Genomic DNA, 144179 nt, shown 5'->3' on the forward strand with positions numbered 1-144179 from the left:
AGGGATAGAAGTAGAAGAGGATCCACCAGAGTGAACACTAAAGGGCGGAGGGAGAGGTAGGAAGAGAACCAGGAAAGGACAGAGCCCTGGAATCCAAGTGAGGACAGGGTATCGAGAAGTATGCTGTGATCGACAGTGTCAAAAGCAGCGGAAAGATCAAGAAGAATGAGGATGGAATATTGACCTCTGGATTTAGCCAGTAATAGGTCACTGGAGACTTTAGTAAGCGCAGTTTCGGTTGAGTGGAGAGGGCGAAAACCAGATTGTAGTGGGTCAAGAATAGCATGTGAGGAGAGACATTTAGGATGTCAATGAAGCAGAGCTGCCAAGTTACCTAGTTCCAGGAAGTAGAAATCTAGGCCAGTCCTGCATTTGACAACTCTTTCCATTATGGGGTACCTGCAGCACAGATTTTAATGGGTCAAATCAGGGCCTACAAACACTACACTGCTTGGGATTAAAGTTCAGAACCAGGACTGTGTAACATGGTGCTCAGGTTCTCAGATGTTAAACAAAGCATGTGTTTATATGCCATTTTTAATGGGGTCTGAAACCAATGATCACTAGCTCTAATTACTTAGCATGAAAGATTGCAAATTGCCAGGGTGTATTTTTTTTTCTTTATAAAAGTATCCAAATTCTATTTTGCAATCTGCTAACATAAGACCACTCAAGCAGATATTAAATTGTGTGCATTAAAACTTGTGGAGGCAGTATAAGATAACTACACACAGTAAAAATAACATGCTGCTGAGTCAGCCCCAGAACACTAGTATTGCAAGGGGATTCTGGGGAAGTTATAAAACAAATAATCTGGAACACAAGACATTCTGTTATTTATTTTTATTAGCAGCAATTTATCCAACAAATCAAGATTTCTTAACAAAGACATAGTCCCAAAACAATAGTTCATCAATCAACCCATCTATAACAAAAGAAGAAAAAAAAACATGGGAAATTAGATCACTACCATATTTGGGGACCAAGTTATATACCTCAAAGGTTAGGCAATACACGCCAAAGTGCAGCATTTGTGTCCATTTATTCCTCTATATGGTGTAACTGGGCACGCCTGAATGTTGGTGCACAAGTGCTGACTTAACACTAGTACTCTAGAACAGAATCTAGGCGCACAGATTCCATTATAGAATTTGTGCTTAGTGACCAACGTTTGGCACAATTTATAGAATGTATAGATTGTAAACCCTCAGGAGACATGGAAATACCTAGTGTACCTGAATATAACCCACCCTGAGCTACTAGTGAAAAGGTGCGAGCTAAATCTTTAAATGAGTAAATAAAATAAATGGAGGTACCTAACAGTATTCTCCAGGTTTTCTATTTTTCTATGAACCTTCATTTCATCCAATGCTAGAGACGCTTGCACAGATTTAATTTGTATCATCTTCTTATCGATGCCCTCTGCCTTCTGGGAAATGTGGAAGACTCAGTCCCTCAAGTTTTATAAAACAAGTAGGCAGAAAAATGAGAAAACGTAGAACAGATCTGGTTCAGGGATACCATCACCATCTAGATAGAATCCAGCGTGATTTCAGTTGTCTTGACCAACAATTGAACACTTGGAGCAGCAGGAACAGAACCTGGGTATTCAGAAATCACGTTACCTCCAATATTTTCTTCAGTGACTGTAAGGCAGCCTGTGAGATTTCACCTTCACTCTATCCAGCACCCCCCATCATATGGGAACCTCTAAGGCCAGCATCTCCTCTAAAGCAAGCAGTCTGTCTGTCTCCACTTGTTGAATCGCTGACCCTCCAGGAACATGTGCCGAGTGGTAGAAAGGCAGGTCTAAATTGTGCGCTGGCCACAGCACTCACAGGTGGAGGAGCCTAGATCCTTCATTTTAATGTTTGGTATGATCACAAAAGAAAATAATGCCCAAGGTACATACGCTTCCAAACACAATGGGGCTTCTTACAAGGTGTCTGACAAAACCTCATTCTTGGCCCCGACCAAAGGCCCTTCAAGGCCTCAAAAGAAACAAGCAGTACAGTCAAATGAGGAATTACTTTATTTATTCATTCATTGATGACATTTTTCCTGATTGCTCTTCATATCATATTCACAAAAAACATTTGCAAAATTTTCCTGCAGATAGTTTGATATTAAAATACAAATTTTATCACATAAAATACTGTTTGCAATGCGCACCATTTGACTGGTTAAAATTACAGAGGCACACTTAGAGAGTCCCTGATAATAATGTAGGGGCTAAAGACTATCTCCTCCCCTTTAAAAATAATTATCTTTTTCATTAAAAGATTCTTTTGAAAATGACTATACAACCAATTATGAAACATTATTCTAAATGAATTAGATTTTACCTGTCATTCAAACCAATGGCAACAGCAAAGCGTAAGCATACCTAGGTATCCTAGTGGAGATATACATTATGTACTTTGAATATAGATACCATAGGTGAATCCTTGTATGTTCATTATCCCGATAAACTACATGTCTACTGTACCAACCACCACCTCCAAAACAAATAACTACCTAAATGGGTAGTTATTGAATAAGAATGTCTGTCCATGTATAACACAAGTCTGAATGTAGTGAAAGTTTCAGACTAGAATGCTTCATCCACCTAAGTAACATCTACATGGAGATGCATGATCTTTCTACAGTGGTTTGCTCTAATGCTGATACAGCTGAAAGCACTACAGTAAGTACAACATTCCTATATCAAGTATCCTGAAGTTTGAATTACTAGTTACAACAGATGGGGGCCTTTCAAAATTCTTTTTGTTTTGGCTCATGGGGGAAATGTCTTCCATTATGTTGAGTTTTGCAGTTAGGATGAAAGAGGGTCTTAACTGGTACAACATGACACACAGTGTAGTGAAGCACTTTCCAACTTGTTCCCCAAAGTCCATCCAACAGGTTGAGATTACAGGATACGGACAATGAATATCCATTAACTATACTTGTATACACTGGATCTCTAAAGTATGACCCCTATACCTTGGGGCAATATGCATATCCTCTGATTAGCTAATTTCCCACTTTAAGTTTTAGCCAATCCCACCATTATGCATATTCAGCAGCCTGTTTAAAAACAAATACATGTGACATGATGAGTGCTTGTTGTGTACTGGTTGCACATGTAAGGTAATTCAAGACAAAAACATGTCATCATTTGTCTCCCATTATTCTCCAAGTAACTGTATACCATGGCACCATACTGCTAGGTTACAAAATGTGTGCACTTAATAAGTCTGTTTGCTCACCATTCTACAGAAATTCTTTCCTTATTGAACCTACAACCAAGTTAATATTTACCTACATTATCAATCTGTGTTGAGGACAAACATCGTATCACTAGGACAAGCTATTTCAGAGGCTGATGATAAAGGTGTTTCCTTTCACTCTGCCAACAGTATAAACATTTCAATTAATGACACACTCACTTGATCCAGATCATAAATGTAATATTTAAAACCAGATAAATCAGGTCTGCAACATACTGCTAATATTCTTCTCTTTACAGCATACTGCATCTTAAAACCTTCTGGCAAATAAGCCGCTTCAGCAATTAATTATGACAAAGAACTAAGCCTAATGTTTCTATCCTCCCTTATCAGCTGTATTTTCTTTTATCTTAATATTTTGGCCAAACACTGTTGATCAAGTACTGTTCTGTAGTGAATATTAGGGATGTACACAGGGAAAAAAATACTTCCATTTGTTTTGGTTTCATTAGGCCTTTTTGCCCAATTTTTGGGTCATGTTTTCCAGTTCTTTTACACATTTGTGTTAATAAAGAGAAAGGGAAATGGGACTTGATACCGCCTTTCTGAGGTTTTTGCAACTACATTCAAAGCGGTTTACATATAATCAGGTATTTATTTTGTACCAGGGGCAATGGAGGGTTAAGTGACTTGCCCAGAGTCACAAGGCGCAGCAGTGGGAATTGAACTCAGTTCCCCAGGATCAAAGTCTACTGCACTAACCACTAGGCCACTACTCCCATTCAGCGTTTTGACTGGCATGCCAATTTGCCCTCTGGACAGGTTATTTAATCAGGGATCATGGCAAACTCTCTTTGCCAAAGGAAAAAAAATAGTTTATAAAAGTTTGTTTTAATGAATAAGGCCAACGTTAATACAACATGTTGTTTTATCCAAATACTTTGGAAGTAAATTACAGTGAGAACTCGTACAAGACTATGCTCCAAATTGTGTGTTCATGAAATGTTAAGCTAAACAATGCATATACATCATCACGGGAATCTATATTTAAAATCTGGAAATATCAAAAAATATTCAGATTTCTAAATATGTCCTTTATTTTGGTTGACTTGGCAACGGAATTCTACTTTTCTCTATCCTTTTGGTCTAAATAGAATCAAACATTTTTTGTTTGGGGGGGGGGGGGGGGGGGGGGGGGAAGGGTCAATGACTCCAAATTGAGGTTTCCTGAAACACTGACAGTATTCAAGGCACAAAAAAAAAAAGTAAGAAAGAAAGAAAAAAAAATATGATAGGAAATAGTTTGGTCTTTGTCAATGAATTAGCAATGTAAAAATGAAAGCCGCTCTGGCTTTTTTGCCCTTCCGATGTATTCACTTGCTTGCAGTTTTGCTGTTTGCTTCTCACTCTGACTGCTTACTTGCGAGGCTGGTGGATGTGTTGGTTCATGTGCTGTGGGGAAGGCAGCTTTTCCACAGAGGGATGTGGTTTTTGGTGAGCCACCTGAGCTGCAGCTGGAGGGAAGTCCTTATCGCCCTGTCCAGAAGAAGAAAAAAAAAAAGTATGATGAAAAGGCTGGCAAGAAAAACAGTGAGGTGAACGAAGAACTCCTAACACACAACGTTCTTTGCTAACACTTTGGGGGGGGGGGGGGGGGGGGGGGGGGTTGGTAGTTCAGCTGGAGAGAAAAATGCTACAGATGAACACCACACTGTTGTTTCAAACCAGTTGTGTGTTGTCTTTCTGATTAATGCAGCAGTTCTCAAACTGTGGGTCATATCCTCAAATAGTGTCACAAAATCCTCATTTGGGGTAATGACCACATCTATAAAACAAAAACAGGAAAAAGTCCAGCAGTGTCATTAGCTTGTACAGGCCGATGGGACGCCAGGGATTGAGAGCTGAGGGCTGCAGTAACATTATTAGCTGATGCTGCAAGTCGGCCTGGATAAAAGACACAAGAGGAAAGGTAGAGCGGGGGCTAGACTATTTTTGAAGTTGCTAAAATGGGATCATGGCCAGAACATGTTTGAGAAGCACTGCCTTAAAATACTAACGCCAAAGCAAAGGCTGGAGTATAGTTCTTCAGAAACAAAAGACAATATTTTTCAATGCTTTGCCAAGATACCTTTAACCAGATGTGAACAATTTGACCTCTAAACATGCCAGACTATGTAATCTCATGTCAATACACAGCACCACATATCAGCTTTGACATATACTCAAAAGAACTTTAGGCCGATGAGGTAAGACAGGGATTACAAAACCCATCTTATTGCTGACAAAGTTAATTAGTGGATTTCTCTCACATCTTTTTCAGTGGTAGCTTAAGGCGAGTTACATTCAGGTACAGCAGGTACTTTCTTTCTCCTGGAGAACTTAATCTGTACTTGGAGCAATAGAGATTTCTCCGAGGACAAGCAGGCTGCTTGTTCTCACTGATGGGTGACGTCCACGGCAGCCTCTCCAATCGGAAACTTCACTAGCAAAGGCCTTTGCTAGTCCTCGCGCGCCCATGCGCACCGCGCATGCACGGCCGTCTTCCCGCCCGAACCGGCTCGTGTTCGTCAGTCTTCTTTTGTCCGCGCTCGGTACGGTCGTGTTTGCGCCCTTTAAGTTGACCCTCGCGCGTCTTTTTGACTTTGAATTTTTGCTAATTAAAAAAAAAAAAAAGGGCCTATCGGTCTTTTTCCCCTTCCCGTATTTCCAGTTTTTGCCCCGTTAAGTTCTCTTTCGTTTTCGAGGTAGGCCCTTTTGAGGCCTCGGGTCGAGTTTTTTCTCTCCCTCTTTTTGGTGCCTTACCACAATTATGAGTTTTGATTTCACCGGCGTGATTTTTCCGCCCATGTCATCGAAGTCTCCCAGCGGCTTCAAGAAGTGCACCCAGTGCACCCGGGTAATCTCGCTCACTGATAGGCACGCGTCGTGTCTTCAGTGTCTGGGGGCTGGGCACCGCCCGCAGGCCTGCAGTCTTTGCGCCCTTTTACAAAAAAGGACTCAGGTAGCGAGATTGGCCCAGTGGAACGTGTTGTTCTCGGGCTCTTCGTCGGCAACAGCACCGGGGGTATCGAGTGCATCGACGTCGACAGCGTCAAGACCTCCGACCTCGGCGACGGTATCGATTGCATCGAAGCATCGACCCTCTGCATCGTCGGTACCGAGACATCGGAAGGCTGCGTCGGCGTCTGTGGTACCGGGACCTCCACTAGTGCTGATGTCGTCGGACGGTGGTGCTTCGACTGGAGTGCAGGTGAGGGCTGTCCATTCCCCTGCTGGTGGCGGTGAGCCTTCGGGTGGGTCTCCCCCTAGCCTGAGGGCTCCTGCGGTACAGCCCCCCCTAGACCGACCTTCTTCGGCCTCGGCCCCGAGGAAGCGACGGTTGGAATCTACGTCCTCTTCATCGGTACCGGGAAGTTCCGGTGACATGCTTCGTTTGAAAAAGTCAAAGAAGCATCGACACCAGTCTCCTTCCCGCATCGGTACCGAGAGCTCTGGGTCGCCGAGGGAGTCGGCACCCAGTAGGCATCGGCACCGGGAGGACCGCTCACCCTCTGTTCAGGAGGTGTCGATGCGCTCCACCTTGGACAGCCCGGAACAGCCTCTGACTTCGAAGCCTGCATCGGCTTCCATGTCTTTCTCCACAGCCGCTCTGCACGAGAGTCTCCGGGCCGTTCTCCCAGAGATCCTGGGAGAGCTGTTGCGCCCTTCCCCTCCGGTACCGGGGGTGCTTGCGCCACCGGTACCGTCGAGTGAGGCGCCAGCTGGCCCCTTGCCCGGGGTGAGGTCTCCGACATCGGTGCCGCTTGCGTTACCGACTGCGGTCGCCTCCCAGAAAGGCTCCCCGACGACGTCGGCGGAGGGAGCTTCGCCGGTGCGGGCGAGGGAGTCTACCTCTCGACGCTCCCACTGTGGCTGTGTTTCCACGGAGTCGAGTCGGGCACGGCTTCAGACACAGGTTCATGAACTTGTGTCTGATACCGATGGTGAGGCCTCGTGGGAGGAGGAGGAGGACATCAGATATTTCTCTGACGAGGAGTCTGATGGCCTTCCTTCTGATCCCACTCCCTCCCCTGAAAGGCAGCTTTCTCCTCCTGAGAGTCTGTCTTTTGCGGCCTTTGTCCAGGAGATGTCTATGGCCAACCCCTTCCCGGTGGTTGTGGAGGACGAGCCCAGGGCTGAAATGTTTGAGCTCCTGGACTATCCTTCTCCACCTAAGGAAGCGTCCACAGTACCCATGCATCATGTCCTAAAAAAGACATTGCTGGTGAACTGGACCAAGCCTCTAAGTAATCCCCACATTCCCAAGAAGATCGAGTCCCAGTACCGGATTCATGGGGACCCAGAGCTGATGCGCACTCAGTTGCCTCACGACTCTGGAGTTGTGGATCTGGCCCTAAAGAAGGCTAAGAGTTCTAGGGAGCATGCTTCGGCGCCCCCGGGCAAAGACTCTAGAACCTTAGACTCCTTTGGGAGGAAAGCCAACCATTCTTCTATGCTCGTGGCCAAAATTCAGTCTTACCAGCTCTACACGAGCATACACATGCGGATCAATGTGCGGCAGTTGGCGGGCTTGGTGGACAAGCTCCCTCCTGAGCAAGCCAAGCCATTTCAGGAGGTGGTCAAGCAGCTGAAGGCGTGCAGAAAATTCCTGGCCAGAGGGGTATATGATACCATTGATGTTGCGTCCAGGGCCGCTGCTCAAGGTGTGGTGATGCGCAGACTCTCATGGCTGCGTGCCTCCGACCTGGAAAATAGGATCCAGCAGCGGATTGCGGACTCGCCTTGCCGTGCGGACAATATTTTTGGAGAGAAGGTCAAACAGGTGGTAGAGCAGCTCCACCAGCGGGATACCGCTTTCGACAAGTTCTCACGCCGGCAGCCTTCAGCTTCTACCTCCACAGGTAGACGTTTTTATGGGGGAAGGAAGACTGTTCTCTACTCTTCTGGCAAGCGTAGGTACAATCCTCCTTCTCGACAGCCTGCGGCCCAGGCTAAGCCCCAGCGCGCGCGCTCTCGTCAGCAGCGTGCGCCTCAGCAAGGCCCCTCGGCTCCCCAGCAAAAGCAAGGGGCGAGCTTTTGACTGGCTCCAGCAGAGCATAGCCGACATCAACGTGTCAGTGCCGGGCGACCTGCCGGTCGGGGGGAGGTTGAAAGTTTTTCACCAAAGGTGGCCTCTCATAACCTCCGATCAGTGGGTTCTCCAAATAGTCCGGCAAGGATACACCCTCAATTTGGCCTCCAAACCTCCAAATTGCCCACCGGGAGCTCTGTCTTACAGCTTCCAGCACAAGCAGGTACTTGCAGAGTAACTCTCCGCCCTTCTCAGCGCCAATGCGGTGGAGCCCGTGCCATCCGGGCAAGAAGGGCTGGGATTCTATTCCAGGTACTTCCTTGTGGAAAAGAAAACAGGGGGGATGAGTCCCATCCTAGTCCTAAGGGCCCTGAACAAAGATCTGGTCAAGGAAAAGTTCAGGATGCTCTTTCCCTGGGCACCCTTCTCCCCATGATTCAGGAAAACGATTGGCTATGCTCTCTGGACTTGAAGGACGCCTACACGCACATCCCGATACTGCCAGCATCTGCGATTTCAGCTGGGCACACGTCACTTCCAGTACTGTGTGCTACCCTTTGGACTCGCCTCTACGCCCAGAGTGTTCATGAAGTGCTTGGCTGTAGTAGCAGCGGCGCTTCGCAGGCTGGGAGTACACGTGTTCCCCTATCTCGACGATTGGCTGGTGAAGAACACATCCGAGGCAGGAGCTCTACAGTCCATGCAGATGACTATTCGCCTCCTGGAGCTACTGGGGTTTGTGATAAATTATCCAAAGTCCCATCTTCTCCCAGTACAGAGACTCGAATTCATAGGAGCTCTGCTGGATTCTCGGACGGCTCGTGCCTATCTCCCAGAGACGAGAGCCAACAACTTCTTGTCCCTCGTCTCGCGGGTGCGAGCATCCCAGCAGATCACAGCTCGGCAGATGTTGAGATTGCTGAGCCACATGGCCTCCACAGTTCATGTGACTCCCATGGCCCGCCTTTACATGCGATCTGCTCAATGGACCCTAGCTTCCCAGTGGTTTCAGGCTGCTGGGGATCTAGAAGACGTGATCCACCTGTCCACGAGTTTTCTCAAATCCCTGTATTGGTGGACGATTTGGTCCAATTTGACTCTGGGACGTCCTTTCCAAATTTCTCAGCCACAAAAGGTGCTGACTACGGATGCGTCTCTCCTGGGGTGGGGAGCTCATGTCGATGGGCTTCACACCCAAGGAAGCTGGTCCCTCCAGGAACGCGATCTACAGATCAATCTCCTGGAGTTACGAGTGGTCTGGAACGCTCTGAAGGCTTTCTGAGATCGACTATCCCACCAAATTATCCAAATTCAGACAGACAATCAGGTTGCCATGTATTACATCAACAAGCAGGGGGGCACCGGATCTCGCCCCCTGTGTCAGGAAGCCGTCAGTATGTGGCTCTGGGCTCGCCGTCACGGCATGGTGCTCCAAGCCACATATCTGGCAGGCGTAAACAACAGTCTGGCCGACAGGTTGAGCAGGATTATGCAACCTCACGAGTGGTCGCTCAACTCCAGAGTAGTGTGCCAGATCTTCCAGGTGTGGGGCACCCCCCTGGTAGATCTCTTTGCGTCTCGAGCCAACCACAAAGTCCCTCAGTTCTGTTCCAGGCCCACGGCAGGCTGGCATCGGATGCCTTCCTCCTGGACTGGGGGGAAGGTCTGCTGTATGCTTATCCTCCCATACCTCTGGTGGGGAAGACTTTGTTGAAACTCAAGCAAGACCGAGGCACCATGATTCTGATTGCTCCTTTTTGGCTGCGTCAGATCTGGTTTCCTCTTCTTCTGGAGTTGTCCTCCGAAGAACCATGGAGATTGGAGTGTTTTTCGACCCTCATCACACAGGACGAAGGGGCGCTTCTGCATCCCAACCTCCAGTCTCTGGCTCTCTCGGCCTGGATGTTGAGAGCGTAGACTTTGCCTCTTTGGGTCTGTCAGAGGGTGTCTCCCGCATCTTGCTTGCTTCCAGGAAAGATTCCACTAAGAGGAGTTACTTCTTTCTATGGAGGAGGTTTGCCGTCTGGTGTGACAGCAAGGCCCTAGATCCTCGCTCTTGTCCTACACAGACCCTGCTTGAATACCTTCTGCACTTGTCTGAGTCTAGTCCCAAGACCAATTCTGTAAGGGTTCACCTTAGTGCAATCAGTGCATACCATTACCGTGTGGAAGGTAAGCTGATCTCGGGACAGCCTTTAGTTGTTCGCTTCATGAGAGGTTTGCTTTTGTCAAAGCCCCCTGTCAAACCTCCTACAGTGTCATGGGATCTCAATGTCGTTCTCACCCAGCTGATGAAACCTCCTTTTGAGCCACTGAACTCCTGCCATCTGAAGTACTTGACCTGGAAGGTCATTTTCTTGGTGGCAGTTACTTCAGCTCGTAGAGTCAGTGAGCTTCAGGCCCTGGTAGCCCAGGCCCCATACACCAAATTTCATCATAATAGAGTAGTCCTCCGCACTCACCCTAAGTTCTTGCCAAAGGTTGTGTCGGAGTTCCATCTGAACCAGTCAATTGTCTTGCCAACATTCTTTCCCCGTCCTCATTCCTGCCCTGCTGAACGTCAGCTGCACACATTGGACTGCAAAAGAGCATTGGCCTTCTATCTGGAGCGGACACAGCCCAACAGACAGTCCGCCCAATTGTTTGTTTCTTTTGATCCCAACAGGAGGGGAGTGGCTGTGGGGAAACGCACCATATCCAATTGGCTAGCAGATTGCATTTCCTTCACTTACGCCCAGGCTGGGCTGGCTCTTGAGGGTCATGTCACGGCTCATAATGTTAGAGCCATGGCAGCGTCGGTAGCCCACTTGAAGTCAGCCACTATTGAAGAGATTTGCAAAGCTGCAACGTGGTCATCTGTCCACACATTCACATCTCATTACTGCCTGCAGCAGGATACCCGACGCGACAGTCGGTTCGGGCAGTCAGTGCTTCAGAATCTGTTCGGGGTTTAGGATCCAACTCCACCCCCCCCCTAGGCCCATGTTTTTTCTGTTCCAGGCTACACTCTCAGTTAGTTGGATAAGTTGTTAGGTCAATCTCAGTTATGTCCTCGCCGTTGCGAGGCCCAATTGACCATGTTTGTTGTTTTGAGTGAGCCTGGGGGCTAGGGATACCCCATCAGTGAGAACAAGCAGCCTGCTTGTCCTCGGAGAAAGCGAATGCTACATACCTGTAGAAGGTATTCTCCGAGGACAGCAGGCTGATTGTTCTCACAAACCCGCCCGCCTCCCCTTTGGAGTTGTGTCTTCCCTTGTCTTTATTTTGCTACATACGGGACTGATGAACACGAGCCGGTTCGGGCGGGAAGACGGCCGCGCATGGGCGCGCGAGGACTAGCAAAGGCCTTTGCTAGTGAAGTTTCCGATTGGAGGGGCTGCCGTGGACGTCACCCATCAGTGAGAACAATCAGCCTGCTGTCCTCGGAGAATACCTTCTACAGGTATGTAGCATTCGCTTTAAGTGACTTGCCCAAGATCATAAGGAGTCACAATGGTGCTTCTCAGCCTGCTGCTTTAACTATTACGCAACAGTATATAGAAAAGCTAAGAGAAGCTGGCAGAGAAGTCAAGAAAGCAAAGATGCAAATGGAAGAGAAAATAGCCAATACGGTAAAATGGGGGGGAGGGGGAAGGGGGAGACCAAGACATTTTTTATATATGTTAGTCATAGGAGGAAGTGCAAAAGTGGCTTTGTGAGACTCCAAGGTGAAGGGGAGGAATATGTAGAAACTCAAAAAGGGGGAATTGCTTAACAAATATTTCTGTTTTGTGTTCACAGCTGAAGGGCTGCAGAAAACAAACACAAATAGGAATGGAGGGATGGTAGTCCCTGAACAATTTTCAGAGGACTGTGCTCATGAGGAGCTGGCTAAACTAAAGGTGGACAAAGCAATGGGGCCGGATGGCTTACATCCGAAGGTACTGAAGGAACTTAGGGAAGTTCTAGCGGCTCCGCTGGATGACCTTTTCAATATTTCTCTAGAGTCAGAAGTGGTCCCGGAGGACTAGAGTACAGCAGATATGGTCCTTCTCCATAAAAGCGGAAGTAAGGAAGAGGTTGGGAACTACAGACCGATAAGTCTGACTTCTGTGGTAAGCAAATTAATAGAAACACTTTTAAAACAGAGAATAGTAGTTTTTGGAATTCAATGGATTACAGGACCCGAGGCAACATGGTTTCACTAGAGGCAGGTCTTGTCAGACAATCTGATTAATTTCTTTGACTGGGTGACCAGAGAGCTGGATCGAGGGAGAGTTCTAGATGTTGGTGTATTTAGATTTCAGCAAAGCTTTTGACATGGTTCCGCACAGACAACTAATAAATAAACTGAGGGGGGTCTTTTATGAAGCAGCAGGTAGCCCAATGCAAGCTTACCGCTCGCTAATCTGGAACTACTGCCGGGCTACCGCAGCAGCCCGGCAGTAGTTCCCACCCCCAGCGCACGACTCTTCCGGCACTACACAAATATATTTATTTTTGTAGCACCAGTATTTACCCAGAGGTTATCAGACAGTGCTGCACACTGCCCGGTTACTGCCAAGTTAGCATAGGAGCCCTTCCTGCCACCTCAATTGACAGTGGTAAGTGCTCCCCCCTAAAATGGCCATGGGGCAAGTGGTTCACTTGCTGCATGGTCATTTCTTTAAAAAAAAAAAAAAAAGCATCCCTTTCCCCACTGCAGTAAAAGTGGACCTCAGCATGCATCAAAAACACAAGCTCATGCCAGCGCAGGACTGTTTTACCACAGCTGGGTAAAAGGACCCCTGAGTGCCCTCGGTATGAGCCCTAAAGTGATTGACTGGGTTAGGAACTGGTTGAGCGGAAGGGGACAAAGGGTAGTGGTAAATGGAGTTCATTATCAGGATGTGCTGCAAGGTTTGGTTCTTGGGCCGATTCTTCTAACATTTTTGTAAGTGACATTGCTGAAGGGCTGTCTGTTAGGCTTGCCTCTTTGCGGATGATACCAAAATCTGCAATAGGGTATACACCACTGATGGTGTGGATAACATGAGGAAGAACTTGGCAACATATTTTAGCTGAGTCCTTTTTTTTTTTGGATTAAGCTTTCAGTAAAACCGTATACTGGTTTTACCTTCTAGTGGAACAGTAGCCTAATGGTAGAGCATTGGGCTAAAAACCAGGGAGGTCCTGTTCAAATCCTGCTGCTTATCCGTGTGGCCTTCGGCAAGTCACTTAAAACTTCCATTTCCTCAGGTACAAACTTAGATTGTGAGCCAACTGGGGACAGGTCAATACCTACTATACCTGATTGTAACTCACTTTGAGCTACTACTGAAAAACGTGTGAGCTAAATCTATATTAAAAAATATAGAAATGGATATTAGCAATGTACACAAGCAAATGCATAAATTACAAGCCTGGGACTTGTAACTTAGCTTGAGGTGAGGTTTGGAAAAGGCAAATAATTAAATCTAAAAAATTAAAAATCCAGCTTTACAACCAACATTATTACAGAATGTTCTTGAAACAAATGTACTTTACAGTAGCTTTCAGAAAACACCACTGAAATCATCTAATCACTCTGCACATATGTAACACTTGTTTGTTATGGCTGTATTTGAACTTGAAAACTACAGGACAACCCCAATTTATACTGTCTACAGTTCCATACTCTCGCCAATCAGTGTCATGATGGAGGTGTGCCAAGCACACTGGAATGGGGCCTGCTGGAAGCTTAACAGATCACAGAAACACTGTGAATACAAGGTTCCTGTGGCATCCCCCTTCCCCCTCCAGGGCTGTTGTGGAGATAGAAGTCCACATCACTTTATACTCCCACTCTCAGGATACATTCCTGCAGACCCTGCTCAGCAGAGAAGTCTCCTATTGCACACCTCTGTCAGACTGTAGTTCAACAGCAACACTCACAGTCTGCTGACAGTATTCTTGAAGGTTGAAGAAAATGCACAACAGAAAACTGAAAACTAATTCTCACCCGAGCTAAGACGCCAGAGATGAATACAGTTGGTTTAGGCGGGCTGTAAAAAGGAAAAGAACAACACTGTAAGAAAGCTGTGCAACAGTCCACTACAGAAATTTAGTGCTTGCCTCGTTTATGAAGTCTGCTTTAAAACCTCTTATACACTGTATCTCTGAAGTTCCTCTCTTACAAAGTATTCTTCTTAGCAGCAATCACTTCAGCTAGGCGAGTGTGTGAACTTCAGGCACTGGTAACATATAAACCCTACACACAATTCCATCATCACAAAGTTGTTCTTCAGACACATACCTACCTTCTGTCCAAAGCCCCATTCAAGTCCTTCATACTCTGGATAGTAAATGAGCTCTTGCCTGCAACTTTAAAAGAACTAAAGTGTTTAGAAAATCAACTTGGCTTTCCATCTTGTTTGATCCTAACAGATCTGGTATGCCAGCTGCAAAAACAAACTGGTTTGCTTCTTGTGTACAGTTCTGCTATGCACAAGTCAATGTTCCTCTCAGTTCTAAAGACAAGCCTCATCAAATTAGGGCAGTAACAAGGGTCCTCTTAAAGTCTGCCTTGCTGATTACAATCTGCAAAGCAGTTATGTGCTATACATTCACCACACATTGTTTGGACCAAGCTTCAGCACAGGGCACTGCATTTGGTCAAGCGGTGCTGGCCACTCAGTCCTTCTGAGCTACCAACTTTTGCAACTGATTGTGCTGTCTGCTAGAAAGACAACGGCGTGGTAGGCTCTAAACATGTGCCGAAATGAGGCTACTGCCAAGCTAGCGCACCCCCTACTGGTAATTTCAGATTTGGCATGCGCCCATACCGCTAGGGCAAATTATTTTTTAATTTCCTACTGCACACGGCGTCTACAGCTTTAATCAGCAGTTGACACGCACCGACCGGTCACCGCGCGTGAGCCCTTACCGCTAGATCGATGGGTGGCGTTAAGCACTCAGGCCATAAATAGGCACACACTGATTTCAATTTTACCGCAGGCCCTTTTCCCGGCCCACTGAAAAAGAGCCCTTTTCCCAGATGCGGTAAAAACTGGCCCAGCGCTTGCAAAAAACACACGCCCACACTACCGCAGGCCACTTCTTGCCGCAGCTTAGTAAAAGGACCCCTAAGACAATTTAAGGCTGAGCAGCTGTAAACTTGGGAGTCAGTCACCTAAATGCCTGACTCGGTCCTGCATGTTGATGGAAATAGTCATGTTGCTCACCCCTTTCTGTAGTTAGCAGGACTGATATGACACACAATCCTTCCCACCTCCCGAGAGTTGTGCATGTTGAGCGTTGGAACCAGCTGAGGAGAACACTGCCTTATCAATTCTGTTGTCTATGGAAAACACCTATTACAGGTGAGCAACACTGCTTTTACTGTATGCCTTCAAAAGCCAAAGACTGATATCCAGAGGGCAATACTCAAAAGAGGTTTTTCTGGGTAACTAAGCAGATGCCTGGGTAAATTCTCTGGATTGAAAATACACACTTTCTGTGAAATACTATACATAGTTTCAGCTATAGGGCCAGGAATAGTACAAGAAGGGATGCCATTTTGATGTCCCAATGCCCATTTTAGCATGCACTCTTTTCAACAGCTGTAAAGGTACAAAGCTCCTGAGCCCCCTAAGCCTGGGCAGCTTTAAAACTGCACAAAGGTATTTTACTCTTGTTAACTAGTTGTTTGAAAATTGCCCTTCCTCAGCACAATATGGATTATGCATTGTGAAGCAACTTGTCTTTTAGCCACATTGCAAGATGGTGTCAGGGGGGTCAGAGGGAGCAAATGTACACTGTTTTTTCAATTCCACATACCTCCTTTTTCAGCAAAATTCCATCCACACAAAAAGGAGATGCAAACGTGTGTGTAATGGCAAGGGTCAAAGGGAAAATACACACAGTTTTCATCACAATGTGGACAGTTCTCAAAACTCTCCCCACCTCCAATAAACAGATAAAGTAGTGCATCTTTTATGTTCAACAAAATTCTAGAAAGTGATTTCAATGCAAGATTGCTTACAATATTATAAATCTTGAGGTGCTTCCATGGTATAAGACGCAAGGCTACTCAAAGTGGTGTTTTAAAGTTCCGTTTTCCTATGAATGCTCCGAGTTTAGGGGATTAATAAAAATCTAGCCCTATTTGTGGAGATTCACTAGGATTCTTGTAATGAAAGGTCGAACTACAGCCTCAGGGCCTGTTAATCAGTATAATGTATGTACAAAGACTAGGGAACACTCTGGGAAGGTACATGGAAACACATTTAAAACAAGAGGGAATATTTTTTCACTCAACGAATAGTTAAGCTCTGGAATTCTTTGCCGGAGGATGTAGTAACAGCGGTTAGCATATCTGGGTTTAAAAAAAGGTTTGGACAAGTTCCTGGAGGAAAAGTCCATAGTCTTCTATTGAGACAGACATGGGGAAGCTACTACTTGCCCTGGGATTGGTAGTATGGAATGTTGCTATTATTTGGGATTTTGTCAGATACTTGTGACCTAGCTTGGCCACTGTTGGAAACAGGATACTGGGTTAGATGGACCATTGGACTGACCCAGTATGGCTACTCTTATGTTCTTATATACTTCAACTGATATTTATTATACACTACCAAGAGGAAATAAAAATATTTTTAAAAACCATCCCAAACATTACATTTATTTATATTATTGTCATAATATTTAAAAATGTATTTTCATTAGAAATGTGGGAGTAAAAGGCACTATGAACCTGACTTTAAAAGATACAGACAGGCCAACTTCAGCTTTCATGCTAGGGCCTATTGCATGAATAGGCCTTAGACCTGTGTGCAGTAGGACATTGCTAAATATGGCCAAGGCTGTAAGAGAGCGAGAATAACTTCAAGAACAATTTTGTTTACAAAAACTGTGACTTCACGGTCGGAACAATTCTGCTCTCGGCACCTGTGGCCCAGTGTTTTGGTATCACAACACTGGAACTCTTCAAACCTGTTGTTCTAGACTGAGGGGCTTGCTTTACCGAAGAAAAGGGTATAAGAAGCCTCTGAAAAACATGAAGTTATCAGGGTGTTATCTGAAGCAGTTATCCTGAAAGCTGCTGTCAGTGAAACAGATGCAACCATGTCTGACCATTCCTGCCGAGGCTCCTGTTGTTCTCCTGAAAGATAGCACTATATAGCTCCCTGACTGCCTCTACCTCCAGTGCCCATGAGAGTGGGAGAGCCCTTCATCATCAGTCTGGTTGTAACTATCTTTTCCATAATGCTAGGGAGTTAGGAGTCCTAATCAGTTCAGGACTACGGTACAAAGTGTGCGTTATCTTTACCTTGCCTTTGACAGGTACATAAATTCTCATTGCTTCACCATCACTTCGGGTAACTTAGCATTAAGTGTATTATCTCTGATTTATATTTTTATAATATCTGAGCCTTGTATCAGTCTTTATTGCTATGTTTAGGCTATTAGAATTCAGGTCTGTGTTTAGTACAACGTCTCATTATACCAATCTAAACACCAGAGTGCCACTTTTCATATTTTCCCATCTTTGTACTGAGAGTATTCATCCCCTAATTGCCTGTCCTCTACCTAAGGTTAGGTAATTGTAGAAATAGCCCTACACCACATGCCTCCTTTTTCAACAAAATTCCATCTACACAAAAAGGAGATGCAAGAGACTGTGTGGGTCATTCATTCTTTTCAGTATTTATATACTGCTTAGACCTAAGCGGTTTACAGTTTCTAGATCTGTCCCTAGTGGGCTCACAATCTAAGTAGTACATTGTACTACTAATGTACCTGGGTCAATGGAAGGTTAAGTGACTTGCCCAGGGTCACAAACAGCTGCAGAGGGAATTGAACCTGGTTCCCCAGGATCTCAACCCACTTCCAACCATCAGGCAGTAACAGGAATAGAGACCAGTTCCCCAGGTCCTCAACCTGCTACACTAACCATTAGGCCAGTCCTCCCTGAAGGGTCAAATGGAAAATACAGAGTTTTCATCCCAATGCGGACAGTTCTGAAAACTCCCCCCATCTCCAATAAACAGATAAAGTAGTACATCTTTTATGTTCAACAAAATTACAGAAAGTGATTTCAATGCAAGATTACTTATATATACTTATAAATCTTGAGGTGCTTCCCTAGTATAGGACATAAGGCCATTCAAAATGATGTTTTAAAGTTCTGTTTTCCTGTGAATACTCTGAATTTAGGGGATTAATAAAAATCTAGCCCTACTCATGGAGGTTCTCTAGGATTCTAGTCATGAAAGGCCAAACCACGGCATTGGGGCCTGGGAATCAACTGATATTTATTATATACATAAACCCAAGAGGAAATAAAAATATTTTAAAAACCATTCCAAACACTGAATTTAATATTGATTACTACTACTACTACTATTTAGCATTTCTATAGCGCTACAAGGCATACGCAGCGCTGCACAAACATAGAAGAAAGACAGTCCCTGCTCAAAGATTAAAATATCACTGTCAAAATATTTTTTAAAATGTCTCTTCATTAGTAATCTAAAGTAAATAAAACTTTATTTGGTCTCTCTGGGATCTCTCCAGTCTGTTCACCATACTGTGCATATCACCCAAATAGGAACACAACAACTCACCATCAATTCTGTCTACCACAGTCGTGGGGCATCACTGTGGGTCCTGGTCACTAAGTTTTTTTAAACCTTTTGGGCACCTTTTTACAAAGCAGCACTTAACCCAATGCGGGTTTACCATTTGCTAAAAAGGAACTACCGCCAGGCTACCACAGCAGCCTGGCGGTAGTTCCACCCCCAGCACATCGTCATATCCAGCGCTACAAAATATATTTGCTTTTGTAGTGCCAGCGTGAATCTGGAGGTAATCGGGTAGTGCCACGCGCTGCCCAGTTACCGCCGAGTTAACATGGGAGCTTTTACTGTGGCGGTAAGGGCACCCCCCCCCCCAAACAAAAATGGCCATGCAAGTGCTTTACTTGACACACAGCCATTTCCTGCAGAAAATAAAGACCTACCTTTACCCAGCTGTGGTAAAAGGGGGCCTCGGCGCGTGTCATAAACACACACCAACGCCAGCACAGGCCCCCTTTTGCTGCAGCTTAGTAAAAGGGGCCCTTCTTATTTAACAGTAAATTCTGCTTCCTCCATCGGTACTCTAGCAATATACTTCTTTGCCTATTCATTCTAGAGCACAAATAGAATGGGAAAGCAGCCTCCAGGACCTGCTCTGCAAACACCGTCATCTCTACAGTTACCCAACTATAAACAAACTAACTGAAAGAACCATGGGAGACTTTAAGCCTTGGATAGACTCTACTACGAAGAATGTTTGTTAAAAAATTATAGAATTTGTACATAAAACCAAATTTGTTAAAATTATATTTTTCTTTCCATAAATCCTCTTTCATTCGGTCTCTCAGAAACGTGAACTTCTAAAGCAGCAGTCAAGGAAGGACCTTGTCGATTCCTTTCTGTGTTTGCTGTTATGGTTTATTTAATCACAATTTTGCTAGGTTTAAAATAAAAATGGGCAAGGGAAACATCGGATTTTATTCTTTGAAAGAAGGTATTTTTAAAAAAGGAGGTCTTGGGGATTTACTGTTTTCATGAAAATTAAGATATTGGGATCTGATTGTGGTCATGGCACACATTTTGCAATATTAAATCAAGGAAAACAAGGTCAACCCTTATTTTTCTGCAACACATTGATATGTAATCTCAAGCCAGTGTTCACTGCTCTAAGAAGAGTGCACCGACCTAATATGTACATGCTTCATGACAGTGCGATTCTCCTGCCAGTAGATGGCATTGAAGGAACAGGAAACAGGGCTTAACAGAGATGTAAGGAGACCAGACCAGACAAATGCATTGTGCTCTTCATCTCAACCCCCAGCCCTCTCTATCCTCCAACCTGGCTGATAAGAGGAAAGCTGCAGCCTTCCAGGTTTTGCATCTGCTGCTAGCGCAAGCTTGCATTTCAGTAAATTTTACATTGCAAGAGCCTTTGTGCCCTGAATGGCTGCCCCTCTCAATGGCTTGAATTATGGATCTTCTTCTCAAGGTCTTTAACAGAAAAGGAACAATCAAGGTGGAAACATGTCTTCTCTGTGGTCCTGGCTAGGAAGGTATAAGCAGGTGGGCCAATTTAAGGAAGGGAGTGGGGGCTGGGGGTATAAGAGGCTCTCAAGAGGCCTGTTGAGGAAAGGGAAAACAAGAAGTTGTGCAGGAAAAGATAGCAGGGAGGAAGATACAGAATGAGAAGGCTAGGAAATGGGAAAGAAAAAAATAAGTTTGTGTAGTGAAGGAAAATAGAAATAAAAAGTATTTAAAATGAAGAGGGCAGGTAGAAAGCAGAAGGCATGGAGGGAAAGAGAAAGAAAATCTTCTTACAGGAGGAATGCAGGAAGATGTGCAGCAGAGCCGTGGGGCAAGAAAAAAATCTAGAATCGATAGCAGAAGAAGAAATTGGAGAAGATATAGGAAGGAGATAAAACAGTAACACGAGGATAAAAGGACAGACACTGTCACAGAAAGAAAAGTCAAAGAAAAGACATCTACAAGGATGGAAACTGCAATTCTGAAGGGTCACAAACAGTAAGGTTTCTGAGATACCACTAATCAATACACATAACATGTATTTGCACACATCTGAGGAAGTGCATTCAAATAAATCTCATTAATATAGTAACTATTACACTCTGCTTGATGTATCAAAAACTCTTTATTCAAAAACTCAAATGTATATTAAAAAAAACCTTCCCACAATCTTAACCACACACTCCTCTCATTCATACCAATTTAATAAAATCATGTATTAGTATCCCTCTAGCCCTAGAGTTTCACAATCCAGCCGTTGTAATAATCAGTCACATGTACTTTATGAAGCCCTATAGTGTAGTTCATAAAACTTCAATGGATACTCCTCCACATATCTTCTATAATGTAATTATCAATATATACATAAATAGTATTAAGGCTTATCCTTCGATGACACACACCACTATAGGTATTATTTCAAAATGTCCATGCAGCTTATTTGTAAACTCCACCTGGCGAGAGCGCAGTTACATCCTACAACTGCTTCTCTCCTCTTTTATTCAGGCAAACTATGTTGCCTCAATAATATCTTATGTTAGTATGTTTTCAACATTTTTTCATGATTTTGGTTTCAGCTGAAACTGTGTGGTGAATTTCTGCTGCAGATTCAGTTTTGGCCAAAACTGAAAAACCTGGTTTCGGTTGCTCTCTGGTTGACTCAATCCACACAGCATAAGCAGTTCAAACCACAAAATTCTGAACAGCACCAGTAAAGAGCAGGGGGAAGTATGTTATTCTGCACACCTCCTTTCACTTGGTGATGGTGGTAAGAGGGAATACAGGTACAAATCTTGGTGCCTGAATTTTGGAGATGTGTCCTAAATCTGGATCAGATTTGTCCAGTCCTTCTGTACAATTGACTCCACAGTTTGTGGAGGAGTGGCCTAGTGGTTAGAACACCTGTCTTGCAATCCAGAGGTGGCGGGTTCAAATCCCGCTGCTGCTCCTTGTGATCTTGGGCAAGTCACTTAACCTTCCATTGCCTCAGGTACAAACTTAGATTGTGAGCCCTCCTGGGACAGAGAAATATCCAGAGTACCTGAATGTAACTCACCTTGAGCTACTACTGAAAAAGGTGTGAGCAAAATCTAAATAAATAAATAAATAAATATAGTAGCTGCTGTTGTCTCATATGTTAGGGTATTTCATCCTTGCTGGAATGTTCTAAAACTCTAGATGGTTCATTCCCATTTGAAATATCAAGGCCTCCCTCCTCCACTACCCCCAAAACAAATCCAATCAGGAAAATCAAAAGCAGATTATTGAAGAACTTCAGAATTTTAGAACGTTTGAGGGGAATAAAACTCCAACAACAGACAGAACAATTGTATGATGCAGACCCTCACCCCCAAATAAAAAGCAAATTTGAAATACAACTGAAACATCTACATCTATTTTGAAATGCATTTTAGTTAGAGAGCACATTACAAGTCTGGCATTCTGCTGAAAATCTGACAGCTGTTGTGAAGATGAACTGTGCCTCTCTCAAAGAACCCCCCCCCCCACACACACACACACACACAACAATTTATAAACAAAAAAAGGCTAAATTTTGCTGCCTTACCAAATGAAGACTATACTATCTCACAAAGGGTCATTTGCATTTCTGATAAAAAGGAACTGTGTTGCAAATCTAAATGCCATCTGCGAAGCATAAAAGTTTTGCCTTTTTTTCTTGGTAGATGACAGTAAGATCTGTAACAGGGAGAACACAAAATCAAAATCATTCAAACTGCCTTAAAAAGTTATTGAAAAGACTTCACCTGGAGTACCTGTGTTCCTCCAGAAGGACAGAGACAGTGTGCAGGCAGACCATAGAAATGCTATCAAAATGGTAGGCGGTAAGACTGCAAGTCATTTTCTTATCAGGCAACTAAAACATAAAATGCTCTACCATCTCAGAACAAACTACTGTCCATCTACATGTCTCTCCCCCCCCAAAAAAAAAACAACAACTTAGGGGTCCTTTTACAAAGAAGCGCAGAAAAATGGCTTGCGGTAGTGTAGGTGTGGGTTTTGGGCGCGTGCCAATCCATATTTTAGCGCGTCTGTAAAAAGGAAAAATTAAGACATACCTGATCATTTTCTTTCCTTTAGTCGCAGCAGATGAATCCAGGAACTGGTGGGTTGTATCTGTCTACCAACAGGTGGAGATAGAGAACACTAAAAAACAGGCAGTGTCCCTCTGTGTACTGGTCCTTCTCCCTTTAGTATAGCACAAATCCCAAAGCAAATGAGAGCGACGAAGCCCATGTTGCTGCACTGCAAATCTCATGAAGAGAGAGTGCTCCAGTTTCAGCCCAAGAGGAAGAAATCGCTCTTGTAGAATGTGCCTTAAAGGCTACAGGCGGAGGCCGGCCGGCAAGCAGATAAGCTGAAAAGATAGCTTCTTTGAGCCAGTGGGCAATAGTGGCTTTAGACGCTGGAGACCCTCTGCGAGAACCTGATAGTAAAACAAACAAATAATCAGAGGTACTGAAAGAATTAGTAACTCGCAGATACTGCAACAGAGTCCTGCGCACATCCAACAGGTGCAACTGCCCAAAGGATTCTGGAAACCTCTCCTTAACAAAAGAGGGTAGAAAAATAGGCTGGTTTAGGTGAAACACTGAAACCACCTTAGGCATGAAGGAAGGCACGGTACGAACCGTGACTCCGGACTCTGAAAATTGCAGAAATGGGTCTCAACAGGACAGTGCCTGGAGTTCTGACACCCGTCTCGCCGAAGTAATGGCCACCAGAAAAACGGCCTTTAGTGTCAAATCTTTCTCTGAAGCTCGCCATAGCGGCTCAAAAGGAGAACCCTGCACAGCCTTCAAAAGTAGCCCCAAGTTCCAAGCTGGACAAGGTGTCCGCACGGGAGGGCGGAGCCGAAGCACCCCTCTAAGAAACCGTGCCACATCTGGATGAGCAGCTAAAGACACGCCTGCAACCTTACCATGAAGGAAGGCCAATGCTGCCACTTGCACCCGCAGGGAATTATAGGCCAAGCCTATTTGTACACCATCCTGCAAAAAGTCCAGAATCGGCGAGACAGGAGCCCGCATGGGTGTGATCGCTTTTGAAACACACCAAGCCTCAAACTGGCGCCAGATCCTGGCATAAGCCACAGAAGTGGACCGCTAGCGGGCCTGCAGGACAGTGGAAATAACATTATTGGAATAGCCTTTGCCTCTCAAATGCGCCCTCTCAATAGCCATGCCGTAAGACCAAAACGGCAGGCGTCCTCCATGGCCACCGGTCCCTGCGACAACAGGTTCGGTACCAGAGGTAAAGGAAGGGGAGCCTCCACTAGCATCTGTCGGAGGTCCGCATACCAAGGCCTCCTGGGCCAATCCGGGGCGATGAGAACCACTTCTCCTGGGTGAAGCCGAATCCGAATCCGCAGGAGCACGCGCCCTATCAAGGGCCACGGAAGGAACACATACCAGAGGCCAGGGTTGAGCCAAGGCATCCAACCCGGTTGAGCGAGGATCTCTCCGTCTGCTGAAAAGCACGGACTTTGGCAGTTGAGCTTGTCGCTATAAGATCCATTACAGGTTTGCCCCATTTGGCACATATCTGCAGAAATACTTAGTCTGCCAGTTCCCATTCCGCTGGATCGATTTGATGCCTGCTTAGATAATCGGCTTGCACGTTGCTCTGACCTGCAATGTGAGCTGCCGACAAAAACTGTAGATGCAGCTCGGCCCAGTGGCAAATCTGTTCAGCCTGCGCGGCCAGCGCTCTGCACTGAGTGTCGCCTTGTCGGTTTATGTAGGCCACTGTTGTTGTGTTGTCCGACATCACTCTGACAGCCAATCCTTCCAGGGTCACTTGAAAGGTCAGAAGCGCCTGAAACACCACTTTCAACTCTAGGCGATTGATGGACCACTCCAACTCGTTGGGTGTCCAAAGACCCTGGGCATGCTTCCCCTTGCAATGTGCGCCCCAGCCCTTCAGGCTGGCATCTGTCACCACTAGGCCCCAATTGGGGAGCGCCAGCGGCATTCCTCGCTGCAGCATGCTGTCTGAGAGCCACCACTCCGTGTTGAGTCGGGCTGCAGGGAGCCAAGAGAGTCTGCATTGATAATCCTGCGATACTGGAGACCATCGTTGAAGCAGGGAATACTGCAGAGGTCTCAGGTGCGCTCTCGCCCAGGGCACCAAATCCAAGGTGGCCGTCATCAATCCCAACAGCTGGACAATGTCCCAAGCTTGCGGGCGGGGCATCCTCAGGAGCAGACAGACCTGATTCTGAAGCTTGCACCGCCTTTGCTCGGGTAGGAATACATATCCCGAGTCTGTGTCGAACCGTGCCCCCAAATATTCTAGAGATTGGGAGGGGGTCAGGTGACTTTTGGCTACATTGACGACCCAGCCCAGAGATTGCAGTACTGAGACCACTCTGGCTGTAGCTTTATGGCTCTCTGTTGCGGAGTCCGCTCTGATGAGCCAGTCGTCTAGGTACGGGTGAACCCGGATACATTCTCGCCTGAGAAAAGCAGCTACTACCACCATTACCTTGGAAAAGGTTAGGGGAGCTGTGGCGAGGCCAAAAGGCAAGGCCCGAAACTGGAAATGTTTTCCCATCACCGCAAACCGCAAAAAGTTCTGGTGCGGGGACCAAATTGGAATGTGCAAGTAAGCTTCTTTCAGGTCCAGAGATGTGAGAAACTCTCCTGGCTGTACCGCCGCACTGACGGAGCGCAGGGTTGCCATGTGAAAATGCCGCACTCTTAGGGACTTGTTTAATTCTTTTAAGTCCAGAATAGGGCGAAAAGACCCACCTTTTCGCGGCACCACAAAGTAAATGGAGTAGTGGCAGCAGCCGAAATCGGCGGGAGGCACCGGGGGAAACCGCCCCAATGTGAATCAAGCCTTGTAAGGTCTCCTCTACCGCCGCCCGTTTGGCGGCAGAACCGCCTGACCCTTGGAGGGAGGCCGCGGCCTATCCTCGGGTAAGCGCTGGGATTTAGCATCTCCCAGGCCTTTCACAATTTTCTCCAACTCCTCACCCAACAGGAGAAGGCCTTGAAAGGGCAACTTCACCAACCTTTGCTTAGAGGCCATGTCCGCCGCCCAATGCCATAGCCACAGAAGACGGTGAGCCACCACTGCTACAGCCATCTGTTTAGCCGAAGCTCTGACAATATCATAAAGGGCATCAGCCAAAAAGGACAAGGCCGACTCCATTCGCGGAGCCACATCCGAGAAGGGCTCCGCTCCATCACCGGGCTGTTCCACTGCCTGTTGCAACCATGCCAGGCAGGCTCTAGCAGCATAACAATGCATGCAGATGCCCGAATAGTAAGACCAGCAATTTCAAAGGACCGTTTAAGTGCTGATTCCAGTCTACGGTCTTGCATGTCCTTCAGGGCAACACCTCCTTCAATCGGGAGGGTAGTTCTCTTTGTCACAGCTGTGACTAGGGCATCCACCTTAGGCATTGCAAAGCGAGCCAAATGCTCCTCAGTCAGAGGGAATAATTGCCCCATAGCCCTGGAAACTTTCAAAGGTCCTTCGGGGTCAGCCCATTGAGCTGAAATAAGCTCTTGGATGGAGTCATCCAAAGGAAAGGCTCGAGCAGGCTTTTTGGTACTTGCCATCCTCGGATTTCCAGAGGAGGCCACGCCACTCCCAGGATCTTCAATAGAGAGGACCTGTAAGACAATCTGAAATAAGCGCTGGAAGCTCCTCATGGTGGAAAATCCTCACCGCGGACGGATCATCTGGATTCAGTGGCCCTTCTGCACCTAACTCTGTTTCCTCTGGCCACGAGGGCCTGCCAGACCCCTCAGAGTCACCACATCCCGACCACAGGGGGGAAAGGGGGGGGCGCCACTCTCTGAAGGGGAATTTACCCTTCTGCGCTTCTCCTGCGGCCAGCTATCAGGGAAAAACGCCTCAGAGGACAATCCCAGGCCTGCATCCACCGGAGGGGCAGTAAGGGGGGCCATAGAAAACCCCTGTGGCTGAGCTCTTTTAAGCATATATGCATTATGAAGCAATAATACAAAGTCAGGGGAGAAAAACTCGCCCTGGGCACCCGGTTCCAGTCCGGGGCTAGTAGCTCTTTGGCCAGCCTCAATTCGAGGGCCCCCTCCGGTCTCCAGACCCTCTGCCTCAGCGGGAGTCGCGCCATGTGGTGCTTTCAAAATGGCGCCCACTGCCAGCTCCACCGAGTGGGAAGAATCATCGCTCGCCATGCTCGGGCCGGCTCTTACGCCTGAACAGCACGTTTTACAGAGCCCCGCTGCTGATCTGCGCTTGCCACACTTGGAACAGCACTTAACACTCTCTGCAGCCATCGCCGAAAAACGGCGGAAAATTCAAAATGGCGGCTTCGCGCCAAAAACGTCCCGATCGCGGGCCCTCCCCGGAGGAGTCAGAAACACTCTTACCTCACTGGACTGAGTATACAAGCTCTGGTCACACTGTAGAAACTAAAGAAAACCTCTTGCTTTTTTTTTTTTTTTTTAACGCTGTGGGGAAAGTAGAGAAAACAGCAAAAGAGGCAATCAAATCAACTCCGGAGGTACAGAACAGTGGGAAAGGCAGGGAAAGGCGAACCAATGTGCCTGCATCCACCAAGTATAGAGTGGGAAAGAGCAGGGAAAAGTGAAACTAATGTGCTCACATCCACTGGGGGGATGGGTAAGTCAGGGAAAGGGCTAACCTATGTGCCATTAAAGTGAAGCTGCTATAGCCTCTAACACCCCGGCTAACAACTGGCAAGCCAGGAGCCACCCCCAGGCAGATTTTTTTAAGGAGCTTGATCAAGCTGCAACCACCCTGCTTGGGGAGATAGAGAATATTGAAGAGGCAGTGGAGCTAGCTGACCAAGTGGCACTGTGACATTTGAGTGCTCTCTATCTCCTCCTGCTGGTTGATGGACACAACCCATATGTAATGGCTTCATCTGCTTGATGACAAGGAACCTCAGATTATACATCAGATCTCGTTATGAGGTAATTTGGCCTTTGAACCTGGAATGGAAAACATCAATTTTGCTTTATGGGAACATCAAGGTATATTTCTTTTCTAGCACCTGCTAAGTGGTGAGGGTAAACTACTTCCTTTTGAGGAGTACCAGGCTCGGGTGGGTCCTACCTGGGGTAACAGGTTTGCTTATTGTCAGATAAAGCACTATGTAGCTTCATTAGATAATAGACTCTTGGGTCAACATATGGGAGACCATATTTGGGAATTTTTTCAGGGGCTCTTCCCTGAGGGAGTTTCAATTTCAGGCCGCCATAGGGCCCTTAACAAATGGGAACCCCAAAGGGACTACACTGAACTTAAACAAAGGCAGGAACAAGATTTAAGAACCCCATTGACTGGTTGGGAATATGTACTTTGCGGAGTATTTCAGCCCCTACATCTGATGCCCACTTAAGGTAATGCTATTATCAAGTCTTACATAGGGCCTATTTGACTACATCACAATTGATCCACATGGGTGGGATACAAGATTCCCTTTGTCCTAAGTGTGGCCATCATCTAAATTCCTTTTACCATTCCTTCTAGTCATGTCCCATAGTCCAGTTCTTTTGGGACTGCATTCGGAGTTTTATGGTATTCCTGTTGGGAGAGGGGTTATCAGGTACAGTGGAACACTTCCTATTAGATACTTCAGGAGCTGCTTGAGACTCCCTGAGCCAGTACGTCAGGCTCAGTCTCTGGCTGTCTTCAAGTCTAGGCTTAAAGCCCACCTCTTTGCTACTGCTTTCGACTCCTAACCATGACTCTCTTACTCAACACCCTCACTTATCACCCCTACCACTGCAATTTCCCCACCCCTAGCTGTCTGTTCATCTGTCCAATTTAGATTGTAAGCTCTGTTGAGCAGGGACTGTCTTTTCATGTTAATTTGTACAGCGCTGCGTAAGTCTAGTAGCGCTATAGAAATGTTTAATAGTAGTAGTAGTAGTAGTAAGAAAGGGTAATGTTCTGTTGTCTCGTAAGATGAGTTTGCTACAACGCAAATGCATTTTGCAATACTGGACCTCGGCCAAGTCTCCGGCTTACAGGCACTGGAGAAATCAATTGCATATGTTTGTGACATGGGAGGCTAGAGAGACAAAGGGGTCCTTTAAACGCAAACATTTATTTTTGGTTTGGGATCCATACCTAAGCATCCTCCATCCACGGGGTCAGAGTCTGCTCCTTAACAATTTATAGGTTAGTGGCCTTTCTAGTTTCACCTATACTGCAGCCCTATCCTTACTGAAGCATTGGGGGGGGGGGGGGGGGCGGTTTGGTATTGATAATTTTGTCCCAGATGAATGCCTTGGGGGGGGGGGGGTCATAAGAACCCAGACCCTCGGTGGCTTTTTCTGGGATTCTTTTGAGCTTTCCCTATTGTGAGGGGCGGGGGGGGGGGGGGGTACACAAGAAATAGAAGAGAGTTGAAGTTCTATTACATTGGCTAATTTGAGTAATATGATTGTGTTCTTGTTAGTGCTGACGCTTTTCGCTCTGTTCACTTTAATCATTGTACACTAATAATGATAGGGGAGGGGGGAGGGGGTTGGCTTGTATATAACTAAATCAAATGACTCACTGTTTCTTATTCAAGCTGTAATTTCTTTATTCATTCAATAAAAAACATAAAAGTACCCCAATAATCATAGGGAAGGAAAGGGATTTATGGATTTAGTTCACAACTTTTTCAGTTGTATTTCAAGATGAGTTACGTTTAGGAACAGTGGGTTATTCCTGTCCCTGGAGGGCATACAACCCAAATTTGTACCTGAGGCAATGGAGGGTTAAGTAACTTGCTAAAGATCCCAAGGTGCTACAGTGGGATTTAAACTGGGCTTCCTTGGTTAGAGCAGCAGGCTGAGAATCATTCGGGTACTCATAATGTTCTCTCGCCATTGTTCTATCGCCGATCACTTCCCCATTGTTACATTCTACTGTTCCATTCCCAAACTATGTTTGACTTTGACTTGTTTTCCCAAAACATGTTTGACTTCGACTGTCTTCCCATAACTCTTCTCAATATAACCCATAACCATATTGTAACCAATGTAATTCCATGATTCACAATGTATTGTAAGCCACACTGAACCCGCAAATAGGTGGGGAAATGTGGGATACAAATGCAATAAATAAATAAATAAATAAGCACTGCCAAGCTGGGAAAAGACCAAAGGTCCATCAAGCCCAGCACTCTGTCTCCGACAGCAGCCAATCCAGGCCCCAAGAACCTGGCAAAAACCCAGAATTTAATAACGATCAATGGACTTTTCCTTCAGGAATCTGTCCAGACCCCCTTTAAACTCAGCAAGGCCAGCTGCCGTCACTACCTTGTCCGGCAATGAGTTCCAGAGTCTAACCACACTCCTGCACCTCACCTGCAAATACCATATATGGAAAACTTATATTTGTCTTGGAGAAAGGATAACTGCACAAGAGCTTTCAGGGAGACTATATAATGAAAGAATTTAAGCAAACATGTTGCCTTTAAATAAAATAGGCTTATACGATTTATGCTTTTCCAGCCTAGGCACCCTATTTCTCTATTTCTTATCCTAATATAGTACTTTCTTCTCCAGCCTGTGCTAACAGATCACTGCCGATTCCCGCCCATTGGGGCCATAGAGTTGGGTTTGATCCTACAATGTCATCATCTTCTTCATCATTAAGGGTGTGTCATAATGCTACTTCCTGTTCTACTCATTGTTTGACTCTGTGCAGTGCTTCTTCAGTCAGAACAATATTATTAATGCTCCATCATGTAGTGCCTTGGTTCAATTAGGCTTGATCAATGTTTGGTTGCTAAGGACTAAAACTGTGAAAATCTCTTCTCTTTTCTTGATATTTTTGCCTCATAGAATCTTTTCTTTTTCAATGTCTTCCTGTGGGTTTTAAAGCATTTCATTCTGCTAGAGCATCATGAAAGGGTGGAGGTGTAGCTGTCTGCCTGCCTTCTTTTTATTCTGCCTCTTTCTTTTTCGGGCTTTTCCTACTCTGAATTACTTTTGATTAAAATCACGGCTCCATATGCTTTGACTTTGACGGTCTGTTATCTTCCTCTCGTTTGGGATAAGTTTATCCAAACTTTGGCCAATGTCTCTACACAGTTTTCAAACCTGTTTATAGTAGAAGACTTTAATATGTGCAAGTGGATGTATATCTCTCTACTAAATCTTCTAATTTTCCTATTCAAATCTGTCAATGAGGCTGTCTCTTCCTATAATACTATTCTCTCCTCTGCTCTGGATACTCTTGCTCCTCCCATTCCCCATTCTGTTCAGCATACCAAACCCCAGCCTTGGCTGACCTCTAGAATCCGCTACCTATGTGCCTATGCCCGATCAGCAGAACACCTTTGGCTAAAATCCCGTGACCATGACTTCATATATTTCAAATTCTTGTGATCTCCTTCCAGTCTGCTCTTTCACTTGCCAAACAAGACTACTACATTCATTTGAGAAACTCTCTTGGCTCAAACCCTTGACGTCTCTTTGCCACACTGAACCCTCTCCTCAAAGTTCTTTCACCTCCATCCCCCTCCCCTTCACTCTCTCCCCACTCTACAACTGAGTACTTCCATGACAAGGTTCACAAGATTAACTGAGTTCTCACCCAAGTCACCTCCTCCTCTCCTTCCCCCAGTCCATCCCATCAACCTTCCTTCAACCCCTGCCACCTTTTCTTCCTTTTCTGAAGTCACCTGGGAGGAAGCTGCACATTTTCTTTCCTCCTCCAAACTGACTACCTGTTCATCTGATCTTTTTCCCACCCATCTACTCAGCACTATCTCTCCTGCTGTCATCCCTTCTGTCATAGCCTCAATCTTTCACTTTCCACTGCAACTGTTCTTGACGCCTTCAAACATACCGTAGTTACGTCACTCCTTAAAAAACCTTCATTGGATACTACCTGCCCTTCCAACTATCTCCCTCATCTCTTTCTTATCCAAGCTACTGTGCTTGAACGTGCTATTCACCGCCATTCTCTTGCCTTTCTTTCATCTCAAGCTACCCTTGATCCACTTCAATCTGGATTTCACCCTCTACATTCAACTGAAACAGCCCTTGCTAAAGTCTCCAATGACCTGTTCCTGGCTAGATCCAAAGGTCTTTATTCTATCCTCATCTTTCTCTCACCACCTACTTCTTGATACACTCTCCTCACTTGGATTTCAGGGCTCTGTTATTTCTTGATTTTCTTCTCATCTCTCCCATCGCACTTTTAGTGCATACTCTGGTGGATCCTCCTCCACGTCTATCCCACTATCAGTTGGGGTACCTTAGGGTTCTGTCTTGGGACCTCTTTATTTTTCCATCTATACTTCTTCCCTTGGTGCTCTGATCTCCTCCCATGGTTTTCAGTATCACATTTATGCAGATGACTCCCAGATTTATCTCTCCACACTAGGATTTTCAGCAGGAATCCAGGCCCAACTCTCAGCCTGCCTGTCTGACATTGCTGCCTAGATGTCTCACCACCATCTGAAACTAAACATGATCAAGATCAAGCCTCCTATCTTTCTCCTAAACACACCTCTCCTCTTCCCCCATTTTCTATCTCTGTGGATAACACACTCGTCCTCCCTGTCGCATCAACTTGTAACACTGGGGTCATCTTTGACTCCTCTCTCTCTTCTGTGCACATATCTAACAGACTGCTAAAACCTATCATTTCTTTCTCTATAATATCACCAAATTTCATCCCTTCCTTTCTGAGTACAATACCAAAACCCTTACCCACACTCTTATCACCTCACGCTTAGACTACTGCAATTTGCTTCTACAGGTCTCCAACTAAGCCATCTCTCCCCCCTTCAATCCATTCAAAATCCTGCTGCACAACTTATATTCCACCGGTATCGCTACGCTCATATTAGGCATCTCCTGAACTCACTTCATTGGCTCCCTATTCATTTCTGATTACAGTTCATACTCCTCTTTATTGATTTACAAGTGCATTCACTCTGCAGCTCTACAGTCCTCCCCGGGAACTCCACTCATCAAGTAAATCTCTCTCTTACCTGTACCCTTCTCCTTCACTGCCAACTCCAGACTCTCTTCCTTTTATCCTGCTGCACCGTACACTGGAACAGACTTCCTGAATCAGTACGTCAAGCTGCATCTCTGGCCATATTCAAATTTAGGATAAAAGCACCTCTTTGAGGTTGCCTTTTACTCCTAACTCATATTCACCTGTTCAGTACCCATGTCTATAAGTAATTCCCTTATCTCTTATTCGTCCTGATTAGATTGTAAGCCCTGTAGAGCAGAGAATCTCTCTTACATATATAGTGTACAGCGCTGCGTACATCTAGTAGCGCTATAGAAATGATAATAGTAATATTTATGAGATAGGTTTGCATGTCCACTGCCTCCACTGTATGCCACTCCCTCTCTTCTTTATTCATTAAGGATATCGTAAAAATCTTACTGGTTTGCATTTCTCAAGAACTGAAGTTTAAGACCCCTAAGCCAGCAGCTTACATAATAAACATTTTCTGCACAGTAGAGGGTAAATTAATAGCAGTGTAACTAGGCAAGGGAAGTACATAGGTTGTGTCCATTATATATATAATATATAAGGCGTTTGACAAGGTACCTCATGAAAGGCTACAGAGGAAATTGGAGGGTCATGGGATAGGAGGAAATGTCCTATTGTGGATTAAAAACTGGTTGAAGGATAGGAAACAGAGAGTGGGGTTAAATGGGCAGTATTCACAATGGAGAAGGGTAGTTAGTGGGGTTCCTCAGGGGTCCGTGCTAGGACCGCTGCTTTTTAATATATTTATAAATGATTTAGAGATGGGAGTAACTAGCGAGGTAATTAAATTTGCTGATGACACAAAGTTATTCAAAGTCGTTAAATCGCGACAGGATTGTGAAAAATTACAAGAGGACCTTACGAGACTGGGCGGCTAAATGGCAGATGATGTTTAATGTGAGCAAGTGCAAGGTGATGCATGTGGGAAAAAAGAACCCGAATTATAGCTACGTCATGCAAGGTTCCACGTTAGGAATTACGGACCAAGAAAGGGATCTGGGTGTCGCCGTCGATAACACACTGAAACCTTCTGTTCAGTGTGCTGCTGCGGCTAAGAAAGCGAATAGAATGTTGGGTATTATCAGGAAAGGTATGGAAAACAGGTGTGAGGATGTTATAATGCCGTTGTATCGCTCCATGGTGCGACCGCACCTTGAGTATTGTGTTCAATTCTGGTCGCCGCATCTCAAGAAAGATATAGTAGAATTGGAAAAGGTGCAGCGAAGGGCAACTAAAATGATAGCGGGGATGGGACGACTTCCCTATGAAGAAAGACTAAGGAGGCTAGGTCTATACAGCTTGGAGAAGAGACGGCTGAGGGGAGACATGATAGAGGTATATAAAATAATGAGTGGAGTGGAGCAGGTGGATGTGAAGCGTCTGTTCACGCTTTCCAAAAATACTAGGACTAGGGGGCATGCGATGAAACTACAGTGTAGTAAATTTAAAACAAATCGGAGAAAATGTTTCTTCACCCAACGTGTAATTAAACTCTGGAATTCGTTGCCGGAGAAAGTGGTGAAGGCGGTTAGCTTAGCAGAGTTTAAAAAGGGGTTGGACGGTTTCCTAAAGGACAAGTCCATAAACCGCTACTAAACGGACTTGGAAAACTCCAAAATTCCAGGAATAACATGTATAGAATGTTTGTACGTTTGGGAAGCTTGCCAGGTGCCCTTGGCCTGGATTGGCCGCTGTCGTGGACAGGATGCTGGGCTCGATGGACCCTTGGTCTTTTCCCAGTATGGCATTACTTATGTACTTATATATATATATATATATATATATATATAAAATAATTCTCACCTCCAACGTTCGGTCTCTGCCTGAGACCGTGGCTCCGTGGTCTGATTCCGGCAGTAGATCAGTGACGTCATCTGCATCACACAGCCTCTTCTATCGCTTCTGTTTCTGCTGTTCGTGTGGTCCCGCCCTTGAGGGCAGGACCACACGAACAGCTGAAACAGGAGAAAAAAGAGGCTGTGTGAAGCGGCGTCCCTACAGTGCAGGAGGTAAAAACGTGCAGGAGGTGGGGAGGGGGGTCCTGAAACGACAGGGTAGGGAAGGGGGGCATGAATGACATGGGGGGGGGGAAGGGGGTCCTTCTTTCGCTTCTGTTTCGGCTGTTTGTGTGGTACTGCCCTTGAGGGCGGGACCACAGGAACAGCTGAAACAGAAGCGAAAGAAGAGGCTGTGTGAAGTGTGCGGGAGGTAAAAACGTGTAGGAGGTGGTGAGGGGGGTCCTGAAACGACAGGGGAGGGAAGGAGGGGGTCATGACCGACACAGGGGGAGGGAGGGGGTCATTAAACTACAGAGGGGGGTCCTGAAATGACACGGGGGGAGGGGATTCCTGGAAATCAACTGGAAGGGTAGGGGCAGGTCCTGGAACTGGAAGGGGAGGGGGTCCTGGAACTCGGAGAGGGGGGAGAGGCGGAGTGGGAAGGGGAGAGGGGTGATGGGAAGAAGTGGCGGGGTCCTGGAACTCACATGTGAAGAAGTGGGAGGGGTTTCAGGAACTCAGACAGGGGTGGAAGGGGGGGAGGGGAAGGGGGTTCCGCAAACTCTCGCTGTCTCACATATGCACGCGCACACACTGTCATTCTGACACACACACACACTCTCTCTCAGACACAATCTCACCCAATCTCACTCTCTCTCTGACACAATCTCACCCAATCTCACTCTCTCTCTGACACAATCTCACCCAATCTCACTCTCTCTCTGACACACACACACTCGCACAGTCACTCTCTCTCTCACACAGTCACTCTCACATACACACTCTCTCAAACATACACACTATGAGGAAAACCTTGCTAGCGCCCGTTTCCTTAAAAACTGAAACGGGCCTTTTTTACTAGTATATATATAAATTTTAGAAAATACCATCTGAGGCAGGCACAAATGACCCACCTAAGTCTGCACATGTGCATCTCTCAGCTACGCTGCTAGAATATCTAGATGTATACTATGTGAAACTATGCACCATGTATCAGTAGCGAACTAATGTATACATACTTCTAGACAAATTTTATACATGCCTCTTTAAGAATGAAAAAATGTTCTACTTGCTCAATTCACTTTTAAAATTATCCACAAAATGGTTTTGTGCATCTGGTCATTTGTGAACTGCTGGCCACTTTGTCAGAAACTTGAAAAACCAAACGGCCATTCCAATTAAGGTTAGCTTTATTTTTTTTTTAAACATCTATTTTGGTTATCTGGGTCATTTAAAAAAGTTATTTCATGCTAAATTTCTCCTTTCCCCCCCCCCCCCCCAAAAAAAAGCACCTTGAAGGCCTTCTGTAAGCTACTCTCAGCACCACAAGAATGAGGATGCTGCTGTGTGGTAATGCAACCACAGGGGCAAAGCTCCATGAGCTCTCACCATCTGCTCATCTAAAAGAATATCACTTAGTTGCTACTGTGAATTAGCTTCCTGGGCAACTGTTTTTACTGGTCAATATGACTCAATTCAACTTTAGGTGCTGGGGAAGACAATAGCAATGATTTGCCTTTACCTACGAGTCTAATGAACTTTGAAATTGCAGCACTTCAGAAACTAGCTCACAACTGACCCTTGGAGCCAGTGCCGTTATCTGTACATAATACAGTTTCCCAGTGGAAAAGAACATTATTATTAACCACTTATAGATGAGTAAACTGAGGCACAGTTACATAAAGTCAGTGACAAGAACAAGATTAGAGACAGGGTTCCAATTATTAAGTCACCTGTTAGCTCTTTTGACTCACTAGGACGCTCTTTTGCATTCACTGTGGCAGATCAGAATTAGCACTGTGATGCACAGAAATTTCTCTAAGAAAATCTTATTTCTCCTCACCAGATCTATATAAAGATGTTTTTCTAAATTGCTTCAATTAAGGCTTATGTAGATTCTGAGCAGCATAAGCAGACCTTACTATCTATGAAATCCAGCTTAAGTACAAATATAAGTCTCTGCTCTACTACACACCATAAGTGCAGTACCGTTAAGGTTTATTTTGACTCAGGAACCCAGTTTCAGAGACCTCATATCTCCACATGATGGCACTGTTGGGCCTCTAAAAACATACTATGTTAAATGGACAAACTGGGCCAATTACACGACAATTCCAAATGGAAAAAAATAATTTAGAAATATTCTAATAGCAAAAAGTCCATTATATAATATAAGAAATACACATGTCAAAAGGTTAACTTTAATAACAAAGGACAGAACAAAGCCATTTCTAAAATGTTTATGGAAGCTACAAATTGTACCAATTGATATAGGGGGAAAACACATTTACACATGGGGCACTGGATTATCTTACTACTGTCAAGACAGGAGTGCACAACAATCTCAGTTTTCAAGATATCCACAGCAAATATGCATCAGGCATATTTGAGCCAAGAATCAGGCCAATTTGCATAGCTTTAAGCTTGTGTCCCTCTAGATCAGGGGTGGGCAACCTCGGTCCTCGAGGGCCGCAACCCAATTGGGTTTTCAGGATTTCCTCAAAGAACATGAGATATATCTGCATAAAATGAAGGCAATGCATGCAAACAGATCTATGCATATTCATTGGGGAAATCCTGAAACCTTGACTGGGTTACAGTCCTCGAGAACAAAGGTGGCCCACCCTTGCTCTAGGCGATGACAAAGAGGTCCTTTTACTAAGCTGTGTTAGGTACTAACATGTACTTAATGCATCTTAAAATAGCGTACTTATGTGCCCTGTGGTAACTGCCAAATTAGCATGCACTAAGCCAGGTGCAAAATATTTTTTGTAATTTTTTTTTTTGGGGGGGGGGGGGAGAGGGTGTGTCATGGGAGTGGACAGTAGGTGCTCCTGGACTAATCAATGCGTCCGCGTCCACATTACCGCATGCTAACTTTAATGCGTTACCACGTGAGCTCTTACCACCCACAAAATGGGTGGCAGTAAGGTTTCAAACAATAAAATTTACTTTAATGGCTATATGCTAATGGCCACAAAAAACTAGAAAACTGTCCATTTGTCTGCTGCAGTAAAAATAGCCTTAGTGCACAGGAAAAACCCGCACAAGGGCTTGTTAAGGTCAATTTTCAATGCAGCTTAGTAAAAGGACCTCAAACACAGAAATAATATTGAACTGGTCTTTTAAATTCCAGAATTCTATTTTTCTAACATTTCCGCCTGATAAATTCTCTCTCTTATAGGAACCAGGCATGTTAATGTAGCAGCCCACTCTTTTCCTCAAGTGCCAATATGAGTTGCAAATTGTACTCACTATTCCCAGATTTAAATGGTTAAAAAGGCCAAAAGATCATGGAGAAAACTCCAAGACAGATTACAGAATGGAGAATTTCAGGATCTCATGAGCATCCCACATTCTTGGGAGTCTGTAATCTAGCCAGTGCTTTCAATATTTAAATACTGCTGTCAGCATTTCCTTTTTAAATGCCAGCTGTAGCAGATGAATTATGTATGTTCAGTGCCATTATCTGGATAGCAGATGGTTTATGTGCCATACACCACCACTGTAGACAGTGTGACACATAGGGGCCCTTTTACTAATGGGTTGGTGCGCAAAAGGCTTGTTGTGCGCCAATTCGGAGCTACCACAGGAGCCCAGCAGTAGCTCCCATCCCCAGCACACGTCATTTCAGTGGTAATCAGGCAGTGCCGTGCAAGCACCAGAGCCCTTATCGCCACTTCAGTGGGTGGCAGTAAGTGCTCCCCCCCCTTAAAATGGTTGCGCGGCAAGTGGTTCACTTGCTGCTTGGCCATCTCTTTTCCAGAAAAAAAGATAGCCTTTTACCCGTTGTGGTAAAACGGGGTCTCAGCGCACATCAAGAACATGCGCTGATCCTAGCGCAGACCCCCTTTTACCACAGCTTTGTAAAAGGACATCACAGTTCACTATCCATATGGCTAACAACTCTTAAGACATCTTTTTGCTGTTCTAAAGTTATCCAGATAGAGGACAGACTATTGCCTATTAGTTTTCCAGAAAACCCTTGCTCCACTGGCATAATCTGGATAGTACTGGGGACGTCTGATGATTTTCCAGCAGCACGATTCTGGCTCGGGAACTTATTGAGCCACATGAAAATCTGACGTTATTGTGATTATTTTCTGCTGGTACAAGCCGTGAGTAATTTGTCCTCTCTATAACATAGGGGGTTATCAGTGTATTTGCATTGCAAAAAATATTTGTGTAGCTTTTCAGGTGGATTTTAATGATTTGGGGGGGACACCGGTGCCGGAAAGAATATTTGAAGCGGGGGAGTCGGAGAAACTAAACAAATTCTCTGTAACCTTGGAGGATGTAATGGGTCAGTTCAGCAAGCTGAAGAGTAGTAAATCACCGGGACCTGATGGTATTCATCCCAGAGTATTAATAAAACTAAAAAATGAACTTGCGGAGCTACTGTTAGAAATATGCAATCTGTCCCTAAAATCGAGTGTAATACCGGAAGACTGGAGGGTAGCCAATGTTACTCCGATTTTTAAGAAAGGTTCCAGAGGAGATCCGGGAAATTATAGACCGGTGAGTCTGACGTCGGTGCCGGGCAAGATGGTGGAGGCTATTATTAAGAATAAAATTGCAGAGCATATACAAAAACATGGACTGATGAGACAAAGTCAGCACGGATTTAGTGAAGGGAAGTCTTGCCTCACCAATCTAATGCATTTTTTTGAGGGGGTAAGCAAACATGTGGACAATGGGGAGCCGGTTGATATTGTATATCTGGATTTTCAGAAGGCGTTTGACAAAGTGCCGCACGAAAGACTCCTGAAGAAATTGCAGAGTCATGGAATCGGAGGTAGGGTATTATTATGGATTAAGAACTGGTTGAAAGATAGGAAGCAGAGAGTAGGATTGCGTGGCCAGTATTCTCAGTGGAGGAGGGTAGTTAGTGGGGTCCCGCAGGGGCCTGTGCTGGGTCCGTTGCTTTTTAATGTATTTATAAATGACCTAGAGATGGGAATAACTAGTGAGGTAATTAAATTCGCCGATGACACAAAATTATTCAGGGTCGTCAAGTCGCAGGAGGAATGTGAACGATTACAGGAGGACCTTGCGAGACTGGGAGAATGGGCGTGCAAGTGGCAGATGAAGTTCAATGTTGACAAGTGCAAAGTGATGCATGTGGGTAAGAGGAACCCGAATTATAGCTACGTCTTGCAAGGTTCCGCGTTAGGAGTTACGGATCAAGAAAGGGATCTGGGTGTCGTCGTCGATGATACGCTGAAACCTTCTGCTCAGTGTGCTGCTGCGGCTAGGAAAGCGAATAGAATGTTGGGTGTTATTAAGAAGGGTATGGAGTCCAGGTGTGCGGATGTTATAATGCCGTTGTATCGCTCCATGGTGCGACCGCACCTGGAGTATTGTGTTCAGTACTGGTCTCCGTATCTCAAAAAAAGATATAGTAGAATTGGAAAAGGTACAGCGAAGGGCGACGAAAATGATAGTGGGGATGGGACGACTTTCCTATGAAGAGAGGCTGAGAAGGCTAGGGCTTTTCAGCTTGGAGAAGAGACGGCTGAGGGGAGATATGATAGAAGTGTATAAAATAATGAGTGGAATGGATCGGGTGGATGTGAAGCGACTGTTCACGCTATCCAAAAATACTAGGACTAGAGGGCATGAGTTGAAGCTACAGTGTGGTAAATTTAAAACGAATCGGAGAAAATTTTTCTTCACCCAACGTGTAATTAGACTCTGGAATTCATTGCCGGAGAACGTGGTACGGGCGGTTAGCTTGACGGAGTTTAAAAAGGGGTTAGATAGATTCCTAAAGGACAAGTCCATAGACCGCTATTAAATGGACTGGAAAAATTCCTCATTTTTAGGTATAACTTGTCTGGAATGTTTTTACGTTTGGGGAGCGTGCCAGGTGCCCTTGACCTGGATTGGCCACTGTCGGTGACAGGATGCTGGGCTAGATGGACCTTTGGTCTTTCCCAGTATGGCACTACTTATGTACTTATGTACTTATGTACCCAAAACATAGTGAAATGGGTTTTATGTGTGCCAAATAAAAGGACACTTTACGCCTACCCTTACTACAAATTCTACAAAATAATTTGATCTATATAAACTCCTTTTTGGACAGAGTGGAAAAGATAACTACTGTTTAAGAAAACTCAAGGAAAATTAGATAGCAAAAAGCCCTTTTTCTCTTTAGTAAGTGTGTTTGACTAGGGGGTAACCAGCCTTCAATAACTCCAAAAGCCTCTCTCTATTCAGCTGCCACACCAAGTGCCAGTATACCCTTTTCTGGACAATACTAATTTTGGAGATGCTGGGGCGCAGTTAGATGATAAAGGACAGCTCTTACACCTCTGTCTCAGTTTGTAAAGCATTAAGGACAAAGGAAAACAAAGTGGTCTGAAATCTCAAACAGCATTTTTTTTCACGAATTCCTTTTCTCTGCTTCAGTCAGACCAGAGTGCCCTCTCTTCACATAAAAAAACTGGAGACTGGAAAAAAAAAAAAAAACATGAAACGCCTCGGAGTCTGTATTTTCAGGGCCGCACACCACAACCATATGATCCCAGATGCTCAGTGCTCAATTGCTGCATGAACTCTCTAACTCCAGAGATGGAACACCTTGAGCTGTCCCTGGCTTGCTCTTTAAGCCAGCTCAGACTCTCCCCATTCCCTCTCACTCCTCTCCAGGAAAGCAGAGCACACAGCCCCTTGCAATTTGTGTCCAGAGCTTTTTTTTTTTGGGGGGGGGGGGGGGGGGGGGGGGGGGGGGGAGATGTACAGTGAGAGAGGGCACCATGGCCTCTTAATCCTGGATGTTCTGTCCTCACTTGTTGCTTCAGAAATGAGCATATCAACATGTCACCTAGCAGTAATTATAGCTAGCAGCTAATGTCTTTGAAGTGGGCCCCGAAGGATTTTTTTAAAAAGTTTATTAGGATTTATTTACCGCCTTTTTGAAGGAATTCACTCAAGGTGGTGTACAGTAAGATTATAATATGAAACCTAAAATTACACATCAGTGATGTTTCATCAGGAATTTCAAGTCTATTTCACATTTCAAATTAATTTTTGTACACTGGTAAATGAAACAACCAAGTGGTTTACAATAGCCAAATATTCATAAGACAGATTTGCATGCACTGCCTCCACTGCATGCAAATCTCTCTCATGAATATTCATTGTGGATATCCTGAAACCTTGACTGGCTGGGGTGCCTCCCGGACCAGGTTTGGGAATTACTGCCTTAGGAAATTGGAAGACTGGGCATCCAAATGGCAGATGAAATTTAATGTGGACAAATGCAAGGTGATGCACACTGAGAAGAATAATCCGAATCATGGTTACCTGATGTTAGGGTCAACCTTGGGGGTCAGCACCCAAGAAAAAGATCTAGGTGTCATTGTAGATAATACGTTATCAATAGAAATCAAACAAAATAAAACATGGAAAAGAAAATAAGATGATACCTTTTTTTATTGGACATAACTTAATACATTTCTTGATTAGCTTTCGAAGGTTGCCCTTCTTCGTCAGATCGGAAATAAGCAAATGTGCTAGCTGACAGTGTAGATAAGTGAAAACATTCAAGCATTACTATGACAGTCTGACAGGGTGGGAGGATGGGGGTGGGTAGGAGGTATACATGGGGACATCAATGTTTTATTTTGTTTGAATTCTATTGATAACCTTAAGAGTGGACTAACACAGCTACCACACTCCTCTACTTAAGGTAGATAATACGTTGAAATCTTTTGCCCATAATGAGGCAGCGGCAGCAGCCAAAAAAAACCAAACAGGGTGCTAAGAATTATTAGGTAAGGGATGGTGAATAAGACCGAAAATACTATGGCTCTGTATAGCTCCATGGTGAGATCTCACCTTGAGTATTGTGTTAAGTTCTGGTCACCGTATCTCAAAATAGATATACGGAATTAGAAAAGGTTCAAAAAAGAGCAATCAGAATGAGAAAGGAAATGGAACTCCTCCCATACGAGGAAAGGCTAAAGAGATTAGGGCTCTTCAGCTTGGAAAAAAGACGGATGGGGTCTACAAAATCCTAAGTGGTGTAGAACGAGTAGAAGTGAATCGATTTTTTACTCTTTCCAAAGTACAAAGACTAGGGGTCACTCAAGGAAGTTACATGGAAAACAAAGAGGAGGAAATATTGTTTCACTCAATGAATAGTTAAGCTATGGAACTCTTTGCCGGAGGATGTGGTAACAGTGGTTAGTGTATCTGGGTTTAAAAAAGGTCTAGACAAATTCCTGGAGGAAAAGTCCATAGTCTGCTATTGAGACAGAAATGGGAAGCAACTGCTTGCCCTGGGATTTGTAGAATGGAATGTTGCCACAATTTGGGTTTCTGCCAGGTACTTGTGACCTGGCTTTGCCACTGTTGGAAGCAGGATACTGGGTAGATGGACCATTGGTCTGACCCAGTATGGCTATTATGTTCTTAAACACTATTTGATGTTTAGAAATGTTTTTTGGAGAATTTTTAAAAATTAGTTTTAAGGAAAGTGATGCAAAATAAGACCAAGGATAATATAATGACTCAGTATGGGTCCACGGTGCGACCTCACCTTGAGTACTACATTCAATTCTGGTCGCCGGAATTAAAAAAGGTTCAAAGAAGAGCAACCAAAATGATAAAGGGGAAGGAACTCCTTCCCTATGAGGAAAGGCTAAACAGGTTAGGGCTCTTAAGCTTGGAAAACAGACAGCTGAAGGGGGATATGATTGAGTTCTATAAAATCCTCAGTAGTGTAAAACAGATAAAAGTGAAACGATTTTTCACACTTCGAAAAAATACAAAGAAATTACACAGAAATACTTTTAATACAAATGAGGAAATATTTTTTTCACTAAAAGAATAGTTAAGCTCTGGAACTCTGGGTTTAAAAAAAAAGCTTGGACAAGTTCCTGGAGGAAAAGCCCTTAGTCTAGTCTGTTATCGAGATGGACGCGGACGAAGCCACTGCTTGCCCTGAGATTAGCATGGAATGTTTCTAGTAATTGAATTTCTGCCAGATACTTGTGACCTGGATTGGCCACTGCTGGAAGCAAAAAAACTGGGCTAGATGGACACTTGGTCTGACCTAGAATGGTTATTCTTGTTTTTATTCAGATGGAACCTTTGACCTTTTCAGCAGCTCTCATAAGCCTGCTTGCACATCCTTTAGGCTGCTTTGTTTGGTTCGAGGTGGCATGAGCCTGTCTTGCCCATTATGTGCACTGAAGCCAGTAGGCGGAGCTTGTCATCCTATCAATTTCATTGTTTTGTGTGTACCAAGATAGCAGCGGCTGAATTGGGAAGAATTAAAACCTCCTTGGGTGGAGACTGACTTCAGCCTTTGTGACATCATGCCGCCTCCTGTTATCAAACCTCCTTGGTTGGTTTGTTTGAAACTAGGAGCACAACCTGCTGGCTCTAAATAAGTCCTTTTATTTATTTTTTTTAATTGCTTCTAAGCCTGCTGATACTTTGGTTATATGCCTTTCACTTAAACTGTGACTTTGGATTTAATTTGCAAGTATGAGTTGATTCCTCTCTAGCTGCCCCTGATGCAGATATATAGATGAAATATGGTCATGTCAGGCTGTGGTTACATTGGTGCATTAAAGTTTTAGAAAAGACTGTCTGAATAACCTTTTCTAAAACAGTACTGGAGCTGCGCATATCCCGACCTGGACATCTCAATTCTGATTCCTACGTTCTATCTATATAAAATAAGGCTTTTATACCTGAACTTTATTAAAACTACTTGCTGGAGTTATCTGCTAAACATATATTAATGTTAAATAAGCCATGATCTTTCAAAATATGCATCTTCTATCTTTGTAAATCCTGATTTTCTTTATAACTGCCTACTTTTTTCACAGTTAATTATTCTATCTATAAGTAGGCCACATGTTTTACAAGATTCCCTTCATGATTTCTCACTGATGGCCTTTCAGCCACAGATTTTTAGTTGCTCTTTAGATTATAACTAAGATGTGCTTTTAACATGTATATATTGACTTTCTATTTGATCATATATTGGTGTGGTTATTATAATTTTACTTTATGGTTATGTTACTTGTCTGCTTTGAACAAAGCTGTATATATATTCACCAAAATATAAACTTTCCATACTACCTGTGAAAGCAGAGCTATATTTATCAGGAAATGTCTGAGGCTTAAACATCACATGGTAATTTGAGACATTTCAGCTATTCATAGCGATATCCCAGTTGCTATTTCAGATGGTGATTACAAGCGAATAAACCCTGCTCACAGGTGTATGTCTGGTTTACAAGCAGGGACTGAGATTGCAGTTCGCAATATTTTTTAAGCCGCCACTGATTGCCACTGTGAAACAAAATTATTTTCTTTTTGAGAACTACTGTACTGAGAAAGTTTGTGAATCCCAAGTATAATAAGGGGCATTTTAAGTTCTTTCTTAACTGAAACCCATCATTCCTTAAAATAACAAAAGGGATAAAGTTATGCAATAAGGGTGCGAATAAAGCAATTCTGTGTTTCTTGAAACACAGTGTACAAAATTGGAACAATAAGACAAATTCTGATTCAAAGTGGGTGAGATAGCAAATGAACCCCTTAGGACCATTAATAGGCTAATTAGAATCAGTTGTTTAATTGATTATTGCAGCAACTAGAGTGAGGTAGACAAAGAATGGGACAAAGATGACAGACTCTTAGAGGAAGAAGTATTATCGGTGAAGTGTCTGTGTCAAGGGTCTAAACATCTAAAGAAATAAAAATGTAAAAATATTCACTATAAAAATCTACATAAGTACATAAGTATTGCCATACTGGGAAAGACCAAAGGTCCATCAAGCCCAGCATCCTGTTTCCAACAGTGGCCAATCCAAGTCACAAATACCTGGCAAGATCCCCAAAACATACAAAACATTTTATACTGTTTATCCTAGAAATATTGGATTTTCCCCAAGTCCATTTAATAATTATAGACTTTTCCTTTAGGAAGCCGTCCAAACCATTTTAAAACTCCGCTAAGCTAACTGTCTTTACCACATTCTCTGGCAACATGGTGGTCCCATGTATCTGCTGATTTTCTGTTGAAGTTGTGTGTGTGTATAGATAGATAGATAGATATAATATGCATGTTAATATTTTAGACTTTGTGGCTGAACCTTCTAGGGTCTGATTAATATGGATGATTCCACCCCAGATTTGATTGGGCCCACTATGTCCTGAAGGCTGTCCCTAAGGGAAGGAATGACCAAATGTATTGCTGAAATTCCATAATCATTAAGTCAGAGATGGTCCTCAAAAGGGACACATTGATGAGGACACGAGTGTAAAAAATTAAAAGGTCTCTGTTAGGATTACTGTTGTGAAACCAGTGTGTAGTGGTGGCATTCACGGATGTTAAAAAGATATTTCTTGATATTCATTTCTGACTACTCTGATATTAATGTGTTTTGAAGAGAAGGAGCTTGCTTTTAATTCTCTTACACAGATGAATGGTGGCAAAGAAGCAGGGTACAAGCACTGAGGAAGTTTCTACAGCCTCTCACACATGTGGAAGAAGCAAGTACTGAAACTTTGGCCACATCCTCTGCAGCAGATGATCTGTTTCAGGCGACAAACAGTGCTGATTAAGGATGCTTATGAGTGACCCATGCTGCTATTGAGTGGAGTGCTGTGGTATCTCTCTTTTAGACCATGCTGCCAGCATTAGAGCAAAAGAGCGGTCTGGTGTATGTTGGCTAATGTACAGGAGGAAGGGGGAAGTATGCTGGTTTTTAATGTGAAAACATGGATGTTTGGCTTCTGAGCAGTGTTTGGTGCGGGGAGTGTGTGGCATACCTAATGTGCGTTTGTGTATACTGAGGGTCATATGGATAAGATATGGTTTTTCATGGAGCAAGGAAGAAAATGTTGTTGGTAATTGAGAGAGAGGAGGCTGAGCTAATTATTCTTTCAAGAAACCTCTGGGGCATCCCCTGAATGTGTAGTGAGGTTTTTTTTAAGGGCGGGGAGACTAGATGAATGGGAGCTTCCCACCCCCTCCTCTTCCTTTTTCTATACACTGATGTATAAAAATCTAAATGTCAAACTAATTGATTTTGACTGCCAGAAAAATGTGCTAGATTCAGAGGGGATATTTCTTTTATTGCAGGGCTTGCTGCAAGGTGATGCAGTTATATTCTTGAATATTTATGCTCCCAACCTAAGACATTTTTTCAATTTATTATGATCTTGTATGTACAGAGAGTAGTAGTTCACTACTGATGTTGGGGGGGGGGGGGGAGGGATGATTTTAATATACTCGATGACCAGAAGAAGGATTGCAGTGGTTTTAGGAAAATGAGAGAGAAGGGAGATATGAAAGTGTTGGGCCTTTCCAATGTATGGAGGTGGGAATGGCTGAGGAGTGGGATTATTCCCTCTGTTTGGCTCCCCATGGCACATACTCCCAGATATGTGGTAGATTGGAAATGAGAATGTGAAATAAGAATGATTTCAGTCCATACCCCTCTCTCTTCTGAGGTTTCATAGGATTCACAGGTAGAGGGCCGGGGCAGATCAGGCGTGGATGCTGTTCAAAAACACCATCCTGGAAGCCCAGGCCAAATATATTCCGCGTATTAAAAAAGGAGGACGAAAGACCAAACAACAGCCAGCATGGTTAAGAAGTGAGGTGAAGGAAGCTATTAGAGCTAAAAGAAAATCATTCAGAAAATGGAAGAAGGAACCGGCTGCAAATAATAAGAAACATAAGAAATGTCAAGTCAAATGCAAAGTGCTGATAAGGAAGGCTAAGAGGGACTTCGAAAAAAAGATTGCGTTGGAGGCAAAAAAACATGTAAATTTTTTTTTTTTTAGGTATATTAAAAGCAGGAGGCCGGCAAAAAAATTGGTTGGACCACAAGATGACCGAGGAGTAAAAGGGCGATCAGGGAAGACAAAGCCGTAGTAGAGAGATTGAATGAATTCTTTGCTTCGGTCTTCACCAAGGAAGATTTGGGTGGGATACCAGTGCCAGAAATGGTATTCGAAGCTGACGAGTCGGAAAAACAATGAATTCTCTTTAAACCTGGAGGATATAATGGGCCAGTTCTACAAACTGAAGAGTAGCAAATCTCTTGGACCGGATGGTATTCATCCCAGAGTACTGACAGAACTGAAAAATGAATTTGCGGAGCTATTGTTAGTAATATGTAATTTATCCTTAAAATCGAGAGAGGTACAGGAAGATTGGAAGGTGGCCAATGTAATGCCGATTTTTAAAAAAGATTCCAGAGGAGATCCGGGAAGTTATAGAACGGTGAGTCTGACGCCTGTGCTGGGCAAAATGATAAGACACTATTATAAAGAACAAAATTACAGAGCTTATTCAAAAGCATGGATTAATGAGACAAAGTCAACATGGATTTAGTGAAGGGAAATCTTGCCTCACCAATCTATTACATTTCTTTGAAGGGGTGAACAAACATGTGGATAAAGGTAAGCAGGTTGATATTGTATATCTGGATTTTCAGAAGGCATTTGACAAAGTACCTCATGAAAGACTCCAGAGGAAATTGGAGCGTCATGGGATAGGAGGTAGTGTTCTGTTGTGGATTAAAAACTGGTTAAAAGATAGAAAACAGACAGTAGGGTTAAATGGTCAGTATTCTCAATGGAGACGGGTAGTTAGTGGGGTTCCCCAGGGGTCTGTGCTGGGACAGCTGCTTTTTAACATATTTATAAATGACCTAGAGAAGGGAGTAACTAGTGAGGTAATTAAATTTGCTGATGACACAAAGTTATTCAAAGTCGTTAAATCTCAGAAGGATTGTGAAAATTTACAAGAGGACCTTACGAGACTGGGAGACTGGGCGTCTAAATGGCAGATGACGTTTAATGTAAGTGCAAAGTGATGCATGTGGGAAAGAGGATCCCGAATTATAGCTACATCATGCAAGGTTCCACGTTAGGAATCACAGACCAAGAAAGGGATCTAGGTGTCATCGTTGATGATACGCTGAAACCTTCTGCTAAGTGTGCTGCTACAGCTAAGAAAGCAAATAGGTATTATTAGGAAAGGAATGGAAAACAAAAATGGAGGATATTGTAATGCCTTTTTATCACTCCATGGTGCAACCGCACCTCGAATATTGTGTTCAATTCTGGTCGCCACATCTCAAGAAAGTTATAGTGGAATTAGAAAAGGTGCAGAGAAGGGCGACGAAAATGATAAAGGGGATGGGACGACTTCCCTATGAGGAAAGGTTAAAGCGGCTAGGGCTCTTCAGCTTGGAGAAAAGGCAGCTGAAGGGAGATATGATAGAGGTCTATAAAATAATGAGTGGAGTTGAATGGGTAGATGTGAAGCGTCTGTTTACGTTTTCCAAAAATACTAGGGCTAGGGGGCATGCGATGAATCTACAATATAGTAAATTTAAAACGAATCGGAGAAACTGTTTCTTCACTCAACGTGTAATTAAACTCTGGAATTCGTTGCCAGAGAATGTGGTAAAGACAGTTAGCTTAGCGGAGTTTAAAAAAGGTTTGGACGGCTTCCTAAAGGAAAAGTCCATAGACCATTATTAAATGGACTTGGGAAAATCCACTATTTCTGGGATAAGCAGTATAAAATGTTTTGTACGTTTTTGGGATCTTGCCAGGTATTTGTGACCTGGATTGGCCACTGTTGGAAACAGGATACTGGGCTTGATGGACCTTTGGTCTTTCCCAGTACGCCAAAAGATCATCCCGAACTCACCTCAACCTTCATTACCCAACCTGCAGGGGCTTGAAGTACAAGACGATACACGCGTCAACCTTTTCCTACAAGAGCACGAAGTCTTGGAATACATTACCACGCAACCTAAGAATGATTAACGAACAAGCCTCCTTCCGTAAACTACTGAAGACACACCTGTTCGAACAAACTTACGGAAAGAGCCAAAACACATAGAGACCACTCACTGTTCACAATGCAATACACATCCACATCTGATCCATCATCCCTTTATCCAGTCAACCATACATTCATCCACGGAACTATGTACACTATATGTCTAGGCGCCTAATAATGCCCTTTTTTCCCATTGTCTCTTTCTAATGTTTCTATGTTGTTGTCCCATTGTTATACTACCAATGATATTCGAATGCCTCGCACAACTCTGTTCAATGTAATCCATAACTTAGTTGTAACAAATGTATGTCTATTATTCAAGTCTTATTGTAAGCCACACTGAGCCCGCAAATAGGTGGGAAAATGTGGGATACAAATGCAACAAATAAATAAATAAATACTTATGCAGATGGAGGCTTAATGAATCTCTTTTGAAGGACCCTGGATTTACTATACCATCCTTGGGAAATAAGAGGATTGTGTCTTTCATAATGATCAACTTTACTAATCAGGGGATAATCTGAGACTGCCGGAGTGACAATAAATCTACTCTCTCCAAAAACTCCAGTACTAAATCTGTTTTACCAAATACACCTTTTATTGGTTCTGCATGAATTCATACAGAAGCCAATACCAATCTGTTATAAAATCATAACTTCACCTCACTCATACACCATTCATCCATATAACCTAACACTTTAAATCCAATATCATACTAACATAATAGCAAGAATTTACAAGTCTTGTACTTCAACTTAACATACACATATAGTTTCATACATTGTTGTGCTACTAGAAAGAAAAGCCCGAAATGGCTTATCACGAGTCTTTATAAACTGTGTCGTTATCCAAGCCAGCTACTACTACTACTATTTAACATTTCTAAAGCGCTACCATAGTTGCGCAGCGCTGTACAATTAACAAAGAAGGACAGTCCCTGCTCAAAGGAGCTTACAATCTAAAGGACAAAAAGTGCAGTCAATCAAGATTGAGGCAGTCTAGATTTCATGGATAGAGGTATAATGGTTAGGTGCCGAAAGCGACATTGAAGAGGTGGGCTTTGAGCAAGGATTTGAAGATGGGTAGGGAGGGGGCTTGGCGTATGGGCTCAGGGAGTTTATTCCAAGCATAGGGTGAGGCGAGGCAGAAAGGGCGGAGCCTGGAGTTGGCGGTGGTGGAGAAGGGTACTGAGAGGAGGGATTTGTCCTGTAAGCGGAGGTTACGGGTAGGAGCCTAAGGGGAGATGAGGGTAGAGGGTATTCACTATAAAAATCTACATAAGTACATAAGTATTGCCATACTGGGAAAGACCAAAGGTCCATCAAGCCCAGCATCCTGTTTCCAACAGTGGCCAATCCAAGTCACAAATACCTGGCAAGATCCCCAAAACATACAAAACATTTTATACTGTTTATCCCAGAAATATTGGATTTTCCCCAAGTCCATTTAATAATTATAGACTTTTCCTTTAGGAAGCCGTCCAAACCATTTAAAAACTCCGCTAAGCTAACTGTCTTTACCACATTCTCTGGCAACATGGTGGTCCCATGTATCTGCTGATGAGGGTAGTGAGGGGCTGCAGATTGAGTGCATTTGTAGGTTAGTAGGAGAAGCATGAACTGTATGCAGTACCTGATCAGAAGCCAGTGAAGTGACTTGAGGAGAGGGGTGATATGAGCATATCGGTCTAGGCGGAAGATAAGACGCGCAGCAGAGTTCTGAACGGATTGACGGGGGGATAGATGGTTAAGTGGGAGGCCAGTGAGGAGTAGGTTGCAGTAGTCAAGGCGAGAGGTAATGAGAGAGTGGATGAGAGTTCGGGTGGTGTGCTCAGAGAGGAAAGGGTGAATTTTTTAGAGAAAGAAGCGACAGGTCTTGGCTATCTGCTGGATATGGGCAGAGAAGGAGAGGGAGGAGTCGAAGATGACTCCGAGATTGCGGGCAGATGAGATGGGGAGGATGAGGGTGTTATCGACTGAAATAGAGAGAGTGAAGGGAGAGGAGAAGTGGGTTTGGGTGGAAAGACAATGAGCTCAGTCTTGGCCATGTTCAGTTTCAGGTGGCAGTTGGACATCCAGGCAGCAATGTCGGATAAGCAGGCTGATACTTTGGCCTGGGTTTCCGCAGTGATGTCTGGTGTGGAGAGATAAAGCTGGGTGTCGTCATCATAAAGATGATATTGGAAACCATGAGATGAGATCAGTGAGCCCAGGGAAGAGGTGTAGACTGAAAAAAGTTCATAGACCTCAGATCGCAAACCATGACATGTGTCCCAAGTTCCTCTTATTCAGCCTCTATATGCTGGATTATCATCCACACTCGAACCAGGTACAGCTGCCAATATCAGTAACACGTCACCGGATATCCTCCGTTGTGCTCAAATGTAGGCAATGGGTGAACAAATATCAAAACCACCTTCAGGACAGAATTGAAACCATCCCATACCTAACCCGTCCCTCCCCCCGTGCCAAACATTACATGTCCAACACACCAGTACCAAAGTTCATAGATTTAACAAAGAACTCTGAGCTCTATGAGGAAGGGCTTCCCACCCAGGATGCCAAGTCTGCTGAAAGGTCCTCCAAAGTCTTGTACAGCCCCTCTGTGCATCCAATCTCTCAAGTTTCAATAAATGATGCATTTCATTCCTCCAGTCAGTCAATGATGGCGGAGGTGATTGCCTCCAACTTCTCAGAATGCATTTCTGAGCCAGAACAAAGGCTTTTTATTAGATCCTTGCCTTAGTCCCAAAGAGACAAAATTAAAGAACAGCTGTACATCTACCCACAGTGATGTGTCCATGCAATACAGTCTACATATAGGCCATTAATATTTTCAGACCAGTTGTATACTAGCACAGGACCAAAACACGTGAGTTAATTTAGCAGGAGAGAATTGACACCGAGGACATTCAGCTGTAGTAGAAAAACTGGCCTTAAATGCCTGTCCTGGGGCCACAAGCATCCTCAGTAAGAACTTATATTGCTGCTCCCGTAGAGGCATTGATCTAGTTAGCATTTTTAACCCTTTAGTGTCCAATGTTCCCGTAATAAGCCATATGGGAACAGATTGATGGGAACAATGGACACTAAAGGGTTTAATGTGTTTCATAAGACAAAGACCAGCAGCTGTCACTTGTTCATTGGGTAAAAGTTCCACCTTCCAGGCAGAAGCCAATGCATCACAATCCCGTGGTTCCTGATAGATACCAAGACTCTGTTGATGGCTGGCTTTAGTTTGACGAGATAAAACAAAAGTCTCAGTTACCAGGTCAGCCATATCTTCCACCAGAGCTGAACTGTCCAGGGAATCAATATAATGATTTACTTGACAATAAGAATACCAATCCCAAAGTTGAATCAATCTGTCTGCCTCCAAATCCTCAAATGCCTTAATACTACTGAATTCTGTAATCAGATCTTTGACAAAGTCCACGCCCATGCCATCTTTTCAAGTACTTGTAAGCATTTGGATCAAGATCTCTGTTGCCCCACAAAGCAAACAACGCTGTAGTTCGCGGCAAGACCTTAATTTTCCAGCAAAGTCAATGCCAGCCCTGCCACATAGACTTCAATAATGGATGCTGTTGACTAGGAAAAATCATATGAGGTGTCTTAGTATGCAGACAGGATAAAAGGTGCCATTAACTGTTGCTCCACGGAAAGCACAGTAATATAATAAGTACCTTCAATCCAATCCACCAAATGTCTCATCAAACAGGTCACACTGTAATACAAAAGATCCAGGAGGGATAGGTCACCACACCCCCATAGGCAGAGACAATTGTTGTACAGTAGCCCAAGGTTTCTTATTGTTCCAAAGAAATTAACACTTTACAAATTTTATTGTAATCCTTATTGGTTAAATACATCAGAAATGTATGCAGCACATATAACCACTTAGGGAACAGCACCATCTTAAACAGCGCTATTCAACCTCTCAAAGTAAGTGGCAAAGGAGTCTATAACGTCAGGAGATCCTGGGATTTATTCAATAAAACAGTGACATTTTCAGAATAGGCTCTTGCCACAGAAGCAGTCAAACTCCCAAATATTTAAGCTTATGAACTACCTTCTTGAGGGGAAAGATCTCAGTCCAATCTTCATAACCATAGACTCCAAGAGGCACAGATTCAGATTTATCTGAATTTAAGCACAAACCAGATACATATCCATGCTGTTGTATGCATGATAAAACATTCAACAGTGACTCTTTTGGATTAGTTAACAATTACAGCAGGTCATCAGCAAATGCCATACATCGAACCTCCTCAGTCCCAATTTTCAAACCCTGGATCAAGGCAGCCTCCCGTAATGCAACAAGCACAGGCTCCAAAGATAATACAAACAAAAGAGGGGGCAATGAACACCCGTCTCGTACCCTGTCCCAATGAAAAGAACTCAGATAACTGACCATTAACCAAAACTGCTGATAGAGGATTAGTATATAAAATACGTATAAATAATACCCCCAAAGCTATATTTATCCAGCAATTTAAACAAAATAAATCCCAGTTTACACAGTCGATTGCTTTATGAGCATCTAAACTGACTAAAAGGGCAAGAATTTTGTGTGTAGCACTATGTACCATAGCATCCACAACTCAGCAGACATTCCATACTGCCTGCTGCCCTCGCACAAAACCCACCTGATCAGTAAGAATAAATTCCAGGCAACTGCTTAGCCAATTGAGTAGCTAATATTTTAGCAATTAGTTTTAACTCAAAATTAATAAGAGAAATAGATCTGTAGGAGTCCAGTAAAGCTGGATTCCTACCTGGCTTCAGCAGCATTACTATTAGGGAACGAATAGCATGTGGCGGCATTGCCCCATTCATGAAGACCAGCTCAATATAAGCCAGTGGCAAAGAAATATGGTCCTGCAGGACCTTATAAAATTCTGCAGTCATCCCATCTGGGCCAGGTGCTGTAGAAAGTGGACATGCTTAGTAGCATCCCTAATCACCACAGCTGATACTGGAGTATAAAAGACCGCAGATCTGTCTTAGGGATAACTGGCAACCGAAGTTTAGATATAAAAGGAATCAACACCTTCCAAAGAGACATTCTGCCTGTGATAAAGATTTTTGAAATATTGAGAGAAAAAAGTGCCATTATCTACTCCCTAGCAGTAACCAGCTGTTTTTGGAAGCATATGCCTCCACAAAATGGGGACTGGTCCATGGGTGAGCCAGATGGGCAAGAAGTTGACCCGTGCAGTCACCATATTTATACAATCTATACTTTGTAATAATTTATAGGACCGCATCGTGTTTTCATGTACTTTTTCATTTAAAGCCTGTCACGAAAGGCTTAGCCACCTGTCTGGGGTTACCCCATGGCCAATTAGAGGGTCTCTTCCCCAGGACAGCTAAGGTCTGCCTGCACCTGCCACTTGTGCGCTACACTAGCACCTTCCTCCCACCGACTGGGTCACAACCGCCTCTGGGTGAGTCTTCCGCTCTCCAATTATCTCCAGTGATTCCTAGGTTACTGGAGCCAACACACAAATCACCAGGATTCTTTATCAGTCCACACAGGCAGAGGCAATGGGAAAATTAGGTTCTTACCGTGATAATTTTCTTTCCTTTAGTCATAGCAGATGCAGCCATTACAGATGGGTTGTGTCCATCAACCAGCAGAGGGAGACAGAGAGCACACTTTTTTCAGTGCCTCATACCAGCTTGCTCCACTGCCTCTCTTCAGTATTTGAAGCTTCCAAAGCAGTATGGCAAACCGCAATGGGAATAACATGAGCTTTCCTCACAGCGAACGATGGCCCTACAACAAAGGGCATTAACTCAGAATGGAGGGAATGAAACATCCTCCCGGAGGGCATAAACTCATCCTCCACTGGGACATAACTGGAGGGAATAAACTCATCCTCCCGGAGGGAATAAACTCATCCTCCAAAACATGAAACTGGAGGGAATTAAGTCATCCTCCTTTAATTGACCAAGAATCCTGAAGACTGTTTTCCGACTTTCTCCCAAAGACGGAATCTCCAGGAAACATGAACAGAACCTGAAATAGATTTACAGCAGATAGCATCAGACAGGGAGGGATCATGGCTGCATCAGCTATGACTAAAGGAAAGAAAATTATCACGGTAAGAACCTAATTTTCCCTTCCTTGTCATCAAGCAGATGCAGCCATTACAGATGGGATGTATCAAAGCAATCCCTAGATAGGGTGGGAACAAGCCACACCACGCGCCAGCACTTGCGCTCCAAAATGTGCGTCCCTCCTGGCAGCCACATCCAGCATGTAATGTCGGGCAAAAGAGAGCTTAGAAGCTCATGTTGCTGCACTACAAATCTCTTGAAGAGAGAGTGCTCCAGTTTCAGCCCAAGAAGAGTAGTGTGGTAGCCGTGTTAGTCCACTCTTAAGGTTATCAATAGAAATCAAACAAAATAAAACATGGAAAAGAAAATAAGATGATACCTTTTTTATTGCCCCAATTTGACTGCCCCTATCGGACCCGACCGTTCACTTGTCTATTAGATTGTAAGCTCTTTGAGCAGGGACTGTCTCTCTTTGTTAAATTGTACAGCGCTGCGTAACCCTAGTAGCGCTCTAGAAATGTTAAGTAGTAGTAGTAGTAGTAGTATTGGACATAACTTAATACATTTCTTGATTAGCTTTCGAAGGTTGCCCTTCTTCGTCAGATCGGAAATAAGCAAATGTGCTAGCTGACAGTGTATATAAGTGAAAACATTCAAGCATTACTATGACAGTCTGACAGGGTGGGAGGATAGGGGTGGGTCGGAGGTATGCATGGGGACATCAAAGCATATCATTGATATTCTAACAGGATGGGTGTGGATAGGTGAGGGGTGGGGTGATCAACAGAGACATACAGCTTTATGGTTTATAATGGGTTAGGAACCCCAGATCCTTGTTAAGTCCTTTCTGTTGGGTGTTAAAATATTCAATCATTCTGACTTCAAAGGTCTTACGTTCTTGTATGGTTTTAAAGTTACCTTTCAGTATTCTCACTGTGAAATCACTGGTACAGTGTCCTGGTTCTGTGAAGTGCTGTCCCACCAGGGTGGGGGCCCTACTGGCTGTATTGTTCATGTGATGTCTATGTAAATTGAATCTTGTCTTAAGCATCTGGCCTGTTCCTCCAATATAGCATCCTTCGTTACATTTTTTACACTGAATGATATATACCACATTGGAAGATGACAAGTGAAAGATCCCTTTATGTTGAATATCTTTCCTTTGTGGATAACTGTGGGGTCCTGTGAAATATTTTGGCATAGTTTGCAACTGGATAAATTACAGGGACATGTGCCCTTCTGTTCCTTTTCAGTCTGTGATGGAAGTTTACTTCTGATTAGCTTGTGTTTTAAGTTGGGTGGCTGTCGGAAGGCCAGTACTGGTGGGGATGGGAATATCTCTTTCAGTAATTCATCCTCCTGGAGTATAGGTTGTAGATCTCTTATGATTTTCCTCAGTTTTTCCAGCTCTGGATTGTATGTCACTACAAGGGGGATTCTGTCTGTGGGTTTTTTCTCCTTGTACTGTAGCAGATTCTCCCTGGGTGTTTTGAGGGAGGAGGCAATATTCTTGGAGATTATTTTGGGGTTGTAGCCTTTCTGTTTTAAGGATGCAGTCAGGCTTTTAAGGTGTCTGTCTCTGTCCCCAGGGTCCGAGCAGATACGGTGGTATCTTGTGGCTTGGCTGTAAATGATGGATCTTTTTGTATGTGAAGGATGGAAGCTGGAGTTGTGGAGGTAGCTGCATCTGTCTGTGGGTTTCTTGTATATACATGTTTGTATACAGCCATCACTGATTGAGACCGTGGTGTCCAAAAAATTGACATTTTCTGGGGAGTAGTCAATTTTGAATCTGATTGTAGGATGGTATGTATTGAAGGCAGAATAAAATTGTTTCAGAGTTTCTTCACCCTCCGTCCAAATCATAAAAATGTCATCGATGTACCGGTAGTATTTTAGAGGTCTGGTCTGGTGTGTATTCAAAAATGTCTCTTCCAGCTCAGCCATAAAAAGGTTGGCATATTGGGGTGCTGTCCTGGTGCCCATCGCAGTGCCCATTATTTGCAGATAGATATCATTGTTAAAGCGGAAGTAGTTGTGAGTTAAAATGAATTTGATTAATTTTGTAATGGTGAGTATTGATGGTCCAGTGTGGATTTTTTTTAGGAGTCTTCCACATGCAGCTATACCATCCGCATGTGGAATGTTGCTGTATAGTGATTCTACATCCATCGTGACCAGAAGGGTGTTAGGTGGTAGTTGCTTGATATTTTTCAATTTATTCAGAAGTCTGTGGTGTCTTGTATGAAGCTATTAGTTTTGTGTACGAGAGGTTTCAGAATTCCCTCTATGAATCCAGATATTTCTTCCGTGAGTGTGCCAACACCTGATATGATTGGTCTGCCAGGGTTTCCCGGTTTGTGGATCTTGGGTACCATGTAGAATGTGCCCACAGCAGGCTGGTTTGGTATGAGTTTCTTCAGGTGAGGTTGCGCTTGTGTAGGAAATGTTTTGATAAGGTCTTTCAGCTGTTTTGTGTAATCCTGTGTGGGGTCCTCAGTTAGTTTCCTGTAGTATTTATTGTCTGAGAGCTGTCTGTGCCCCTCTTCAATGTATTTTGTATGTCCATAATTACCACTGCGCCTCCTTTGTCTGCGGGTTTGATGATAATGCGTTCGTTAGTTTGTAGGGTTCTTATGGCCGCTCTTTCTGGTGGGGTAAGATTGTACAGGATTCTCTTTTGTTTGTTGGAAAGTTGGGATTTCACCCTATGTCTGAAACTTTCTATGTAATTATCCAGCTTGTAGTTTTGTCCCTCCTGTGGGGTGAATTAAGTGTTCTTTTGTTTAAGACTGTACTCCGGTCTGTTTGGTGTCCCTTTATTATAGAAATGTGTTTTAAGGCGCATTTTTCTAAAGAACTCTTCTAGGTCTAAGTATAGTTGGATTTCATCTAGTTTACTAGATGGGCAGAATGAGAGCCCTTTGGAGAGCACAGAGACTTCATGTTGTGATAATTGATGGTTCGAGAGGTTTATTATCCCCATTTGATTTGCATCTGTAAAGGTGTGATCAGTATTCCCTGGTTTGTTTGGGCTCTGATTTTCACATGCCTCAGATGTGTATCCAAGTGTCTCCAAGGTGTCTGGGGATGTTGGTTCTGCAGAGCTGTAGCTATTCAAGGATAAGCAGTTTCTCTCTCTTTGATTTTGAAGAAGAGAATATAGCTTTATTTCCTTTTTGCGGATAGCAATGTATTGTTTTTCTCCTTGGATGTTATGTAGGTCCTCTTTAAGTTGGTTCACAAGGTGTGGATGTAATTCCTCCATGTTCCTCATGATTACATCCCTTTGGGTTTGTATTATTCTTTTTTTCTTGTAGAGTTGATGTATAAGTTCATTTCTTAGTTTCTGACTAGTACGTTTGCAGAGTTTCTCTGTTGATCACCCCACCCCTCACCTATCCACACCCATCCTGTTAGAATATCAATGATATGCTTTGATGTCCCCATGCATATCTCCGACCCACCCCCATCCTCCCACCCTGTCAGACTGTCATAGTAATGCTTGAATGTTTTCACTTATATACACTGTCAGCTAGCACATTTGCTTATTTCCGATCTGACGAAGAAGGGCAACCTTCGAAAGCTAATCAAGAAATGTATTAAGTTACGTCCAATAAAAAAGGTATCATCTTATTTTCTTTTCCATGTTTTATTTTGTTTGATTTCTATTGATAGCCCAAGAAGAGGAAATTCCTCTAGTGGAATGCGCTTTAAAGGCATCAGGCGGAGGCTGGCCGGCAAGCAAATAAGCTGAAAAGATAGATTCTTTAAGCCAGCGGGCAATAGTGGCTTTAGACGCTGGAGACCCTCTGCGAGGACCTGATAGCAAAACAAACAGATGATCAGAGGTCCTGAAAGAGTTAGTAACTCGCAGATACTGCAGCAGAGTCCTGCGCACGTCCAACAGGTGCAATTGCCCAAAAGATTCTGGAAACTCCTCCTCGACAAAGGAGGGTAAGAAAATAGGTTGGTTTAGGTGAAACGCTGAAACCACCTTAGGCAAGAAGGAAGGCATGGTCCGAACCGTGACCCCGGACTCTGAAAACTGCAGAAAAGGGTCTCTACAGGACAGCACCTGGAGCTCTGACACCCGTCTCGCCGAAATAATGGCCACTAACAAGACGGCCTTCAGTGTCAAATCTTTCTCTGAAGCACGCGAAGCGGTTCAACGGGAGCACCCTAAAGGGCCTTCAGCACTAGCCCCAGGTTCCAAGCTAGACAAGGTGCACGCACGGGAGGACGGAGCCGAAGCACCCCTCTAAGAAACCGTGCCACATCTGGATGAGCAGCTAAAGACACGCCTTCAACCTTGCCACGCAGGGAGACCAACGCTGCCACTTGCACCCGCAGGGAATTATAGGCCAAGCCTTTTTGTACACCATCCTGCAAAAAGTCCAGAATCGGCGAGACAGGAGCCCGCAGGGGTGTGATCTCTCTGTAAGTACACCAGACTTCAAACTGGCACCAAATCCTGGCATAAGCCACGGAAGTGGAACGCTTGCGGGCTTGCAGGAGAGTGGTAATTACTTTATTGGAATAGCCTCTGCCTCTCAATTGCGCCCTCTCAATCGCCAGGCCATAAGACCAAATCGCCCGGCGTCCTCCATGGTCACCGGACCCTGTGACAACAGGTTGGGAACCAGAGGTAACTGAAGGGGATCCTCTACCAGCATCTGTCGGAGGTCCGCATACCAAGGCCTCCTGGGCCAATCCGGGGCGACGAGAACCACTTCTCCTGGATGCAGCCGAATCCGCAGGAGCACTCACCCTATCAAGGGCCACGGAGGGACCACATACAGTAGGCCCGGAGGCCAGGGTTGAGCCAAGGCATCCAACCCCGCTGCGCGAGGATCTCTCCGTCTGCTGAAGAAGCAGGGGACTTTGGCATTGGTGCTTGTCGCCATTAGATCCCCACTTGGCACATATCTGCAGGAACACTTCGTCTGCAAGTTCCCACTCCGCTGGATCGATCTGATGCCTGCTTAGATAATCGGCTTGCATGATGCTCTGACCTGCAATGTGAGCTGCCGACAGAAACTGTAGATGCAGCTCGGCCCAGTGGCAAATCTGTTCGGCCTGCGCGGCTAGAGCTCTGCACTGAGTGCCGCCTTGTCGATTTATGTAGGCCACTGCTGTCGTGTTGTCCGACATCACTCTGACAGACAATCCTTCCAGGGTCACTTGAAAGGCCAGAAGCGCCTGAAACACCGCTTTCAACTCTAGGTGGTTGATGGACCACTCCGACTCCTCGGGTGTCCATAGACCCTGGGCATGCTTCCCCTTGCAATGTGCGCCCCAGCCTTTCAGACTGGCATCTGTCACCACTAGGCACCAATCGGGGAGCGCCAGCGGCATTCCTCGCCGCAGCATGCTGTCTGAGAGCCACCACTCCATGCTGAGTCGGGCCGCAGGGAGCCAAGAGAGTCTGCATTGGTAATCCTGAGATACTGGAGACCATCTTTGGAGTACAGCATACTGTAGAGGTCTCAGGTGCGCTCTCGCCCAGGGCACCAGTTCCATGGTGGCCGTCATCGATCCAAGCAGCTGGACAATGTCCCAAGCTCGCGGGCGGGGCATCCTCAGGAGCAGACGGACCTGATTCTGAAGCTTGCACCGCCTTTGCTCGGGTAGGTACACATACCCCGAGGCTGTGTCGAACCTGGCCCCCAAATATTCTAGAGACTGAGGGGGTCAGGTGACTTTTGGCCAAATTGACGACCCAGCCCAGAGATTGAAGTACTGAGACCACTCTGGCTGTTACATGCTGACTCTCTGCAGCAGAGTTTGCTCGAATGAGCCAGCCGTCCAGGTACGGGTGAACCCGAATACCCTCTCACCTTAGAAAGGCAGCTACTACCACCATAACCTTCGAAAAGGTGTGGGGAGCTGTGGCGAGGCCAAAAGGCAAGGCCCGGAACTGGAAATGCCTTCCCATCACCGCAAACCTCAGAAACTTCTGGTGCGGGGGCCAAATTGGTATGTGCAAGTAAGCTTCTTTCAGGTCTAGAGACGTGAGAAACTCTCCTGGCTGTACCGCCGCAATGATGGAGCGCAGGGTTTCCATGTGAAAATGCCGTACTCTCAGGGACTTGTTTAATTCTTTTAAGTCCAGAATAGGGCGACACCACAAAGTAGATGGAGTAGCGGCCGCAGTCATGTTCGGCGGGAGGTACCGGGGACACGGCCCCTATCTGAATCAGACCTTGCAAAGTCTCCTCTACCGCCGCCCGTTTGGCGGCAGAACCGCATCGGGACTCCACAAACACGTCTCTTACAGGGTCGTCGAATTCTATTCTGAAACCGTCTCTGATCAGGTCCAAGACCCACTGATCTGAGGAAATGTTGGCCCACTCCTCGGCAAAAAGGGAAAGACGTCCTCCGATGACAGGACTCGAGGAGAGGGCCGGTGCACCATTATTGAGAGGGTCACCCCTGAACTCCAGGCCTTGAGCCAGTGGCTGTGGAACGTTTGTCCGAGCGAAAGGAGTTCCTCTGCTGAAAACGGGCACGAGACGTGAACCCAGCAGAACGCCCCGGGCGGTACCTTCGAGCTTCACGGAAGTGAGGTCTGTAAGAGGAGTGGACCGCCGCACCCTTAGAGGAAGGCCGAGGCCTATCTTCAGGCAAGCGCTGGGGTTTAGCCTCACCCAGGCCCTTCACAATTTTCTCCAACTCCTCACCAAACAGGAGAAGGCCTTGAAAGTGCAACTTCACCAACCTTTGCTTAGAGGCCATGTCCGCCGCCCAATGCCGTAGCCAAAGAAGATGGCGAGCCGCCACTGCTACTGCCATGTGTTTAGCCGAAGCTCTGACAATATCATAAAGGGCGTCAGCAAGAAAAGACAAGGCCGACTCCATCCGCGGAGCCACATGTGAAAAGGGCTCCGCTCCATCACTGGGCTGTTCCACTGCCTGTTGCAACCGAGCCAGGCAGGCTCTAGCAGCATAAGAACTGCATGCAGATGCCCGAATAGTGAGACCTGCAATTTCAAATGACCGTTTAAGTGCTGATTCCAGTCTACGGTCTTGAATATCCTTCAGGGCAACACCTCTTTCAACAGGGAGGGTAGTTCTCTTTGTCACAGCTGTGACTAGGGCATCCACTTTAGGCATTGCAAAGCGAGCCAAATGCTCCTCACGCAGAGGGTATAATTGCCCCATAGCCCTGGAAACTTTCAAAGGTCCCTCGGGGTCAGCCCATTGAGCCGAAATAAGCTCTTGGATGGAGTCATGCAAAGGAAAGGCTCGAGCAGGCTTTTTGGTACTAGCCATCCTAGGATTCACAGAGGAGGCTGTGCCACTGGCAGGGTCCTCAATAGAGAGAGCCTGCAGGGCATCAGAAATAAGCGCTGGCAGCTCATCATGGTGGAAAATCCTCACTGTGGAGGGATCATCCAGATCCTGAGTCACTTCTGCACCAGACTCTGGCTCCTCAGACCATGAAGGCCTGCCAGAGTCCTCCGAATCCTCGCAGCACGACCACGGGGGGGGGAGGGGGGGGGCGGGGGGGAATGGAGGTGCAGCACTCTCTGAAGGGGAAGAGCCCTTCTGTGCTTCATATTCTGCCAATTATCAGGGAATAACGCCTCAGAGGGCATACCCAGGCTACAATCCACCGGGGGGGGGGGGGGGGGGGCATTAGAAGAGGCCCCTGCAGGGCTTTGTGGGAGAGCTCTTTTAAGCATGTATGCTTTATGCATTAATAAGACAAAATCAGGGGAGAAAAACTCACCCTGGGCACCCGGAACTCTGCCGGGGCTAGTAGCTCTCGTATCAGCCTCACTCCGAGGCCCCCCCCCCTGGGCTCAGGACTCTCCGTCTCAGCGGAGGTCGCGCCATGTGGTAAATTCAAAATGGCGTCCGCTGCCAGCTCAGAGCGCGAAGAATCATCGCTCGCCATGCTCGGGCCAGCTCTAACATCTGTACAGCACGATTTAGAGTCCCGCTGCTGATCTGCGCTTCCACACTTGGAACAGCGCTTTACTGTCTCCGTAGCCATCGCCGAAAACGGCGGTAAAATTCAAAATGGCGGTTCGCACCAAATCGCCCCGATTGCGGGCCCACCCCGGAGGAGTCAGAAAACACTCTTACCTCACTGGACCGAGTATCACAGCTCCGGTCCCACAGAAAAAGGCAAGGAAAAACCTCTGTTCCAGCGTCTAAGCGCCAAAGTGCGACGCAACTTTTTTTTTTTTTTTTTTAACACTGTGAGGAAAGCAGAAGTTAATAGAACTCTGGAGGCTCAGGTGAGTGGGAAAGGCAGGGAAAGGGCGAACCTATGTGCCTGCATCCACTGTTGGTGGGGAAGGACAGGGAAAGCTAAGCAATGTGTCCACATCCACGGAGTTATGGGTAAGGCAGAGAAAGGGCGAACCTATGTGCCTTTAAAGTGAAGCTGCTATAGCCTCCAACACCCCTGCTAACAACTGGCAAAAGCACAGGAGCAACCTCCAGGCAGATTTTAGATGGAGCTCGAAGAAGCTGCAGCCACTCTGCTAGGGGAGATAGAGAATACTGAAGAGAGGCAGTGGAGCAAGCTGGTATGAGGCACTGAAAAAAGTGTGCTCTCTATCTCCCTCTGCTGGTTGATGGACACAACCCATCTGTAATGGCTGCATCTGCTTGATGACAACGAAGAGACAGTTTGAAAAGGCAATTCCCTAGTTGCTATGTTTCCTTGTACCAAAGTTTCTATGCTGCAGACTGGATCTGCTTCTTCCACAGAAATGCGCTAGGGCATTTTTTGGGACGAGATTATTTTTCTGGAATCCTTAGCATCACTTGGCCAATATTCAAACTTGATATTTTTACCATACCAAATTTGGGTCATATTTCATTACATTTTAAGGGAGTGATTTAGTCCCCAGACACACAGATATTCTCAACTCCTTATGTATAATTTCTTTCAATTACCCATTGGATTGGAGAGAATAAAAAGATGACTACAAAAACCAACCAATCAACTGTAGTCATCAAACAGAAAGATGGTGACAGTGATGCTCACCTGCTGCTCTCCCACTCTTGGTCATCCTTGTCCTTTTCTTCCTTGGTGTCAGTGCTGTGCGGGTGCTTCTGCACAATGCGCATGCCACCGGCTTTCACTTGAATGAAAACATAATCACAAGTTAAATTTGATAGAGCCAGAGTGGAAGGGTAAGAAAGACAGAAGTGAGCAATAAAAGCAACCTTCTAAATTAAACCAGAATTTTGATCTAAAGGTTTCTGAGAGAATAGTATCCAGTAGCTTGGCACCAGTCATGTCCCTCAGACCTAGGCAGAGAAATCAGGGACTGATTTTACAGCAACTTCTACTGGTTCACTAGATGGCACTTTAGAAATATTGAGGTTTGAAACGTCCTCTTAGCTTTAGCAGACCACAGTGGTTCCTCATCCAGTTACAGAAGAACCACAATGGCATCTAAAATGGATAAAAAACTGGCCAGGCCTTCCCCTCCCAATGCAATGCAGTTCACTAAATGTGATACCACACAAAGACAATGCAAATTTAGCCTGCTTAATTTTCTGCACATGGAGGCATATTTTCAAAGCACTTTGGGAGGCTAAGTTCCATAGGTTTCTATGGAACTTTGGGAGGCTAAGTGCTTTGAAAATGAGCCTCTTTGTATACCACAGAAAATAGATAACTATGGCTTTGCCTTCTTGGCTAGCAGGGATGCTCTGTGCTTATTGCTAGGTTTTCTTGAATTTTTCAGAGTTTTTGCCTCTACCACCTCCACTGACTGGTGGTTCTGTGAGCAATTATTTTTAAGATACTCCTCAGTCCATAACTGTTGTTTTCCTAGACCTTTGCTTCCAGTGAGTATTCAATTCCTTGCTTTATTTGTACCCTTGAGGTATATGCACATCATTATTATATCCCTCATTGCCTCTCTAATGTGATGCCCACTGCAGTCATTGTAAATTCATGCTCTGTGGGTGGATTAATTTTTAAGAAAAACCTTGCAGAGGGAAACATTTGACCTTCTACCTCAGTCAGCATGTTCCATCTGGCTGGTCGGTCACTCATTTCCACTCCATATTTACCACTTCCTACCATCTTATCCCTCTAGGAAAAAAAGACAGGAACAGTAGAGCGCCCTTTTCTTCAGAATGAACTTCATTTTTGCTTCAACTATATCCACAGGAGTTGGGGGGGGGGGGGGGGAACAGGACAAAACAAAACCCAAAACTACCTATGACAAATTTCTTCCTTTTATTTAACGAGCAAAATAAGGCATGTAGATTTAAAAACACTACAGCATTTTCTTCTCTGCCAAAAACCTTGGGAATGTCTCCCTATATGACAATGGGTAAACATTCATGGATTTGATATACTGCCTTTCTGTGGTACAACCAAAGTGGCTTACATGTATTATATACAGGTACTTTCTCTATCCCTACTGGACTCACAATCTAAGTTTTGCATATGGAGCAATAGAAGGTAAAAGAGCAGGTATGTGCATACTTTCCTTTTTAAGAATTCCCTATGGAAAACACACAAGCAAATTTGCCATTTTATTTTACATGGATATCTTATAAAATATGTGCCCATGTCCAAATGCTACCCTCCTCCTCGAATGCTCCACCTAGGTCAGATAAACTGATGTGCAAACACAGAAAAGAGGTAATTTCTATGCACATAACCCTTTGCCCAGAACCACCTTTTAAAATTACCCCCATAGAGGATAAACAATTTTCAAAAAGCCCATTTCCACAAGTAAAACAACGATACCTACCTGTAGCTGGTGTTCCGAGGACAGCAGGCCGACTATTCTCACATGTGGGTGACGTCATCCCGACAAAGCCCGGTGTGGATGCCAACTAGCTTACAGTATAAAACTTTCTATCAGCGTCTCACCAAGCATGCGCTGGCGTCTTCCCACCTGACGTGAGACTGTAGGTCCTCCAGTCAAGTGAAAAGCAAAAAGCCCAAACTAAAAAGACAACTCCTGAGGGGAGGTGGGAGGGTATGTGAGAAAAAATGGTCCACTGTCCTCAGAGAACACTAGCTAACAGGTTAAGAATCTTTGCTTTCTCCAAGGACAGGTAGGCCTTCCTATTCTCACATGTGGGAAACCCTAGCTACCAGGCTCACTGAAAACAAGAAAGCTAGGATAATTGAGTCTCAAAACAGTGAGACCAAAACTTCAATCAACCAGAAACTATACACTTACTAGCTGTTGAGGTGCAGCCTGGAACAGAATAAAACAGTGCCTAGGAGGATGGAGTTGGATTCTAGATATCGAACAAATTCTGCAGAACTGCCCGTCTGAACCAACTGTCACATCAGGTATCCTGATCCAGACAGTAGTGGGATGTGAATGTGTGGACTGAAGACCATGTGGCAAACTTGGAAATCTCCTCTATGGAGGCTGATCTCAAATGGGCTATCGACGAAGCCATGGCTCCAACATTGTGAGCCAGGACATATCCCTCAAGAGTCAGCCCAGATTGGGTATAAGTAAAGGAGATGCAGTCTGCTATCCAATTTGAAAGTGTGCATTTGCCAATGGCCATCCCCAATCTGATGGAGTCAAAAGAAACGAAAAGCTGGATGGATTGTCTATGGGCTTTAGTCCACTCGCTTGCAGTCAAGGTATGTAGTACACTTTCGCCAGGATGGGCATGAGGTCTTCAGAAAAATGTTGGAAGAACAACTGACTGGTTAAGATGGAAATCTGACACTACCTAAGGAAGGAACTTAGGGTACGTGTGGAGGACTACTCTGTTGTGATGGAATGTATGGTGGATGAGCTACCAGGGCCTGGAGCTCACTGACCCTGCGAGCTGAAGTGACCGCCACCAGAAACATGACTTTCCAGGTCAAAACTTTCAGATGGCAGGTATCCAGAGGCTCAAAATGAGCTTTCATTAGCTGGGTGAGAACAAGATTGAGATTCCATGACACACGTGCTAAACCCATTTGAGAAAAGCTGCACTGGCTCCTAATCAAAGAACGGATCATCTTCAAAATCTGCACTCTGGTTCATAAAATCATCTATGGCGTAGTCCCAGGATACATGACAGACCTCACAGACCTACCAACTAGAAACAGATTTGGATCAGCACAATCTTACCTAAACCTACATTACCCAAACTGCAAAGGGTTAAAATACAAAACAACTTATGCATCCAGCTTCTCCTACATAAGCGCACAACTCTGGAATGGACTCCCACATGCCATAAAAAACAATCCATGACCATCTAAACTTCAGGATATCATTAAAAACCCACCTCTTCAAAAAAGCCTACCCCACCAATCCAACATAACTCCCCACACCCGGCAACACAACATAATCAATGATCGTACTGGACAATCTACTATCCTCATTCCCCTTGACCCCCTGACGCCTGAACCACATCTACCTCATTTGTCTACAACACAATCTTATTTGTTATCAACTGTAATGGCAAATGCCTTTACGGTACATTGGAGGCCACATTGAGCCTGCAAAAAGGTGGGAAAATGCAGGGTATAAATGTAACAAATACAAAGGGAGGTTTGATAGGGGGCTTTATCAGCAACAAACCTCTCAAGAAGTGAACTAAAGGCTGTACAGAGATGGACTCGCCTCCCACATGGTGATGGTAAGCACTATTTACACCGAAATGAACCCGTACAGAGCTGGTTTTTAAACCAAACTCAGAATGGTACAGGAGGTACTCAAACAGTTTTTGTGTAGGGCAAGAAAAGGGATCTAAGGTCTTGCCCTCACACCAGATGGCAAACCTTCTCTATTTAAAGAGTATCTTAATTGAATCTTTCCTGGAAGCAAGCAAGATACAGAAGACACACACAGGCAATCCGAGGGACCCAAATTCTATGCTCTCAACATCCAAGCCGTAAGGGCTAGAGATTGGAGGTTGGCATATAGAAGGGACGCTGCGTTATGCATGATGAGGGTCGGAAAACAGACCAATCTCCATGGATCTTCAGAGGACAACTCCAGAAAAAGAGGGAACCAGGTCTGCCATGGCCAGTAGAAAGCGATCAGAATCATGGTGCCCCGATCTTGCCAGAGTTTCAGCAAAGTCTTCTCTATGAGAGGAATGGGAAGACACACATACAGACTACCTTGTCCTCAATGCAGGAGAAAGGCATCTGACGCTAGTCTGCCATGTGGCCCGAGCTTGCAGCAGAACTGAGGGGCCTTCTCGTTGAGATGAGTGGTGAAAAGATCCACCGAGGGAGTGCCCCTCTTTCAAAAGATCTTCCGGGCTACACCCATGTTTACAGACCACTCGTGTGGTTGCAGTATCCTGCTCAATCTGTCTGCCAGGCAGTTCTTGATGGGTAGGGTAAGTGGCACGGAGGTCCATCCCATGAAACAGGGCCCACTGCCACATGCCCACAGCTTCCTAACACAAGGGGTAGGATCCTGTAACCCCCTGCTTGATGACACAGAACATTGCAACCTGGTTGTCTGTTTGAATGAGTACAATTTGGTTCTGGAGCTGATTTCTGAAAGCCTTTAGAGTGTTCCAAATAGCCCCGAGCTCGAGGAGATTGATATGGAACTGAACCTCCTGATCAGACCACTGACCTCGAGTGTGAAGCCCATCCACATGAGCTCCCCAACCCAGGTTGGATGCATCCGTTGTCAACACCTTCTGAGGTGGTGGAATTTGGAGAGTCAAACTGGACCGGACAGTCCTCCAGAGAAGGGCATGAGCCAGCTCTGGTGGAATGCAAATGACATCCATTAGGTTCCCTGTTGAGACCACTGGAAAGCTAAGGTCCATTGGGCTGCTCTTAAATGGAGCTGTGCTATGGGCGTGACGAACTGTGGAGGCCATGTGGCCCAACAGTCTCAATATTTGAAGAGTTAAAACCTGCTGGCTACTGCGGACCTGCGAGGCAAACGTTACCAAGGTTTCCACTCTCGCTTGAGGAAGGAAGGCCCAAGCCTGTATCGTATCTAGCAGGGCTTCTATATACTTCAATTGGAGAACTAATTGAAGATGGGACTTGGGATAATTTATAACAAACTCCAGCAGCTCTAGCACCTGAATAGTCATCCGCATTGAATCCATGGCTCTCTCCTGAGATGTGCCCTTGACCAGCTAATCATCCAGGTAGGGAAAACATATATACTCCCAGTAGGCATAGATACGCTGTTACTACCACCAGACACTTGGTGAAAAATCTGGGGGCAGACGCTAGGCCAAATGGAAGGATGAGATACTGGTAGCAGCATTTCCCCACTCAAAATCTGAGATACCTCCTGTGACTTAGAAGAATTGAAATGTGGGTATAGGCATCCTTTAAGTCCAAAGAGCAAAACCAATCATTTTCCTGAATTAGAGGGAGCAGAAATCATCCTGAACTTTTCCTTTACCAAAAATTTGTTCAGGGCCCTTAGGGCTAGGATGGGCCGGAATCCCCTCATCTTCTTGATCACAAGAAAGTACCTGGAACAGAATCCCTCCCCTTCTTCCCCTGGTGATACGAGCTCAACAGCTCGGGCCTACAGAAGGGCAGAGATTTCCTCTACAAGTACCTGCTTGTGCTGAGAGCTAATGTAAAACGCTCTTGGTGGACAATTTGGAGGTCGTCGATGCTACTTCAGCGAATACCTGCGACAGACTATTTGAAGAACCCACTGATCAGAGATTATAAGGAGCCATCTGTATTAGAAAAAGTGAGCCTCCCTCTGACCGGTAAGCCACCCAGGATGGATACTCGTTGAGTGGCTATGCTATGTTGGAGCAAGTCAAAAGCCCGTGCCCTGATTTGACTGGGGAGCTGGCTGGGACTTCTGGGGATGGGGCTGGCGTGACCTGGGACGCCTGAACTGAACAAGCAGGAGGCTGGTATCTATGTCTTTGAGAGTAGTAGGACCGACAACTCTGCCCAGTTGAAAATCTTCTTGTTGAAGATGCAGATGGAGGATGCTGAAAAAGAGTGTGGACTGTGTCTGTATGCTTCTTAATGAGGTCAGCGACCTCCTCCACCTTCTCTCCAAACAACTTGACCCCTCGCCACTGCACGTCCACTAGTCTCTCTTGAACAGCCTGTTTGAGGTCAGAGACACGCAGCCAAGAGAGTCTGCATATTCCCACACCCATAGCAGAATGCCTGGACACAACATCAAAATTATTATACACGCACCTGGCGAGGCAATGCCTGCACTACATCTGCTTGTTGGCCAACTGGCAAAGCTCAGCAGCCTGCTCCGAAAGGAGAGAGTCCGCCAGACTAAGTGTACCATTTATCAGACACTCCATGTACATGCTTGTATAGAGCTGGTAGGACTGGATGCAGACGAGCATCGAGGCCTGAAAAGTCTTCCTCCCAAACAAATCCAAAGTTTTTGTCTCTCGCCCCAGGCACCAAGGAACTTTTGGCCCATTTGAGAGCAGATTCGACTACCATGTAGGCAGCTGGGGCCTCTCAAATCCAGGAGCCTTCTGGATACAGTACTGCATATCCACCTTCTTGAGTGTGGTCTGCACTGTGAGGAGAGATTCCCAGTTCTTCAACTGTGTGTCCTTAAGGATAGGGTGCAGTGGCACAGTGACCCCTTCCTTAGGAGGAGACTTATAGCCCAGAAGCCCAGAAAAGATAGCATCTCTGCCCTGGGTTCCTCCTTCATTTCCAACTTAAATGGGCCAGCCATAGCCATCTCCCTTGCAAAACTGGTGAAAGAGTGCCTTTGGAGAAGATTTCTGTCTATGACTCCTCTTCCAAGAATGTGGATCCTCATCGGAGTCCCAAGAGCTGTCCCGATCAGACTCCTCCTCATATTGAGAATCAAGAAATTGAGTCTGCACCAGTCTCGACCTAGCGGAATGATGTCCCTGCTCCAAAAAATCCTTCCCTCAGACTCTGGGGAAGCTTCCTCCCCCGATGTAGGAAGGGGCATTGCATGCCCAGACCCTGACACCGATACACTGTGAGATGTCGGCGCTGAGGACCTGGGCACCAGCATCGATGGAGCCTCAGAGCTCCCCGCAGCAACTGTGCCAGCTCCTCTCAGAGCATGCTCCAGAACTGCTGAAAGGCAGGCATCGGTAAAGGCATGTGGAAGCCGGGGCAAAGGCAGTCTAAGAAGGCAATGGTGCTGAACCAGCGATGGCCACTCGATGACAGGTGCACTAGCACCACTTCCACAGAGGGGGAGTAGTCCTCCCGATGCCTGCGCTTCTCAGGTATCAGACAGTCCGATGCCCTGGTGCTCCCAGCACTGTGAGCCAAGAAAGACTGATGCTTATGCTTCTTGGGCTTCCCCCAATGCACAGAACTCTGGTCCCCCAGTGCCAATGAGGACACCACCAAATCCGAGCATCTCGGTGTCATGTCCAATGTTGACCGGTCCCAGGGCTTGTTAACAGTGGCCAGAGTTGAGGCAGGTGGAGTCCCACTCGATGCTGGTGCACCCCCAGTGGATACCGATGTTGGAGCAACCATGGAGGTCGATGCTACCAGTGCCAAAGACAATGGTCTGGCCTTTGAAGAGCCAAAAAGATAATCTATTTGCGCAAATTGCACCCTTTGGGTTCTTACCTGCATATGCAAATGGAGATCACAAATAGAGGGGTCATGATTTGGCCAAATACATCGATGCACTGTAGGGGTATTTACCTGAGATCTCACCTTTGCTGGTCTTGGCCTATACAAGCCTGAACCATTCTTATAACAATATGGATTCTGCAGCCTGTGCCATGAACACATCTGTAACTATCAGAATCCGGATTTCCTGCCAAGACCAATTACTGCTGAGCATTTCAAGATTACTTCACCCAAGGACATATTCTTGTTGCAAACTAGCCCCATTATCTCCTGGGAACATTGGAGGAGTATGGCCTCAAGACAGGGAGTTTGCATACCATCTATAACAAAGGCTCTCTTCTTGACCATGAAGCTGGCTGGACAATATGTCATCGTATGCGATTGGTCCACAGCTATCATCCGACCTTTGGATGCCAAAGGTTTGGACTGAAGAAAGGGAATGAGACCACCAGAGTTGGAGGGAAAACACCAGAAGAGAGAAACACAGGACTGGCAGGTGGATAAAAAGCTCTGAAGAGAGCAAGAGACTGATTTTCCTAACACCAGTAAACTGCGTGCCTTGTAACCAACTGACAAGGTCTGCTCAGCTACAACATCAGGACTTATCTAAGACTGTACCATTCACCCAGAATTCAACTCTTGGACCTTATTCCTGGACTGGGAGGCTCGCTGAGGTTTTCAGCTCGAGACTCTGAGGGATTCCGCTTCTCTACCATTGGGAGTCTGTGACAGACGGCAAGGTGAGATAACAGGATATATTACCTATGGTCACGGGGATAATTAGTCCTTAGTTTGTCTGAGACGGATAGGTTTATGTCAGGACTTCTGGTCTGTGTATTCAGCTGATCACTGTGTTTTGCATAGGATGTGTAAAGTTCTTATAAGAATTATTAGGAATTCAGGATTGTACTGGGTTGTGTAATCACTCCTTTAGTTAGTGCATTAGGATAATCAGATTGTATTATCTTTTCTGGTGATAATCTATTTTTATAGCAAGTTATTTTTGTATTTTGATTGGCATTTTGCTTCAGTATTGTTTATATATATATATATATATATATTTATTTATTTATTTTCTTTACATAATAAATAATATATATTCCATCTGTGGCATGGTTCATTTTTCCCGCACAGCTAGCTTGTCAGTGGGCTTCAGAGGTACATCCTAGTCATGAGTCCAGGATAACTGTTAGCAGTGTTCTGAATCATATAAGTACCTCTAGCATACCTACAGCACCAAATGAGCAGGTCCGTGACAGAAATCATGCGCCTACACTTGGTGCACCGCTTGAAGCCACTGGGTATATTTGGATGGAGTGGGATAGGAATTTGTGAAATAAATAGGTGCTTTCAAAAACACCAGAAAAGGGACACCTCCAGGAGCAAGAAAGGTCTCATGATTTGGTGTTTCTGGTGGAGCCATAGATAACACCTGGACAGATCGGGCATTTCCAGAATTTTATGGATTTTTTTTATACCATTTTGCCCATCAATAGTAAAGGTCTTTTGAAGATACACTGCTACACTACTACATTGTCAGCCTTCACTGTTTTGTGTGTGTTTGTGTGATAATTACGCAAACTTAAATAATTTCGCACACAGCCCATTGCTTTAAGCATAACTGGTGTCACATATCTTTTAGTTAACATTTTTATTGTTGGAGGGGGGGCAAGATAGTGTCAGAATGAGACACACTGACTGCATGCTTTTGACTCTTCTTACCTTTTACTCTACACTTTTGGTTCTGCTATGCTAAAGAGAAAGGGCATGTACTTGCATTAAAACACGGGAAACAGTGGTGACATAGACAGGAGGAGATGTTATTAAAACAGATATTACGTTCACACAGGTTGGATGTGAGACGGAATAGTATCTGAAAGTCATCAGCATAAGAAAACGTTTGGTACCTATTAGACTGACAAAGTCAAGAGCGAGGCAAGAAAGATGTTAAATACGGTGGGGGCTAAGACTGAACCTTGAAGAACTCCAGAAAGAAGTGGCAGAAGGAAGACATTCTTTCCATTAGTTCTTCACACTACTCCAGAACTTGTGGGTAGTTATGTCCATCAACCAGCAGGTGGAGATAGAAAACTCAGAACTGAGCTGTCCCATATATACTCAGCCAGCCAGCCCAGTTCTCCAGTATTTGCCTAAACAAGCAGAAGGAAGAAAACCAAAAACCTCTAAAATAACTGTAAAAGACCAAACAATCGGACTCCTGGAAGATCCCTGGACTCCTTAGAGAGAGACAAAAGAGTGACAGCCCATGCATAAGCTTTAAAGCCTGCCACCGAAACAGGTCCAGAGGTGGGCTCCTAGAATAGTGTGAAGAAAATTATCAGGTAAGCCCTAATTTCTCCTTCCATTATGTTACTTTCCACTATTCCAGGACATGTAGGATATTCAAAAGCAATCCCTAAACAGGGTGGGACCCCAGCTCCACTGCCTGGAGAATCGAAGTCCTGACCGCTCTGCCGAACAACCACAATATCCACCGAGAAGCCCAGCAAACACATACAGCAACAATCATGTCGTTGCTCTGCCAAAAGCCGCCAGGTCAACAAAGCTGATGCTGGCCAGGATGCCGCCATCTGGCATGTAGAGACAGCTTAAGTAAGTGTCCCTAGCAACCAAGAGGCAAAGGTGACCAAGGACACCATGAGACTCAACCTCAGTTGCCCTTAAAAGGGCTGAACAGACTAACTGAACATCGAAAGGAAGGAGAAACCTCAAGGAAGCGCAAATGACTCCGAAGGCTGCCCAGAAGCCTCAGGGAGGCAACATGCCAACTGACTTGGAACACTGAAACTAAATGAGGCAGAGAGGGAGAGACCAAACCGAGACCCCAACCTCCGGCAACGGACGAAGAGGTCCCAGCACTACCGCGCCTGGAACTCCGCACTCCAGAGCACCGAGATAAGAGACATCAGAAACACCTTCCGCAACGTGTGAACCATTGCGTTGGCCTTCCAGGGAAGGACAAAGGACCGATGCAGCACAGTCCACAGCACAAAGTAGAGAAACCATACTGAACACGAAGCCTGAAAGGGGTTACAAGGACAACCCACCCCTTTCCAGAAGAGACCTCCTTCATATGGAAAGACAAGGAAGAATGCTGAAGCCAGCCCCAAGAACAAGATGAGAGAGCCACTGGACCAGCAAGGAGTCCAAGGACACACCTTTCCAGATCTCCAAAGAAACACCCAGATCAGAGTGAGAGAAACACACTCTGCTCCGTGCACCAGTGTTATGCCCCTCACCTGTTCGACGCTCCTCCCGGCTAAGTCATTCCTCAGCTCCATCCAAAAGGGACAAGGTTCAGTCTTAGGAGGGTCTGTTTCAGTTTCCTAAGTCTGGCAGCCGTCATCCGGCTTGGAGCAAGGGCAGCAGCCATCTTGGCTAGCTCAGGAGGGGGCAGTCATCTTGTATAAACAAGAACAGAAAGGAACTCTATGTTTGGTCTTGGGAGGATCTCCTATGGGGGCAGCCATGTTGGATTCACCTGAGTTTGGTTTGCTCAGATTGCTTCACTATTTAAAGCACTGCCTCCAGGCCTTCATTGCTTCGGCCTCAATTGTTCTGAGGAGTTGCTGTGGGAGTGCTGTTCACTGACTATTCTTCTGTTCCTGTTTACCTGTGCACCGGACCTTGGCTAGTTTTCTTGGATTACACTTGTTTGCTGCCTGCCTTGACCCTGGACTGATTTTGACTATTCTTTGCCTGTCGGAGTACTGGTTCTGGACTGTGTCTGTTTCCTGCCATCCTGGTCAGCGACTGTGCAACCCCGCCGGTTCCAGAAGTCCTGGTGGCCGCCTGCAGCTGGGAGCTCAACTCCTGGTGAACAGTGGTCGCTTTCCAGGTGAAGCTAGGGGTTGTCTGGCTGCCTGACCGAGTGCGGTATCACTCCATCTCTGCCGTACTCTGTCGGGGCACAAGGGCTCACTACTACCGGGTTTCAACAACCAGCCCTCAAACGTACGCCACATCTGGACATATATAGAGGGAGCTGAGTGCCCACAGACAGCCTATCATTGGAAGAAAGACAAATGGGGACCCCACATCTGGCCCCTGCTGAGGAAGTACAACCAAACCTAGAGCGCCTGCTGCTGCCGGCAACTGAAAAGCTGCGGACCCTAGAAAAAGCCCACTAGGTGTCAAGAGATGGGGCTCGGGAACCCCCAGTGAATCACGAGGAGCGGAAAGGCCTAGGGGGCAGGGAAATCACCGACAGAGAAGGCAGAACCGTCATGGGCGCAGAAGCCACCCCCCCCCCCCAAGGGAACCACTTTCCTGACCACAGACATAGGCCCCAGGAACTACACCAAGTCCCCAGCTCCAAGATGAAACACACTGAGGATCAGGCGGATCCACCTCACCACCAGCAGCGCTGCAGAGCCACGAAGAAACTCACTTTTCCTGAGTGTCAACAGGAGCCCAACACTCCGTCCGCTGCTGTGACATGAGCCAGCCACTCCCAAAGAGATCCCAACCCCAAAGACTGCAGAAGCTGACCACACCTCCAGCCATAAGACGTCCACCACTCCAGAGATAGCAGACTGCCACAGTAACACTGCAAACAATGCACGCAGTCGGATATCCTTTAGCCGAGGAAATACCTGCAATGGCATCAATGCAGAAGAACAGCGACTGTGGAAACTGGGAGCTCAATTTCCAAGAGTAGAGACCGCAACTCAGGAGGCTGCAAACAGTGAGGACCTCCAGGGCTGTGTGTAGACCACAAGAGGCGAACTCTGGAGAAGAAAAGACACCTGATTCCAGGAAGGGAGACTGCTGAGGCTAAGGATTAACAGAGCAGCCTGCAACTCCAAAGACAGAGGTCTGCCATAGCTAGAAAGCCAAGGAGGCAACTACCACTCTGAAGAGAGGACTGCCATAACTGTGAAGCCGAGGAGGCCGACTGCAATGCCAAAGCGTGGAGACAACAGCAGCTGGAAGACCTGGAGGGGACTGCATCTCCGAAGAGAGAAGACTGCGTCTACGAAGCCCCAGAGGCACCTGCGACTCCGGAGGAGACCGCCATGGCCGTGAAGCCCGGGAGGTGCCTGCAACTTTGAAGAGGAGACCACCATGACCATGAAGCCCAGGATGCATCTGCAACTCCGCAGAGGAGACCGCCGTGACTGTGAAGCGCAGGATTGTTTTTTTGTTACATTTGTACCCCGCGCTTTCCCACTCATGGCAGGCTCAATGCGGCTTACATGGGGCAATGGAGGGTTAAGTGACTTGCCCAGAGTCACAAGGAGCTGCCTGTGCCTGAAGTGGGAATCGAACTCAGTTCCTCAGTTCCCCAGGACCAAAGTCCACCACCCTAACCACTAGGCCACTCCTCCACTGCAACTCCGCAGAGGAGACCGACGTGACTGTGAAGCGCAGGATGCGTCTGCAACTCCGCAGAGGAGACCGCCGTGACTGTGAAGCACAGGATGTGTCTGCAATTCCGCAGAGGAGACCGCAGTGACTGTGAAGCTCAGGATGTGTCTGCAACTCCGCAGAGGAGACACTGCCATGACTGTGAAGCTCAGGATGTGTCTGCAACTCTGCAGAGGAGACTGCCATAGCTGTGAAGCACCATAGGTGTCTGCAACTTACTGCTGTGGCCAAGAGAACCAGGAGATGTACACCACTCAGAAGCGAGGAGACCACAGCAGTGCAGACCCCGAAGGCATCTACAACTCCGCAGAGAGGACACTGCCAAGGCCGTAAAGCCCAGGAGGCGCCCAAAACCCTGAAGGGAGGAGACTGCCACAGCTGACGAAATCGAGGAAGTGTCTGCCACTCCGAAGAAGAGAGACTGCCGTGCCGGTGAAAACCAGGAGGAATCTGCAACTCCCAAGAAAGAAGACAACTGAAGCTGCTGAGACCCTCCAGAGAAAACCACCCCAGAGGTGCAACAGAAGTATGCTCTGTGGAATAGAACTGGCTACCGCAGCCACAGAGGGTGACTACATAGACCAGGAGAAGGCACAAGACACCTTCAGTGCCCCAAAAAAAGGGGGGAGGGAAGAGGCCCCACAGCCCAAACATCCAGGAACGCCAACAGCCCCCAAGGAGCCCAAAGTGCCTCACGGAGCCGCATGGCTATCTTGGGTTTTGGGTTTTTTTTTACTAGAAGAACTAGTAGCACGCCAGCCCTCCAAGGAGCACCCAGGATCTACCTCCGGCCCAGATCAAAGGGAGGAGAGCAGGCAAATAGGGCAAGAACCCAGCACCACTGGGACTGACCCCAGCGTTGGCCCAGCACCGCCAAAGGCAGGGGAGCCACAGCCCAAGGAAGGTGCAGGTGCTCAACTGTACCCTCATGCCAGGAGCAGAGGCATGCTAGATGAAAGCCGCACCCAGCATCCGCGGTCCTTGACCGTCAGGAGAACTCCCCACACCAGGCGACTTATCAGGAATGGTGGAACTTATTGTTCCAAATGTACAAATTCGAATTACATCTGGCGAAGAAATCTTCTCGCTTCGCTTCCTACAGGAAAAAAAAGGCTGCCACTGGTATCTTATTTTGCTTCGGTATAGAGATAAGCACTCACTGAGTTTGATGTATTTTGTGGCCTATGCATGCTCTGTGTCTGGATTTGTATCCTCCAGTCCTCCCCTTTCCCTTTTTTTTTTCCATTCTTCTTCTCCACCTCCTCTTTCTTCCCCCTTTTTCTTAATGTGATTCTAGTTGTGAATAGTTGCTTCTTGAATGTGAGCTCCAGTTTTGCCATGATTTGTAAATGTTGATTGTTGTACTGTGGTGAGCTCCTGCTTCTATTGTATTGTATTGAAAGCCAATAAAAGATATTAAACTTAGAAACAGCATAAGGAATGTCAAATCAAATGCAAAGTGTTGATAAGGTAAGCGAAGACGGACTTCGAAAAAACGATTGTGTTGGAGGCAAAAACACATAGTACATTTTTTTTTTAGGTATATTAAAAGCAGAAAGCCGGCAAAAGAATCGGTTGGACTGCTAGATGACCGAGTAAAAGGGGCAATCAGGGAAGACAAAGCCGTGGTAGAGAGATTAAAAGAATTCTTTGCTTTGGTCTTCACCGAGGAAGATTTGGGTGGGATACCAGTGGCTGAAATGGTATTCGAAGATGACGAGTCGGAGAAACTTAATGAATTCTCTGTAAACCTGGAGGATGTAATGAGGCGATTCTACAAACTGAAGAGTAGCAAATCTCCTGTCCCGGATGGTATTCATCCCAGAGTACTGATAGAACTGAAAAAATGAGCTTGCGGAGCTATTGTTAGAAATATGTAATTTACCCTTAAAATCGAGCGTGGTACAGGAAGATTGGAGGGTGGCCAATGTAACGCCGATTTTTAAAAAAGGTTCCAGAGGAGATCCTGGAAATTATAGATTGGTGAGTCTGACATCGGTGCCGGGCAAAATGGTAGAGACTATTATTAAGAACAAAATTACAGAGCATATTCAAAAGCATGGATTAATGAGACAAAGTCAACATAGAGTTAGTGAAGGGAAATCTTGCCTCACCATCTACTACATTTCTTTGAAGGGGTGAACAAACATGTGGATAAAGGGGAGCTGGTTGATATTGTGTATCTGGATTTTCAGAAAGCGTTTGACAAAGTACCTCATGAAAGACTCCAGAGGAAATTGGAGAGTCATGGGATAGGAGGTAGTGTTCTATAGTGGAATAAAAACTGGTTAAAAGATAGAAAACAGAGAGTAGGGTTAAATGGTCAGTATTCTCAATGGAGAAGGGTAGTTAGGGGGGTTCCCCAGGGATCTGTGCTGGGACCGCTGCTTTTTAACATATTTATAAAATGACCTAGAGATGGGAGTAACTAGTGAGGTAATTAAATTTGCTGATAACACAAAGTTATTCAAAATCGTTAAATCACGGGAGGATTGTGAAAAATTACAAGAGGACCTTACGAGACTGGGAGACTGGGCGTCTAAATGGCAGATGACGTTTAATGTCAGCAAGTGCAAAGTGAAGCATGTGGGAAGGAGGAACCCGAATTATAGCTACGTCATGCAGGGTTCCACGTTAGGAGTCACGGACCAAGAAAGGGATCTAGGTGTCGTCATTGATGATACGTTGAAACCTTCTGCTTAGTGTGCTGCTGCAGCTCAGAAAGCAAATAGAATGTTAGGTATTATTAGGAAAGGAATGGAAAACAAAAATGAGGATGTTATAATGCCTTTGTATCGCTCCATGGTGTGACCGCACCTCGAATATTGTGTTCAATTCTGGTTGCCGCATCTCAAAAAAGATATAGTGGAATTAGAAAAGGTGCAGAGAAGGGCGACGAAAATGATAAAGGGGATGGGACGACTTCCCTATGAGGAAAGGCTAAAATGGCTAGGGCTCTTCAGCTTGGAGAAAAGGCGGCTGAGGGGAGATATGATAGAGGTCTATAAAATAATGAGTGGAGTTGAACGGGTAGATGTGAAGCATCTGTTCATGCTTTCCAAAAATACTAGGGGGCATGCGATGAAGCTACAAGGTAGTAAATTTAAAACGAATCGGAGAAGATTTTTGTTCACTCAACGTGTAATTAAACTCTGGAATTCGTTGCCAGAGAATGTGGTAAAGGTGGTTAGCTTAGCAGAGTTTTAAAAAGGTTTGGAAGGCTTCCTAAAGGAAAAGTCTATAGACCGTTATTAAATGGACTTGGGGAAAATCCACTATTTCTGGGATAAGCAGTATAAAATGTTTTGTACATTTTTGGGATCTTGCCAGGTATTTGTGACTTGGATTGGCCACTGTTGGAAACAGGATACTGGGCTCGATGGACCTTTGGTCTTTCGCAGTATGGCAATACTTATGTACTTATAAACACCTGACATGCCAGCATTTCATTCCTACCACAGTTCATTTTAATTCAGGCATACAGTACCTATCACTAAAGTTTTGCTGCTGCTATTTCAGAACTGATCCACAGCACTTAAAGTGTAACAAATGGAAGCATTTAGGTGTTATTGTGGACAATACAGTGAAATATGTTGCTCAGTGTTGAATGGCGGCAGCGGCCAAAAAAAAACACAAAAAGGTTAGGAAATATTACGAAAGGTACAGAGAATAAAACAGAGGCTATCACAGTGCCTCTGTATCTCTCCATGGTAAGACCATATCTTGAGTATTGTGTGCAGTTCTGGTCGTCACATCTCAAAAACAATGTAGTGGAAATAGAAAAGGCACAAAGAAGTGCAACCACAATGATTAAGGGGATGGACGGACTCTCGTATGAGTAAAGCATCAAGAGGTTAGAGCTCCACAGCTTGGAGAAGAGATGGCTGAATGGAGTGGAAAAGATAAATGTGAATCAATTGTTTACTCTTTCAAAACTACAAAGACTAGGGGATATGTTATATAGTTACATAGTAGCACATTTAAAAACAGGAGAAAATATTTTTTCACTCAATATACGGTTAAGCTCTGAACTCATTTGCACTGCAAGTGGTAAAAACAATATAGCTGGGATAAAAATAAAAAATATGTTGAAGAAATTCCTGGAGAAATAGTCCATAAACCATTATTAACCCATTAGTGCCCAATGTTTCCACATATAGGAACATTGGGCACTAATGGGTTAAGGTAGACCTGGGAAAAGTAATTTAAACTGAATTTGCGGGGACATGGTGGGGATGGAGACAAACTTTGTCCTCGTGTCATTCTCTAATAAGAAGTGCACTGATGCATAAAGCTTACCATGGTAGGATCGTCCAATTTTGACTGGTTCAATCTAGTTGAGCATGTACATCATTCAGCGAGTACTGCACAAAGGGCTTATGCATGGTTTTTACCGTTCAAGGTAGCAGCCAACAAGAATCGTATGCAATGAGCTAATTTTTATGGACGTCTGGAGCTGTTGTAGTGAGATGGAGGCTTCACGGCAGAGCAGTCTGCTGTCATATTTAAATAGTATTTGCATGTGTTTGTGTCCCACGTAACAGCACTGGAGACGTTGTAACTTGTATCTTACCCTTATGTGTCCTTCTGTCTGTCCTTCCCTTATCCTTTTTGGTCCTGTCTGTTTGTCCTGATTTAGATTGTAAGCTCTTTTGAGCAGGGACTGTCTTCTTCATGTTCAATTGTAAAGCGCTGTGTACGACTGGTAGTGCTATAGAAGTGATTTATAGTAGTAGTAGTAGTAGTAGAGAAGTTGTCTTGGAACAAACAAAGCACATTGTGGAGGCACATCCACGGAATCCACAGTATTGAAAAAAAAAGAAGCTACACACAACTTTCAAACTCACACATTAAACAATAAACCCCCTGGGGTGTGAAAATTTGGCATGGAACCCCACTAGAAGAAACGTTCATGCCCCGCGTGTAGAAGTGGAACAATGTGGAGGTGCATCCATAGCACACGCAGTTCTGGGCATGTGCATTGCATGAAACTTAGCAAGTGACTGTTCTATGCAAGCGCTGGCACTTTTCCTAATGAGCTGCTTGCTGTAATTGTGAGCAGTTCATTTGTATGAGATTTCCATTGAGCATCACTCGCTATTTCAAACGCAGTAACTTTTACTGGGGATCTAAATGTACATTATTTTTTTACAAGGACTTTTGTGCACCAGCGCCTCAGTGATTCACAAACCTGTCCTTAGGGAACCCCAGCCAGTCAAGTGCAATTTCTACTAAAAACCATCTTGAGTAGAGAGGTGTGGTAGCCGTGTTAGTCCGCTTTTAAAGGTAATCAATAGAAATAACACAAAATAAAACATGGAAAATAAAATAAGATGATACTTTTTTATTGGACATAACTTAATACATTTCTTGATTAGCTTTCGAAGATTGCCCTTCTTCGTCAGATCGGAAATAAGCAAATGTTGGTAGATGACAGTATATATAAGTGAAACATCAAAGCATTTCAGTGACAGTCTAACAGGATGAGGGTGGATAGGTGAGAGACAGGAAGAGTCAGGTGGATGAGGGACAGGAAGATATGCATGAAGATAGGAGGGTGACAAAGCAGTACAATTTTATGGTTTATAATGGGCTAGAAATCCCAGATCTTTGTTAAGTCCTGTCTGGTGGGTGTCAAAATATTTAATCATTCTGACTTCAAAGGTCTTACGTTCCTGTATTGTTTTAAAGTTCCCTTACAGGATTCTTACCATGTGCTGCCCCACAGAGGTGACATCCTGATTGGTACTAGCATTTTTCATATGGTGTCTATGTAAATTAAATCTCTTCTTTAGCATGACTTGTTTCTCCAATGTAGCAGCCTTCGTTGCATTTTTTACTCTGAATGATATATACCACATTGGAAGATAAGCACGTGAAAGATTCCTTAATGTTGAATTATTTTTCTTTGTGAATGACCCGTGGGGGTCTTGTAAAATGTTTTGGCATAGTTTGCAGCTGGATAAATTGCAAGGATGTGTGCCATTCTCTTCTTTTTGAGTCTGTGTTGGGAGTTTACTTCTAATTAGCTTGTGTTTTAAGTTGGGTGGCTGTCGGAAGGCCAGCACTGGTGGGGATGGGAATATCTCTTTCAGTAATTCATCCTCCTGGAGTAGAGGCTGTAGATCTTTTATGATTTTTCTTAATTTTTCCAGCTCTGGGTTGTATGTCACTATAAGGGGGATTCTGTCTGTGGCTTTTTTTCTTTGTACTGTACCAGATTTTCCCTGGGTGTTTTGAGGGAGGAGGCAATATTCTTGGAGATTATTTGGGGGTTGTAGCCTTTCTGTTCGAAGGATGCAGTCAGGATTTCAAGGTGTCTGTCTCTGTCCCTTGGGTCAGAGCAGATACGGTGGTATCTTGTGGCTTGGCTGTAAATAATGGATCTTTTTGTATGTGAAGGATGGAAGCTGGAGTTGTGGAGGTAGCTGCATTTGTCTGTGAGTTTCTTGTATATGGATGTTTGTATATAGCCATTACTGATTGAGACTGTGGTGTCCAAAAAATTGACTTTTTCTGGGGAGTAGTCAATTTTGAATCTGATTGTAGGATGGTATGTATTGAAGGAATTGTAAAATTGTTTCAGAGTGTCTTCCCCCTCAGTCCAAATCATAAAAATGTCATTGATGTACCGGTAGTATTTTAGGGGTCTGGTCTAATATGTATTCAGAAATGTCTCTTCCACCTCATCCATAAAGAGGCTATCATATTGGGGTGCTGTCCTGGTGCCCATTATTTGTAGATAGGTATCATTGTTAAAGCGGAAATAGTTGCGAGTTAAAAATAAATTTGATTAATTTTGTAATAGTTTCTGGTGAGTATTGATGGTCCAGTGTGGATGTTTTTAGGAGCTTCTCACACGTATTGTTATGTCCAATAAAAAAGGTATGATCTTATTTTCTTTTCCATGTTTTATTTTGTTTTATTTCTATTGATTACCTACTAAAAACCAGTCACAGGATCTTATTCATAAGGGCTTTTCTTTCTAATTCTGTGCCTATTGTTGTCCTGATGCAGAAAGCTACTATGGGCAGAAGCATACGGTAAATGAGAGCTCAATGCACACATTAGCAGGTGAAAGATGCAGAAAGGGGCTCAGCGCCTGAATTAACTTGCGCAGCAGATGGAACACAGTACGGTAATAAGCCTATTATCTATTCTGCAGCAAGGCACAAAAGTTCACAGTATGTTCAAATATGAGCACAATGTGAGAAGTTTACTACCAGGTCGGAGGCAGCACAGAAGGGTTGGTCGTCCTGGTACTCTAGCAGCCCCCCTCCAAAAGAATGAAAATGGATGTTAGCAGTTTTCTGAGCAACTTTAGAGACACTGCTCCATAAAGGTTGTTTATGAATTGAAGACACCAAAGGTGGCCAATACAAAAGCTGGAGATTTACCACTGTTATGCTGCAGACTGAAGGCCAATGAGTGAGATTTTTCTTGTGGGGCCCAGGCAAGTAACACCAGTTCTGGCATATGTATTTATTTGTTACATTTGTATCCCACATTTTCCCACCTATTTGTAGGCTCAACGTGGCTTACATAGTACCGGAGAGGCGTTTGCAGACTCCGGTGTAAACAAATACAAAATGATGTTGTGCTAAGATAAAGTTCATGTGGCACAGCCACATTAGGGAATCGTACAACAGAAGAGTTGTGTTATGTCCATTACGTACTTTAGTTTTGTTGTGTTGCAGAGATCAGGCATTTATGTTGGATTGGTAGGGTATGCCTTTTTAAACAGGTTAGTTTTTATGTACATTACAAAAACTAATCAATAACTAGAAAATTAAATTCCGTGTTGTCTAATCGTGTTGGCCGCCTTCCTCTGTCTTCTCCTACTCTTTTGCTAAGGTCTCCTGGTCCATCTGGCATTCCTTCCTTGCCCATGTCATTAATCAACTTTCCTCTGTGTCTGCCCCCATCTTCCTGCCATGTTGAGCATCTTCAGTCTCTCTTCCCTTTCCATCCAGCATCTGCCCTCTTCTCCCTCACCTTCTATCCAGCATCTATCCTCCCTTTCCTCCCCCAATCCAGCGTCTGCCTCCTCTCTCTACCCCCGACACCGCTGCCACTGCTGCTCTTGCTTCTCTAACTGAGCAGCAGTGGTAAAAGAAAGTACACTTACCATAGGGCCAGACTCTTGATTGGCACAGATACCGGTTCTGCCCCAGAACAGGAAGTGACATCCAAGGGGGCGGGACCAGCAGCTGCACCTTTGGAGAGTCCGGCAACGTGGTGAGTGTAGCTTCTTTTGCTGCCACTGCCGCTCCATCTGGAGAAGCAGTAGCAAAAGCAAGAGTAGCAGTGGGAGGGAGGTGAGGAAGTCCTGGTGCCCATGCTGCGCAGAAGTGACCTGCTGCATGGCAACTTTAAAAAATGTTTTGCAGCAGTACAACCTAGAGGGAACATTGGCCGTACACGTGTGAGGAGGGATACAAATAAGTGTGTCACGGGCTGAATGCATGTGACTTGGTATGTATGGAACTGGACAGTTACTTATGTTCAATTAATGCTGACAATGTTTTGTCATTTTGGAAAAATAAGGAAAAGTGCTGTCCAAAACTAGCAAAACTTGCACAGGGAATTTTGTGCATTACTGTTACCAGAATGTCTTCTATTATGGGAAGGACTGTGGAAGAAAGGAGAACTACAGTGAATCCTGAGATTGTTGATGACTTATTAGTCCATAGATTAAAATAAGTTTTTTTGAATTTAAAAATGTGTTTATGTTTTTCTTTGGTTATATTGGTTAGGCCTACAAAAGGCCTTACATAATACAGTGCACTCCATTTAAGTGCACGTCGGATAAGCGCATGCTCTGTTTAACTGCATGCTGTACTTCAGTCCCGTTTTTGGCACCATCAATTTCTATGGGGACAAATTTCGGTTGAGCGCACCACTGATAACTGCAAGATTCGCTTATATACATGGTTCAAAACTGCTCCTCTGCAGGAAAGACTCCGCATAAGCGGGCACATGAAATATGGAAGTCGATTGGCGTGTGACAACCAATGAGATTTCACATTTACTGCCTCTAACTGCCACAGGCAGAATAAGCGAAAGAATGTTGTTAGAGCGTACACCGGGGTCGTCGCGGCAGAACTGTAAGACTTTAACACTGGTTGAATGAATAGAAGTTCTTAAAAAATTAGAAAACAAACAAAGTCAAGCATCTATTGCTAAAGAATATGGTGTCAATCCCAGTCAAATTTCACGTATCTTGAAGCAGAAAGACCAGCTTCTGGAAGACTGGCAAAACAATACAAATCCACAATGGAAACGAAAAGGGGCAGGAAAAACTGAGGAGGTGGATGATGTTCTTCTTCGGTAGTTTTCTTGAGTCAGGAGCAGACAGTTTCCTGTCAGTGGTCCACTGCTTTTGGAGAAAGCTAACAGCTAGCTGAAAGTCTTGGACTAACTGAATTCAAAGCCACTGTTGGATGGTTGGAAAGATGGAAGGAGAGGAACAGCATAAAATTCAAGAAACAGCATGGTGAGAAACAAGACGCTGATGACTTTGGAGCTGAAAATTGGGTTGTTTCAGTTCTTCCTACCATCTTGAACGAGTTTGCACCTCGTGACATTTTCAATGCCGATGAAAACAGTCTCTACTGGTGAGCGATTCCTGATGGAACTCTTGCATTCAAACATGTCGAAACTACTGGAGGTAAAATGTTGAAGGACCAACTGACTATCCTCCTTTGCTGCAATATGGATGGGAGTGCGAGGTTGGAACCCCTCGTCATTGGAAAGAGCAAACAGACCTGTTGCTTCAAGAAAGTTAAGCGACTTCCTGTGTCATACGAGGCTAACGCAAATTCATGGATGACTGGGGAAATTTGGAAGCAGTGGCTAAAGAAGTTAGACACTAGAATGCGGGCACAAAAGCATCAGATTTTGCTGCTTTGTGATAACTGTGCTGCACACAGGGATGATGTCAGGCTGTCTAACGTCAAAGTGGTCTTCCTGCCACCAAACACTACCTCTCTGATCCAACCTATGGATCAGGGCATAATAGCCAATTTCAAACAGCATTATCGGGCTCTTGTGCTACGTAGTCTGATGAGCGTTATGGATGACCGGACTGGCAAGGATAAACGTGTGTTGAACTGGCTCATAATCTATCACTGTTGGATTCCCTACATATACAGAAAGAAGCCTGGAATCATGTTACACAGGCAACCATTGTGAACTACTACAAGCAGGCAATATTTGTTAAGGATGTGGAGAGAGACGAAACAGATGCAGCAGTTACAAACACATCAGATGGGAAAATTAGGTTCTTTTTTTTTTTATTTGTAAGAAGTCTTTTATTGAAAATTTGCAATAAACAATGTACAATAATCATCGCTCTACATTGGAGTGTTTACAATATAGTCTCAGCAAGGTGAAGTCCAAGTAGAACAATGAACTGCTACCGTACAACAGTAAAATATAACTGTAGAAACTTCAACTTTGTATTATTATGTTTTAATAAGGAAACATTCCCCTCCCCCTAACCTTCCTCTCAACAGTCGCCCTTTCCAAAATTAAGACCTACCTAATCCCTCCCTCCCCCTGTTTTCTTCCCTGCCCTTCATGGCTGTCTCACTTTGCATCATACAGATTTTTCCCGTGCATCTATGCTAGTAATTACCTACTGCAGTAGCAAAAAACTGCCATATATCATGCCACTTGTGCAGTTGATGTCTCCTGACTGCCAAGAGTCTTTCCATCTCACACACATGTTTCAGTTTATTGTGCCATCTCTTAACCGACGGGACCCCGTGGTGCTTCCAGTGCTGAGCAATGGTTACTCGTGCAACACACACCGCCTGCCTCAGCAGCTTATGCTGCGCTGCCGGCATGCCCTCTACTTTTGCAGCAAAAAGAAACACCGTCGGGGCCCACGGAATGGGCGTTTGTAACCAGCTCTGCAACCTGTTTTGAACCGCTTTCCAGAAAGCTCTCACTTTATGGCAGTTCCACCAGAGGTGCCCCATCGTCCCCCTCATGCCGCACCCCCTCCAGCAGAGACCTGATGTGTTTGGGTATATGCGCTGGAGGCGATCAGGGGTAAGGTACCATCTGTATAGCACCTTCACAGCATTTTCCTTTAGCGGGACATGTGTGGAAACCTTTGTCGCTTCACGTTCTATTCTCTCCCACCCCGGCACATCCAGTGTCACCCCCAGCTCCCTCTCCCAACCTCTCCTATGACATTCATACACAGGGTGCTGCATAGTAATGTACTTGTAAAGTGTACCTATCAGGCCTCTAGAAGTGGTTAACTTATCACATATCTCCTCTAAGTAGCCCTTGGTCCGCTGGATTACCGTGGCAACGGCCTTGGTGCGCAGGAAGTGAGTTAATTGGTAGTATGCAAAATCATCTCTCAACACCCCAGGGTTTCGTGACTGCAGCTCTCCAAATTCAAGAAGAGTGTCCCCATCAAACAGCTGGTCCCATGTTCGTAGCCCTTCCCTGTACCACCGCATGACCGAACCCTCCGTCGTCCCTGGCAGGAATAATGGGTTGTGTGCTATAGGGGCCAAACGAGTCAAGGTACATTTACCCCCCGGAAACAACTTGTCCCAGTAGTGAAGGGTAACCTCCACCGAGGGACAAACGCTCTCGTCGAGCTTGCGAAATGTCTTTGGTAACCACATAAGCGCTCCCAGCGGTGTCGTACCTGCGGAATGTTGTTCCAAGTGCACCCACTGTCTGTCTGGATATGCCTGATACCACTCCAAAGCTACCTTTCCCTGGGCCGCCCGATAGTACCAGAAGACATTCGGGACCGCCAGTCCCCCGCGGCATCTTCCTTGGTACAACAGGGCACGGGACAACCTAGGATGCTTTCCTGCCCAGACGAAACGCACAATTTTATCTTGCAATGAGGCTAGAAATCGCCTGGGCATCATTACAGGCAGCACCTGGAATAAGTATAAGATTCGAGGTAAAACGTTCATCTTAAGAATTGCTATACGGCCAAACCAGGAGACCTCTAAATCACCCCATCGTTCCATATCTGCTGCGAGGGCTCGAACCAGGCCTCTATAGTTGGCAGAGAATAGATCAGACAGGTTGGAAGTGAGATTCACCCCCAAATATCTAATGTGTCTACCCGCCCACCGAAAAGCATGAGCAACTTTAAGTTCTGCAACTGTAGCTTCCGGTAGGGAGATATTTAGGGCCTCGGATTTTGTCATATTGACTTTAAAACCCGATACTACAGAATACTCCTCAATAAGCTGAGCAAGTCTAGGGAACGCGTCACGGGGACGGGTTATATACAGCAAAACATCATCCGCAAAGAGTGCCATTTTATGCATTCTCCCTGCCACAGTAGGCCCTGCCATCAGCGGGTCTTTCCGAACCCTAGAGGCAAATGGTTCCATAACAAGTGCAAACAAAAGGGGGGAGAGAGGGCAGCCCTGTCGTGTGCCCCTTTGCAAGGAGAAAGAGTCTGAGTGACTGCCATTGATCTTAATGCAGGCTCTAGGGGAGGAGTAAAATGCTTGTATCCAGCCCTTAAACCGCGTACCAAACCCCAAGATCTCCAAGGTCCTATACATAAAAGGCCAGTGGACCCTGTCAAAGGCCTTTTCTGCATCTAGGCTTAAGAGGCATAATGGTCTCTGATTTCGCTTGGCCAGATATATAAGATCTAAGGTGCGTCTGATGTTGTCCATCGCCTTTCGGTAGGAAACAAAGCCCTCTTGGTCAGGGTGCACTAGGGTTGGCATCAACGGTGCAAGCCTATTGGCAAGGACCTTAGCCAGAATCTTGACGTCGGCATTTAGGACAGATATGGGCCTATAAGAGCCACAGTCAGTGGTATCTTTGCCGGGTTTTGGGATCACCGCTATCCAGGCCTCCAACATTGTCCGCGGCAGATTTCCCCCCACCCCCACCTGGTTGAACATATCAGCAAGCAGGGGGGCCAATTCAACGGCGAATGTCCGATAAAACTCGTTGGGAAAGCCGTCAAGCCCCGGAGACTTATTTGAGGGCATACCTCCAATCGCCTCCTGGACCTCTTTAGGTGTAACAGGCTTCTCCAACAATTCCTGGTGTTGCCTAGCTAAAGGGATGAGATCACTATCTTGCAGATAGTTGTCTATTTTTTCCCCAGGAGGATCGATCTCCTGCTCATAGAGCTTCTTATAATATTCTCTAAAGCGCTCACGGATGAAAGCCGAATGACGCAACAAATCACCCCCTCTGTCTTTCACCTGCTTAATCATTCTATCAACTTTCTGTCTTCGCAGTCGCATTGCCAGTAGGCGCCCAGCTTTATTAGTTAATTCGTACGATTGTACCCCTTGTCTCGCCCTTATTAACTCGAGTTGTTCCGAGTACATCAGATTCAGTGCCATTCTCTCCCTACACAGGGCATCCCAAATTTGCGGCGTGGGACCAGCTTTGTGCTGTTGTTCCAATGCCTGTATCCGCCCTATGCATGTGTTTAAGCAGGATCTACGGGCTCTTGCTCGAGTACTAGCCAATTGCAAAAAATGTCCTCTGGACACCGCTTTTAAAGCGTCCCACACCACATGCATCGGTGGGCCAGAAGCTAGGTTGTGCTCAAGGTATTCTTTAAACACCTGTTTATAGCCCTCCACCACCTGCTCATCCTGCAACAGGCTTGTGTTCAGAGACCAGCGTCTATCTTTCACTTCAGTTTGAATGTTTGGGAGAGTGACCCATATTGGGGCGTGATCAGATATCGTCATACTACCAATTCCAGCATTTGGGCCTAATTCCACTAGCGTGGTGTCTAAGAAGATGTAGTCAATACGGGAGTATGTTTCGTGCACTGGAGAGTAATATGTATAGTCCCTTTCTGTATGGTGTGTCAACCTCCAAAGATCTAAGAGCCCCAGGGAATAGGCCAACGAGACCAGCGATCGTGCTTCTTTGTGCCCCTCCGTCCTGACAGGCCCAGAGCGATCTTGTCCTGGGCTCATAACAGCATTGAAATCACCCCCAAGTATAAGCGCCCCTGTAGTGAAGGTCCCCAATAAGGCTTGTATTTTGTTAAAAAATTCCCCTTGTCCAGAATTTGGGGCATATATTGATGCCACTGTGAGGATTACTTGGTCTATCTTAAGTTGTAGAAATAAAAAACGCCCCCCAGGGTCCCTTTTAGTCTGCATCACCTGGGCCCCCAGTGAAGATTGCAGCAGTATCGCCACTCCTCCCCTCCTGGAGTCCGCCCCGGATGCGCAATAGACTCCTGAGTAACCAGGGCAGGAGAGAAATTTCTCGTGTTTGCGACGCAGGTGTGTTTCTTGCAATAAAACTATGTGTGGTTTTAACTGGTGGAGTTCTCCATAAAGCTTCTGTCTTTTTTGAGGCATGTTAAGTCCCTTGACATTATAGGAGACTATCTTCAGCTCAGAACACATGTCTTATCGTGTAAAAGACAGCTAATATCTGCAAAGTGTAAAAGCAATGCACCTCCCCCTTGTGAGCAGCACAGGTCAGTAGAGCAATAATTATTACCTATGTCTTCCCTCCTCCCACAACCCACCCTTATCCCTCTATCCCAGTCCCTCCCCCCACATCTCCCCCCTGTTACACCAGCCAGGAGTAAAAAACCCCTAGATGGGATCCGAGTAAGTGAGTCACAACACTCCCGACACCTCAGCCAGACATCCCCTCCCCCCGCCCAAGTGCTTTCCAGCATTCAACCGCTATTGTATGCCCTCCTGCCCATCCCCCTTCAACATAGTGTTATTTCCTGTAAAGTGTATCTATACACTTCCAGCTTCAGCCAGCCGCGTCGTGTCATTCATGCAATCCGATCAGTCCTACAGTCCCACAGGCCTCACCTCACATCAAGAATTAGCTGGTCTTACAGCAAACTTGGTCGCCAGTTAGAACAGTTCCTGGCGGACCAATGGTAATCTGACATAGTGGCACATGTCTTTGTCCAGTTACTCAGTCCAAGTGTCTCTTGTCTCTCCTGGAGTCTGTCCAGTCATCTCTTGTTGCTGCCTCGTCGCACTGGCCCCGATGCTCTTTGCCAGCCCTGAAGCTTGGCCATGGTGGATGAGGCCAGCTCACCTGGTGGGATAGCCGAGTTCACCAGCTCTGCTGCGTGTAGGGCCTCCCATGCTTCTTGTAGGGATCTCACACGGTATTTGCTACCCTTCAGGGCAAAGTTCAGAGAAAACGGGAAACCCCATCTGTATTGCACTTGATGTTTTGTTAATATGTCTAGGGCTGGCTTCATTTGCCGTCGTTGCTGCAAGGTATATTGCGACAAATCTTGATACACCAGTACTTTTGCGCCTCCAAACTCCAGGTTCTGCGCCTTCCGCGCCTTAGTCATGATCAATTCCTTGGTTTCGTATTTGTGGAAGCGGACAATAATATCTCGCTGCTGCTGTTCTTTGCGAACTCCAAGCGCTCTATGTGCTCTGTCCAGCTCCACAGTACTCTCTCCCGCTTCTGGGCCAAGTAAAGAGGCACAGATTGTCTGCACGATCTGTGTAACATTCTCTGTTTCTCCTCCTTCTGGCACCCCTCGAAACCTAAGGTTGTTCCGCCTCCCTCGGTTTTCCAAGTCATCTATCTTGTATTCTAAGTCCAATCGGTGTTTGTCCAGTGCAAGCAGCTTCTCATTATGCTTAAGCAGTGTCTCTGCCTGTTCCTCTAGCTTAAGTTCTGCGTCTTCCACCCGCCCCCCCAACTCACGGAGGTCTGTGCTCAAGGAATCCATGCATTCCAAGATTTCATCCTTCGACTGCTTTATCTCCGCCTGAATGTTCGCTAAAAACCTCCGCAGTTCAGTTGGGATACTTTTTTTGGAGGGCGGGTGTCGCTGCTCGGCCTGCGACTGGGCCGATTCGGAGTCGGAGCGCGAGGCCCGCTCTGGTGACTCGTGGCGTTTGGCGCTTTTTCCCGCCATGATTCGCTCAGACCGCTCGCTCTCTTTTTTTCGCGTAGCGGGAGTTTTGCTCATCGCCGATTTTGTTGAAGGGAGCGTTTAATAAGCTGGTTTCGCTAGGTTCTCACGCTCGCTGCCGTTTTTTATAGCTGTTTAAAGCGTAAATCAAGCGCGAGGAGACGGAGCTCTCAGGCTAGGCTGCCATCTCTCCCGATGACGTCACTTCCTCTGAAAAAAAATTAGGTTCTTACCTTGATAATTTTCTTTCCTTTAGTCACAGCAGATGGTGGATTGGTAGCTTTCTGACAGCATGCTGCGGCAGGGGTGCCACTGGCTCTTCCGTTTTGGTGTCTGGTGATAACGGATGCCAGCCTTTCGGGCTGGGGACGCTATGCTCAGGGTCTGTGGTCCACCCTGGAAGCGGGATGGTCCATCAATTGCTTGGAACTGAGAGCGATATTCCAGGCTCTTCTGGCCTTCCACAGGACGCTGAAGGGTCTTCCTGTCCAAGTTCTGTCGGTCAACACGACAGCAGTGGCCTACATCAATTGTCAGGGTGGCACTCAGTGCAGAGCCCTGGCTGCGGAGGCGTCTCAGATCTGCGACTGGGCCGAGCGCCACCTAGAGCTGTTGTCCGTGGCTCACATAGCCGGTCAGAGCAACGTACAAGCCGATTTCCTCAGCAGACATCAAATCGACCCGGCGGAATGGGAACTGGCAGAAGATTTTGTTCAGATTTGTGCCAAATGGGGGACTCCAGGCTTGGACCTCATGGCGTCAAGCATAAACGCTAAAGTCCCTCACTTTTTCAGCAGTTGGAGAGATCCTCGCTCGGCGGGGTTGGATGCCCTGGCTCAACCTTGGCCCTCGGGCCTTCTGTATGTGTTCCCTCCGTGGCCCTTGATAGGGTGAGTACTACTTCGGATTCACCTGCACGGAGGATTGGTGATTCTCATCGCCCCGGATTGGCCAAGGCGTCCATGGTACGCGGATCTCCGGCGGATGCTGGTGGATATGCCTCTTCCGTTGCCTCGGGTTCCGAACTTGTTAGTTCAGGGTCCGGTGACCATGGAAGATCCTTGCCGCTTTGGTCTTACGGCCTGGCTCTTGAGAGGGCACAATTGAGGGACAAGGGCTATTCTAATAAGGTTATTGCCATGCTCTTGCAGGCTTGCACATGGTCAACCTCTGCGACTTGTGCTCGGATCTGGCGCACTTTTGAGGTGTGGTGTACTCCAAAGTCTATCTTGCCAACTCTGGCGACAGTCTCGCTTTTGCTGGACTTTTTGCAGGACGGGCTACAAAAGGGCCTGGCCTACAATTCCCTTCGAGTTCAAGTGGCAGCGTTGGCCTACTTCTGGGGGAAAGTCTCCGGCTTGTCCCTTGCTGCTCATCCGGATATTGTCCGCTTTCTCAGAGGGGCGCTTCGTCCAAGTCCTCCTTTGCAGTCGCCCTGTCCAGCTTGGAACCTGGGGCTCGGTTTGAAGGCGCTCCAGCGATCTCCGTTTGAGCCTCTTAAACGGGCTTCTGAGAAGGACGTGACTCTCAAAAGACAGGTTTTTTTTAGAGGCAATGACGTCGGCAAGAAGAGTGTCTGAGCTTCAGGCTCTTTCCTGTCGGGATCCTTTTCTACAGTTCTCGGAATCCGGGGTAACTGTTCGTACGGTGCCTTCCTTTCTGCCTAAGGTGGTTTCAGGTTTTCACCTGAACCAGCCCATTTTTCTTCCTTCCTTTTGTAAGGAGGAGTTTCCGGACTCCTTTGGGCAATTGCGCCTTTTGGATGTCCGCAGGGCTCTGTGGCAGTATCTGCAGATGTCAAATGCGTTTAGGAATTCTGATCATTTGTTCTGTTGGCAGGTCCCCGACGGGGGTTTCCGGAGTCTAAGGCCACTGTAGCCCGCTGGCTTAAGGAACTCATTTTTTCTGCTTATCTGCTTTCAGGGTGGTCGCCGCCTGAAGCATTTAAAGCGCACTCTACGAGGGCAATGTCCTCATCGTGGGCTGAAACGGGTGTCTTTTCTCTTCAAGAGATCTGTCGTGCGGCTACCTGGGCTTCTCAGCTCTCTTTTGTGCGGCATTACAGGCTGGATGTGGCAGCGCGGCAGGATGTGCATTTTGGAGCGCAAGTGCTGCTGATGACAAGGAAGGGAAAATTAGTTCTTACCTTGATAATTTTCTTTCCTTTAGTCACAGCCGATGAATCCATGATCCCTCCCTGTCTGACTTTAATTTTTGTACAGATGTTGCATACAGACATTGTGCCTCATCAGGAGTACTTGAAGACAAGCTATCAGAGTTACTACATGCTGTTTTTATTGGAGGAGGTTGATAACATCCCTCCTTTGTTTGGTTATTGCTCCGGTTCTGGGGCGTTTGTTCTCTGTGAGGAAAGTATGTTGTTATTTTGCCTTTCTTATTCACTCTGCTTTGGAAATTTCATATACTGAAGGCAGAGGGGGCTGGGCGTCCAGGAACACCATGTGCTTTCAGTGTTTGCTATCTCCACCTGCTGGTAGGCGGATACAACCCATCAGTTAATGGATTCATCTGCTGTTGATGACAAGGAAGAACAGGTTATTGACATCCCAGCCGGTGTTACTGAAGAGGAGTTCCATCGTTACATAGCTGTTGATTACGATCTACAAACAGCTGAAGACAGCACTGATGTCGAGATATGCGCCTACACGCAGGCAACAACAGTTGATGATGGAACAGATGGTGAAATGAGCAGCGTGGCACATGCTGACAAAATTCAACAACCTCCTCCTGTCACTTTTGCAAGAGCGCTGGAGAGTCTCAATACCGTGCGGGCCTATCTGGAGGCCACCGGATGTCAGTGCTATGACAGTTTTTACCGTCTGGCAGACGTAGTCTATGGAGCTCACAGACCCAAGAGTGTACAGAGGACTATAACTGATTACTTCAAGTAAGCCTAATGTCAGTTAACGGAGTGTATACTGTATGTATAATAACAGTACTGTACATACGTTTATCAGATGTCAAGCTTCTTTGGGTCACAACGGTTAAGTGCACGCTCTGGTTAACTGTATGCATTTCTTTGGTCCAAGACCCTTAAAATTAAGTGGATTGCACTGATATAAATCTGCAAAACATGCAGGGGCAGGGGCAGATCTTGCAGGGACAGGGTAGGGATGGGGAAAAACATTGTCCCCATGTCATTCTCTACTCTCAGAATGTCACTTAACTCTCCATTTCCCCATATACAAAATAAGTATATTTAAATAATATGCAAGCTACTTTGATTTTAACCACAGAAAGGTAGTATTATCAAATCCCATCCTCCCTTCCCAGGTACTTATGACCTGGACTGGCAACTGTTGGAATCAGGATACTGGGCTAGATGGTCTGACCCAGTAGAGCAACTCTTACATTTTTAAACAAAAAAAATGTTATTAACAACTGCAATCTTGACTTTCCAGGTCACATTTCAGCAGCTCAGAAATGACACAAGGAACGAATCCTAATGTGCCTGATGAAACAATTAGTCAGAACAGCGAGCCAACTGAATGTTTGGCGTTATGGTCCTATCTAGTATCAATATCACAATTAACGTCATTTACAAAGGCAATAAATAACTACAAGAACACTGACAGTAAATTATGATTCTATTTATATGGTACTATTTATGGCTAATCCACGTTTACAAAGCACTACAAGCTTGAGCTGTGCTGGGCACCAACATTTCAGCAGATAAAGCATGAAGTCACCAGTAAGTAACTAGAGCCCCACATGGCAGGGAATGGAGATTTTTTTTTTTTTTTTTTAATTTGTACCCCGCACTTTTTCCCACTCATGGCAGGCTCAATGCGGCAGGCAATGGAGGGTTAAGTGACTTGCCCAGAGTCACAAGGAGCTGCCTGGGCCGGGAATCGAATTCAGTTCCTCAGTTCCCCAGGACCAAAGTCCACCACTGTGCTGGGACACAGGTTATCCAAAACCCCAATGTGCTGGAAAATCTTCAACACTGGGAAAATAATTTTATTTGGGAGGTTCAGAAGTCTGCCAATGGCTTCCACAGAGATCACTTAAAAACAGCAACACAGACGCAACACATTGATCATCGTATATTTTGCATGTTTTGAGGATTGGCAAGTAGATACTACTTGAACTGACTTTTTGAATCTCACACGATGTATTAAAAAAACAATCTGCATATGAGGCTAGCTTCACTGGCTTCCTCTGAATATAAAAGAATAGGCGTCACCTAAACCTCTGATACGGAGCGGAACAATGTTTAGTTGCTTAGCAGTGTGACTCTCTATTTACACTGATTTATCCTCGTCTTTCAACATAGAAAGAACACCCAGCCATGACCAGTGCGAAAATACTGGGCACCATATGTAAACTTTTCAATCTTCACCTTCATTCCAATTAGTCTCGGCGCCCCTTGCCCTTCCTAACAATCAAGATCACCCCAACACCACCTCTCCCAGAATAATCAGGGTAAATGCTGTTTGACAACTACCCACCTTCAATATAGGTAAAAAAATACACGGATCATTAAGTTAATGCGGTTATCAAGACCTATTTTGACAGCAGTTGCTTTTTTCTGCCTCCCCCACCTCCCTCTTCAAAGCTGCAGTCCTAGGCAACTGCCTAGTCTTGCCTAATGGTTGGGACAGCCCTTCCCCCCAACCTCCAAAATCAATCTCTATCTTAATATCTGCCATAGGCAATGGTACAAAATGTGTACACCTGAATCCAGCGTCTTCCACCAAATCCTTTTAATTAAAGAAAAACAAAACCGCCTCTTAACTTGGCACAGCGTCTGCTGATTCATTAAAGCTGTAAGCCAGAACTACTCTTTGCTAGAAGAGGAATGACATGAAGAGTACAATCATTTTTTTATTTAATTTACACTTTTTGTAGAATTGTTTGTTTTTTAAACTTGTAAACAACCTAGGACCATTTTCTTGGATTATGTGGTATATACATCTTAGCTAACATTAGAATATATGCAAAAAAAATATGGAGTGCTACATAGTAACATAATTAATGATGGCAAATAAAGATCAGCACAGTTCATCCTCTCTGTACAATAAGGTGGAAAAGAGCTAAATCTGGTACTATGCACAGGTTCCACTTTTTCATGATTAAACAGCTTAACCTTTGCCTCTTCCTGACAACTTTGGGGCACCGGCCTCATTTCCCAACGACTTACTGGAAAGTTGCAGCTAGCCCTGGATACCCAGATTTGACTCCTGAGCCAGGCTGGGGATGCTGTTATATGAACACTCACAGGGCATGAGTGAAAGAGAACCACTACTCACTTGCCCTGTACCCTTTTATCCCCACCTCTTTAATTCCCTTACCTCTTAGTTGTTCTGTCTGTCTGTCCTATTTAGATTGAGAGCTCTTTGAGCAGGGACTGTCTTTTCACGTATGGTGTACAGCGCTGTGTATGCTTTGTTGCGCTATAGAAGTGATAAGTAGTAGTAGAATCTCTGCCACTACACAACACTGCATTTAGCAGCTAGATTCAACCTTCATCTGAACCAAGTTCTGGAAGGAGCTATCTTCAGTGGCTCCTGGCCCAGGGCTATCATATAACTGGAACAGCAAGTGATGAAGGGTTTAAATAGGAAGACGCCCAGACGCAAATGATGCTATATAGCCCCTATAAAGGCAAATTCTATTAAGCTGTAAACCCAAAGGAGTAGAAATAAAAATGGCCTTCCTTCTGTGAATGACCCCTCTGTTTCAGAATTTTTTTCTTTTTTTTTTTTTACAGTTGTGAAAAATTTTAGATTTAGTAAAATTTTTACCGAAAAAAAAGTTGGAACTGGGGTTATGCTTATATGAACATACAGAAATGGATGCATATCCAGATACACTTCTCAAAAACAAAACAATACCAATACAGTTTTTAATCAAATGAGGTACAGGTCTCTCTGGAGAAATTGTATAGAAATGTCTGTTTTTCAATTTTAGGATTGGAAAAGAGCCCAGTTCAGAAAATCCTGCACAATAATTTTCCCTTCTTAGAACACTCCTCCAGTTTCACTAAAAATAGTTACTGTTGTTAAAATACATTTTAAGCTAAATCAAAAGCAATTTCTCATTTCATAAAAGTTAATTGGAAACCATGCACTTGTAGCCTTTAAAACTAGCACAAACAGAAGAGGTGTTTCCCAAATTATAGAAATTGCTCGTTTTTGCTAATACCCATCATAAGGGTTACTATTCCACAAATTTCAGAAACATGCATGGATGAACGTTTCACCATAATACAAACAGGAATATCTTTGGAGCTGACCCTAATTTCTGGGGGGGAATTATGAGAGCATAAAAGTGAGAGACCAAATCTCTTCTGTAATACACATTTTCCTACGTGCAGAAATCGCAGGACTAGGCCACAAGCAGTGCTGTTCTAATAAACTGATCACATATGCTGCACTGGTAACCAAAACGGCTCTCTTTTAAAATACTAAACAAATAGTAATGGGTTGCAACGTATACAATTATTATTTTATTATCTACATCACACCAGGGGGTCTCAAAGTGAGCACAATCACTAATTAAAATCATACAGTAAACAGATAGAATAAAAATTAAGGTCAACTACATGCAGAGAAATTATGAAATAAGCCAGCAACCCTTTAGGTTCTCTTTTAGTATTCGTGAATTAACCAGGTTGCATGCACAACAAAATGCTAATCATCCAACCCGGAAAACACAACGAATTCCAAGCTAAAGGAAACGTCCACACCCGGTGTCATCCCCTTCCCAACAACACTTGACAGCCACAATGTAATAATAAACACGTCTTTTTTGCCATGCTAAGCACTTTTAACAATTAAACACAGCACAGCTTGCAATGCACCTTCCTAGAGAGGTTTTTGCATCCTAAGGCACTCTTCTCCCCCACTTTCCCTGCGAATAGAAACCAAAATAAGTTAGCAAAGGCATGCCGTACCAGCGGGAGGATGGCCGGCTTTGGTTCCTGGTTTGTCTTTTGGAGGAGATGACATAGTCTTCCCTTGACCAGTACACGAGGTCTCGGTATAATACAGTGAACACTGTCTGTGCCTCTTAACACATCAGCATTCAGCAACACAAGCCCCACCCCCACCGCTACCAGCTCTGCAACGTGGCTTCTGCAGCAGCGCGCAAGGAGCGCCGCTGCGTGATGTCACCGGGACGGTGTGAAAACAAACAACCGCTCGGCTTAAGGTAGTACTTAGATCCGGAGGATCCCGCAGATCTGGCTTTTACACCCTCCCTGATGTCACCCTCTCCCACTCTCGGGCCAGGCAGGATTCGGTTGGAAATTGACGCGGGGCGTGTGTACACCTCGTTCTTATGTTGCGCTATTTGTGTGTGTAACAGGGCCCAGGGGCATTGTTCAATTTAAATATGGTTCTACAAATATGCAAAACCAGTATCCTGTGCGCCTCATGCACATTTTAAAACCTCCATGTAAACTTGGGCCGCCTACACTGTACTTTTGAGGCAACCTGTGATTTATTGAAGTGCCGATCTTCTGCCAGGTCTCCAACCTAGAAACTTTTCTAGCTACAGTATATCGCTTCCTTTTCCCGCTGCAGCTAGAGTGGAGGGTGACTCTGCTTTGTTCTAAGCAGGGTCGCTTTTACCAGTGTATAAACGCGGCAGTTGCCTCAGGCACCTGCGTAAAGAGCACCCACGTGTACATTTAGGCCCGATTCCTGTATCCTTCTATTTCTTCTCTGCTGCCCCCTCCGCGTACCCAACAAATCACCTGCTCTGTTCTCTATCAGCCCCTAGGGTCTGGCGACAACCCACCAGGGTTGCCAGGTGGAAAATTTTTTGCCAGCCCAATCCAGCCCCAAAACCAGCCCAAAACCCGCCCAAACACAAACCCCGCCCCTAACACCCCCACCCCCGCGTCATCACCCCGCCCCCGCCGTCATCAACCCAGCCCCCGCCGTCACCGGCCCCGCCTCCCCGTCATCGGCCCCGCCTCCCACGTCACCGGCCCCGCCTCCCCGTCATCGGCCCCGCCTCCCACGTCACCGGCCCCGCCTCCCCGTCATCGGCCCCGCCTCCCACGTCACCGGCCCCGCCTCCCACGTCACTAACCCCGCCCAAAACGTCACTAACCCCGCCCAAAAAAACGTCACTAACCCCGCCCCCCCCGCGGCCGAAAAAACCGCCCTGAAGCCCAAAAACAGCCCAAAAAACCGCAACCCGCCGCGGGCAAAAATTTCCCGCGGCGGGTCGCGGAAAACCGCCCAATTGGGCGGTAAAACCGCCCACCTGGCAACACTGCAACCCACCCCGGCGGAACTTGGAAGGAAGCCTCTTTTCTTCAAGTGTACTGTCAAGGAGGTTGGGTGAAAACAGGGGCGGGATGACGCCAAAAAGTTGAACCCAATTAGGCTAATATCTGTTTCCCATTCCCCCGCGCAACCGTCATCCCATTTCCAGTACACTCAAAACAAAGTAAACAAACGTATGAGGTGCTGCATCCACGTTGCATTCTTTATTATTGGTAGCATTTTTATTTAATCTCACTTATATTTTCAAACATGCCAGCTTGTGCAGCATACGAATATACACAGATGAAGTATAATAACGGAATAACTTTTCATATGTAGAGTAGTAATCAGTGTGTTATTTGGAGGAGCTGGTTATAGAGACACCCTAGCACTGTTATATTCGTGCAGCAGCAGCGTACCAAGGGCAGGGTGGTTGAGGTGATCCGTCCCAGGTGTAAATACAAAGGGGGGGGTGCTCCACTCCCACTGCTCCCGACCCATCCTTTTATTCAGGCCGCCGGCGCTGACAGCCCCTTCTCTCTGCACTGCCACCCGAGCTGCCAAGCGGTCCTAATTTTTGAGAGGGAAATTTTAGTACACGCCCCCCCAGCCCTGCCCCACCCACTCTACATGGCTCTGCCACTTGGCACACCTCAATCCCACAGTCATTTCAGAAAATATTTTATTTAATAGCCTAATACCCTTTTCAATTACCTTTCAGAGGCCAAACCTCCTGCCTCAGGTCAGGACAGTAGAATACTGTTATGGTATCCTTGCCTGACCTGAGGAAGGAAATGGAACTTCATATTCCACCTTTCTGAGGTTTTTTGCAACTACATTCAAAGCGGTTTACATAAATTCAGGTGCTTATTTTGTACCAGGGGCAATGGAGGTTTAAGTGACTTGCCCAGAGTCACAAGGAGCTGCAGTGGGAATTGAACTCAGTTCCCAGGATCAAAGTCCACTGCACTAACCACTAGGCTACAAGTGCTGGTCTCTGAAGGCTAATCACAAATGTTTTAAAATCAGTGAATATTTTCTATTTTGTGTCTTATTTGCATTTATTGATGTGTCCATTAGGAAATGTGTTCCTCAGGCCTAGCTGTCTAAGCTACACATGATCATTGCTGATGTATCTGCATTTTGAAACATTGAGCTGAATTGGCAGAACTCATCTGTAAAGTCTTCCTCCAAGTCCTGTTTGTAGTGTTCCTTTAAATTATCTGCAGCTGCATGAACTTCATGAATATTAAGAATTAAACTGTGTCAGAAATTTTCCAATTCTTTAGCTTCGTTTCGTCGAAGCAGTTCCTGCACTGAACAGTTGCAGATGACATATTATGTTTCACTTCTGGATATGCAGCCTCATCAAACATCCTTTTCCTATTTCTACTGCTTTGGCTGTCCACCCTGAAACTTTCAGTTTAGGTTTTTTGTCTCTGTTTCATAGATTTCAAAGCAATTTTGCGCCTGCTCAATGAAGTCAATTAGTGAGTTGTACAGAGCACAAACTGCACAAATCCAGTTGTACCTGTTGCAAATCTTTGCTTGTAGAGTTGATTTTTTTTCAGGATGGCATCCCATATGACAGTCAAAATTGCAGTTTCCAGAGCGTGCATTATAGTTCTTAACTGATGTGCTTCATATTGAGCTGCTTTGAGGTGTTCACTATCAATAGTTATTTTGGCCAATGCATCCTGAATGACGTTGTAGCCATATCTTAAAGCCCTTGTTGTATTGGCTCTAGCTGACCTTCTAATTGATAAGCATCAGACTTTGCTTGCAGTTTTGAAGATGGGATGTGAGACTCTCCCAGCACCAAGTTGAAGCAGAGAAGAAATTGTACAGATTCTGCATAAAGCTGAAGAATGAAACAGCTTTCAGACAACACTCTGCAGCACAAGAGCCAACCAAATTTAGAGAATGTGCAGAGCATGAAACAAAGTCAGCCAGAGGGATTTTGTCTTTAATCCATACTTGAAGTCCTGAATATTTACCAGCCATGTTGCTGGCATTATCATAGATCTGGCCAAGACAGCCCCCGACATGACTTTCTACACCGACATGACTGTTTTTGCTATATGTTCAGTAGTATGACCATGAAGGGATAAGAATTTCAAAAATCACTCAACAGGCTCGCCCCTGTGCTGCTGGACATATTGAATTATCAAAGTGAGATGGTCAATATGAGCAATATCAGGGATGGAATTCACTACAATAGAAAAGTACTTGCTACTTTTTATTTCACTAATAATGGCATTCAGAACTTTTTCAGACATTAAGGATTGGATTCTATATATGGCGCCTAAAAATACCGTGCACTATAGAAAATCACAACTATGCATGTTACCGAAGATGCTATTTATAGAATACAACTAACTCAGATCCACCCACCGATTTCCATGTAGTATATAGAGTACTCCCAGAATTGCTGCACAACATCAAAACGCATCAATGTTGTGACGTAACAATGTCAGATCCACAGGGACATTTTCCAAGATGCCTGGAAAAAAAAGGAGGATGCCAGATTTTGGCCAAGACTTGGCACTACTTGGAAGACCGTTCCTCCGCAAGGAGGAATGATACTTTGTGGTCCCGGGCCAGATCCTACCTGAGATACAGGAGGAGCTGGGGAAAGGCTGACAGCAGCATACAACACTGAGGCCCTGGTCCGCAGGGATGTGACTGTCGTTTATTTATTTACTATACCGTCACTTATTGCATAGAAAGTCAGAATGGTTTACAAGTCAAAAAATTGTATAACAACACACAAATTAATTTAAACTAGGAATTCCATTGAATGATAGGAAAGAACTTCCATACCAAAGATAATAACACAAGCACTCACTCCCATAACAGTCATACATAATTACCTAATGTTAACATCTCCTCACAGCAGTCTAAAGCACTCTAGGCACCTGTATGATCTTCCTACTAAAATGTAGTGTTAAATATCAAAGCTTTACGGAAAAGAGAGTATGATTGTTCTAACCTAATTGACCGTAGTAGAGAATTCTATAATGCTGAGGATAAAATGAAGAATGCTGAATGTTCGCATTGGTGTGTATGGAATAGTTAGATTGCAAGGTAAGATGGGGTTGCCGTATAAGGAACTTTAAATTTTACTCTGAAGTCTATCAGAATCCAATGAAGATGCGTACAGGGGGAGTGGCTGGGGGGGGGGGGGGGGGGGAAGAGCCATGCTCCACTGACAGGATTTGAACAGTACTACTGAGGAGCAACATGGAAAATGCTGGCAGCCTTTGGGGGGGGGGCAGTCAGGTGAAACAGATGTATGCCCCCTTGTCTCCATTCAGATGTTGCTCCTCAGGAGTACAGTTCAGATCCTGTCAGTGGAGCACAGGTCTTCCCACCCCCCAGCCATATGTGTTTTTCTCAGTTCCTCCCCCTAAAGCAGCCTTTGACATTGGCTGAGACTCTGTTGTTCAAGGAAGGAAATGACAGAGTGGTTAGAACACTTTCCTTCTCATTCTGGGGTAGCTGGTTCAAATCCCATCAGTGGAGTGTGCCCCTCCTCCCCACCAACCCATACATTTTTCTCACCCCCCCCCCCCAAACAAAAATGCTACCTTTGGCATTGGCAAAGACTCTGTTGCTCAAAGAAGGAAGTGGCAGAATGGTTACAACACTTGCCTTCTCCTTCTAGGGTAGCTGGTTCAAATCCCATCAGTAGAGTATGGCCCCCCACCAAACCACATGTTTTTCTCACCCCCCCCCCCCCCCCCCAAAAAAAAAAAGGATGCTACCTTTGACATTGGCCGAGACTCTGTTGCTCAAAGAAGGAAGTGGCAGAGTGGTTAGAACACTTTTCTCTTTCTAGGGTAGCTGGGTCAAATCCCATCAGTGAGCATGTGTTTTGCTCAATTCAACCTCCCACCCCCCAATATTGCCTCCAGCACCAGCCTGGCCCTGAATGGGAGGAGGAGAAAGGATAAAGTGAAGAGGATAACACCTCTGATGGCCACCATTTTGCCCCCTCTGACCCCATCTTCCACCTCAGAAGTAGCCTCAGGAAGGGCTTGGAGGCCCTACTGGGGGAAGGGATAGCCTCCTGATAGCTAAGGTTCAGCCACTTCCATGGGCAGGTACAGCTACATGTAGCCCTGCATCTGCCCCTGGAAGTCAGGCTGCTGGATTAGAGAGGGAGGAAGCAATGCATGATGCCCCTGATCTCCAACTAAATGCCCTGGAAATGGTTCTGGCTAGGATGGAGCATGCTCCAGGGTGCAACTTATATCCCTTAAGAATGCTGGCCTCCTGGGTACAGACTCCTTGCAGGACCTTTAGTCTGCCCTACCTCTTGATACAGCCCCACAGTTCTTGGGTGGGGTTGTCCTTGCCCACAATGATCCTTTCCCTGTCTCTCACTGTTTAGGGTTTTTCTCATCTTTACTTTTTGGTTTCCCCTCTGTTGCCCTTGCAGGTATTGTATTTGGGCCTCTTTCTTCATCCTAGGTAGGAGACAGAGAACATAAACACCAAATTCTGCATCAAAACAGAAACAGGCTACTACCCTGTGTACCCTCTATCACTTGCATTTCAACTAAAACTCAACAAAGAAAAAACACACTGTTTTATCCTCTCATCCCAACAGAACGCGGACAACCCCACAATTATCAACACTCCAGATTACACCCTCCCTATCTCAGATAGCCTGAAAATCCTCTGCGTTACATTGGAGTGCAACCTAACACTAGAGAGCCAAGCGACATCCACAACAAAGAAAATGTTCCATTCAATGTGGAAACTCAAACAAGTGAAACAATTCTTCCTGAGGGAAACATTTCGCAACCTGGTACAATCAATGGTACTAAGCCACGCAGACTACTGCAATGGAATTTATGCGGGATGCAAAGAACAAACATTAAAGAAACTTCAGACTGCTCAAAACACGGCAGCTAGGCTTATCTTCGGAAAAACACAATTTGAAAGTGCAAAACCCCTCCGCGAAAAACTACACTGGCTCCCAATCAAAGAACGCTTTCAAAATCTGCACTTTGGTCCACAAAATTATCTACGGTGAAGTCCCGGGATACATGATAGACTTCATTGACCTACCAACTAGAAACACATCCGAATCTACACAAACGTACCTAAATCTGCACTACCCAAGCTGCAAAGGACTCAAATACAAATCAACCTATGCATCCAATTTCTCCTACATAAGCACACAACTGTGGAACACATTACCAAAAGCCTTGAAAACCACGTTCGACCACCTAAACTTCCAGAAAAAACTAAAAACTAAGCTGTTTAAAAAGGCATACCCTACCAATCCATCATAAATGCCTGATCTCTGCAACACAACAAACCTAAAGTATGAAATAGACAGAACTCTTCCATTGAACGATTCCCGAATGTGGCTATGCCACATGAACTTTATCTTACCACAACATCACTTTATATTTGTTTACACTGGAGTATGCAAACGCCTCTCCGGTACTATGTAAGCCACATTGAGCCTGCAAATAGGTGGGAAAATGTGGGATACAAATGTAACAAATAAAAATAAATAAACTCACTGTATACCTGCCTGAGTGTTTGCCCATAGCTACACACACTCTCCCCCATAATGATAAGACTATTTCCAAACTAGGAACCTCTGTGGCACCAAGGGAACACAGGGTAGAGTACAGCAAATCCAGTACTCACTCCCTACTGCAGCTGACACAGCAGAAAACCACTGAAAGAAGACAACAATAGGAAGGGGAACAGTCTGTGCTGAGAGTCTCCCTTTGTAGATGTTTTGGAGTATCCACCCTTTACCTCTAAGGAAACTCTCCTCTAGTCTAGAACCTTCCATCTGCTGCTCTGATATGGTGCCCCATTGCTGAAGAAGCTTTGAGGCCAGATATACTAATTAACAAGCACACTTGCCACCATTCATAACATCTATGAAATAGCTATCAGCATCCAGTCTCAGAACAAACCATGTGGTTATCAGCACAGATATTTGCATTGATATTGATGTCAATAACGTCATCACAGCAAGATGTTATATTTGTGTGGCGAACCAAGGCAAACCTCTCTTTTCCTGATAACTTGAAACAGCAAAGTGAACAGTATTGTATGGAAGTTATATGTTTATGATTGTTGTGGTGTCATTCCTCCCCTGCTTATAGACACCCATTAGGCATGATGCATTAATTGCAGAAAAATATATTTGGCAAATAGCAACTAAAGTGTGTATAGGAATGTTTCCTAGTCTTATTTGCATTTCCATGGCTTGTCAGAATGTAGCTCATACTTAAAGTGCCAGTACCCATTCATCATTACTCTATACATTTTTATAGAACAGTTGTATTACAAACCTTGTTCACAAGCCTAACTTCCTAAACATGCTTTGGCTATGCTTAACTTTTGATTTAAGATGGATATGGCTGGTATGCCGTCCTGGTTTTCTGCCTACATGACACATATAGAGACAGACATGGTATGCTACACTGTGAGAAAATGGTGGAGGTTGGAGCAGGGATGTGAAATAGCTGGGTGGAAAATCTGTCACGTACCTGCCAGTCAACCTCCCTCTCCACCCCACCCATTGTATCCATACAGATTGAGGACCTGATGCAGCACCATGACCATCTACTCCAGGGGGTGCATGCTGAGCTTGATGCCAAGGCAGGTGAGTAACACTGGAGTATCCAATGACCCTCTCAACTTGTGCCCCATCATTATGTCATAACCTCTGTGTTCAACTCCCAAACTTCTATAGCCACCTCAAATGATGGAGAGCATGATTGTAAACAATGTCTCCGTTTCCTACTTTTTTAGCTCAGGCATAAGCTGTCCCACCCCCCTGGACCCGTTGATGCTGCAGGGCCAGTTAAGGTGTTGGACAATATGATGCCAGAAGCCAGGTTGGGCTTTGGCCTTGACTGTAGACACTGCAAGCCTATACAGAACATTGAAGTTGGAGGGGGGCACCAGGTGAACTTTGTACAGCACTGTGGGGGGGGGGGGGGCAGGCACCATGGGAACTTTGTAAGGCACTGGGGAGGAGAGGGGGACAGGCATCATGGGAGGAGGGGGCACGTGTATATGATTTCTTTGGGCAACATTAAACTTCACCATATTCAACATGTGTATCTGCCTGAGGTTATTGCTGACTGATGACCTCTCCTGCATGTCAGGGTCACAGATCCTCCAGGGGTAATTTGGCCCTTTCTAACTCAGTGCCATGTTTTCAATACCTGGCCTGTAGCTCTGTCTCCCCAATATGCTGTATCATGATCAGATTGGGTTCTTCACTTCTTGCTGCACTCTATACACAGACTTCTGCAGGCCTGTGCAAATGAGCATGGCTGACTAGATTCTGAATTATCTGATATGGTTGATCCTGTCCAGGGAATCACCCCATTGCATGCTGGAAAGTGTAGCCTTCTTTTTGGTTAGGAATCCATTTGCAACCCTGATTCACCTGTCCCAGCCTGCTATGGGGTAAGTCTCCAACTTGATCCACTCGGTTGACCAAATCAGCATCTAGTTGGCAACCGTTATCCACATGATCACCCCCAGAGCCACTGAGACAGTGCAATCTGATAAGGAGAAGGGCAAATGTTTTCTCTGATCATGCTTGGGGGAACACTGGTAGTTCTGGTCTAGCAGGCACGGACTCACCTAAGTCCAACAGAAGTGGCTTCAATGCACCCACACACTCTCACATTCATACACACACCAATACTAAGATACCCAACACAGACAAACACACCTACTTGCATACATGGATGGTATATAGGTTGGGAGAGGGGATATAGGTTGGGAGAGTCATAACAAGACTATGTAAGCCACATTGAGCCTGTAAATAGGTAGGAAAATGTGGGATACAAATGCAATAAATAAATAAATAAATAAATAGGGGCAGTCCATTGTGGGAAGGGAGGGAGGAATGGACAGAAGGATACCAGCTACAGGTGTGAAGGAAAGAATTAGGAGCAGCAAGGATGGAATGTCACAGAATGAAGTATAGGGTTGGGTCAGGTAGGGTCACAGCACACCCTGAATATATGAATTATCATTCTTGCAGGGACATTGTGAAATATGTCTTCCAGCAGGCAACAGCACAACTTTACTTAAGCAGAGACAAAGGTGCTGTCTAGGATATTGTCTCAAAAAAAAACAAATTTGGGTTCATAGTCCTTTGCCATAGGAGATCCTGACTCTGATAGGACAGCATGGGACAGGCTCACTGCATTTTCCAATTCCCATGCCTCACTCTCGAGAGATGTATGTTGAGCCCTTTTCCCACACCACAAGCTGATGGCCCAGCCCAGGAGGGTCTTGGCAGCTCCCCAGGAGAGGGAAATGGCCTCCTGCCATGACCTTCCTCCTCTGAAATACATAAAGCAGAAGCTCAATCTGCTCCAGCTACAGCTGCACCTTGCCCTATACCTACCCCTGGAATTGAGCCTGTATTGGAAAGGATGGAGATAAGCCTCAAGGACACTGACCTGCAACTTAGGTAGGGTTACCATATTTTGTCCCCCCCAAAAGGAGGACACATGCCCCGCCCCTACCACACACCCATCCCACGCCATTTCACACCCCGCCCCTGTCACACCCACTCTCCGCCCCCTGTCACATTTTCCCTCCCCCCTGTCACAAACCCCGTCACCCCTCCCCTCCCCGTCACCCCCCTCCCCTTACGTTACTACTGCCCTGGTTGTCTAGTGACCTCTTGGGGCAGGAAAGAGCCCCCTCTTTCCTGCCTAGAGCTCTGCCCTGCAGGCATCCTTCCTGTTGCTGATCCTCGGCGCCTATTCAAAATGGCTGCCGAGAGTTGAAGTCTCGCGAGGTCACTTCAACTCTCTGTGGCCATTTTGAATTGGCGCTGAGGATCAGCAACAGAAAGGATGCATACAGGGCAGCGCCCTGGGCAGGAAAGAGGGGGCTCTTTCCTGTCCCGAAGGTGGAAGAGGTCACTAGACCACCAGAGCAGTAGTAAGTAAGGGGAGGGGAGGCTAGCAATCTGCCTATTTGTCCGGATTTCTGGACAAACGGGCAGATTGGCAAAACCCGCCCGGTTGCCCGGACATGCCCTCAAAAAGAGGACATGTCCGGCTAAATCCGGACATATTGTAACTCTACCCGTGGCCCCATAGTAGCTATACCCCTGCTCTATTGCCCTGGTGGTCTACCCTTCCCAGTCCCCCTCCCCCCCTGGAGTTCCAGGCCCCCCTTCCCCTCCCCCCTCGAGTTTCAGGGCCCCCCTTCCCCTCCCTTCCTTCGAGTTCCAGGGTTCCCCCTCCTTCCCCTCTGAATTTTAAAAGTCATCTCTTTCTTACCTTGTCAGGGTTACTGCGGCGGCAGGCCGGCAGCAGCAACAGTGAAAAGCGCTGCGTGCATGCTTCAGCCCTTCTTCCCTTCGCTGTCTCTCAGCTCTGGTCCTGCCCTTGCGGAAACAGGAAATGAAGGGGGTGGGGGGGAGCTGAGGTTCCATCTCATCACCACTTGTCATCTGTATATTCACAGGAAATGTGTCTGCAAGAGATTTTCTCTCAGTTGTTGGGCTCTCAGGTATGCCCAGTGAGGTGGCAGATCCCCCAGAGGGGGTTCCTCCTCTTCACTGTCACTCTCTTCCTCCCTGGCCTGTTGCCCGTGTTGTAGCTCAGGCTCAGACTCTGGCATCCGCCTTCTAATTGCCAGATTATGGAACATGCAGCAGGCTGTGACAATGCCACATACCTTGAGGAACAGCAGATTCTGTTCTTCAGCAGGCCAAATATATGCTCAATGACAGCCCTGGTAGCACCTTGGGCCCTATTGTAGCAAACCTTCTCTGTCCTGTGGGGGTTGACAATTTGGGTCATGAGTCATGTCTTCAGGAGATAGCCATGGTCACCTGTATTGAGGAGAAGAGAGATGAGGTTAGCTACAGTATACACACCTTTGTTTGGATGGTGGCAGGCCCACACAGGAGCCATCCTCCAGACAACTGTCCCCATACTGGCCACACACCTATGGAACAAACAGAGATGTGATTAATTATTAGAAGGGTGTTAGGATGATCTTTACCTACTAGACACCTGCCTCTGATTTCCCCACTCTGGAAGACCTAGGTGGATGCCCGAGCATGCTAGCACATAGGAATTTTGGCAGGACCCAGGATAGTTGGCACAGACATCTGTAATTACTAGTGCTATGTTGCACATAAACTGCATATTGATAGAATGGTATGCCTTTCTATTGTGATATTCATCCTCACTATGAGCAGGTGGCCCATCTAAATCTAAATCGAGCCACACACTGCTCATCTGTTAAGTCCATCAACATGATCCTGTATACCTTCTGCACCTCCCCCTCCCCCACACCAGTTGGGCTTCTTCCTCCTGTACCATCCACAACCCCAGGAACCCTTCCAACACTGTGTGCTGCAGTCACAAACACACTGAAAAACACTCACTCACTATCACACACAGAAATATACACCAAATATTTGACAGGAACACTACAAAGCCAAGTGGTTGCAGCACACCAAATACTATTACAGACACCCACACACAGACAAGCAAACCAACTTGCATTCAGAGAGGGGGCGGGGAGAGCAGGTAGTGGGAAGGAGGATTGGAGAGAAGGTATAGATGAAGAAGGAGGAACCAGAAGATGATAAGAATATAGGATTGGCTCACAGCACACAGCAAATCACAGAGGAGCTAACAACATACTCTGGAGTCCTAAAGACAAAATGGTGTGTGCTTGAGCACTAATTATAGTACCCGTGGAGATTGGCCCCTTAATTATAATCACATGCTTGTTACCAGTGCGGTAATTGTACGTCACTATGTTCACCATGCTGATCTTGCGATCAGAGTGGAAAATGTGTGCAGAATAAAAAATTACCATTTCTGTGTGGCACATTAGGAGAAATTATCTTTTGTGGGATTTGAACTAATAATTCTTCCATTAGAAGGCCAGTGTTCTAGCCTCTACACTATCTGATCTACTGCTCTGGGGGATTTTTTTTTTTGGTGGGGGGGATATTTCTCACTAGGTTTATTCTGCAATAAAGCAGGATATTGCTGCCAAAGTACTGATCTTTGCTATTTTCTCTGGCTTTCTGTTCCTGTTAGCCTGTTCTGCCTTGTGAAACCATTTCTTGGACCGGCAGGTGGAAGTTTGTAAATAGGGGGAGCTTCCGCAAAGCTATAGGGTGGAGTATCACTAGGGTTACCATATGACTCCAGAAAAAGGAGGACACATTGATCCAGTCCGGGTTTTGCTTCCACTGAAAGCAACAGAAGTAAAACCCAGAGTGGGTCAATCTGTCCTCCTTTTTCTGGATCCATATGGTAACCCTAAGTATCACACACTTATATCAACAGAATCTGGCCCCCCTTCTATTGCTATCTCCTTTCACAGAGATACCAAGTAACTCAGTTCCAGGCTGGAGATGTTGGCCCAGTCCTGGATTTTTAACCACCCCATCCCGGTGCATTATGGAACTTGCAACACTGATTTCAATGTGCAGGGTCAGGCACTACAAAGCCCATACTGATTTGGAATGTAAGTTCCCAACCAGGACTGGCCCAAAATCTCCAGCCTGAAACTGGCACACCTGACCACAGACAGCTCTCATGTCATGATGACCTCTCACAGGAGCACTCCTAAACACGAGAGACACATTAAACAGTTGGGTATTTCAGAAACACACTTTACTACATGGGGAGACATACCATCGTGACAACAAGGCAGTGACCAAGGGTCCACAGCAGTAGGAAACCCACTTTCCATCCAGTGTCTTCCCTTTTTGGGTGTATGGAGAAGTGTCACTCAGTGTTGGTCCACCCCTGGCTGTGTCTGTTTGGTCAAGCAAAAGGTCTTCCTCCACAACTCATGGTAGTTGACTTGGTTAAGATGTGTTTGCTACCTAGCTACTACAGCTGGATTTAAACCCCAATTGCCAGCCTCAGAGGGTAATGTGCTAGCTATTGGACCACACTACAGAAACAGCTTCTGAGTGTTTTGGTTAGGTGATAGCTCTCATTAGAGTAGGGTTTGTGTTGACAGCTGTGTTATGTTCCCCGTATCCCAATGTCTATGTGGTATAGTTGAGAGACCTTGAAAAGCATGTTTGGGCAAAAGGATAGTGTGACAGACGTTCAAGCTACTGAAATAGAAAAGTCTATTCAAAAATAAGCTCTATGTCCAAAGCACTATAACTAGAATAAGCATAAATGCTGGATAAGTGCCATAATGAAGGATGCAGAACTTTATGCTAATGAAAATGCAGGCATAAATGCTGGTGTGTATATCTAAGTGGATGGCGATGAATTCTATAAGTATGTGCATGGAATGTAGGGAACGCCCACATCACACCCATTTGAAACAGTGCAGAACGCCCCTTCTTTAATGTGCACATTAGAACCCAGGCATATTCTATAACCTTATGCACTTAGATATTAGTGCACATAAATTCTAAGTAATGCCCATTACTGCTCTTTATTGCTGATTAAGTTCCAGTTATCAGTGCTCATTAGGGAAAGGGAAATGGGACTTGATATACTGCCTTTCTGAGGTTTTTGCAACTACATTCAAAGTGGTTTACATATATTCAGGTACTTATTTTGTACCGGGGCAATGGAGGGTTAAGTGACTTGCCCAGAGTCACAAGGGGCTACAGTGGGAATTGAACTCAGTTCCCCAAGATCAAAGTCCACTGCATTAACCACTAGGCTACTCCTCCACTCCGTTATTAAAGTATGCACATTATTTTAGAATGCACTTAGATTTCAGCGCAGAAATCTAAACACGATATATAGAATCTGGGGGTAAACGTATGAATTAATCACAAATGGTAGAGGACAAATAATTAGTGCTTCCTCTGCCAGCATTTCCGTATTTAGCTAGATGTTCTGAGGAGAGTGGACCAAAGCAACTAATTAATTCTAAGCACCCCCGAAAATTACCATTGTGTGGTGATGAGAGCAGCTCATTATCGTTAAGGAAAGGCAACTCCCTTGCAGCTAGAAACTGAACAGTAACAACTACATGTTTCAAGACATTTTGCCAATATCTTCTCTCTGCTTCTAGTTGATAAACTAAATTAGAATCTATTCACGCATTAACATCTCTAAGTGAACACATGCTAAGCACAGTATTGCGATGATCAACTGAATGCTCATGATCGTATAAATAAGTGGAACTATTTTTCCAGTCATTAAATCCAGAACTGAAGGCAGTTTCTTTCTTAAGGGTCCTTTTACCAAATAATGGTAAAAGATGGCCTACAGTGGTGTCGGCACATGGGATCACCATGCACCAAGGCCACCTTTCATTGCCGTGGGTAAAAGTGTTTTTTTTTTAGGGGCACTAAATGGCTGTGCGATAATTAAAAAATTGCTGTGTGGCCATTTACTGCTGGAACCATTACCACCTTTTATTGTTTAAATCTCTTTATTGTTATTATACATTTCACACAAGCATATCACTTGCAAAAGAAAAATTCCACTATTGCAATTAATTCTTAAGATATTATCCATACACAAATTAAACAATTCTATAGTTTCATATAAGTCCACTACCAGAGTCCAATAGTCCTATATTGGAGATAAAAAAAAATAGGAAATAATCTTTACATCAAATTGAGTTACAGACAAGTTTCTATTCGGTTTTTTCTTAAATAGTAGCTGTTATAAAGGAGGACAATTGGTCAGGATCAAAATATACATGTTTCACTGACTGGTAGGAAATCAAATTACTGCCTTTTATTTAGGAGGCGGTGAGGGCTCTGGTAGTAATTGGGCAGCACATGGTGCCTGATTACCACCACGCATGCCCACTCCCAGACCACCGGTGCTAGAAAATAGAAAATATTTTCTAGCTCTGGCATTGGCTTGTGGCTGGCCTGGGATTACCACCGGGCTCGATTTGCTGCATGCAAACCCGGTAGTAGCCCTACTGATGGATGATAAAAGGGCCCTTTAGAGAATAATTTGCAGCAATAGCAATAATGGCAGCCCATAACATTAGTTAGCCATTCCCTTGACAGTACTTCTCCATTTATTTTTGTTTGATAGAAACGCTCCTTTGTTAAGCTCCTGCTTTTGTTTCCATATTTCCTTCAAGAAGCAAATGATTCACTAATGTTTTGACTAAGTTTGTTTAGTGAAAAATAGTTTCGCAGTTTTTCATCAACAAACCAGTCTGCTGGATCACTAGAATAGCTAGCAATGGTTTTATCTGAATGGGGTTGCTGTATGGTGGTAATTTCCCAAGTACTTCCTGTAGTTTTAATTTGTTCTTGAGCCACGGAAACCTGCTCCTCTGCCTCCTCTACCATGGGGACCTGCTTTGCCTCCTCTACCATGGAAATCTGCTCCTCTGTCTCCTCTACCGTGGAAACCTGCTCTTCTGCCTTCTCTACCATGGGGGCCTGCTCCTTTGCCTCCTCTACCATGGAAACCTGCTCCTCTGCCTTCTACCATGGAAACCTGCTCCTCTGTCTCCTCTACCATGGAAACCTGCTCCTCTGCCTTCTACCATGGAAACCTGCTCCTCTGTCTCCTCTACCATGGAAACCTGCTCCTCTGCCTTCTACCATGGAAACCTGCTCCTCTGACTCCTCTACCATGGAAACCTGCTCCTCTGCCTTCTACCATGGAAACCTGCTCCTCTGTCTCCTCTACCATGGAAACCTGCTCCTCTGCCTTTTCTACCATGGAAACCTGCTCCTCTACCATGGAAACCTGCTCCTCTGTCTCCTCTACTATGGAAACCTGCTCCTCTGCCTCCTCTACCATGGAAACCTGCTCCTCTGCCTCCTCTACCATGGAAACCTGCTCCTCTGCCTTCTACCATAGAAACCTGCTCCTCTGCCTCCTCTACCATGGAAACCTGCTCCTCTGTCTCCTCTACCATGGAACCCTGCTCCTCTGTCTCCTCTACCATGGAAACCTGCTTGTCTGCCTTTTTTACCATGGAAACCTGCTCCTCTGCCTTCTCTACCATGGAAACCTGCTCCTCTGCCTTCTACCATGGAAACCTGCTCCTCTGCCTCCTCTACCATGGAAACCTGCTCCTCTGCCTCCTCTACCATGTAAACCTGCTCCTCTGCCTTCTCTACCATGGAAACCTGCTCCTCTGCCTCCTCTATGATGGAAACCTGCTCCTCTGCCTCCTCTACCATGGAAACCTGCTCCTCTGCCTCCTCTACCATGGAAACCTGCTCCTCTGTCTCCTCTACCATGGAAACCTGCTCGTCTGCCTTTTCAACCATGGAAACCTGCTCCTTTGTCTCCTCTACCATGGAAACCTGCTCCTCTGCCTTCTCTACCATGGAAACCTGCTCCTCTGCCTTCTACCATGGAAACCTGATCCTTTGCCTCCTCTACCATGGAAACCTGCTCCTTTGCCTCCTCTTCCATGGAAACCTGCTCCTCTGTCTCCTCTACCATGGAAACCTGCTCCTCTGCCTCCTCTACCATGGAAACCTGCTCCTCTGTCTCCTCTACCATGGAAACCTGCTCGTCTGCCTTCTACCATGGAAACCTGTTCCTTTGCCTCCTCTACCATGGAAACCTGCTCCTTTGCCTCCTCTACCATGGAAACCTGCTCCTCTGTCTCCTCTACCATGGAAACCTGCTCCTCTGCCTCCTCTACCATGGAAACCTGCTCCTCTGTCTCCTCTACCATGGAAACCTGCTCGTCTGCCTCCTCTACCATGGAAACCTGCTCTTCTGCCTTCTCTACCATGGGGACCTGCTCCTCTGTCTCCTCTACCATGGAAACCTGCTCCTCTGTCTCCTCTACCATGGAAACCTGCTCGTCTGCCTTTTCTACCATGGAAACCTGCTCCTCCTCTACGATGGAAACCTGCTCCTCTGCCTCCTCTACCATGGAAACCTGCTCTTCTGCCTTCTCTACCATGGGGACCTGCTCCTTTGCCTCCTCTACCATGGAAACCTGCTCCTCTGCCTTCTACCATGGAAACCTGCTCCTCTGTCTCCTCTACCATGGAAACCTGCTCCTCTGCCTTCTACCATGGAAACCTGCTCCTCTGTCTCCTCTACCATGGAAACCTGCTCTTCTGCCTTCTCTACCATGGGGACCTGCTCCTTTGCCTCCTCTACCATGGAAACCTGCTCCTCTGCCTTCTACCATGGAAACCTGCTCCTCTGTCTCCTCTACCATGGAAACCTGCTCCTCGGCCTTCTACTATGGAAACCTGCTCCTCTGTCTCCTCTACCATGGAAACCTGCTCCTCTGCCTCCTCTACCATGGAAACCTGCTCCTCTGTCTCCTCTACCATGGAAACCTGCTCCTCTGCCTCCTCTACCATGGAAACCTGCTCCTTTGCCTCCTCTTCCATGGAAACCTGCTCCTCTGCCTTCTCTACCATGGAAACCTGCTCCTCTGTCTCCTCTACTATGGAAACCTGCTCCTCTGCCTCCTCTACCATGGAAACCTGCTCCTCTGCCTCCTCTTCCATGGAAACCTGCTCCTTTGCCTCCTCTACCATGGAAACCTGCACCTTTGCCTTTTCTTCCATGGAAACCTGCTCCTCTGCCTTGTCTACCATGGAAACCTGCTCCTCTGCCTCTTCTACGATGGAAACCTGCTCCTCTGCCTCCTCTACCATGGAAACCTGCTCTTCTGCCTTCTCTACCATGGGGACCTGCTCCTTTGCCTCCTCTACCATGGAAACCTGCTCCTCTGCCTTCTACCATGGAAACCTGCTCCTCTGTCTCCTCTACCATGGAAACCTGCTCCTCTGCTTTCTACCATGGAAACCTGCTCCTCTACCATGGAAACCTGCTCCTCTGCCTTCTACCATGGAAACCTGCTCCTCTGTCTCCTCTACCATGGAAACCTGCTCTTCTGCCTTCTCTACCATGGGGACCTGCTCCTTTGCCTCCTCTACCATGGAAACCTGCTCCTCTGCCTTCTACCATGGAAACCTGCTCCTCTGTCTCCTCTACCATGGAAACCTGCTCCTCTGCCTTCTACCATGGAAACCTGCTCCTCTGTCTCCTCTACCATGGAAACTTGCTCCTCTGCCTTCTACCATGGAAACCTGCTCCTCTGTCTCCTCTACCATGGAAACCTGCTCTTCTGCCTTCTCTACCATGGGGACCTGCTCCTTTGCCTCCTCTACCATGGAAACCTGCTGTAATGCTCCCCACTGTCATTTATTCTCCTCTTCTTCCTGCCTTTTTCTTTTGTGCTTTGCTGCTCCAGAGAGAGACGATAGTATGGTGTATTCTAGAGGGTAATTTTTGCAAGGTGTATCCTGCTCCTATATGTCTCCCTTGAACAAACAGACACTTCTTTTGTTTTTCCTTGCATGAATATGTAACCAGTTCATTTGAAGAAGTTATTCCATCGAGGACTATTGTCTCCCGTATCCAATGAGGGTGAATTCTAGCTTCCTTCCCTACACATCATTCCAATGCAAAGCACTCAGTCACTGTTGGCAAAACAAAGCAGAAGGGAGAAGTGGACCAATTGTTTAAAAGACATGAAGCACTGTGCAAAGTGACAGCAGATTTAAGGTGGGCTAAATGATGGGACGTTTGAGAGCAACCTCTATAAATAGCAGATGAAATTCAATGTTGAAAAGTGCAAAATGATGCACATAGGGAAAAATAGTCCTAACTATATGTACACAATTCTAGATTGCATATCAAAAGTCACCATCCAGAAAAATTATCTTGGAAGCACTGTGGGCAATAAAGTGAAATCCTTAGGTCAATGTGCAGCAGTAGTCAACAAAAAACAACAAATAAAAACCAGTGTGCCATTGTGGTCATCCCATGTCTAGAAAGTTAGAGCGGAATTTGAAAAGGTATAAGGATAGCAAAAATGATAAATATGTTACAACGGCTTCCTTATGAAGAAAGGCTCAAGCACCTTGCGTCTGATACAATGTAACAGTTTGGGGTGGCAGTAAGGGCTCCCGCGCTAACCCGGCAGTAACGCACAGCACTGCCTGATTACCGCTGGGTAACCCCTGCACTAGAAAATCAAACCTGATTTTCTGTAGCGCCAAAAATGATGTGCACTGGGGTGGAACTATCACCGACACCCATGGTCGGCCAGCGGTAGTTCCGGGTTGCCACACAGCAACCCTTTAGTAAATGGGCCTCTTAGATTGCTGATAGTATCTTAGGGGTCCTTTTAGTAATGTGTGCTGAAAAACAGCCTGCAGTAGTGTAGGCGTGGGTTTTGGGCACACACTGGTCCATTTTTCAGCATGCCTGTAAAAAAGGCCTTTTTAAAATTTTTGCCGAAAATGGATGTGCGGCAAAATCAAAATTGACGTGCGTCCATTTTGGGTCTGAGATCTTACCGCCAGCCATTGATCTAGCGGTAAAGTCTTATGCAGTAACCATGCAGTTATGACCTACGTGTGTCAAATGCCACTTGGCGTATGTCCGATACGCGCATCTGAAAATAACTTTTTTCGGACACATGTATCGGATGCGCACCAAAATTGAAATTACCACTAGAGCAAATCAGTAGCTGGGTGGTAACTCCATTTTGGCGCACGTTGGGCGTGCATAGACGCTTATGAGGCTTAGTAAAAGGGCCCCTTAGTTAGCCAGTCCTTTCTGTTAATCAGGCTTTAAGTAAGTCAGAGTTTTGCTATGTTGATTATAATCAGAAATCAATACTGGCCCTCTAAGAGATCTAGAAGTACAAACTCCAGAATTAATACCTTCAGTGAAGAATGAGAAGCAAAGCAGAAATGGCTAAAAAGTTGCAAAGACTTTCTAAAGGTCCAAAGGAAACTTTATTGCTTTGAAGGGAGATTGCAGGGAGCTAATGTCAGACTTTACACAGAATTTTAAAGAAATCTACTGCTAATGTCAGACTTTCCACAAAATTTTAAAGAAATCTACTGCTTTCTAGCAACCTGCCCTGTACATGTCCCTGATGTCCAAACCTGTAAAATGTAAGAATATCTTTTGATTAAATAAAAAAGGAGATTAAAGGAAAACTACCTTAGACTTTTTTTTTTTAAATGAATATCACTATAAATGATTTCTGTTATCACTTAGTATGGAAGGTCCAGAGTTTGAGACCTGAATCCATTTGAAAAATCAATAGATTTTCTTTATATGTTTCTTCAGTGGCACTGCAATATTATGGTTTTTGATGTTGGTAAGATCAAAACAGCAAAGCACAGAGTAAAGGCATTGGGGTAAGCATGTCGAGAGCCACTCAACAGCAGATTAATGAGACACTTGCTGGATGATGTAGTGTAGTGTGTGCTAGAAAACTACTTCAGAAGCAGAATGCCTTCATCATCAGCAGTCTTGAGATCCTTTCAGGCAAACACATTGAAGATGCCCAATTCAAACTCTGCCCTTGGATGGAAGTTTCTTATAGAGAAGAAAAATGTGTGATAGAAAAGCTTAGGTCAGCAAATAATAGTAAAAAAAAAAAAAAAAATCATGGCTAGTGTGTGCTGGAAAAGAAGGAAGATGTTTAATCTTCCTGTCATAGTCATGACATTTTTGCCTCTCTAGTGGGATTGTGGTTCCTGAATGTGAGGCTCCTTCTCTTCCTTAGTTATCACAAGGAGCCAGTCTTTGTTTTGTCTTTTTTAATTATTATTATTATTAGGTACTTGTCAGTTAACAGCGAATTTCTATATGAAAAAAGTTAAGATCATATAAGAACATAAGAAAAGCTATGCTTAGTTAGGTCAAGGGCCACTGAGCCCAGGATCTTGTCTCCGCCAATGGCCTCTTGGAGCCATAAGTACCTGACAGACCTCAAAAAAGTAGATCTGTATCTCATCACATGTCCAGGGATAAGCAATGGCTCTCCCAAAGCGAACTTGGTCGATATATTTTTAAGGACTTCCTCTAGGAACTTATGCAAATGTCCTTTGAATCTTATAGTGCTGGTCATCTTGACCATGTCCTCTGGCAACAGATTCCGCAACTTAATTGTGTACTGCATGAAAACAAATTCTACAGTTTATTTTCAGTCTGATGGTCATTAGTTTTATGCAGGTTCCTCTTGGATTTGTGCTTTGTGAAAGGCTAAACAACCATTCCACCCCACTCATGGTTTTATAAACTTTTATCTCATTCCTTCTTAGTCATGTTTCTCTAACTTTACATTTTCCTTACTGTCCTGTCCTATCTGAATATTGCAGTCCACAAAAGCAGAGTACACGTCTTCTAATAGTTAAAAAGGCTTTAATTCTTGCCACATTAAAACACAAGAATAAAAGCCTCTATTTTTTTTAAATGTCTTTATTGAAGAATGGTAAACACAGAGAGCATAACAAGGAAAATAACATCAGACTACCGAATGATTATTTCAGTAGAATAACTACATTGGAATATTAACTACACTCGTGTGCCATTCGCATTTTGCTAATTTAACCCCCAACCAAATCCCCCCACCCCCCAAAATATAAAAGCCTCTTTAACTATTAGAAGACGTGGATTCTGCTTTTGTGGACTGTACTGCTCTTTCTGCAGAACTTTTGTTTTCCTCTTCTGGATTCCCTATCTGAATGTTGGCATTCCTTTTCTCTATTTAATTAGTATGTAAACTGCCTTTTGTGTTCTCATATTTAGGCAGCACATCAAGCAACTGTTAAACAAAAAAAATACCCATTCAGGTCAATATATTCAGCTGGCAGTAGTGAGTATTTTTTAAAACACTCACTGCTGCCAGTCAAATTAGACCCAAATATTGAATGTGTGAGTGAGCAGCAGCAATACCCAGAAGTTATGTGAGTACGGCTGATATTCAGTACCGTATCTGTATAGCTAAACCTAGCAAAGTTAGTTAATTATTTTCTAGGACTAGGACTGCTAGCATTTTCTAGCCACTATCACAGTACCAAAGTTCATTTTACAGCTCCCTAAGCCCCACCCACCGTAACCTGAAATAATTCAGCATTATCGCTCTCCCCCTCTCTTCCCTTACAGCCATATCCTTCATTTTCCCCTCCATCTTCTTCTCCATTCATCTGCTGATATGATCCTTCAAAGGGACCACACACTTTATTCTGAAGGTGTAATTCTCTCCTAATTTCCCCAGAAGGGTCTTCCTGTGTGGTAGTTCCCATTGTTTCTACCTGATTGCCAAATAGATAATAAGGGGAAATGGGAACCACAAATCGCAAGAGTAAGTAAATTGAAATACGTGTCACCAAATGGTATAAATAGACAGGAAGCTATCAGAACTGAATAGTGTTTTGAAGGAAAAGCGGCCTCAAAGAGCTCATGGATAAAAGATTATCTGTAGAGCTGAATTGGATCAAATAGATCCTCTCTTCATCATTGGCACGTGAAAAAAACCTTCAACGATAGAGTCTAAACCACAACATTATATAGGTGGTGAAACATACATTGCTGATACTACTGCAATATTACATTGACTCTGTCTCCTGTAGAATTTTAAAGCTTCCAGCTAAGCAATAAGTTGATTGTGCTTCGATACAAACAAGAGCACTTATCTTTGTAACTTATGCCGACAGGCTTGTCCTATGCCTGTGTCCACTGCACGAATCCGTGTGCAACAAGTGCACTATCTGCTGCTGCGGCAGTTTAAATAATCACACCCCAAGCCGACGGTGGCCAGCGTTTCATTTTTGCTGCATCAGGGTCTTGGAGGTTGAAGTACTGCCACAAACAGAGGAAACATGACAGAATTACTATAACGTATCATACACATTCATTCTCATTTAACTCACAACTTCACAGTACTCAGTAGAATGAATGTGTATGATATGTTATAATTTTTTTCACATGCCAACAGTGGCGTTCCTAGGCTGCCTGACACCCGGGGTGGATCGCCAATGTGCCCCCCCCCCCGGGTGCAGCGCCCCCCCCCCCCCCCCCCGGCAAAATTACACTCCCCCTCCACCGGCGAAATTACACCCTCCCCCCGGGTGCATTTTTACCTGCTGGGGGGGTGCTGCGCGCCTGTTGGCCGAGTCCGCTCGTTCCCTCCCTCCCTGCTGCTCCCTCTGCCCTGGAACAGGAAGTAATCTGTTCCGCGCAGAGGGAGCAGCAGGGAGGGAACGAGCGGACTCGGCCAGCAGGCACGCGGCACCCCCCCCAGCAGCATGCACCCAGGGTGGACTGCCCCCACCGCCCCCTCCCCACCGGTACGCCACTGCGTGCCAATGATGAAGAGAGGATCTATTTGATCTGAATTAGCTCTACAGATAATCTTTTATCCATGAGCTCTTTGAGGCTGTTTTTCCTTCAAAACACTATTCAGTTCTGATAGCTTCCTGTCTATTTATACCATTTGGGGACACGCATTTCAATTTACTTACTCTATCTGACTGCCACCAGATTGCATGCTGCTATCATACCATATACTATAAACTTCTCTAAATATGGATCACCTCCTTCCCCAGGATTCATCAAAAAGCAGAACACAGAATTTTTCTCCAGTGTCAACCCCATGACCTCTTGAAACACACCTAGTACCCCCTCCCAGAATTTATGAATGTCTGGGCAGCCCCACCAAACATGTAGGAAGCTTCCTCCTGGCCATAAACCCACCAGCAAATCCAAGTCCCTTTTATTATTTGATTCTACTTTAACTTTTAAGATGCATCATAAACATTTTTAAAATGAAATTAAGGCAATTGCTTTGAATTGGTATATATTTTGAACTTGAACAGTTCAAAAACAGAAGTACAGGCTTGCATTTTCTCTCATTTGGATTACTGTAATGCGATCTATGCAGGCTGTAGATAGAATCAGTAAGTGGTTGCAGATAGTGTAATACAAGGCAGCTAGGATGTTGTAGAGGAGCTCAAGTTTGACAGGGTAACACCATAATTGCAGAGTCTTTTTCTTTGCTACCAATAAGAGCAAGGGTAATTTTTAAATTACTTGCCCTGATTCATAAAATATTATATAGACAATCTCTACCTTACACGATCCCACTATTAAATGTTCTGTCAGTAGGCAAAAAAAAAAAGAGAGAGAATTTGCCAGAGAATGCAAGACAGGAAAGAACAGTGACGACGACCAAGGAGAAAGATAATACACTGCTCAGGAATCCACTAGATGAAAAAAATGTATTCAAATGCAAATAAACGATATGTTCATAGAGGCCTGGTACAGACCATGTTTCAGCAACACTGTTTTACAGTGTTGTGATAAGCCACCATTCTTGTAGTGTTCAGGAGTACTGAGGTGAATAGAGTTGAAGCATATTTGAGGATTTTTATTACTTAGAACCTCAAACTTGGCATGTCACAGTTCGAAGACCCCTGATGCAGGCAATTCTTGCTGGGCAAAATAGTGGAAACTATTATAAAGAATAACATTACAAAACAAATAGACAAACATGGTTTAATGGAACAGAGTCAGCATGGGATCAGCCAAGGGAAGTCTTGCCTCACCAATTTGCTTCATTTATTTGAAGGCGTAAATAAACATGTGGATAAAGTTGAGCCAGTTGATGAAGTGCATCTAGATTTTCAGAAAGCTTTTGACAAAGTTCTTCATGAGAGATTCCTGAGAAAATTAAAAAGTCTTGGGATAGCAGACAAAAGTCCTTCTATGGATTAGGAATTGGTTACTGGACAGAAAACAGAGGGTAGGGTTAAATGGCCATTTTTCTTAGTTGAGGTGGGTGAACAGTGGAGTGCTGCAGCGATCTATACTGGGAATGCTGCTATTTAGCATACTTATAAATAAAAAAAATGATCTGGAAATCAGAATGACGAGGTGATTAAAGTTGCAGATGACACAAAACTATTCAAAGTTGTCAAAACACATGCGGACTGTGAAAAATTGCAGGAATATCTTAAGAAACTGGAAGACTGGGCATGCAAATAAATACAGTAGCAGATGAAATTTTACATGGACAAATGTGAAGTGATGCACATTAGGAAGAATAATCCGAATCATAGTTGCCTGATGCTAGGGTCCACCTTAGGAGTCAGCACCGAAGAAAAAGATCTAGGTGTCATTGTAGACAATATGCTGAAATCTTTTGTCCAATGTGCAGCAGCAGCCAAAAGAGCAAATGGGATGCTAGGAATTGTTAGGAAAGGGATGGTAAATAAGACCAAGAATATTATAATACCTTTGTATCGCTCCATGGTGTGAGCTCACCTTGAGTATTATGTTCAATTTTGTTTGCTGTATCTTAAAAAAAGATATGGTGGAATTAGAAAACATTCAAACGAGAGTGACCAAAATGATAAAGGGGATGGAACTCCTCCCATATAAGGAAAGGCTAAAGAGGTTAGAGCTCTTCAGCTTGGAAAACAGATGACTGAGGGAGGATATGATTGTGGTCTACAAAATCCTGAGTGGTGTAGAACAGGTAAAAGTGAATTGATTTTTCACTCTTTCAAAAAGTACAAATACCACGGGATACTCAAAGAAATTACATGAAAATACTTTTAAAACAAATAGGAGGAAATATTTTTTCACTCAACTACTACTACTACTTATCATTTTTATAGCACTACTAGACGTGTGCAGTGCTGTACACTTGAACATGAAGAGACAGTCCCTGCTCAATAGAGCTTACAATCTAATTAGGACAGACAAACAGGACAAACAAGAGATAAGGGAATATTAAAGTGAGGATGATAAAATAAGGGTTCTGAACAAAGTGAATAAGGGTTAGGAGTTAAAAGCAGCATAAAAAAGGTGGGCTTTTAGCTTAGATTTGAAGACGACCAGAGATGGAGCTTGACCGGCTCAGGAAGTCTATTCCAGGCATATGGTGCAGCAAGATAGAAGGAATGGAGTTTGGAGTTAGCAGTGGAAAAGGGTGCAGATAAGAGAGATTTACCCAGTGAACAGAGTTCCCGGGGAGGAATGTAGGGAGAGATGAGAGTGGAGAGGTACTGAGGAGCTGCAGAGTGAATGCACTTATAGGTCAATAAGAGGAGTACATTGCTCAGCTTGTAATTCAGTTTGTTCTAACTAGTTTGGTTATGTTTAAAATAGCTTTTGCGTAGGCTCCTAGATTGAAAGAGAATTTGTCAAGGCCTGCAGTAAATCCTTCCCTAATCTAGATCAGAAGTCCCCAGAATCTCCTATTCCTCTCAAAACTTATTGGTCAGTAATTTACTGACTTTATTTTCTTCTTCAAAAAGCACTATTTAGCAAGGTCCAAGCAGTGCACAACCTGAGCTGTCTCCAGTGCCTGTTATTCCACTCTTATCCTACCCAATTCTTTAAATTTATTCAAAAAGTGTTTTGTTTTGTTTTCTTTTTGCTTAAGTTGCTGTTCGCTGAGTATCCTTTTCTGTTTCTGGTATACTGTACCAGAGATTAAGGTCCCCTGGATATAAGCTTTCATATCCTCCCAGAAATCTGTTGGGCTCACCATCCCACTGTCATTTAAGTTAAAACATTCTTTTATTTCCTCAGTCACCTTCTTACTGATTCTTTTATTTTCCAAAAGGTTTTAATTTGATTTCCAAAAATGTAGTGGTCTACTTGTACCCTAACAGTGGCATAGTCTGACCATGTGATTGTTTCAGTGTTCACTTCTCCCACTTCTACTAGAGAGGACTCTACCAGGATTAGATCTATTCTTGAGTAGCAGCAGTGATTATGTGAGAAGAAAGCGTATTCCCTCATCTACCCAATAAATTCAAAGAAGATATCATATACCTCGGATTGATATGAAAATGCAGGAAATATATATCAAATATAAACTAAAGTAAAACTAAACTAAATTTATCCCTATGTTTCCCCATTCCTGCCTCTTCCTCATGACTTATCCAGTCTGGAGTTTATAATTAAATTAAAAATGTCCCCCACTACTAATGGATCTTTATCATGAAATGTCAAAAATTGTCCCTGATATAAGTTTGTGCCTTATGGGATAGGAGGCAAGGTTCTGGTATGGATTAGGAATTGGTTATTGGACAGAAAACAGAGGATAGGGTTAAATGGTCATTTTTCTCAATGGAGGAGGGTGAACAGTGGAGAGCTGCAGGGATCTGTACTGGGACCGGTACTATTTAACATATTTATAAATGATATGGAAATCAGAACGATGAGTGAGGTGATCAAATTTGCAGATGATATAAATATTCAAGGTTGTTAAAACACGTGCGGACTGTGAAATATTGCAGAAAACCCTAAGGAAATTGGAAGAATGGGCGTCCAAATGGAAGATGAAATTTAATGTGGACAAATGCAAGGTGATGCACATTGGAAAGAATAATCTGAATCATAGTTACCTGATGCTAGGGTCCACCTTGGGGGTCAGCGCTCAAGAAAAAGATCTGGGTGTCATTGTAGATAATACACTAAAATCTTCTGCTCAATGTGCAGTGGCAGCCAAAAAAGAAAACAGGATGCTAGGAATTATTAGGAAAGGGATGGTGAATAAGACTGAAAATACTATAATGCCTTTGTATTGCTCCACGGTGCGCCTGCACTTTGAGTATTGCATTCAGTTCTGGTTGCCGTATCTCAAAAAAGATATAGCGGAATTAGAAAAGGTTCAAAGAAGAGCGACCAAAATGATAAAGGGGAAGAAACTCCTCTCGTATGAGGAAAGGCTAAAGAGGTTAGGGCTCTTCAACTTGGAAATCAGACGAATTAAGAGAGATATGATTGAGGCCTACAAGATCCTGAGTGATGTAGAATGAGTAGAAGTAAATCGATTTTTTACTCGTTCCAAAAGTACAAAGACTAGGGGACACTCAAGGAAATTACATGGAAATACTTTTAAACAAATAGGAGGAAATATTTTTTCACAACGAACAGTTAAGCTCTGGAACTCTTTGCCGGAGGATGTGGTAACAGTGGTTAGTGTATTTGTGTTTAAAAATGTTTGGATAAATTCCTGGAGGAAAAGTCCATAGTCTGCTATTGAGACAGACAGGGGGAAGCAACTGCTTGCCCCAGGATTTGAAGCATGGAGTGCTGCCACAATTTGGGTTTCTGCCAGATACTTGTGATCTGGCTCGGCCACTGTTTGGAAAACAGGATACTGGGCTAGATGGACCATTGGTCTGACCCAGTATGGCTACTCTTATGTTATGTAAACCTAACTCAAAGGGAAAGTAACTTTATTTCTGGGATTGCAGCCAAGACTATGTGTTTATGGAACAAAGATATAAATATAGAGCTTACTTCTGGGCATGAAGCCAAGGGATAGCACCCTGCTTTATCAACAAGAAAACAATTTGAATCACCAAGCTAAAGCCTTTCTACTAGAATATTAGAATACTGTATAAGTAATGAAAGGTGGTTTATCAAACCAGAACCAGACCAATTGAACTGTTATATATATGTCAATATGGGCTTGTCAGTATAAATTAAGTGCAATTAATTGTAATTAATTATTATCTTGGTGGAACCTCCAAACTGTAAGAGGAGTGGTTACAGTTACAGTGCCTCCTGGTGGTGAACATTGCATAAAAGGGATGGGCCAATTATGTAATGGTAGCACACTGTTATCAGGATTTCTAGGCTATATCCCCATGACTATACAAATCTTAGCTCCTGGGAACACTGACAAGGAACTGACACAAGGCCCAAAGATTTATAAAAATAAAAGCTGATTTATTTACATGCAAACAAATTAACTAATAATAAAACTGAGGCAATTTTAATGTAAGAATTATGTACAAAGGCTAGGGAGCTCAAGAAAAGCAAGAAACAAATGTTCATTAAATGTTTTATGTGAACACTTATCAGCACTGGTTCTGAAAAACAAAACATGCACTTCTGAGGCCCAAATGGAGTACCTGCTACATACTCACTAGTACAAAACAGCTGGTACACAATGTGGCAGTGAAACAAGGTTCTTCTCCTTCTGGATGCAGATGCAGGTAAGCTGGTGATCTGGCTTGTAGGAGTTGCTCTGGTATATCTGAGAAGTGCAGAGATGAGTAAAGAAATTTGATGAAGCTTTACGATGATGACAGATCAGATCTGATGAGATCACCAGATGACTTTTGGTTCCCAGGATGGCCTATTTTATACAGTTCTGACAAGAGCACAGTTCCTGATGATAAACGAAACAATTTATTTTGTTCTGGACAATCTGATTTCAGGAACCACAAGAATGTCCATTTTATGCCATTGAAGATGCAGTTCTTGTAATTCAGGAAAGTCTTTCTGAACCCAGGTTCCAAAGTGGCTGTGGTAACTTGACCAGAGATCCATATCTCTGCACAAGAAGTCCATGATGCAGTAGTTGCAATTCCCTCTGCATCTCCATGTGACCCTGGGAAAGTCACTTAAGCCTCCGTTGCCCCAGGTACAACAGAAGTACAATGTAGTACTTAGTTTGTGAGCCCACTAGGGACAGACCCAGTACCTGTACAATGAAACTGTAAACCACTTAGGCCTAAGCAGTATTTAAATACTTAAATTAATGAAGTAAAAAATGAATGAGTGCCTGAGTCAGCTAAGTGGGCCACTAGCTTCTTGCTGAATTGCAGGCCTTGGCAGATTCAGACAAAAGTCCATGCTGTTTGAAGCATTGTCCGAATGATGAATGCAGGAAGCTGTTAACCAAGCTCTATTTGGAACTGTATAGGCAGGAATCTATCCCCTACAGCTGAATCTGCTGGTTTTGGCTCTGGATGAGTATTTACTATTGTTGTACCTGTTTTACTACTATTGCTACCACAACTTTGAAGTGAAAGTCCTTGGGAACAACCATTTGTATGTGAACGTGCAATTTATCAAATAGTGTGAAAAAGAGAGCGAAGGAATCATTTTATCTGCTGGCAAGCCTAGCTCTCACAGTCCTTCATTATTGAAATTTGCTTGGTAGTAAAGAGGTATGTAAACCTGGAGCCACTTGAACCTGCCACCTAAATCAGGGCAATTCATTATTATCTGGAATTCCACCTTATCAATTCAAACATTTACAACTAATACAAAACACAGCAGTTCTTACTTTATAATGCATGAAAATTCAATCATGTCACTCCCCCCTGTTGACTTTCAATTGCAAGCTGGATTAAATTTAAGACTGTGATTCAGGCCCATCAAGCTTTCATAAGTACATAAGCATTACCATTCTGGGACAGTCGTTCATTCCCAGAGTCCTGTTTCCAACAGTGGCCAATCCAGTTCACAAGTACCTAGCAAGATCCCAAACAATTAAAATAGATTTCCTGCTGCTTATCCCAGGAATAAGTAGTGGATTTTCCCTAGTGTAATAATGGTTTATGGACTTTCTTTTAAGAACTTGTCCAAATCTTTTTTAAAACCTGCTGTACTGCTTTTACCACATTCTCTGGTAAATGAATTCCAGGGTTTAATTACATGTTCAGTGAAAAAATATGATTTGTTTCAAATGTACTACTTAGTAGCAGCATTACTTTCCCTTAGTCCTTGTACTTTTCGAAAGAGTAAACAAGTGATTCAGGTATATCTACTCCATTCCACTCCACTCATGATTTCATAGACTCTATCATAGCTCCCCCCCTTAGCCTTATCTTCTCCATGCTAAACAGCCCTACCCTCTTTAGGCTTTCCTCATAGGGAAGCTGTCCTTCCCCTTTATTATTTTGGTTACCCTTCTCTGTACCTTTTCTAATTCCACTATAGCTGTTTTGAGGTGTAGTGACTGGAATTGCACACAGTATTTGAGGTGTAGTCACAATACTGAACAGGAAACAGGGTTTCCTATCTATTTGCATTCTAAGCTTATCCCTTACTGTCCATTTCATACACTGTATTCTTTGTTCAGAGACTTTTTTTTAAAGAAATATAAGGGTTGTGTAAAAATTTGGCTTTTTTCTATTTATTATGCTCCTTGTTGGCCCATACTTTTTATCAAGCATATTTTATGTTGAAATGATATCTTTTTATTCTTATTTTAATTTTTAACCTTTTCTGGGTTCTCTCTCCTTTTTGTCTCCATTTCTTGTCTTCCAATGTGAATTGTGTTACTATACTTGTTCCCCTTTTGGATTATATTTCAATTGTTTATTGTTGATTATTGATGCATATTCCCCCATAATTCTATAAAAGTCACCAAAATTTGTGTGTGCAAATTTGATTGAATAACGAGCTAGTGCCAATAATTGGCATTTTAACAAGCAATTGGCACTAATTAGATTTAATTTGGAACTTATGTTCACAAATTTAAGCACGAGTTTATAAAAAAGGGGTTCAGAAATGGGAGGGTCATGGATGGAATGGGGGCATTCCTAGCATTTTCATGCATTGTTATAGAATACAGGGGATGCACGCCTAAATTTGGTGCGTACATTTGCACAAATGGCTGCGTCTAAAACTAGGTGTGACTCCTGGGTGTAAGCACTATTCTATAAACTATACCTAACTTTAAGCGCGGCCTATAGAATAGCGCTTTTTCCAGTGACAATTTTTTAGGTGCCATACATAGAATCTAGCCCATTGTGTTTTGTTGTATTTTGTTTTTAACCTGTTGTACGCTGCTGTCATATGAAGTTGAGAAGCAGCATATCAAATTCTGCAAATAAAAAATTTATAAATGCAGAGTTCTAATTCTTCAGTCCCAAAGCAAACTTTTTCTTTATGAATTACCAGACATATAAAAGCCTTTCAGAGTTTTAAGCATCACAGTAACACTGGCCTAACTTCTACTACACCAAAATGAGCCTTTGCCTGACATTATATTCAGCACCATTAGCTAATGCAATAAAGCCCCATGCACTTTACATAAAGGCTTTATGCAGGCCATTAACTAACACTCCAACTAGAAAAGCTCTTTAATCTTATATTCTGCATCATTTTAATGACCAAGATGAGTCAATGTAATTTGTTCGGCATTCACCTGAAGTAATATAATTAAGTGAAATTGTAAGATGCCTTCTACCTTTTCATCATAAGTCTTTTATTTATGCAGTTGCTAAAAACACAGCAAGTGTCCAAGAATGAAGATATTTCTTCCTTTATAAGAATACATTTTTGAGTATGTAAACACCTTAATTTTGTTTTTGTTAAAGTGACCCAACCATCCCATTTTTAGCAATATTTGGGACTTGTTTATAATAGATTATTGTTCACTTTTCCTTCTTTGGTCCCTCAGGAATGTCATGGCCATGGTCATGCCCTGACTCACCTTTTGTGTCCAGGGGTCAGGCTCTGTGGCTTCCTCTGGCTGGTGGGACGGGACCGTTGGCTCACTGCTTCAGGGCAATCTCTCTTGGCCTGACATCCTGTGTTCTGTGCTGTATCAGCAGGAGCCAGCTCCCTTAGGCACACACACATGCCAAAGACATCTGTTAAAAGGGCCAGAAGAGTGAGGAGGTTCTGGCGCCCAGAAATGACATCATCAGGGCCATATAAGGAATCTTAGGACTCTACTTCTTTGCCTTTGCAATGAGTCACCTGGTCTTGTCCTAGTTTGAGTTGCAGTTACTCCAGCTCTGGCATCTCCAGTTCTTGTCTCTTGTTCCAGTCTTAAGTGCTTCTGTGCTCCAATCTTCAGTCCTATTGTACTCCAGTCTTCAGTCATATTGTTCTCCAGTCTTGGTCATGCCATGCTCCAGTCTCCAGTCCAGCCATGTTCCAGTCTTCCAGCCTGTTCCAGTTCATGTGTTCCCTGGTGCCTGGTCTCCTAGTCTTCAGGCTCCTGCTTTTCCTGGCCTCATTCTGTTGGGCCAGCCCCCAAGGGCTCTTCAGTGGTAATGTCTGCCCTGGCTTTTTCCGGGTGCCCTCAAGGGTTCTTTTAAGGGCCATTCTCTCACCTAGCCCTATGTGGGGTGACTCACCTGCTACCAGATGGGGCTCCACCTAGCCTTTGGGTTGGGTGGTCTTTTCTTCCCGACTGTGGCCCAAGGGCTTATTACCAAGTTGTGACATATTGCAAAGGCCATGAACTTGGGTGAGTCACCCACTTTACAACTACTCCAAGAGTTGGCGCTCCAGCTTCAGCAACTCTCTGGTTCCATCCAGGAACTGACTACTCGCATGGACCATCTCCAGATGCTTGCGGCACCACAGGCTGTAGCCTCTCCAGAACCACTTTACAGTTCAGCCTTGGCACCTTTGTCTATGGCACCTGGCATGGCTCCTCCTAGATACAATGGGAGTCCCAATGCAGAGAGTTTATCAATCAATGCCAGATCACCTTTGAACTGCAAGCTAGGGACTTCACTTCAAAAAGGGCTCAAGTGGCTTACATCATCTCTCTGCTCTCCTCAGGGAACCCATGCAGTCCATACTTGGTAAGTGAGCCCTTGGGTCACAGTCAGGAAGAAAAGGCCACCCAACCTGTTTCTCTCTCTTGGAACTTGAGAGCAGAGACGACAAACATAGAATTTGTGTCTCTACTGTGCTGAGAAGTACCGAAACAAGTTGAGAAACTTTTGGGCCTAGTTCTGGCTGGAGAAACAGTGCTAGGATCCTCTGTCTGGATTCCCCACACTTAATTTTTGGTACCAGCATCTCTTGAGTTGGAACATGAACTATCACTGAAGCCTTCATAGACTCCAGAGTTAAAAGGACATAATCCAGTAATAGATTGGGATAAAGGGGAACTCGCCACATGGAGTAGGCCTTGCCAGAACTGCTGCCTTGACCCTGTATCTCCTGTAATGTCCCTGGCCATTACAGATGTCAGTACCTCAGATGGTCTGCCTATGTAGCCTCTTCCATCTGATCAGGAATACGATTGTCCCATTGATCTTTCGTCAGGGAAGACACACCATGAGAAAGGGTTTATCAGCTCTCGATTTCTGAAACGCAGGCTATGTCTGCCTTTGTGGCTGAGAATTTACAAAGGGGCTTCATCCATCTATACACCTTTGTAGGAAAGAAAGATGGTACTCTGCATCCCTGCATAGATTATCGAAGACTGAATGCCATCACTGTCAAGAACAAATAACTGCTTCCATTGATATCCAAGCTGTTCGACCATTTTCAAGGAGCTCACATTTTCACAAAGCTAGATTTGTGAGGAGCCTATAATCTGATTCTCATCAGCGAGGGAGATGAATGGAAGATGTACTTTAACACTAGAGAGGGTCATTATGAGTACTTGGTTATGCAATTTGGGCTTGCAAACGCTCCAGCTGTCTTCTAGAGCTTTATGAATGACATCTTTCAGGATTTGGTACAGAACTGCATTCTATATTCATATATAACATATATTCATATACTCTAAGGTGCTAGCCCAGCATCGGGAACAAGTAAAACATATTCTTCAGTGTCTTTGTAAAAATCACCTGTATGCTAAGTTGGAGAAGTGCTTATTTGAGCAGAATGCCTTTCTTGGGTTATATCATATCAGACCAGGGCCTTAAAATGGATCCCACAAAACTATCGACCATACATAACTAGCCTTTCCACAGGGGCAACGAGCCTTACAGCGTTTCTTGAGTTTCACAAGCTACTATCGTCAGTTTATTCATGGCTACTGTACTATTGCCACACCTCTTACCACCCTAATCTAGAAAGAAGTTAATACTCAAAATTGGCCTGAAGAGGTGGTACTAGCTTTTGACCGCTTGAAGCAAGTCTTCACAGCAGCCCTGGTACTCTGACTTCCTGATCCCAAGAAACCCTTCTTTGTTGAAATCGATGCATCATCCAAAGGAACCAGGGCCATCATCTCTCATTCCAAGGGTAAAATGTTACCCTGTGACTTCTTTTCCAAGAAATTCATGTCTGCGGAGAAGAATTACACATTTCGGGATTGGGATTTATTAGCCATTAAGTTGGCCTTGGAGGAATGGCACCATCTCTTCAAGGGAGCCAAATGCCCATTTATTGTGACTACAGACCATTAGAACCTCCTGTATCTACAGGAGACCCAGAGGCTCAACCCTTGCCAGGCTCGATGGTCACTCTTTTTCTCTCGATTTGACTTTTGGATAGTCTTCTGTCTGGCTGAGAAAAACGTATAGGCCAATGCCCTTTCCAGTTTCTTTGAACCTAATGATGATGATCCTGACCTTCAGACCATTTTGGACCACACCAAGATCCTGGCAACCATTTCTATACTGATACTTCCACATGTCCTTGCAATATGATCTATGTGGGGAGAAGTACCCGCCCGATTAAACTACGCCTTGTAGAACATAAATCTTGTATAGTAACTCAGAACACACAAGCACTGTTGGTACATCATTGGATGTCTTGTCATCACACTGTAAGTACTTTACAGTGGAGAGTAGTGGAACAAATGAGAGTAGGGAGGGAGGGAGGTTCAATAGATAGACTGTTAAATTATAGAGAACAATTATTAATCTATCAGCTCCAAACTATAATGCCAGGAGGTTTAAATTTGGAGTTAGAATGGATGTCATTACTATAGGTCATTTGTAAGATATTGCACTCTGGTTGACCACTTAGAGTGGGAGCGGAAATTACATCATTTTTAGGAAGTACTATTTAAATTTGTCAATAAGACGCCGTTGCCATCTTAGCAGGGGTTTTTCCACAAGTATAAGCTGAGCTGGTGCTAGAGATGGCTAAGGGTAATAGCTATAGATTTGTATATTTATATGTTTGGGAATAGTGAGGGATTATTCTCATGCAGTGATATTTTTTTTTTCAGGGGACAGTCCTTGAAAAAGCCCATGGAGGCGAAACACGCATATCGGACATAGTGCCCCCAGTCCGGTATTTAAGATGAGTACTAAATAGTTTTCTTACTTTAAAATTGAATAAGGATCGCATAGAATTTGTTTAATCAGGTGAACCAATGAAGAAGTGTGTGCTGATTATCTTGCTAGTGTGATTTCACAGGCAAGTGGCACTGGTGAGGTCACCAAGAATGAATAAATCCACTTAATTGAACTTTATTGTTTGTTGAATACAATCTACACAAGACTGTGGATATAATCTTACATTGTGGGAGTCAAGATATATATATATATATATATATTAGTATTAGGCAGCTAAGAAAGTCTTATGTCTGTGGCAACAATATCCACACTCGGAAAATACACACTCAGCTCGTTGGACAATAGTTATGGTTGCTGCTGGATTGGGAGAGTGATTCCTTCAGGTCTAAAACTGCCCAATGGCAGTAGAGCAGGCAAAATAATACAGTCTTTAATGTCTGGGAGTCCTAGTTATTTAACAGAAAAATTGCACTAATATATTCTAGGTAAATCACTGCCCTTCTAACAGGATAAATGATTAGTAGTACCAACAATCAGATATGTGGAAACTTCAAAGAGGTTTTTTTTTTCATCTATGCCCCTAATTGTTGGAATATGCTCTCCAAAAAGTTGTAGGAAAATTAAAATTTGAAATCATAGAGCCCGATATTCAGCCAGCAGCGATCAGTGTTATTAGCCGAAATTGGGTGGTGGGGGAAGAGGGGTTGGTGGTTGGGAGGTGAGGATAGTGGAGGGCAGACTTATACGGTCTGTGCCAGAGCCGGTGATGGGAGGCGGGACTGGTGGTTGGGAGGCGGGAAATACTGCTGGGCAGACTTGTACGGTCTATGCCCTGAAAAAGGCAGGTACAAATCAAGGTAAGGATACACATATGAGTTTATCTTGTTGGGCAGACTGGATGGACTGTGCAGGTCTTTTTCTGCCGTCATCTACTATGTTACTATGTTATTGTGAACAACCCTCCCTGGTAAGGCAAGCGATGTTGGCTGTAGGTTCTCTGAGGGTTGGTTGTTGGTAGTCGTCGTGGCCCACACTCAGGAACTCTCTGCCAAACCGGGATGGGGTACAAATCAACTAACCTTGTCTCCTGTCCTCAAAGGACGGGGGAGGAATAAAAAAAACTAAGTTTAGGATAAATTCTGAATTTGAAGGAGACCAGTTTGAATAATTGCAAAATATAAATTTTATTTCTTTCCAACAGAATTATGATACCTTATTAACTTCAAAAAATTACTGCTTTGTTTAACTTTAAACACTTAGAAAAAAAACTATATAATTAGTGTACCTGAACATCATACCAGATTTTCTTGAATTTTTCCCTTTACAGGCAGAATAAACAGAATTATCTGCACAAACATCAGATGTTCCTTTTCTTACATTTACAGAACCCGTTGCAACTGTTATGTATTTTCCTCCTTGCAATTAGCAAGAATTTGATACTTTGTTTATCCCTTTCTGTTTCCTTAGGATCTCATTCGGTGACTACAGATTTACGCTCAGGTAAGTATTGAGTTAAAGTTCATTTCCCAGTTACTTAGCTACTTTTCCTCTTCTCCCTGAAATTGATGCAGTTCCAATCTTTCTTGCGTGAGGGCCTGGTCACCTCTTCAGATGCTGGCTTCCACGTTCCTCTTCCACCTTCACCTCACTCTTAATTAAATACATTTGGAAGAAAACTCTATCTCCCTATTCTCTTTGCATATAAAGCTATACTGAGTGACATTTAAATGGTCTTCCAAATACCGGGGCTGATAACTTTTATAAATAAAAATAATCAAATGGCACCTCACTTCCAGGCCTATTCTATCACTGGTACTTCCCTATACTGGAAGGGTATGTTCAGTATAAGCACCCACAACATTCAATCCAATTACCTAAGTTCAAATGTTATTCACACATTACCAGATATTCCCCCTTTCAAAACAGTGTTAGAATTTTAATTTCATGCATTCAGCACTCTTTCCTAATACCTATTACCTCCCTAGTAATTTATTTGCTCAGACACCATGCAGAACACATCCACTCTCTCCAACAGCCTTCACCCCTCTGCCCAACGGTCAGCAGCACCGTTGCCCAGGTTATGGAATCTCGACTTGAGATTCCGAGACTCCTCATCCAATCACATGCCCCTTTCAAGATTCCAATTTCCTCTGCTGACCAACGGAATCTTGGACAGTACAACTAAATCTTCATTTTAACTCTCTTTTCCCCATAGAAACTAATGGTAAAACTAAATAACTACAAACAAAACCCTATACGCTTCATCCAAATTACCCCAAATTTTCTCCAAACCTAAAACCCCTCACTACTTACTGAATTATATTTTTTAAATTTCAAAAATACCCTTATTTAGTGTCCACACAAAATTATCCCCCCTAAAACCCCTCTAAAAAATCCCAAATTTAATTAAACCCATATCAAAAATTAAATTAACGCATCCTTTACCTACCTCGTCGAATTTATAATTTTAACCCTTTCAGAACCCCTTATTTACGTCCCTCTTCCAAAATCCCTATTAAAAATATTAACATTCCAAATCTAACCCACCAGAAAAATCCCATAAAATCCCCCGACCCCAAATCCGCAAACAAAATTCAAATCACATTAACCCCTTAATTTTTAAAAATAAAAAAACACATTTTCATTATTTAAAAATAAACCAATCAAAATTTTGGGCCAAAAGACCCCTTACCTTGTTCCTTATTTTCTCCTCTCTCGACCACCACCAGCAGTTCCGGTCCCCGATGTCTGAATCCGAAAACGGAGTTAAAAATAAAAACGGCCCCAAAAACCACCATTTTGCTGGAAATCCAGTCTAAAATCGAGGCCCAGGCTTCTAGGCCTAACTGGAGTTCCCAAAAAACCCCGTTGATGTGCACATGCCATGCACACGCGCTTCATTCTCCGCACCCCTCCCAGCTTTCAGGCCACATGTCAGCCATTTCCTACTGGGAGCCCAGGTTCCTTGATCTTCGGTGCCCCCACGCGATTAGGGTTACCATATGGCTCCAGAAAAAGGAGGACAGATTGAGCCAGTCTGGATTTTACTTCCATTGCTTTCAATGGAAGCAAAACCTGGACTGGATCAATGTGTCCTCCTTTTTCTGGAGCCATATGGTAACCCTATGCGCGATCGCGGCGGACGCACGATCATGCTGCTCCCTCACTTTCAACCCACAAATGGTTCCAAAGAGACCCAGAACGCTGGGCCTTCTTGCCCACCGCCACTAGCCCACGCCAGCTCCAAACAGGAGCCGAAGACCACGGGAGACCGGACCACACCACGCCGCCCTGCCACATGCCCCGGTGGAGCTCTTCACTCCCGGGGATGTGCCCAATCATTCCCGTGAGTCAAAACCTCAACGCTGCCTCCCGCAGCTACTCTCCCTCCTCAAACCAACCCTAAAACGGGCCCGAAAACCCCAGAGAAGCCCAGGCAGCCTGCCTCAGCTCTCCCCTCACTGTGAACCCTCTGGAGCCCCGAAAACACCCCAGGAGTCCATATCCCCCCCAGAAACGGCCCAGAAACAGCCCCAGAGACACTGGGAATTCCCGGTTCCACACTTCCAGCCTGGAGCTCCCCCCAGGTAAGAAAAAACATTTTTTATTTTATTTTTTTTCCTCTAGGTTACATTATGCTGATGCTGCTGGCACTAAACCCAGAAATTCAATGCCGGGCCATGTCCGGGCACCAGCATTGAACTTCTGGGTTTGCAGAGCCAGCTAACACATAGCCAGTTAAATGTGATATTCAGCACTTAACCGATTATAAGTTACTGCATAAAGATAGGGCTCACTTTTATGTGATCCTATTTATGCAATCCATTTTATGCAGTTAACCTGGCCACTTAAGTTCTGAAAATCAGCACCTAATCAGCTGAGTCCACCTCTGAAACACCCCCAAAATAGCCGGTTTTGACTTAGTGCTAACCGGTTATTTTCAGTGGCGCTAGGCAGTTAAGCATACTGAAAATAAGTATATAAGTACATAAGTATTGCCATACTGGGAAAGACCAAAGGTCCATCGAGCCCAGCATCCTATTTCCAACAGTGGCCAATCCAGGTCACAAACACCCGGCAAGATCCCAAAAATGTACAAAACATTTTATACTGCTTATCCCAAATGACTGGTTAGCCCCAAACAGACAACTTAACCAGCCAGGGACCATTTTTGGATGGTTAAATCTATTGAATATTGACCCCATGGTTGTTTAGGTGAGATCAGAAATATGATTTATATTCTAGAAGATGAATGAGGCCAATAGATCCTCCATTCTGACAGTATAATTGTCATGCTGGATTTTTTTTATTTTTTATTATTTTTAATTTATATTTGTTTATATTTCTACAGTTTGTTTTATTGATATTTTTACATTTTATGATTTTTATTACTGTTTTTATGTTCTTTGTACATTGCCTAGAGCTATTTGGGAATGTAGGCAATTAATAAATAGAAGCCGAGGTAAATACAGAAGAACAAAAGCCCTCGCAGTCACAAAGACACAACAACCACAATGAAGGTAACTTAGAAAATGAAGAGATGATGTTTCAAAATGTAAAATATTTATTAAACAATATTCAAGACTAGACACAAGTCGTGTTTCAGCCTATCAGGCCTACCTCAGGAGTCTAAAAATTAAAACATTATAAAAACATGAATGAACAGAAAAGTAACCCAAATGATACAGTCAAAATTCATATGATCTCAAACAAGGTTCTAAAAACATACATTAATACACAGACACGTGTATAAATAAGAAAAACACATTGATAATGGGTCAAGAAAGAGGGTGTGTATCAATTCAACACGCAAGAAAAATGCAGCACAAAGTCAGTTAACACCGAAATTAACATTAAAGTTTGGAATATTTTACTAAACATGTACACATTCAATGGTACACTCATATAAGAGACCATAATAGCAGGAAAAAAATACTCAGGTGTTATATACTCTAGAATCATCTATTTCCATAGACAATTAAAAAAACTCTAGTGTTATATCTACTACTAGAAAGTAGCTCAAAAAGTACCTTCTGATGGAGGCTTGTATAGTAAAGCCACTTGCAGCTTTTAAAACACAGATTGCTATGGATGCAAAACAATAGCACAATATGCTGATAGATCTAAAACATTTTATTTTGAAGTGCAATATAAAAGATACAGTGTTTCCCATAAAAAAGGTGTGCTCTGCTGATTGAACCTAAACATGCTTCGCCATTTTGTGCAGGGTGGGCCCGAGGCAGGAGGGTTGGAGGTGTTGCTCCTGTACTCCTGCCTCCATCTTTTTCCAGATATGGGGAAGAGGGAGAGAGAAGGGAAGGGGGAAGCAGGTTATCTTGGTAAACCGCAGTAATCCACAGTAAAACCGCAGGAATGGGAAAATTTTTCAAAGTTTTACCGCAGGTGCAAACAGAGGTTATATCCCAGCCCCGCAGGAGCGGTAATAACCCCTGCACCCGCGGTAAAACAGACGCCTATCTTTTTTCCCCATTCTCCCTCCCTTCCTTACAAGCCCAGTGTCACTCGCTTGCTTGCTCACTCTCCCTCCCCCTGCTGCCGCCAGGTCCTGTGTCGCACTCTCCCTCCTCCCTCTGCAAGCTCCGGTGTAATTCCTCCACCTCTCCACTATGCTCCCGCTGCAGCCTTTCCATCTTCCAGGCTGCTGGCAGCGTTAATAATGTAAGCACGCTGCCTTCGTGTGGCCCAGAAGCCTTCTCTCTATTGCGACTTCCTGTTTCTGCGTAGGCAGGTCGCTCACTGCAGAGAGAAAGCTTCCTGGCGCGCAAAGGCAGCGTGCTTACATTGCTAACGCTGCCAGCTGCCAGAAAGATGGAAAGGCTGCAACAGAGAGGTGGAGGAGTGACACTGGAGCTTGCAGAGGGGGGAGGGAGAGTGTGACACAGGACGTGGCGGCAGTGGGGGGTGGAGTGGGAGAGCAAGCAACACTGGACTTGGAGGGGATGACACCAGACTTTGTGGGAATGGAGGGAGAGAGGGAGGGAGGGAGGGAGAGTCACACTGACCCTGTGGGGAGGGGGGAGGCAGGAAGATTGGGAGAGTGACACCAAACTTGGGAGGGAGGGAAAGCATTACAAGACTTTGTGGGGAGGGGGGGAGGGAAAGCGACATTGGACCTTGGAGGGAAGGAAGAAGGGAGGGAGGGAGAGTGACATGACCTTGCAAGGGGGGGACAGGAAGGAAGAGCATGGGATATGGACCTTGGAAGCAAGGGAATGAAAGAGAGGATGGAGCTGGGAACTGGTGGGGAAAGATAGGGGTTCTGGAGACTGGATATTAAATGAGAGACAGAGGGAGCAACGATAAAAGCTAGTAGGTAGATGAGAAGTGAAACAGAGACTAAGGTGAGAGAAAAGGGGATAAACACAAATAAGGGGGGGGGGGGGGCGGACATGAAATGAAAGGTCACTGCCAGACAGATGTAGAGAAGGAAAGGAAGAAACCAAGAGGAGAGAGAAGAAATGGAAACGCCAATGTGGAAAAGAATTTAGAGAAGACTGACACATGGAAAGTTGAAAAGAGACTGGGACCAGCCCAATTAGAAAAAAAAAGTGCTCGGACAACAAAGGTAGAAAAGAAATATTTTTATTTAATACTTTTAAAGGACTGAGATGTGCCTGCTTTGTGAAATGTACGACTTTTCTATTTTTGTATTTTGCAGAGTGCAGGAGAAAATACATTTCTGTTTCTCTTTTACCACTGTTTACACAGCTTACAGAGTCTGGCTTTGTTGAGGGAGATCTCTATTTCAGTTTTTCTGTGGTTCCCTGTTTTGTATAGTGAGAAAAGAATTAAATGTGCTTGGAGTTGTAGAATGATTGGAAAAATTAGTGCTCATTATTGCTTGCTATGTGAATGAATATTCCATCACTGTTTCATTATTGTTTGAGAGACCAGTCCAGTGTTATTACATTTTAAGGGCATTTGTTTTAATTTGTTTATGCAGTCCTTACATGCACATGACTTTGTTTTTTAAAACCAAAGGTAAATCTTAAGGGTGGTTAAACAGTGATGCTTCTGTGGATAGGGACAGAGTTTGCGGGGATGGGGCAGAGATGGGGACACAGTTCGTGGGGATGGGGACAGAGTGGGGACGGGTCAAACTTTGTCCCTGCATCATTCTCTAGTCACTAGACCACCAGGGCCATTGTTTATTTTAAAAATGTGTATTCTGCTCAATACCGAAATCCTTGTCGGATCACAATTGTACATACATAATAAGCATAATTATACATTCAGCAGACTACAGAGTTCAATTACAGACAAGCAAAATAAGACCAGTTTCTATTCTTCAAAATTCACATACTCAATTATGCTGTTTCAACAGTTTCATCCATCCAGCTTACTTCATTCATTCCTTTTTTGATATGCCTGATTAAACAAGAAAGTTTTAAATTCTCTCTTATATTCACTTTGGGGGGGGGGGGGTGTCAAGGATCAGGAAGGGGGTATGGGGGTCAGGAAGGGGATGTGTGTGAGTGGGGGAGTCAGGATCACTAGACCACCAGGGCCAATCTTGCTTCAGAGGGGAGTGTCAGGGGTCCACTGGACCACCGGGAAATGATTGCATGGGGGGCTGGAAAGGATTGCGGAGTGATCAGGGGTCCACTGAACCACCAGATATTTGTTCCTTGAGAATGCAGGGGGATAGGGTGCGAAGGGATCAGTGAGGGGTGTCAGGGTTGTGTCAGGTCTGCATCGGGAGCTGTCAAATGCACTTGACAGAAGTGTAAAATGCATTTGACAGCTTGTAGTCACAAACAATGACCAATGTGCAAAAGGGGATCTGTGCAGCTTATTTGCTTGCAATCCCCTTTGTGCATCGGTCGCTTTTTGCAACTTGCTAAATTTTACCATCGGGT

At 44.7% G+C, this 144179-nt stretch overlaps 1 protein-coding gene across 1 annotated transcript; it reads right to left on the bottom strand.

Moving 5' to 3' along the window:
• Positions 1-4399: 4399 nt before the first annotated feature.
• Positions 4400-100619, bottom strand: DAP (death associated protein). The gene is made up of 4 exons (XM_030209908.1): positions 100457-100619; positions 64737-64833; positions 14243-14285; positions 4400-4748 (listed from the first exon to the last, which is right to left on the bottom strand). The coding sequence occupies exons 1-4, from the start codon at positions 100509-100511 to the stop codon at positions 4629-4631; spliced, it is 315 nt and encodes a 104-aa protein (XP_030065768.1). The 5' UTR covers positions 100512-100619; the 3' UTR covers positions 4400-4628.
• Positions 100620-144179: the final 43560 nt, after the last annotated feature.

This window comes from Microcaecilia unicolor, chromosome 1, assembly GCF_901765095.1.
Source record: "Microcaecilia unicolor chromosome 1, aMicUni1.1, whole genome shotgun sequence".
Taxonomy (NCBI): Eukaryota; Metazoa; Chordata; class Amphibia; order Gymnophiona; family Siphonopidae; genus Microcaecilia; species Microcaecilia unicolor.

Coding starts and splice junctions, on each gene's coding strand:
- DAP (XM_030209908.1), bottom strand. CDS start 100,511: ATGTCATCTCCTCCAAAAGACAAACCAGGAACCAAAGCCGGCCATCCT. Junction 64,834..100,456: donor AGCCGGCCATCCTCCCGCTG/GTACGGCATGCC, acceptor TTTTCATTCAAG/TGAAAGCCGGTGGCATGCGC. Junction 4,749..14,242: donor TCTCTGGCGTCTTAGCTCGG/GTGAGAATTAGT, acceptor TCTTCTGGACAG/GGCGATAAGGACTTCCCTCC.